Raw genomic sequence first — 135,544 nt, 5'->3', positions numbered from 1 at the left:
GAAAAAATACAGGTCTTATCCAGGCCAGGGGCCAGTGTTTCTCCACCTGGAATATAAATAATAGAATCAAAGAATCATAGAGTTGAGAGAGACCTCAAGGGCCATCGAGTCCAACCCCATTTTGCCATGCAGGAACTCTCAATCAAAGCATCCCTGACAGATGGCCACCCAGCCTCTGCTTAAAGACCTCAAAGGAAGGAGACTCCACTGCACTTCAAGGAAGAAGTGTGTTCCACTCTCGAACAGCCCTTACTATCAGGAAGTTCCTCCTAATGTTGAGCTGGAATTTCTTTCCTGTAGCTTGCATCCATTGTTCTGGGTCCTGTTCTCTGGAGCAGCAGAAAACAAGCTTGCTCCCTCCTCAATATGACATCCCTTCAAAAATTTAAACAGAGCTATCATATCACCTGTTAACTTTATCTTCTCCAGGCTAAACATCCCCAGCTCCCTAAGTCATTCCTCATAGGGCATGGTTTCCAAATCCTGCACCACTTTAGTTGCCCTCCTTTAGACACACTCCAGTTTCTAAACATCCTTTTTGAATTGTGGTGCCCAGAACCGGACAAAATGTTCCAGGTGGGACCTGACCAGAGCCGAATAGAGTGGCACTATTACTTCCCTTGATCTAGACATTATGCTTCTATTGATGCAGCCCAAAATCTCTTCTTTGCAAGAATGACATGGGGAACCTTACTGAAATCAAGATATACTATATCCATAGCATTCCCTTCATCTACCAAGGCCTTACTGAAATCAAGATATACTATATCCATAGCATTATCTTCATCTACCAGGATCATCTACCGAGATTAGATTTGTCAGGCATGACTTCTTTCTCTGAAACTGATATTGACTTTTTGTGATTATGGCATTGCTTTCTAGATGTTCACAGACTCTCTGTTTAATGATCTGCTCTTTAATCTTTCCATAAAGAAGGTGGTCCTCCTCCTCTTCCTCTGCATGAAAGAGAAATCAAATTCTCATCAGTGATGATGATGCAGCATGGAAAAATTAACATTCCTGCCTTTAAAGTCTTTTTTAAAAATAATTTTTATTGAAACTAAAGTACATACAATGAATTTTATACAATGCATAATTATGTATATATATATTCTACATTCTATTGCAACTTATCGGAATTTAAAGTCTGAGGAGGCCTGAATCCTATTGGTTAAACCTAGCGTAGACCGACTCAACCCGTAATTGACTGGTGAGTCAATCTATAGGTAAATCCAAGAGACTGAGTGATTCTACTCTGATCAGGACTAAGTATAGGATTGGATACAGGCTAAGATTTAGTCCTACTTGTGGCTAGAACAGGACATTCCCAAGCCAAGATGGCCAGGCAATAGTGTGGAAAATAGGCACTTTCCACATGGGCAGAGTCACTCTCAGAATTGTGACTTCTCTGCATGCAGAAGGCTGCCATGGGAATTGGTTGTTCCCTTCACATCAGCTCAATCCTCTGGTGCCCCCCCCCCCCCCCCCGATCCTGGGAGGAGGGCTGGATCCTATGGAAGGGGGGCAACTAGAGAGCTCCTTTCCTGCCCTGCTTGACCGGGGAACTCCCTGGGGGATGGAGGGCAACTGCTTTGGCCAATAGGAGAATGGGAGGCCACTAGGCCAGAAAGCCTGACCCAGCAGAACCCTCTATGCTCCTGTGTTGCTCCCTGTGGAATCAGGCTAGGAAGCAAATGCCCACCTCTGCATTGGCCCAAAGGAGGCATATGTCATCTGCGTGTGTCACCAGCAGGATGCTGTTCTCTGTCTCTTTGAGTGCTGCAGGGTTTCTTGCCAAACCAATCCTAACTCTGGGCCCTTTTCTCAGGACCTTCATCTAGGCCTCCTTGTACACGGCTTTGGGGCCTCTCTTTCTGGAAGTGACCCAAGTGCAGGACCACCAGGACCCCTGCCCACCTGATGGCCAACACAGAGGCCAATCGAAGGGAGTTGGGCTCCAAGAGAAGGAGGCTGCCGAGGTACAACAACTCTTTGGTGAGTCACTATTCTATTAGCTTCATCTGGGTCACTGCTGGGCCAATTTATGAAAGGAAGCAAATAAAGTACTGTCTGAGTTTGGCAGAGACAGTCCTGGTTAATCCTCTGTCACCCCAATATTTCGAGGGCTTTTAAAATGTCCTGGTTTCTCTCTTCTTCTCCCACTTTACCAATTCTTCAGCTCATTTCAATTTCTGCATAATGATTGCCAAGGAGTTTGCAGCCCATCAACTCAAAAGTGGGGGTTGGAGAAGAAAGAAGGGGGCAGGGACTTGCCCTTGCTAGGAGTCTGAGGCAAAAACAAACTGTTGTGCCCTTTCCCACTTGTGTGATCTTCTTCATAAACAACTTTGTCCATCTTCACCACTTTCTGCTGTTGCTTTTTAAAAATGACATTCGCCTCTGAAATTTGGCAACAAATGGCTAAATGCACTATAATCTTTGGAGGCTAAATGTACGATACATTTTGGTATAGTCAGTATCCTAATCCATCCTTAATATCCCAGCCATGGCTTAAATTATATTTTTTATTATATTGTATATTGTATTGGAAGAATTTGAGACAAACTGGATCTCAAAGGCAGTAGCTTTTTTCTTGCTAACAGCAATTAAAGTTTATTTCCTGGACTAAATTCTGAGGTGATCAAATAATTTTTGGGATGCATCATGTGCTTCTCCCTCTCGTTTTATTAGTCATTCTCTGGATGAGGGCTATTTTCTATTGCAGGTGACCTTTGCGGATGTGGCGGTATATTTCACTGAGGATGAATGGAAACTGCTGACGAAGAAGCAGAGACTTATGTACAAGGATGTGATGATGGAGAATTACGAGAATGTGGCCTCTGTGGGTAAGGAAGCTGAATTCATTGCCCTTACTATGAAGACTGAGGGCCCTTTCATTCTACATTATCATGGCACTATGATTCCACTTTAGAATTATAGAATCAAAGACCTTAAACAGATAACAAGGACCATCTAATTCAACCCCTTGCCATGCAGGAAACACATTGTAAGCATCACCAGCAGATGGCCACCTAGCCTTTGTTTAAAGACCTTCAAAGACCTTCAAAGAAGGAGCACTTTAGAAATTAATAATAATAATAATAATAATAATAACAACAACAATAATGAGATGCCACCATGCTCTGAGGGAGTATATTCCACTGTTGAATAGCTCTTACTGTCAGGAAGTTCTTCCTAATGTTTTGGTGGAACCTCTTTTCCTGTGCCTTGCTTCCATTGTTCTATGTCCTTTGCTCTAGAGCAGCAGTATCTCTTCAAATATTTGAACAGGGCTATCCACTCTTAACCTTCTCTTCTCCAGGCTAAACATTCCCAGATCCCTAAACCACTCCTCATAGGGCTTGATGGTTTCCAAATCAGCATCATTTTTATTGCCCTCCTTTGGATAAACTCCAGCTTCTCAACATCCTTTTTGAATTGTGGTGACCAGAAATGGACACAGTATTCCAAGTGAGGGCCTGACCAAAGTAGAACAGAATTGCACTATTACTTCCCTTAATCTATAACACAGAATCAAAGAGTTGAAAGAAACTAGAAAGGCCATCCAGTCCAACCCCCTGCCATAACACTATACCCATATTTATGCAGCCTTGAATCACACTGGCCTTTTTAGCTGCTGCATCAAACTGTTGACCCAGGTTTAAGTTGTGGTCTACCAGGACTCCTAAATCCCTTTCACACATAGTTTGTCGTAGCAGCTTTCTGTGAAATCTTGGAATTTGTAGTTTAGTGAGTCATTATTGCTCTCCACTTTCTAAGGATTCTAAATATCCTATCCTAAACTGTCAATTCTAGGATTTTGTGGGAAGGAACCATGGAGATAAATGCTTTTTGATTCCAAATGCTCCTCAGCCCATCCCTGACCAAGATTCCTGGCTTTTTTGGCCCCTCTTCAAGCCTTTTGAGACTCTGGAGAGTCTTCTTGGGTAAAATCCCTCTGTTGGCCCTGCAATGGTTTAGACAACAATGGCAATGTTCTCTAATGTTTCTTTTCCTGCCTGAGCTTGCTTAGTTCCATGGGTGATTCAAGAGGCCCTTTGTTACCCAGAATGCTGGAGTCTGGGGAGGACAGCCGCAAGTGCTATGCTTTTAGGGGAATTAGGTACTTAGTTGAAAGGAGAGATAAAGTTTGCTTGGGGCAAGAGCGACCGTGGGATTCAGCTTAACTATACCAGGCCTGGAAGCACCAAGAACTCCAAAGGCATTTGAAATAGGGTTTTTTTTTTTTTTTTATTGAGCGGAAAAGCATAATACACACACACACGTAAGTGTTCACACACACGCACAAGAACTAGATAACAGGTCGGAGTGGTCAAGAGATGTAAGACTTTCTTAATGGTAATACTTTACCTAGGCGGATCTTGATTCCAATTGCTGAGGGTTCGAAATGGGAAGAGAAGTCAGGAGCTCATGCGACAAGTGGGGTTGGCGGCTTCATTGAGGTGCTTAGCCAAGTAAACCCACAGACTGTCTGTCTGTAATTGGACTGAAGTCAAAGAACAGCCACCAAGGGCAGATATTTAGACGGTAATTGTTGCTTGGGGGCAGAAACCGAGTGTTCAAAAGGGTTTAAATTGCTTTAGGATATGTCCTGGGGGGAAGAATGGTCTGAAACCAAATTGAATGCAATGGGTGCTTGGAGCAAATAAATCAGACAAAAAGGATTAGCACACTGGCTCTCGGTCCTTCTTGGCTCTGAATTCCTATCGTGTTCACAAGCCAATATACACCACAATCTGAGGGTGACACTCCCAGATGCAGCTCAACAATAACATAGCAGAGTACGGAAGCAAATATCCAGATATAGATATTTGCAATGCACTGACCACTTTTTACACTAAAAATCTATCTTGAGTTACAAAATAATAGAAATATTTGCAAGCTCTCCTCTCCGAGTTCCTTCAACTTCACCATCTCTTGTACACACAACTCCAATCCAATCCACACCAATCTGCATGTGAGCTGTATACTGTATTGGTTGTGAGTCACATCCTGGTGCCAAACAGCATGAAGTGACCTCTGCTGTTAGCTTGCATCATGCCTTGGGCTCTGACTCAGCACTCTATGGCACTCTCACAGAATATGATGCCACCTGTCAATCAAAGTATTTTGGCACATGTTTCATGGAATATTGTTTCAACAGGCCTTTGACTATCTGCTTCCACGGATTCCCTCAAGGCAGTCCCCATACAGGCTCTTCCTTGGTAGCTCCTATGAGTAAGGATACAATCGTTCCATGGATTTAGGGGCATAAGCAGCAGGGTCATGGTTGGGTTACTCACAGCAAATTTATTAATTTAATCTCAAATAAGGAGGGGTTAATGAGGGCTAAATCATGGGGTAACACCCTCCTCTCTTAACTCTGATTTTCAGTCTTATCTGTCATTGTCCTTCTTTACAGAAGAACATTTGAGTCATCAGAGAGTCCACACAGCAAAGAAGTCACATAAATGCCACCATTGTGGGAAATGTTTTGCTTATAAGTCAATCCTTGTCATACATCAGAGAATCCACTCAGGAGCAAAGCCATACAAATGCAAACATTGTGGGAAATGTTTTTCATCGAAATCTTACCTAGTGATACATCAGAGAGTCCACACTGGAGAGAAACCATACAAATGCCAGCATTGTGGGAAATGTTTTTCTCGTAAATCAATTCTAGTGATACATCAGAGAGGCCACACTGGAGAGAATCCGTACAAATGCCAGCATTGTGGGAAATGTTTTTTGTCGAAATCTTACCTAGTGAGACATCAGAGAGTCCACACAGGAGAGAAGCCATTCAAATGCCAGCAGTGTGGGAAAGGTTTTTCTTGGAACTCAGACCTAGTGAAACATCAGAGAGTCCACACAGGAGAGAAGCCATGCAAATGCCAGCATTGTGGGAAATGTTTTTCTCAGAGGTCAAGCCTAGTGATACATCAGAGAGTCCACACAGGAGAGAAGCCACACAAATCCCAGACGTGAAATGACATTATTTTTCTCAAGAAGGAATACAAAGAATATATTTTCAATACGCTGGTGATAAGAAAAGACCCTTGTGATTTTGTGTGTTAGGTTTGTGTGTCCATATGTCTGTTTAACTTTTAAAGTTATATTTTGTTAAGGTTTGGTTTTAATTGCTATTAGTATATTTCTTTGCTTTAGTTTATAAATTTGGCTGGGGATTATGGGCTATGGTATAGGTTAGCTAGATAGAGGGGTGGGATTTGTTGCAGCTGGCTAGAATAGTTAAGGGAATGATAGCTTTTGGAATTCGTGGGATGTTGGATGAAGAAAGTTGGCAGTGAGTATTAACATAAAGAGGGCTAGTTTCTGGGCATGGCAAAGGGGGCTTTTTTACCTATGAGGCGTAGACTGTGGGAATTGGAGGTGGGGGCTAGGTTTGGAAGAGGTTGGAGTTTTTGGTTTTAGGGATTTAATGTAATCTTTGGCTTGGAGAGGGCAGCTCTGATTTAAAAGCTGAATTTCTCACTATGTGTTCTTAATAAAGTTCTTTGCTGTTTCAACACACTAGACTCATTCGTAGAATCATAGAATCATAGAATCGTAGAGTTGGAAGAGACCACTAGGGCCATCCAGTCCAACCCCCTGCCATGCAGGAAATCCAAATCAAAGTATCCCTGACAGATGGCCATCCAGCCTCTGTTTAAAGACCTCTAAGGAAGGAGACTCTATCACCCTCCAAGGGAGTGCATTCCACTGTCGAACAGCCCTTACTGTCAGGAAGTTCCTCCTAATGTTGAGGTGGAATCTCTTTTCCTGCAGCTTGCATCCATTGTTCCGAGTCATGTTCTCTGAAGCAGCAGAAATCAAGCTTGCTCCCTCTTCAATATGACATCCTTTCAAATATTTAAACAGGGCTATCATATCACCTCTTAACCTTCTTTTCTCCAGGCTAAACATCCCAAGCTCCCTAAGTCATTCCTCATAGGGCATGGTTTCCAGACCCTTCACCATTTTTGTCGCCCTCCTTTGGACACGCTCCAGTTTCTCAATGTCCTTTCTGAATTGTGGCACCCAGAACTGGACACAATATTCTAGGTGGGGCCTGACCAAAGCAGAATACAGTGGCACTATTACTTCTCTTGATCTAGACACTATACTTTTATTGATGCAGCCTAAAATTGCATTGGCCTTTTCAGCTGCCGCATCACACTGTTCACTCATGTTCAACTTGTGGTCTTCTTGGACTCCTAGATCCCTTTCACACGTAGTTTCATTCAGCCAGGTGTCACCCATCCTATATCTGTGCATTTTATTTTTCTGCCCTAAGTGCAATACCTTACATTTCTCCGTGTTGAATTTCATTTTGTTAGCTTTGGCCCAGCTTTCAGGTCATTTTGAATCTTGATCCTGTCCTCTGGGGTATTAGCTATTCCCCCTAATTTGGTGTCATCTGCAAATTTGATAAGTATGCTCCCAATTCTGTCATCCAGGTCATTGATAAAGATGTTGAATAGCACTGGGCCCAGGACAGAGCCCTGTGGGACCCTACTGGTCACTTCTCTCCAGGATGAAAAGGAGCCATTGTTGAGCAGCCTTTGGGTTCGGCCGGTCAACCAATTACAAATCCATGTAACAGTTACCTTGTCTAGTGCACATTTTACAAGCTTATTTGCAAGAATGTCATGGGAAACCTTGTCATTGATGGACAGAAGTTGTGAATTTGCACAAAACTGACACTTTCTTCTCTCCTCAGTCTTCAGCTCCATTCCCAGCCATAAGAACAGAGGCAAACACACACACACACACACACACAAACTCACACTCAGAGAAACAGAGCTATATGTACAAAGCAGAGCCTTCCCAGCCTTTCTCTCCTGAGTCCAGCTCCACTGGTTGCGGTCCATTCTGGAAGGAAGGAAGGAAGGAAGGAAGGAAGGAAGGAAGGAAGGGCGTACTACTTCCTTTCTTCCAAAGGCCAAGAGTGGAATAAGCAGCAGCAGCAGCAAGGGCCTTGCGATCCCTGCGCATACTCAGGAGTGGCCTTTGGTTGCTAATGTGCATGCAGAGTTTCAGCCTCTGAAGCCATTGCTGCCCTCACAGCCTGCTCTGAGGGAGGGAAGTGGAGGAGAGCCCTTGTTGGTTTGAAGGATTGGCTGGAGGGTCTTCTGGTGGGAGGGGTTGGGGTAAGAAGGAATGAAACCCCAATCTCCCCCCAAAGAAAGGCAGGGGAACTGCCAGTCCGCCTCTCCCTCTTTCCTTCCCTGCCCCCTCCTTCAGGGGGTCCTTGGGGCCCAGGTACTTGGGAGGTTATTATGAGAAAAGAGGGCAGGGGGGACCCTTGGAGAGAGGCATGGCCATGGAGGGGAGGGGGATCTGAAGGTAAAAAGGGGTTTGAGGAGCCGCCTTCCTCCTGGAAAATGAGGCAGAGGAGAGACCCTCCCTTCTGATGCCTCATTTGGGGGAGATTTTTGTGCCAAATAAAGAACATCACACAGCATAGGCTTCAATAGCATTAGATCAATCAATTTTTTTATTAATGCTTAAGCCAAAGGCCATTCGCATGATTAAAATGTAAAATCGGTGACAGAAATTCAGAATTATAAAATGCTCCATCAAATAACTAACACCCAAATTTTATACATTAAACATAATAAAATTCCAGACAAATAAAACAACATTAAAAACAACTTCAACGTTTAGATAAGATCATCCCCATGACAATCAACTGCTATGTCCGCTATTGCCCTTGCCTGTATTTTGATTGCTGCTGAGGCAAACAGTGAAACCTTATAAGTTACCTGAGAATCAATATCAGACAGGAGAAAAAAAATCTTTGCAGAAATGGTATTAGACTGTAAATTGGACAGAATAGATCCCATAAATTTAGTTCTTGGATCAGTATATAGTGAGCAAAAAAGCAGATAATGAGGCAAGTCCTCGATTTCTGGAGCTCCACAAATACATAAAAGGGAATCCGTAGGTCTGTGTGAATATCTACCATCGATCATGGCTGAAGGCATTGTTTGGAAACGAAGAGCTGTAAAAGCCTTCCTAAGCTTTGGGAATGTAAGCTTCCCTAGATAAATAGCCATCTGATGGTCCAATTTATATAATCTAAACCATTTGGAAAATGTCGAATTGTTAATAGCCATTGTATCCAGATAAACATCATGGTTAAAAATGTACTCACGAAGCTTCTCTCTTGAATTCCAGGTAGAAGGATTTTCAGTTATGATTGTATCTTAAACTCCAGACTTTGCAGCTTGGTAAATGTTGGAAACACAACTTAGGAAAAACCTTAACCGGAGAATCTATTACAGATCTCCAGTAGTTAAATAAAGCAAAATGAATATGAGCTCTGATGGAAGGGAGGCCGACCTCAGCCCGAACCAAAGCTGCAGGTGTGCCAGGTGAAAGTAAGAGCAATTTCTTGAAAAATGTATTCTGGATGGCCTCCAGTTTCACCAATTGGGAATCATCCCATCCCCACACAGAGCGCCATATAGGATCTGAGCTATAACTTTACTCTGAAATATTTTTAGAGCTGGTGCGACCAGATGACCCCCTGCCTGGTTGTAGGATCTAAGGATTGCTCCAATAGATCTCACAGCCATTGCTCTACTAGCTTCTATGTGGGACCATTTTAATAGGTCCTCTGCCCCCAACGGAGGGAATAGTGACCTTCAGCCCAACCTTGACCAGGAAACGATCCATGGTCCATGGCAATGCGGAGATATGGACTACCTCCACCCACGGATGTGCCTGTTCCGTACAGAAGACCACATCGAGAGTATGACCTGCACAATGCGTGGGATCAGAAATTGTGATGATCTCCTGGGGTCCAAGCAGCCAAACCACAGCCCTGTTATGGCTCTTAGCCCAGCAGACCCTTAAATTCCTTAAAGCATGCTGCCTCCACCCAGTGAATTATAAAAGGACTTCCCTTAACCTATACTGGGACCGGTTAAGGAACCTTATTTCTACTTCTTTACGGATCTTCCCAAGCATCAACCGAGCCAAAACACGTGTAAAAGGAGAGTCGAGTAGTAGATACTCCAAGGAGGTATTTATTATAGATAACAAAATATAACTAAAATATAAGTCATACTAGATATTAAGAATCTTGCAGGTACAATATTTGTAAGTATATAATATTCAATTCATACAAGCTATAAAATAATAAATAGACCTAAACGTCCAGTTCTGAGACTAACTTCCAAGATCCGCTCTTTAACTCTCTCTCTCTCGATCTCCAACCGACACAATTCCCCCAACTGTCTCTTGGTCTCTCAGGCCTTATATCTCCTTCTCACGGAAGCTTCCAGAAGAACCTTTATCTTGCTCTCTGATTGGTCAAGTGAATCTTCCATAGCAGTGATGTCATTCTGCATTTGCATAAACCCCCCTTTACTGCCTGAAGAAGATCTCAATTGACTGGAGCCCTCTTATTACAACAACAACCCTTCTTTTTCTTGGAAGAGATTCACAACTATACCTTGTTTCCCGGTTGGGAAGTATAGGAGGAATCCAGAGGTTTCCATTTTGACTAAGATTAGGAGCCCCCAAATGTCCATAGAAGAGGTTTCCTAAGGCATGTGCCAGGACAGAGCAGGGAATGGGGGGGTACATTGTGGGCGAATTACCGTTTGTAGCTGAACCTGGGGCTGAGGGTCCCTAAGAAGGAGAGGAGCCCAGGTCCCCCAGAATCCTCTCTGAGCCTCCAGGAGAGCAAGGCTCAAGGAAGGGACAGTCTGCCAGGGGCTGAGAGCCGCTTGGACCAAACCTTGAGGGCACTTTCCCAAAAGCTGGCCAGGATTGGTTTCAGGGTCTGGCATTTTCCTCTCAGAGGACCATCAGGATCTCAAAAGACCACTCCCCATTTTGGATATCATTTTTCAACTGTGCTGCCCTCAGTGGAGATTGCTTGCTCCTAAGGTGCCATGGAGGTGAGCATGGAATAAACAGAGAAGATGGCTTTTGCAGTCTTTTCCACCACTGAGCTTACCTTGTGTGGTCTTCAAGCATGTCAGAAGAGAGCAAGAAAGTAATCGGGAGGAGAAAGCAAAGTCCCACATTTGCTCCCATAAGCTCCCCTGAAGCTTTTCCCAGCATGCCCTAGTCCTCAGTCTCCCTCCCAGGCTCCACCGTTTCCTAGAGAGATGGAAACCTTCAAGGGAGAGTCCTTGGGGGTCAAGCCAAGCTCTCCTCTGCTTCCCCAAGGCTTCCTTCTCCATCCACTGCTGGTCTTTGGAAGGGAGACCTAGACTGCTCTTGGGAAAGTTAATTTTGGAGGGACAGGGGCTCCCAAAACCTCTCAGTCTCACTCTAACATTATGTCAAACATCTACAATGAACTGGGCCAGGTCTTACACCAGGAGTTGGGATCCTGTGACCCTCGCTCCGTATCCCCATAATGAAAAAGACTGAATCTCCATGACTGGTGCTATGTTTCATACTCTTGGGTTGGGCAGCCAGGAAAACAGAATGCTTGAAATAATTCAAAGGTTTATTGGATGGAGATAGAAGTGCAAGATGCCTTAAAATCATATGTTCTGAATCAAAGACAGCATTAAAGGGGCTCTAATAGTTTTACAGGACAGAATCCGGATAGACACTTCCTCCAAACAAAAGTATTTCACACTTCCACTTTCTCTCCTTTCTGGAAATGCTGATGCCTCAAGGGCTCGATCCTAAGCAAAACAGAGAGAAGGTTTGAACTGCAATTCGGAGGTCAAGATTTGTATGTGGTTTTTGATGCAATTTACTATTTTCAAGGTCCAACTGTAGAAATGACTTAATTTTTTTAAAAAAAAATTGTTATAATTTTAATGCCTTTGCATTGTTTTGAATTTGTACTGTATTAAATTTGCTGTTAGCCACCCTGAGTCCCTATATTGGGAGAAAGGATGGATGTATATAAATAAATTAAATACACTGGAGATCCCTTGAAGATCCATGGGTTTCTTGGTGTAAATAGCCCTCCACCAATAGAGACAGAGACTGAATGAGTCTGTCCAGAATTGCCATGGGTCACTTTTGGCACCTGGGTTGTCTCTCCATTGCCCAAACCTAGCACTTTGACACCATGAAACTTCCAGGACTCTGTCCAACAGAATCCTGGGATTTCATCTTTCAGGCACTTAGAATTATATAGCAACTCTCATGAAGGACTGCACTGGGGCTCTCTACCAAGCATCTAAGCACCCCATTCCCAGGTTTCTGTAGGATGGATCCACAGCCGGTAACATGGCACCAAACTGGTACAATTGGATAATATGTATAGGACTTTGGTTGCCTACTTTCTGGTGTCCCTCCATCTCTCTTATAGGGTTGTGAATTCAGGTCCTGAGGTTTGTGAGCTAAAACCTAGGACCTGGGGCAGGGCCTCTAGCGATCTCATTCAGCCTAATGCATAAATTACAAACCACAGTCGCTCACAGTTTGTCATTCAAATCTACTCAATATACTTTCCTGTGTAGAAATGAAAAGAGACATTTTTAAAGGTCTGTTCCCAGATCAAGGGGAAATGAGAGAAATAATCATTCTCACTTGCTTGGAGAGACAGAATAAAAAGCGTGAAGTCAAACGCTTTCATGGCCGGCTTCCATAGCTTTTTGTGGGTTTTTCAGGCTATGTGGCCACGTTCTAGAAGAGTTTCTTCCTGACGTTTCGTCAGCATCTGTGGCTGGAATCTCTGGAGATGCCAGACACAGATGCTGGCGAAACGTCAGAAAGAAACTCTTCTAGAACATGGCCACATAGCCCAAAAAATCCACAAAAACTAAGGATAAAAAGCATTTAATTTAGCCTCCTTCTTTCTAGCCAGATGGCGAATGCAGAGTATAGTAGTGAGCCCTTGTACCACCACAACTCAGAGAAAGCAAGAAATTAAACCAATCCATAGACCCCTGCAATTTTTCTAGTTGAAGAAACCAATGAACTAAGTCTCGCAAATTATAATAAGCTACTGCTCTCACATCACATCTGACCTTTCCTCTTTCCTGGAATTGGGCTCCCTCCAAAATGGAGAAGAGGCAGCCTCATCTCCTGTCTGAAGATCATGCATGAAAACTGGAAGCTCAATGCCAGGCCCTGATGTATCGTATCTTTACTGCCACGTGTAAAAAGGGCAAGGAAAAACACCTGTTACAGGAGAAGAAAGCAAATAAAACCTGATCCTTTCTGGTCCAGGTTTAGGTCCTGGGCAAAAGAAGGGAAACCAGGATTTGACTTGGGAGTGAGTGAATGTTGTGTGGCCTGCCCTGCCTGACCGGGGGCCTCCCTGGGGACCAAATCCATCACCTTCTCTTCCCCCTCAGTCAGCATTCTTACAAAGGAACCAAATTTAGGGGTCTCCCAAAGGCATCTTGAGGCACCCACCTTTCCTTTCCTTTCCTGCCAAGGAAACCCAGAAGGAGCCCTTCTTCCTAAGCAGCCAAGGACCAAACCCACCAGCCTTCTAGAACCCTATTCAGGCTCAAAGCCAACCGCTAACAATGGTCCAAGTTCAGGGCTGCTTTATTTGTCTGGCTGAATGCTAGGGAATTCTGGGAACTGTAGTTTTGTGAGATATTTAGCCTTCTCTGTCAGACAACTCAGATGCCATAATAAACTAAAATTCCCAGGATTCCTGTGTACTGAACTAGGGCGGTTAAAGTGGTTTATTTCTGCAAACTGGATTATTTCTGCAATGTGTTTTTGACCTCTGTTACTATTTGAGCATCCACAAGGCTCTGTGGGTTTGAAGGAAAGATTAATCATCATCATCATCATCATCATCATAATTTCTGCAGTGTTTTTGAACCAGATCTGAGAGAGCCCTGCGGCCTGGATCTGCCCAAATCCCAAATATTGCCCTCTCAGGAAAGCTTGGAGATATTAACCTTTAAGGACCAGAGCTCCTCAAAGGCTGACTTTCCCAATCTCTCCTGAGAGACCCTCATGGACCTAGGGCAGCCTCAAAGAAAGGGGTCCCATTGAATGGGGGGCCCATGTCTTTCTGAGTCTGTGGGTCCAGAGGAAGAGGACTGTTTTCCAGGACCCTCTTCCTAACCTCACAAGGCATCTCTTAGCATTTGCCCAAAACTGCTCTTGAACATGCAAAGATCAGGCAAGCAAGATCTGCTTTGCTGTTTGCAAAAAAAGATGGAAAAACAATGGGCCCTTGGTATCCTTTGGGATTTGGTTTGGATAGCAAAATCCATGGGTGCTCAAGTCCCATTATATAAAATGGGTGACCTTGGGTAAGTCACACTCTCTCAGCCTCAGAGGAAGACCAATGGCCAACTGGAAGGCATACAACACACACACACACATACACACATCTACATGATGGAAATGGCATTCATTCTGGGCCATGAAACCCACTGCAGATGAACCTTGGGCAGCAGACAATCTCTCTGCCTCAGAGGAAGACAAAGGGCAAAGTGGAAGGCAAACCTGAAGGCAAGGAAACCCTGGGAATAGGGTCACTAGACACGAGTTCAAGGCACGCAGCACACCCCCAGCCCCCAAGGCACACTCTCTCAGCCTCAAAGGATGGCAATGGCAAAGCCCCTTTGACAAAACCTACAAAGAGACTCCTGTGACAGTGTTGCCTTAGGATCCCCAGGAATGAAATGAAGGCACACAATTCTCTCCCCAAAGTCTGGGAGGAAAAGGAGGAGGAAGGCTTAGAGGAAGGTCCTGAGGAGGAGGAGGAGGAGGAAGGCTTAGAGGAAGGTCCTGAGGTGGAGGAGGAAGAGAAGGAAGGAGGAGGAGGAAGGCTTAGAGGAAGCGCTGGAGGAGGAAGAAGGCTTAGAGGAAGAGGAAAAGGAGGAGGAAGGCTTAGAGGAAGGGAGTGAGGTGGAGGAGGAGGAGGAAGGCTTAGTGGAAGGGCCTGAGGAGGAGGGGGAGGAGGAGGAGGAGGAAGGCTTAGAGGAAGGTCCTGTAGGAGGAAGAGGAGGAGGAGGAGAAAGAGGAAGGGCTTATAGGAAGGGCCTGAGGAAGAGGAAGAGGAAGGCTTAGAGGAAGGGAGCGAGGTGGAGGAGGAAGGCTTAGAGGAAGAGGAGCAGGAGGAAGGCTTAGAGGAAGGGCCTGAGGAGGAGGAGGAGCAAGGGCTTACAGGAAGGGCCTGAAGAAGTGGAGGAGGAAAAGGAGGAAGGCTTAGAGGAAGGACCTGAGGAGGAGGAGGAGGAGGAGGAAGGCTTAGAAGAAGAGCCTAAGGAGGAGGAGGAGCAGAGAGACCTCTGGATGATTCTGTAGAGGAAGAATAAGGAGAAGAAGAAGGGGCTCCTGAGCATACGCAGAGGCCTCTGGGGGAGAAGCCACAGGGAGAAATCTCCTGGTTGTACCTTATTATTACTATTATTAGTAGTAGCATTAGTATTATTAAATTTATGTAAAGACGTATTTATAAAGAGTACCTCAGTGAGTCTCTATATTATAGCATCAGGAAAGATTTTAGGTCTTGTTAATGTTTGGAAATGCTGTTTGGGGTCCCTTCTGACTTTGGGGCCCTTTCATCCTCCATTTACGGTTCCCTGAAGGCCTCAAACTGCCAACTGCCAAGCGCTGAGACAGAGGCAGCCATTTTGTGTTCTGGGGGCCATTTTGTTCTGCTTGTGACTGTGGGGAATAATGTTCCAGAACCTTCTCTCTCAGTTGAACAGAGGCTCCTTTTTCTCTACTGAGGCTCCAGAGTCAGAAGGAGGCCAGACTTCTTGGGCCAAAAGGAAGGAAGTGTGTCTCTTTGTGTGTCTTTTGTGTCTCTTTTCTGAGAGGGTTTTCTTATTACAAAGCTCTGCTCCTTCTGGGGAACATGGGTTTTAAAAGGGATCAGAAATGGGGAGGATAGTTTTAATACAATCCTTATTCTTCTTCTTCACAAACATTGGGCTTTGGCTTCTAAGAGGAGGCTTCTCCCCCAAAAAAGGCCAAAAGTAGCTCCTTTGGGAGGTTTTAAAAGTCTCCCCAGTTTCCTTATTAATAGATTTTCAGGCACAAAGGAAGGAGACAGACCAGAATAACTCATATTACCAAGAGTGAAACAAACAAACATAGAAGCAAACAAGAACAAGAAAAATAAGGATTAGACAGAAAAGCAAACTGCTTTTACTGAAAAAAAGCAAAACCATTCTTAACAGGATAAAAGTATGAATTGGCTTCTTCTATCCTTCATAACCGACTGAGGCTGTATCTGAACTGCAGAAATAATCCGGTTGGAAACCACTTTTTTTCTTTTGTAATTTGTTTATAAACAATCCTTTACAAACAAAAATGAAAAAAACATACCAAGACATTTGCATAACTCTTAAAGCTACAACAACAAAAAAGTACAAATACCTATAACATAGACATAAAACATGCAATAAATAACATCCTGATATATAAATCTGTCAGAAATGTACTATTAAGTTACTTCCCAGTTAAGCTAAGATGACCCTTTTATTTAATTTACTTAAATTCCTACAAGGTATCGATACGTGTTAAACCTCTAATGTTCATGTAGACTTTCCATATGATATCTGGGATTGTAAATAAATAATTAGTATTACAAAATAAATCAAAGCATGACCAGTCCTCTTTAGTTTTCTCAACTGGTTTATCCCTCATGATTGCGGTTAAAATGTCCAATCCCTTTGCTTCTCTTAGTTTAATTATCCACTCCTCTATTTTAGGAATTTGGATGTTTTTCCAATACTGTGAGTGACCATCTACAAAATTAGTCTGGAAAATCTTTTAGCTACTTCCTTTTCCAGTTTACATGTCATATTGAGCAAAAAGATCAAAGGGTTTAAAGGTATTTCTTCCTGTAAATGCCATCAAAGAAAATGCCATCAAAGAAAACCATTATCCTGAAACATGGAAACAAGCTAATATAACTTTGCTGTTAAAAGAGGATAGAGATGCAACTGAGGTAAAGAGCTATAGGCTTATTTCCTTATTAAATATGGATTATACACTATTTTCTATGATTTTGACCCATAGACTCAAAAAAGGTCTTAAACACTGGATTCATAAGGACAAGTCAGTGATAACATTCAAAGCGTCTGAAATATAATTGAATATTTTCAAAGGCACAACGAAAAAACACTTATCTTTTTAGAAAAGGCCTTCAATAACATAGGATGGGATATGTTATTTGTGACACTTGAAAAATGGAAATAGGAGCTTCTTATTATAGATGGATAAAGGCAATGTATAAAGATCAAAGACTAATTGTTAACTATAAAAACCAGAAGAGTTTAAGATTTCTAAAGGTAAATGGCAAGCTTTCCCACTATCACCGTTTTTCTTCATTCTGATCCTAGAAGCACTGAATAATTGGATAGGATTAGAAAATAAAATCAATGGAATAAAAATTAAAAACAACTGAGTTTAAAATGAGAGTCTTCTCAGACGACATTTGTATTCCCTGGAGAACCCAGAAAAGAGCACAAGGCAATTGATGGATGTAATAGTGGAATTGGAATATGTTTCAGGACTAAAAGGAAACAGAGACAAAACAACATTAATAACAAAAAATATGGGGAAAAGGAAGAACAAATCCTGGAAGAAATCAGTGGATTTAAAGTGGGAAAGAAAGTTAAATATCTAGGAATGAATTTAACAAATAAAAACTCATATCCATTTCACAATAAGTATGAGACACATGGAAGGAAATCACAAAAGACCTAGAAAAATGGGGGAAATTACACTTATCGCTATTAGGAAAAATATCACTGATCCAAATGAGTTTCCTTCCTGAAATGCTGTTTCTGTTCCAAGTGATACCCATCATCCAGAATGAAAAACCATTGAATCTATGGCAAAAGGAAATCTCAAAATTTATTTGGAATTAAAAACAGTGCCAGGATAAAAACAAAAATACTTTGTGATGACAAAAGTAGAGGAGGGCTGGGTTTACCAAACTCAAAACTTTATTATGCTGCTTGTTGTTTAGTTTGGATTAGAGAATGGGTTTTGTTAGAGAATGTTAGAGAGACCTTGAAACGGTGGTACATGCTCTGGTAACCTCTTGATTGGATTTCTGCAATGCGCTCTACATGGGGCAACCCTTATACCATACCCGGAAGCTACAGATGGTACAGAATATGGCAGCCAGACTGGTCACTGGTACTTCCAGGGCCAGTCATATTACACCTATACTTAAAGATCTGCATTGGCTGCCCATCCGCTTCCGGGCACAGTACAAGGTGTTGGTGATAACCTATAAAGCCCTACATGGCTTGGGCCCAGGACACCTGGAGGACCGCCTCTCTCCATACATTCCGCCCCGCACCCTCAGAACATCCAGGCAGCAACTACTGAGGGTTCCAGGGGCTAGACTAACCTCCACAACGAGGAAGTCATATTCCATCGTCGCCCCGACCCTCTGGAACACGCTGCCCATAGAGCTCCGCTCGGCCACCTCCCTGGTCCAGTTTAGGAGGGAACTACAAACCTTCCTATTTCGATCAGCATTCCCCGAATCAAGTGCCAGCTAGTTTTCCCCCCTTCGACGGCAATGGCAGCTGGCTGATGGGGTTTTAGTTTTGTTTTAATATGGTTGTATAGTATTTTAATATTTATCGTAATTGTATTTGTATTGTTATTAATATGTTGTTCACCGCCCTGATCGTTGGAAGGGCGGTATACAAATAAAATCTTTATTATTATTATTATTATTTAAATTGTTATGTCTGGAGAGTGAACATTTAAGATTTGGGTGGCATGGATCCCTAATTTACGGTAAAGAGAAAGTTCATAAAGAAAGCACAAATCATTTCATAAGAAAAGCTCTATTGAAGATCTGGGGAAAAACAAGTGTAGAATGTGTCCAAAAATCCCTTTATGGTGTTTGCCGCATGAGGCTCTTTTCAGGAGGAAAGGTATCCAGAAAACTAACTGGTTAAGATACAAGGATGTCCTGAAAGAATTGCAAGGAAAACTAGAGATCAAAACACAAGAAGAACTTAAAGAATCTGGCCTAGATTGTCACTGGTATATTTATCGTCAAATGAGGGAGAGGTTTAAAATAGATGTGAAATTAGAAGGAATACAAAATGAAACATGGGAATTGTGGAAGCCATGCTCCATGGTCATTCCATGCCTGATGAGAGTGTTGGGTGCGAGGCATTGGAGAAGCATCCAGCTGTGTTTCTCTAGCCAGAAGCCAAAGGAAGGCATTCTCCTCTGAGGGCCACTGGGGAGGTCAGGAGGTTTCAGCAGATGATGCGCTCATTTCACATCTAGCTACAGGGACATAGCCAGGGTCCTCTCCAATTCCCCATCCCCTGACCCCCCTCCACTCTCACAAGGCATGGAGTGTCAGGACCATGGTGAACAGGTCTGAGGAAATGACATGCATGTGGCCACTAGGTGGAGCTGTTGTGGAAGTCATTGACAGCTCTAGTGGCAGTTAGATGTGTCAGCATTTAAACAGTGCATCACTGGAAGGTTGATGCAACTGTCAACTGTCATTCTCAACTGTCACTGAGGAAGAGTCAGACAGTGTGTGCCTCAGAGTGGGTTGTTACCGGTGTGGATGGTGGAGGGTGTCGATGTATATAGTGTTGAATAAAAGCCTCATCTGACAGAAGATTACAGTGTCTCTTTGCTCATTGAGAAAGCGACAGGTGTTTCTTCAGCTCACAAGCTACTGACTACAGTCAAGGTGGAGAATCTGGTGCCATACATTAACGTGTTTCCTCACGTGCTGCGCAACATAGCAACGTCAAAAGCGTTTTAACATGGAGTATATGTTGTGTAGGGGAGCTGCAGTGAATCCATGCTAGGTCCAGGGGGCTTTGTTTGGTGAAGAGGGAGGAAGGGGATACCCATCTCTGCATTGGCTCAAAGGAGGCATATGTCACCTGCGTATCTCACTAGCAGCATGCTATTCTCTGTGTCTTTGAGTGATGCAGGGTTTCTTGACAAACCAAGCCTAACACTAGTCTCTTTTCTCAGGAACTTCATCTCAGTCTCCTTGTACACAGCTTTGGGGGATATTTTGCTGGAAGAGACCCAAGTGCAGGGCCACCAGGACACCTCCCCCCCCCCTTCCCACCTAATGGCCAACACAGAAGCCAAGCGGAGAGAGTTGGACTACAAGAGAAAGAGGCTGTCGAAGTACAACAACTCTGTGGTGAGTTTCATTTGTGTCATTGCTGGGCCAGCTCATGAAAGCAAATGGAGAACATATTGTCCCAATTTGGAAGAGAAAGTCCTGGTTAATCCTCTGTCACCCCACTTTTTCAGGGACTTTCAAAAATGTCCCTGTTGCTCTCTCCTCCCCCCACTTTCCCCCTTCTCCTCAGCTCTCTTGGGTTGCTGCAAAATGACTTCCAAGGAGTTTGCACCCCATCAACTCAAATGGGGGGAGAGGAGAGGAGATAAGTTGCCAGGGTCTTCCCTTGGCAGGAAGCTGAGGCAAAAGCAAACTATTGTGCCCTTCATAGCTTGTGTGATCTTCCTCATAAACAACCTTGGCCATCCTCACTACCTTCTGGTGTTGCTTGTCCACATGTACCTTGCTTTTCCTGTCTGTGAAATGTTGGGGTTATGGGAGACCACCTTTGGATCTAAATTGGGGGTGGGCCCAGTGGCCCTCAAGTCCAGAGTGCTCCCCAGAACTGTTTTCTAAAAATTACATTTGCCTCTGAAATTTGGCAAGAAATGGCTAAATGCACCATAATTCTTTTGTGGCTAAATGTACTATATATTTTGGGATAGTCAGTATCCTAATTCATCGTTAATATCCCAGCCATGACCTATTTTATATTCTTTATTATATTGAAAGGATTCGAGACAAAGTGGATCTCAAAGGCTGTAGCTTTTTTCTTGCTGACAGAATTTAAAGTTTATTTCCTGGACTAAATTCTGAAGTGATGAAATAATATTTGGATGCACCATGTGCTTTCCTCCCCTTTTGCTTAGTCACTCTCTGGATGAGGACTATTTTCTGTTGCAGGTAACCTTTGCGGATGTGGCAGTATATTTCACTGAGGACGAATGGAAACTGTTGACTAAGAAGCAGAGGCTTATGTACAATCATGTAATGATGGAGAATTACGAGAATGTGGCCTCTGTGGGTAAGTAACTGGTAAACATTGTCCTTACTATGAAGACTGAGGTCCCTTTTGTGCTAAATTGTCATGGTGCAATGATTCCACTAGAATTATAAAATCATAGAGTTGGAATAGACCACAAGGGCCATCCAGTTCAACCCTCTTCTGCCATGCAGCAATACACATTCCAAGCACCATCCAGCCTCTGTTTAAAGACCTCTAAAGAAGAGGACTTCACCAGACCCTAAGGGAGTATATTCCACTGTCAAAGAGCTTTTACTGTCCCAAAGTCCCTAGTAATGTTTAGGTGGAACCTCTTGCCCTGTGGCTTGCATCCATTGTGATGCCACCTTTTCTATGTAGCAGCAGAAAGCAAGCTTGCTCCATCCTCAATATGACCCTTTCCAATATTTAAACATGGATTTTATATCCACTCTTAACTTTCTTTTCTCCAGGCTAAAGATACCCAGCTGTCTAAGCTGCTCCTCATAGGACTTGATGGTTTCCAGACCTTTCACCACTGTGGTTGCCCTCCTCTGGGCATATTAATAATAATAATAATAATAAATTTTATTTCTACCCCGCCCTTCCAAGAAATGATCAGGGCGGCTTACAAAGTTATAAAAACATTACAATACAGATTAAAAATTCAATAAGCAATTAAAACCATTATTACAAAGACAGGAACAGGAAACGATAAGATAAAAAATACATATATCAGGGGCAGAAGAAAAGTGCAAAAACGTTCATCGATCCAGGGTCAGAAAGGAAAAAAAGGGGCAGGAACTTGTCAACATCCTTTTTGAATTGTGGGGTCCAGACGTGGACACAGGATTATGCCAAGGGAGGCCTGACCAAAGCAGAATAGAGTGGCACTATTACTTCCCTTGATCTAGATACTATACTCGTATTGATGCAGCCTAGAATCACTTTGGCCTTTTTAGCTGCCACATCACACTGTTGGCCCATGTTCAACTTGTGGTCTACTAGGAGTCCTAGATCCCTTTAAAGCGTAGTTTAATTGTGAAAGCAACTTCCTGTAGAATATTTGAATTTGTAGTTTAGTGAGGCACTAGTGCTCTCCACTTTATAAGGATACTAAATACCACATTGCCGATTGTCAGAACCAGCTTCTGTGGTTCATCCAGAATGGTATTGCGGTTTAGGGGGGAATTGTTAGTAGTTTAAATGTTGGTAGTTTTAAGTCATTGGTAAGTATAATGGGGCCAAGAACGGCTTGGAGGAAGGGAATCAGTTGTGGAGGCTATTCACTGACTGGTTTGTGAGATTTGGGTGGCAGGCATGCCCCAGGGGGAGAGGTGTATGAGAAGGGTGGAAGAAGAAGGCAAGAGGTACCTTGGCAACTGGGCTGGTTAGGGGCTGAAGGGGGAGGAAAGGGGGGAGTGTGAAGGTAGTTAATGACAGAGGGAAAAGGTATTGACTCTCCATAGACTGCTTAGAGGTGTTAATGGATGCTTCTGCCTGAGTTTCTCAATAAACCTTTTGGTGCAAGCAAAGTACGTTTTAATTCTGAAACTTAGGCCTGTTATAGACTGCCAAAATAAAGCTGCTTCGGGTCTCTTTGGAGGTATGCTATTTAAATGATGCATGCATCCTAAGAATCCAGAAGCTGCATCAAAGCTGCACTCCAGTGCTTAGGAATGGAGTGTGGCTTTGGCGCGACCTCCGGACTCTTACGACCCATGGATCATTTAAATAGCATACTTCCAAAGAGACCCGAAGCAGCTTTATTTTGGCAGTCTGTATCAGGCCTTAGTTCGGCCCCCAGAAATCCCCCCAATTTTGGGATTTTGTGGGAAGGAAGCATGGAGATTAATGCTTTTCTCACCGAAATGATGAGAAATGACCCCTCTTCCATCCTTTTGAGGCTCCGGAGAGACTTCGTGGGTAAGATGCCTCTCTTGGCCCTGCAATGGCTCAGGGAACAGTGGCAAAATGGACACCACTTCCCCAAAGGGATGCAATGCAATAAAATGTGGGGTTGCCCCTGAGATCCCCTGGGAGCCAATGTGACCCCCCCATCCCCACCAGTACCCCATTCCTGTCTTAGAGATGTCTTAAGGCTGTTTTGAGGCTGCTCTCTAGGCTCCTCACCCTCACCAAAATTGGAATCCAGGTCCCAGACTCCTTGTTCTGAATTCCTAATGCATTATTTGTATATTGATTATCCTGCCTTTCTCAACAGATGATCCTCAAAGTGTCCCTTTTCTGCATCACATACAATCTGTGGGTGTGTTTCTGTCTGTGAGTAATGGAAGGAATGAAAAAATAGAAAGGCAGGGAAGAGATGCTGTAGGTGAGATGCTAAAGCAATGCAAATGGCAAGACGGACGGTTGGAGAGGGAGGGAGGAAGGGAAGGGCATCAGGCATCTGGAAGCCAGGAGAGGAAGGCAGGAGCAAAGCCAGGATCTCCTAGCTCTGTGCGGAGAGGAAGGGACCTCTGGAAAGGGCCAGGAGAGGGGCCTTGGGGATTGGGAGGCAGCCACCAACCTCACAGATTTTAAGGACTGAACTGGTGAGAACCAGCTCAGGCCCTTGTTTTCAAACCTTAGGGGTTCCATTTGGCAATTCTGAGTAATATCTATGAAAGGTGGAAAGGAAGACACAAAAACTGCTATTTCTCTAATGTTTCTTTTCCTACCTGAGCTTGCTTAGCTCCATGGTTATTCAAGAGGTCCTTTGTTACCCAAAATGCTGGAGTCTGGGGAGGACATTGCAAGTGCTGTGCTTTTAGGGAAATTTGGCACTTAGCTCAATAGAACGAAATAGTTTCACTGGGGCAACAGTGACCTCAGGATCCAGCTCAGCTATAGCAGGTCCTGAATTTAAAAAAACAAACAAACTTCAGAGGCATTTGAGATAGGTTTTTGTGTTTTATTTAGGGGGAAATCAAAACACACACATACATATAAGTGTTCACGCACACATGCAAAAAAATGGGTGACAGAGGTGGGAGTGGTGAATAGTGTAAGAAGGCTTTGCTAATGGTAAAACATTACCTAGATGGATCTTGATTCCAATTGCTGAGGGTCCAGAATGGGGAGAGAAGTCAGTAACTCCAGTGGCAAGTGGGGCTGGCAAGTGTAGTGAGGTGTTTACCAATGTAAACCAATGGATTTCAACCAACTTGATTTCAGTAAGGTGTTTGACAGGGTTCCCCATGACATTTTTGCAAAGAAGCTAGTGAAATGTGGGCTAGACAATGTAACTGTTACATGGATTTGTACTTGGTTGACTGGCCGAACCCAAAGGGTGCTCAACAATGGCTCCTCTTCATCCTGGAGAGAAGTGACCAGTGGGGTGTCCAGTGGGGTTCTGTCCAGGGCCCAGTGCTATTCAACATCTTTATCAATGACTTGTGTGACAGAAATGGGGGCATACTTATCAAATTTTCAGATGACACCAAATTAGGAGGAGTAACTAAAGCCCCTGAGGACAGGATCAAACTTCAGAATGACATTAATAGATTGGAAAGCTGGGCCAATGCTAACAAAATGAAATTCAACACGGAAAAATGTAAGGTACTGCACTTTGGGAGTAAAAATGAAATGAACATATATAGGATGGAGGACATGTGACTGAATGAAGCTACGTGTGAAAGGGATCTGGGAGTCCAAGTAGACCACAAATTGAACATGAGTCAACAGTGCTATGCGGCAGGTAAAAAGGCCAGTGCAATTTTAGGCTGCATCAGTAGAAGTATAGTGTCTAGATGAAGGGAAGTAATAGTGCTACTCTATTCTGCTCTGGTCAGGCCCCACCTGGAATACTGTGTCCAGTTCTGGGAACCACAATTCAAAAAAGAAGTTGACAAGTTGGAAAATGCCCAGAGGAGAGCAACCAAAATGGTGAAGGGTCTGGAAACTATGTCCTATGACGAATGACTTTGGGAGGTGGGGATGTTTAGCCTTGAGAAAAGAAGGTTAAGAGGTGATATGATAGCCCTCTTTAAATACTTGAAGGGATGTCATATTGAGAGGGGAGCAAGCTTGTTTTCTGCTGCTACAGAAAACAGGACCCAGAACAATAGATGAAAGCTACAGGAAAAGAGATTCTGCCTCAATTTTAGGAAGAACTAACTGACAGTAAGGGCTGTTTGAAAGTGGAACAAACTCCTTCGGAGTGTAGTGGAGTCTCCTTCCTTAGAGGTCTTTAAACAAAGGCTGGATGGACATCTGTCAGGTATGCTTTGATTGAGATTTCCTGCATGGACGGATTGGACTAGATGGCCCTTGCGGTTTCTTCCAACTCTATGATTCTAGGAGTGTCTCTCTGCAACTGCAATGACGCTGAAGAGCAGCCAATTGGGGCTGATATTTATAGTGAATTAGTTGCTTGGGGGCAGAAACCGAGCATTTGAAAATGTGTAAATTGCTTTAGAATGTTTCCTGGGTGGGGAAAGGATTGTCTGAAACTGAAATAAATGCAGTGGGTGCTTTTTGGAAATACTTCAGCCAAAAAGGATCATCACACCAGCTCTCAGGTCCTTCGTGGCTCTGAAATCTGGTCTCATTGACAAACCAATATATAGCATTGTCTGAAGGCGACACTCTCAGAGCTCAACAATAACATAACAGAGTAAAGAAGCAAATCTCCAGATATAGCTATTGGCAATGCATTAACTACTTTCCACTCTTAAAAATAACTCACAGACGCAGTTGATTTCCTCCAAGTCCTTGGAAGTTCTTTAGCTTCAGTTGCAATAGAAAACAGATATGTACCAGCTCTCCTCTCTGACTTTCATCAACTTCACAATCTCTTCTACACCCAACTCCAACCCACATCAATCCGCTTGTGAGCTGTATACCGTATTGATTGTGAGTCATCTCCTGGTGCCACACAGCATGAAGCATCATCTGCAGTTAGCTTGCATCATGCCATGTGCTCTGACTCAATACTCTATGGCAGTCTCACAGGAAATGATGCCACTTTTCAATCAAAGTATTTTTACATATATTTGATAGAATATTTTTCAACTGTCTGACTATCTGCTTCCACTGATTTCCTTATGGCAGTTCACCTACAATCTCTTCTTTGCTAGCTCCTACGAGTAAGGATACAATCATTATATGGATTTGGGGGCATCCAGAACAGGGGCACTCACACCAACTTTATTAATTTAATCTCAAATAGGGAAGGGTGAATGTGTGGCTAAATCTTGGGGTAACATCTTCCTCTCTTAATGCTGAGATTCAGTCTTGTCTGTCATTGTCCTTGTTTACAGAAGAACGTGCCAGCCATGAGAGAGTCCACACAAGAAAAGCGTCACATAAATGCCAGCATTGTGGGAAAAATTTTACTTACAAGTCAGTCCTAGTCATGCATTGGAGAGTCCACACAGGAGAGAAGCCATACAAGTGCCAGCATTGTGGGAAATGTTTTTCTCGGCAGTCACGCCTAGTGACACACAAGAGAATCCACACAGGAGAGAAGCCATACAAATGCCAGCATTGTGGGAAATGTTTTTCTTCAAAGTCATACCTAATGACACATCAGAAAGGTCACACAGAGAAGCCATACAAATGCCAGCATTGTGGGAAAGGTTTTTCTTGGAAGCCACACCTAGTGAGACATCAGAGAGTCCACACAGGAGAGAAGCCATACAAATGCCAGCATTGTGGGAAATGTTTTTCTCGGCAGTCACACCTAGTGACACACAAGAGAATCCACACAGGAGAGAAGCCATACAAGTGCCAGCATTGTGGGAAAGGTTTTTCTTCGAAGTCAGACCTAGTGAGACATCAGAGAGTCCACACAGGAGAGAAGCCATACAAGTGCCAGCATTGTGGGAAAGGTTTTTCTTCTAAGTCAGTCCAAGTGATCCATCAGAAGGTCCACACAGGAGAGAAGCCATACAAATGCCAGCATTGTGGGAAATGTTTTTCTTCAAAGTCATACCTAATGACACATCAGAGAGTCCACACAGGAGAGAAGCCATACAAGTGCCAGCATTGTGGGAAAGGTTTTTCTTCGAAGTCAGACCTAGTGAGACATCAGAGAGTCCACACAGGAGAGAAGCCATACAAATGCCAGCATTGTGGGAAATGTTTTTCTCAGAGGTCAAGCCTAGTGATACATCAGAAGGTCCACACAGGAGAGAAGCAACACAAATGCCAGCATTGTGCGAAATGTTTTTCTTGGAAGTCAGGCCTAGTGAGACATCAGAGAGAACACACAGTGGAAAAGCCACACAAATCCAAGCAGTGAACTAACATTTTTTATCAAGAAGAAATACAGAAAATCCAGGGGTGAAAAAATCCCTTATGATTTTGTTTGTAACGCTTGTCTGTCCATATTTCTGTGGTTTGCTAGTGCATGTGTCTGTTTATGTTTTAAGGTTATATTTCGTTAAGTTTAGTTTCAATTGCTGTTAGTATAGATCATTGCTTTGGGATATAAATTTTGTTGGGGATTATGGGTTGTGGTGTAGGTTAGCTATATAGGGGGCCTGGGATTTGTTGCAGCTGTCAAGAATAGTTATGGGAATGGTAGCTTTTTCAATGTGTGGGATGTTGAGTGAATAAAGTCTGGGGCTAGTATTAACCGAAAATGGTTCTTTCTTGGGATGGCAAAGGGGGCCTTGTTATCTGTGGGGCATAGACTGTGGGGATTGGAGATGGGGGCTAGGTTTTGAAGAGGGTGGAGTTTTAGGTTTTGGGGTTTTATGTATTCTTTGACTTGGGATGGGCAGTTCTTACTTAAATACTGAATTTCTGCTATGTGTTCTCAATAAAGTTCTTTGCTGTTTTTAACACACTGGACTCTGAGTCACAAAAGTTGTGAATTTGCACAAAACTGACACTTTCTTCTCTGCTCAGTCCTCAGCTCCTTTCCCAGCCATAAGAAGCAAACACACACATACCTACACACACACACACACACACACACGGACAGATAGTGGTATATATACAAAGCATACCCTTCCCTGCCTGTCCCTCCTTAGTCCAGCTCTTTACCTTGGGCTGCATTCCTCAAAGTCTCCTCAGAAGAAGTAAGGAAGGAAAGATGAAAGGAAAGGGAGGCTGCTGAACCCAAAGGCTGCCAGCGGAATAAATAGCAGCAGCAAGGCCCTGGTGATCCATGTGCATGCTCAGGAGGGGGCTTTGGGGGCATGTGCGCATGTGCAGTCTCAGCCCCTGAATAATAATAACAATAAACTGTTTATTTATAGCCCGCTTTTCCTGGTAGATAAAAGCGGGTTACAACAGGGGTACTACACAATGTACAATTTACAAACAGTATTCATATAAAAACCGCGACAATACATCAAATTATTAAAAACAGGGTAAAAAAATTACAAGATTAAAACCACAACAGAAACTAGCATAAAGTGCTGGTGCAAGGGGGAGAGAGCAAATATCATAGCATCTGGGGGAAAGCCTGTTGGAAGGGGAAGGATTTCAACTTCTTCCTGAACAGGTCAAGGGAGGTAACCGAGTGGAGCTTGCCGGGAAGAGAGTTCCAAAGCTGCGGGGCCGAGATAGAAAACACCCTCTGTGCAGTCACAGAATATCTCATATCAGGAACCCTCAACAGTTGCTTCCCGGCCAACCTGAGGGCGCGGGGTGGATTATATGGGGAGAGGTGGTCCTCCAAGTACCCTGGGCCCAAGCCATTTAGGGCTTTATAGGTAATAACCAACACCTTGTATTGCGCCCGGAAGCCATTGCTGCCCTCACAGTCTGTTTTGAGGGAGGGAGGGAAGTGGGGAGACCCCTCCTTCATTTGGAGGAATGGCTGGAGGGTCTTCTGGGGGGCCCTTGGGGGTTATAAGAAGGAAGGAAGCTCCCTTCTCTCCCCCAAAGAAAGACAGGGGGCCTGCCAGGTCTCCTCTCCTTCTTTCCTTCCTTGCTTCCTCCTTGGGGGATTCCTTGGGGCCCAGGTATGGTAGAGTATGGTTTTTTTTCCAGCAGAGAAGGGCCCAAACATCCTAACAGTGGGTAGCTCCTGATAGCCAGGTTGAATTCAAACAAAGAGAGAGTCCTTACCCCCCAGTGGGAGGAGTGACTCCTTCAGGAACTCAATCTTTCTAGATCTTCCCTAGAAGATCTTTCTAGGGAAGACAATTGAACTGAAAAGCTGGCACTACGCCAGAGAAAAAACACGAAAGTTCACTGCTTGTCAAAATTTACAAGAAAACTACAAAAAAATGGAGTCAAGATGGTACCTGACGCCTGTCAGACTTGCTAAAATTCATAGGGACAGCAGTAGTCAATGTTGGAAGTGTGCAAATACAAAAGGCTCCTGGTTCTACGTATGGTGGGAATGCCCCAAGGTAAAGAAATACTGGAGCCAAATTCATGCATGCATAACTAAAAGTCTTGGGATAAATTTCGATTTGACTCCTGAAATTTATTTGCTTAACATGACTAATAGAATCCCTTGGGAAACAGAGAAAAAACATTGGCGTAAAATCCTATACATGGTCTCAGCAGGGAGGTTATTGCTGGCACAATATTGGAAAAGCAATGAAATACCATCAATAGATGAGTGGCTACTGAAGATATACGACATGATGGAAATGGACAGATTAACTAGAATTATTCAGGGAATAGATGAGGAAGAAGTGGAAAGGGAATGGGAGTCACTAATAAACTTTTGTGATGATAGATGGAAAGGCATGTAAATCATCGCGTATTTAATTGATATTATTAAGCAACCTCATTTAACAAATAGAAAATAGGGTGTTATAATATAAGTAAGCAAATGTATAGACTGGAGTAATAGAAGAAACATGAAGTGCTATAAGGTAACTATTATATGGAGAGTAATAAACACAGAGGCAAATGTTGTACAACAGGAAGTTTATTTGTCATCAAGATTTTTGAAGATACAGGATCATTATATGTAATAGTTCTGAGTTGAGATGCTTCTGATTAATTTATGTTGATCATGTTGAATGTTGTATATCTTCATATTTTAAGCAATAAAATTATATTAAAAAAAGAAAAAGGAACTCAATCTTTCTTCCTGCCTTGCTCCTGGTAGGATGCTCAGACCTTCGCAAGATCACCTTTACTGCCTCCCAAACCTCCTGGCTATTTCTCCCCCCCCCACTTCACACCGAAGATGTCGGGCCCTGAGGAGCCCAAGCCAGAGAGGGAGGCCGCTCCTGACCAGCTTTGCCGGATGCTCGGTCGGAGGGGTTGCCCCTTCCAGGCATGGCCGGGCTGGAGACTCCCCAGGCGGCCGTTCAGGTTCTGCAGAGAGGGAGCCGACCCCAGGGACATCGGACGCCGAAGTGAGGGAGCCTGTAAGTACCCAGCCCACCGCCTTCCCAGGAGATGGTGCGGTGGTTTTGGGACTTCCTGGCAAAGGAAGGCTCAGAGATATTGTGGGCGCCTCAGGGAGGGGGAGCCCAGACAGGGCCACAGCCGGTACAAGCCAACGGAAGCACGGGGCCCCAGAGCCGCATCCTGTGGCACAGAGCCCCTCCCCCCTCCCATGGACGGCTGTGTTCGCGCCTCCACCGCGAGGTGACCCTTTCCCTCAGCATTTTGCCAACGGGAGGGAATTACCGCCCTATGATTGGGGAACCCCTTGGCCATTGATGGGCTTCATGCCCAGCAACAACATGTTTTTGGCATCCCCTTAAGTTGGCGGCCATCTTGGCCATGTGCTCTCTGATTGGGAGTGGCCATCTTGGGCGAGTTGACCCGAATGGGGGTTGGGGACTGGGGTGACTTCCAATGGCAGCCATCTTGGCCATGCAGTTGCCAATGGGGGCCACCATCTTGTGGGCCCCGATGTGAGCCATCATCTTGTTGGTCCCGATGTGGGCCGTTCTTCCAGCCCCATCTTTTCAGGGGGTGGCGCCAAGGGTGCCCGCCAGCAGAGCTCCTCCGCCAGCGACACCCAGCCTAGCCCCACCACCACTGCAACAAGGGGTCAGCCCGGTTCTGACCGGACAAAGACTAGTGGGCCCTCATCAAACCAGGCAAGCAACGCAGATGTGCAGAGCCAGGTCTCCCTTCCACAGGACCAGACAGCAGGCTCAGTCCCTATTAGAGATGGTGAGGAGGTCTCTGTATCAGACTCAGACACAGACATGTTCTACCAACCCCCAGCCAAGCGTAGCAAACATGACAGGAGCGCTTCTAAACACAAACGCTCCATCTCTTTTCACTCCTTGGATGACAATTATACCGAGGGGAGCTATGAGACTGTAGATTCTGAAAATGAAGAAGGGGAATTATCTGATGAGGAGGGCCAAGAAGACAGGGATGTCCCATCCTCTTCACACTCGTTCTGGGTAGAGGACTATCCTCTATTTCTAAAAAAAAAGACTACCAAAACCCTAGGCATTAGCCTCCCTTCCACCCAAAGTCCTGGCGAGGATTCCGATCTTTCCAGGGTGGGTGAAGACTTGTTCCCTGTCACAGCTCCCTCAGTTCCAGAGATCCCTTGCCCTTACAATTTGAAAATTAAATTTAATTAATTAAAAAGATTGTATGTACAGCGCTGTGTAAATTTACAGCGCTTCATAAATATAGGTTAATCATCATCATCATCATCATCATCATCATCAGAGACGAATGGAACAGTTAGGGCCAGCCGCCCTAACCACAGCGCTATCAGGAAGTTATACAACTTCCAACAAGCTGTCATGGATAAACTCAAGGTGTCCTTAGTGGATGCTCTGGTGTCAGTGCGGGTGTCATCAGCGGGGTTCAGCAGAGATGGTGAAGACATCCTGAGAAACCCAGAAGACAGAAGAGCTGAGCTCAAGTGCGCCACGACTCTGTATCTATAGCTATCAGGGACACAGCTGCAGTCTCCATGGTCACGTGGACCGCTCTTCAGTGGGCTAGAGACCTGTTAGAGACAATCCCATCCATTGACACCAAAACTAAACAGGCCTTAAATAAGATAGCCAAGGCCAATGCTTTTGCAGCTGATGGTACTCTGGACGCTATACAGTTTTGCGCCAGGGGCCAGGCCGCAGCGGTTGCTGTCTGACGACAGCTCTGGCTAAAGAACTGGAATGTAGACACCAAGTCGAAACAAAATCTGGTGTTTACCCCCTACCTGGGCACCAAGCTGTTTGGCGAGTCCCTTGAGCCAGGTCTGGTTGAGGGCAAGGACAAAAAGAAGGCCTTGCCTTCAATTAAGAAAAGAGATGACAAAAAAACAGTTCAGGCAGGGATGTTCTTCCTTTCGCCCCTCTCGATCCTTTTCCTCCTCTAACTCCTTTCAAGTCAGAGAGGCTAAGGCCAACAAGACCCTATGGGGTGATACCAAATACCGTCCAAAATCCAACCAATCTTCCTTCATTCCAAAGGAAGGAGGAAACTCCAAGGCCAACCGCAAAGGTCAACAACAATGACGGGAACCCTCCAGTGGGAGGCAGAGTTCAAGAGTTCAGGGATATCTGGGACAACTCCACCTCAGACAAGTGAGTGCTGGACATTATCCATCAGGGATACAAAATAGAATTTTCCCGGACACCACACGATATGTTCCAGCCTTCCCCCAGATCCAAAGACCCCCGACAAACATCGCCTCCTACTGGAAGAAATTCTGCGCCTGCTGGAGATCCAGGCCATCGAACCTGTCCCGGCAAACCAGAGACATCGGGGTTGTTACTCGACCTTCTTCCTGGTTCCCAAGAACGGATCATGGTGTGCAATTCTCAATCTAAGAAGCCTAAATCATTTTGTTTAGAAAAAAAACTTTTGAATGGAAACCCTGCAATCCATCCTTGAAGCCTTACAACCTGGAGAGTTCCTCTCATCACTGGACCTTCAGGATGCTTATATACATATTCCTATCCATACTTCACATCGCCGTTTCCTACGTTTCAGATACAACATCAACCACTTTCAGTTTTGGTGTTGTATCTGAAATGTAGGAAATGGCGCTTCCATTCGGACTTGCGTCGGCACCCAGAATCTTCACCAAAGTGATGGTGGCCCTGGTCGCACACTGGAGGACCCAGCGGATCCACGTCTACCCCTACCTGGACGACCTGCTGATCAGGGCGAGGTCCAAACAACAGGCAATTCTTGACACGTCCAGAGTCCTCAAGTCCTTGAAAGCCCACAGCTTTCTGGTCAACACTGAAAAGAGCTCCCTTCATCCCAAACATCAAATCCTACACCTGGGAGCTGAGATAGACACACATCGGGGGACGGTCTCCCTGCCTGTCTGCCGAAGATAGACCATAGCCGAGGCAGTTCACAGAGTGCTGAACTCCCGTCGGGCCAGCCTGTCGGCGCTGACGCATCTTCAGGGCCTCATGATTGCAACGATTGATTGCCTACCGTGGGCACGTTTTCATGCCAGGGCTCTTCAGTGGCTCCTCGTGTCCCACCAGCAGGCCATCGCCCTCAAACTTCACAAGGTCATCTAGGTTCCCGACTGAGGCCTGCAGTCCCTACAGTGGTGGATCTCTCCAGCAGTCCTGATAGGCCGACCTATCTGGAGACCCAAAATGAACCAGGTCACAACAGATGCCAGCCTCAGGGGCTGGGGAGCCCACTGCGGAGCCCACTTGACCCAGGGCCGCTGGGACCACAACGAACAGTCCCACAGCATCAACTGGCTGTAACTTCGAGCTGTTCGTCTGGCTCTCTTGGCCTTCAAAGACCTGATTCAATCCCGGGCAGTCCTGATAAGGACAGACAATATTGCCCCCAAGGCTCACATAACGGCTATTGCTTGGCATGGGCTTTTTCCCAGGCAGCCAGGCAGCCCTCCTTCCTCCAGTGGAAATCCTGCTGAGCTTGCCTGCCCCCCACCCCCCGCCCTCTTCCTCAGGGACCCCATTCGGACAAGTCCTTCCTTCCATGGAGGGGCCTCTCTCTTTCACTTTCCTAAGCCACTCACCAGCCTCACCTTTCTTCACTCCAAATACAAACTTATGAGGTTCCAGGTTCTCTTTTCTTCTCGCTAGCAGCAATTATTGTTGTGTGCTTTGAAGTTGTTTGGACTCATGGTGACCCTAAGGAGAACCTATTATAGGGTTTTCTTGAAAGATTTTCTTCAGAGGGGTTTGCCATTGCCTTCTCCTGGAGCTGGGAGAGTGGGACTTGCCAAGTGTCAACCATTGGGGTTGCATGGCAAGCAGTGTTTCACTGACTTCATTTCCAAAATTAACCCAAAGCAGCCACTTCCCTTGCTCAATATACCATTACTTTCCCTCTTCTCTCCCTCCCCCCAGTAAAACAGTGGACCTAATGCCAGGAAATAGGGATGGGGGGTGCTAGGGTTGTCCCCCAAGAGGAAAGGGGGCAGTCGCCCCAAAAAGTTTGGGGACCACTGATCTAGACAGTATATTTCTATTAAAGTAGCCTACAATCACATTGGCCTTTTTAGGTTTCGTCAGAGGGGGGTTGCTATTGCCTGCGAGAGAGTGCCTTGGGTTGCCCACCCCCAGAAGTCATGCCCCTGGAAGATTGAAGTCCTGACCCCAGAAGTCCCACCCCCAGAAGGGGGACGTCCCGCCCCTGAAAGTCGCGCACTGGCACCCAATGAGTCCCAGTGCAGGAATGCCACTGACTGATGTATTTATGGCACCCTTCCTGCTCCATGTAAAAAGAGTAAGGGAAACACATGTTACAGAAGAAGCACCACCCCCCCCCCCCCCAAATATAATACTTTCTAGCCAAGGTTTAAGTCCTGGGAAAAAGGAGGAAAATAAGAGTTTGATTCAGGGGTCATCAAATGTTGTGTGCGTCAATGAAAGGCTAGAAAGCAGTCAGAAATGCATCTTCAGCATCCTTTCTCATGGTCACAAGCCAGTTGAACTCTAGCAGCCCCTCATGAATCCTTAGATTGATGCTTCCATAATTGATGCTGTCTTTCACAGATTCTAGAAATGCAATGAAGAATACAGAATGCTCCAAATAATGCAAAGGTTTATTCAATGTTCTTATAAGGATAAGATACTTTCAGACCAAAAACTTTGTAGAAGATGTGCCATAAATGAAGTTTATAATAGAACATTACAAATAGAATAGGACAAAATGTATAAAATATGCCTCTCCAAAAAACTATATTCAATTGCTGACATTTATACCATTTCTCTAAAGGTGTAAATTCTGAGAAAAACATTTTCTGCAGTTCAGTCATTTGTATGGCTTCTGTCTTGTATAAATGCTCTTGGAGTATGTAAAGATAGCACCTGAAGTAAAATATCTGCATCTCCATTGCACTGATGGCATCTCCAAGGTTTTTCTCCTGTGTGGACCCTCTGATGCACTTCAAGCTGTGACTTCTGAGCAAAGCATTTTCCACACTGCTGGCATTTGTGTGGTTTCTCCCGAGTGTCGATTCTCTCATGAGCCGCAAGTTCTTCTATAAAGAAGGAGAAACACAGAAAAGACTCATCTCAGCATTAAGAGAGGAGAGGCCTCTGGATTCTACAATGGAGCTAAGCAAGAAGAGAGATAAAGGAGTTTTAGTGTTCCCTTTCCCTCCCTTCATAGATATTAGTCATAATTGCTACATGGAATACCTTAAAATGTCTGAAAACAAGGACTTGAGCTGGTTACCTCCAGTTTACTTGTTTAGTTGTTATTGTTTTTCAGATGCATGGCTGCCTGACAATAGACTTCTAGTTGTTTTATGGACACCTCTTCTGGCTCTATTGAGGGCTTTCCCTGAGTTACTTTCCTGTCCAAACAGAGCTAGACTTTGGCCTTCTTCCCAAGAGGATACTGGAGGCCTGTCCAGAACATAGAAACAACAAAACATAGATAAAAAAGACCTGAAACCTTGCTAAGGGATGTAATGAAGAGCATTTGGGGCCAAAAGATATCAAGTGTCATTGTTCTTTCCTAGGATATCCTAAGATCTGCAGTTTAGCAAAGGGCATTTACAATCATAACTAGAGAGCTCTAGTGGCTCCGTAAAGTTAGTACAAATCCCAAGATTCCCAGGATGTTGCTTTGACCATTAAAGTGGAACCATAGAGCCATGTATGTAGCATGCAAGGCCCCCTGTTCTGTAAGAAGGGCAATGGGTCCAGTTTCCTTTCCCAGAGAGGACACACTTCCATAGATTTCCATCATCACCTCATTCTACAAAGATTTTTGCTCCGGACCCAAGAGAGGCCCTTCCTCCTCAGAGAAGACTTCCACGTCTGGAAAGGAGATCTGCAACAGAAAGTAGCCCTCATCCAGAGACTGACTGAGCAAAAGGGGAGGAAGAACACAGAGCATCCCGAATATGATTTGATCACTTCAGGATATCAATTGAGTGGGATACATTGGGATATCCTCCCTTCCCTTTTCCTTGGCTCCCTGGATTTTCAAGAATGGGGAGAGAGGGAAAGACAAGGCTGCAATCTTGGTCCCTGATCCTCTAGATTTCTCCTTGATGGAGACTGTGTTTAGCAATGAAGGCTCTTCCCTGGAGGTCTTCCCAATCTGCTTCAATGAACTGACAGAAGTCTAGGGCAGCCTTTATTATCCATTGATTTATGTCTGTGTTTGATTTCTAGTCTGTCTGGAGGTCAAGTTCTCCTTGGATCCAAGGCAGAGAACACTCCAGGGCCCTCTTCCCTTCCCTGGGAATAGAAATAGGAAGACCACTATTCAGTCATTAGGAATGGCTTTCTCTCATGATAGCTCCAAACCAACTGCCTTCACCAGGAGCATCACTGCATCAAAATGGAGGACCAGCCCTGTCTCAAAGCCATGGGTTCAATGCTCTTTTGGGAACAGAAGAAGTCCTCCTGAGGACACTCTGAGGGCTGCCATTGGCTGGAATCTCAGTCCCTCCCACCATCCCTGGCCCTGATTGGCTGGAATTCCAGTCCCTGCCTCTTTGTATTCTGGAGGCCATTTTGTGCTGCTTGTGACTGTGGGGAATAATGTTCCGGAACCTTCTCTGAGCCTCAGTTGAACAGAGGCTTCTCTTTCTCTCTGAGGCTCCAGAGAGAGAAGGAGGCCAGGTTCCTTGGGCCAAAAGGAAGGGTGTCCCTTTGTGTCTCTCTTCTGAGAGGGTTTCTTACACAGCTCCTGGGTACATATAGGGGAGCTAGGCAGCTGCCTAGGGGCGCCAACCTCTAGGGGGCGCCAGAGAGAGAGGAAGAGAGAGAGAGAGGCTGGAGCCGAGGATCATAGAATCAGCCAAGCAGAGCAATCAGCAGCACTGCCAGCCTCCGAGTGGCAGGAAGAGAGAGCTGCTTGCTGAGGCTGAAAGGGGGGAAGAAGTTTGCTGCCCTCTGCAACTCCTGGGCTGCATCCACACTGGAGAATTAACCCAGTTTGGCACTGCTTTAACTCTTTTTGGCTCAAGGCTATGGAATTCTGGGAGCTGGAGTTTGTTGTGGAATCCAGAGCACCTCCCTCCCCCTTCCTTCCTTCCTCCCTCCCTCCCTCCCTCCCTCCCTCTCTCTTTCTTTCTTTCCTCCTGTCCCTCCCTCCCCTTCCTTCTTTCCTTCCTTCCTTCTTTTCTAACTTCCCCCTCCCTCCCTCCCTCCCTCCCTCCCTCCCTCCCTCTTTCTTTCTTTCCTCCTGTCCCTCCCTCCCTCCCTCCCCCTTCCTTCTTTCCTTCCTTCCTTCTTTTCTAACTTCCCCCTTCCTTCCCTTCCTCTTCCTTCCTTCCCTCCCGCCCTCCCTCCCTCCCTCCCTCCTTCCTTCCTTCCTTCCTTCCTTCCTTCCTCTCTCTCTTTCTTGCAAAGAGAGACTTGTTCAGGGAAGGCTTGCCATAGCCTTCCCCTGAGGCTGAGAGAGTGTGACTCACCCAAAGTCACCCAGTGGATTTCCATGGTCTCATTTCTCCACCCACCCACCCCCACCCCCCCAATAAACTCCTTCCTCCTTCCCAGACTTTGGCCCTATTCTTCCCTATTCACCCACCTTGGCCTCTCTTCCCATCACTTGTTGTTGTTTGTTGTTGTTGTTTGTTGTGTGCCTTCAAGTCCTTTCTGCCTCCTGGCCATCCTCTCATGGGGTTCCCTTGGCAAGGTTTGTTCAGAGGAGGCTCACCACGGCCTTCCTCTGAGGCTGAGAGAGTGTGATGCCCCACCCAGTGGATTTCCATGGCCGAGCTGGGATTTGAACCCAGAGTCATAGTCCAATCAATGCTCAAACAACTAGTCCACACTGGCTCCAACAATCCACTTTAAAAGCTTGGTCTTTTTCCCAGATGTCTTCACCGCAAAGGAAGGCACCACAAAATGGAAGACATTCAAGAAAAAGGGAGGACAGGACTCAAGAAAAGCTCCAAACACTCCTAGAAATGTTAATGTATGCTTCTTAGTCATGCTCAAAATGGAGGATGCTTTAGAATACCTCCTGGACAGAAGGTTGGAATGGAGGACATGTCCTGGAAGAGGAGGAGGTCTGTCCTGCCCTGAGGTGAACCTACCATGGGGTTTTCCTGGCAATATGAGTTCAGAGAAGCTTTGCCATGGCCTTCCTTTGAGGCTGAGAGAGTGTGGCTTGGCAGTCTTGGTGGCTGTGCCTACTATGTGTCTTTTCTTTCTCAACCTGGAGCCATTCCCATCCTTTTTTCATAGGCTGCATCTACACTGCAGAAGTAATGCCATTTGACACCGCTTTAACTGCTCTGGCACCATGCTATGGAATCCTGGGATTTACATGTTTGGAGGAGAATTCGCCTTCTCAGTCAGAGAGCAGTGGAGCCACAACAAACTACAAATCCCAGGGCTCCATAGCATGGAACCCGCAGGATGACCAGATGTCCTCTTTTTCGGGGGTATACCTTACATTTCAGTCTTCTGTCCAGGAGGAATTCCAAAAATGTCCTCCCTTTTGAGCATCACTAAGAAGCATGAATTTATATTTATATGAGGGGTTTCAGCTTTTACTGGTCATGTCCTCCATTTTACTTGAAAGTCCTACATTTTGCGGTGCCTTGTCCTCCTTTGCGGTTAGTACAACTGGTCACCATGGGAGCCAAAGGCGGCTAAAGTGGTGTCAAACTGCAGCCCTGGTCCTCTCACCTGGAGACCCTATGGGTTTTCTTTCTTGTGACACCCTTTTCTGCCCCTTGGGTGAAGATTTCTAGTTTTTAGGGGTCATACATGGACCACTACTACCCCATAAATTCATGGGATGGGACCCAGATTTTTCCACATCATTAGAATGAATAATGCTTCCAGCTTGCAAAAGGAATATGTGTGCGTTAGTCACCATTCGAAATATCACAGCAGTCAATTAACCTGTAAAAACCTAATTGGCTTTTTGACTAATTCGCAATACTGTGACGAGAGATTGGAACCCAAATTTTATGTCATGTTTAGCTTTAACAAATGAAACAGCGGAAATCAAGGAGTGAAAATAATTATGAGGGGAGACAGGGGTCCAAAATATTTCTCTCCTAGGGTGGCAAAATACCTAGAGCCGGCCCTGGGAACAACTGTCCCCAAGCATCTCCATCTGGAATCTGCTTGAGAGATAGGACTAGAACCACCGCAACGCATTGCCCCCTATCCTCAATTTCCTTCTGGATGCCATGGTCGATGGTATCAAAAGTCGCTGAGAGATCTAAAAGCACCAGCAGGGTCACGCTTTCCCTGTTGATATTCAAGTGGAAATCATCTACTAAGGCGACCATAACAGTTTCGACTCTGTATCCCATCCTGAAGCCAATTTGAAATGGTCTATATACTCTGTTTCATCCAAGACCGCTTGGAATTGAAGAGCAACTGCCCTCTCAAGCACCTGGCTTAGAAATGGAAGATGGGAGACCGGTCTGTAATTGTTCATGTCCAAGGGATCTAGGGAGGGCTTTTCCATAAATGTCCGTACCACCGCTTCTTTTAAGCAAGATGGAAAATAGCCCTCCCTAAGAGAAGCATATCTCAGGTGAGTCCTAAGTGCATCTCCTCCTTGGATGACCACCCATGAAGGGCAAGGGTCCAGAGGGCAAGTTGTCTTCTTCACACTTCCAAGGAGCTTGTCCATGTCTTTGGTACTTACAGATTCAAATAGACCGAGTATGATCTTATTCACAGAGTCACTAGACACCTCACCTATAGCCTCTGCAATAATGCCAGTGTCCAATTCGGCTCTTATCTGAGAGATGTTCTCTGTGAAATAGTAATTTAAATTGTCAAAGTGAGCTGTGGAAGACTCTAATAATGAGTTCTGGGGGGGAAGATGCCTGAGTCAGGTCCCAGATGCCCCCCCCCCCTCAACTTCAGCACTCCCTTTATGCTTTTCTTTCCTTGGCACTTTCACTCCTTTATTCCTTCCTTCTTCTCCTTTAACATACATCCCTTCAAGGGAGTCCAAGGCCCTTTCAGCATGTTCCCAGAACTGGGGGGGGGGGGGGCGCTGAGGGTCTCTCCGCTGGTCCTCCTCCACAGGCTTGTTTTGAAGGGAAAGGTATGTATGTGGGGGGGGGGGGGGTGCGCTAATCCGGAAACTGTGGGCCTATAAGCTTAGTTCCCAGGTTGCCGGGGGATGTCAGTATCCCCAGAAAGGGTTTTGGGGTCCCTCCATCTCCCTCCTCTTGGCTTTGGCCTAGATTTGGGTCTTCTCTCCCCCCAGACAGATCCCCCCCCCACCAGAGAAAACTCCACCCCTCCCGAATAATGTTGTTTCCAATGCTATTGAAGTACCTGGGCCCCAAGGCCATGCCTCTCTCCAAAGATCCCACCTGCCCTCTTTTCTCATAATAACCCCCCAAGTACCTGGGCCTCAAGGAATCCCTTGAAGAGGGGGCAGGGAAGGGAGAGGAGGAAGGGGAGGACTGCCTTTCTTTGGGGGGAGGAGATCAGGGTTTCCTTCCTTCTTACAACCCCCCCAACTCCCCCCCTCCCGAAGACCCTGCAGCCAAATCTTTGAACGAACGAGGGCTCTCCCCACTTCCCTCCTTCAGAGCAGGCTGTGAGGGTGGCAGGTTCAGAGGCTGAGACTTTGCATGCACATTTGCCACCAAAGGCCCCTCCTGACCATGCGCAGGGACTGCAAGGACCATGCTGCTGCTGCCGCTTACTCCACTGTCGGCCTTTGGAAGAAAGGAAGGAGCCCTGGTGGCGCAGTGTTTAAATCCCTGTACTGCAAAACCATAAGGTTGTGAGTTCAATACCTGTGAAAGGGTTCAAGCTTGACTCAGGCTTGCATCCTTCTGAGGTCGCTAAAATGAGTACCCAGATTTTTTTGGGGGGGGGGGGCAATTAGCTTATCATTGGAAACCGCTCAGACACTGTTAGTTCAGTATGAAGCGGTATATAAATGACGCTGTATGTTTTTTGTTTGTTCCAGAATGGAACCCAAGCTGCGGAGCTGGACTCAGGAGGGAAAGGCTGGGAAGGCTCTGCTTTGTACATATAGCTCTGATGTCTGTCTGTCTGTCTGTGTGTCTATAAATATGTGTGTGTTTGTCTCTGTTCTTATGGCTGGGAATGCAGCTGAGGGCTGAGGAGAGAAGAAAGGGTCAATTTTGTGCAAATGCAAATGTCCAGTGTGTTGAAACAACAAAGAACTTTATTAAGAACACATAGTCAGAAATTTGGTGTTTAAGCCAGTACTGCCCCCCCCCCCAATCCAATGAATACATTACAACCCCCAAACCTAAAACTCCACCCTCTTCCAAACCTAGCCCCCACCTCCAATTCCCACAGTCTCTGCCCCACAGGTAACAAGGCCCCCTTTGCCATTCCCAGAAACTAGCCCTTTCTGTTAATACTTGCCCCCAACTTTCTTAAGCCAAAATCCCACACATTGCAAAAGCTATCATTCCCATAACTATTCTAGACAGCTGCAACAAATCCCAGGCCCCCATCTAGCTAACCTATACCACAACCCATAATCCTTAGCCAAGCTTATAACCCAAAGCAATGATCTATACTAATAGCAATTAAAACGTAAACTTAACAAAATATAACTTTAAAACATAAACAGACATATGGACAGACAAACCTTACAAACAAAATCATAAAGGCCTTTTCACTGCTGCATTGAAAATATATTTTCTTTTAAAAATTATTGAACATTCATTAAAAAGACACACAAGACAAAACATTAGTACACACTTAAACATATTTACACAATATACAAAGAATATATATATATATATATAAGCCAAATTAGTTTCTGTATCTCTAAACTATGTATACTTCCTAGATGGTGTCTAAACTTCTTAAATTTTCATTTCTTCTAGTATCCTGTTTTAATCTTTCAGCAAAGAAAAATAGAGCTAGATAAACAAAAAACCAATCTCCATTTTTACTTGGTTCTTGTTTCTACTCTTTAAGAGAAGAGGAGATTAATTCATCCTAATTTATATATGTTTTCATAGTTGATTTGAATTGAAAAATCAAGAAAAGAACCTTTTTTTCTGAAAATATATTTTCTGTATTCCTTCTTTACAAAAATAATATTAGTTCACTGCTGGGATTTTTTTGGCTTCTCTCCTGTGTGGACTCTCTGATGTGTCACTAGGTGTGACTTCGAAGCAAAACCTTTCCCACAATGCTGGCATTTGTATGGCTTCTCTCCTGTGTGAATCCTGCGATGTTCTAAAAGGTGTGACATCTGAAAAAAACCTTTCCTACAATGCTGACATTTGAATGGCTTCTCTCCTGTGTGGACTCTCTGATGCCTCACTTGGACTGACTTCGAAGAAAAACCTTTCCCACAATGCTGGCATTTGTATGGCTTCTCCCCTATGTGAACTCTCAGATGTGTCACTAAGTGTGACTTCGTAGAAAAACCTTTCCCACAATGCTGGCATTTGAATGGCTTCTCTCCTGTGTGGACTCTCTGATGTGTCACTAGGTTTGTCTTCTGAGGAAAAGATTTCCCACAATGCTGGCATTTGTATGGCTTCTCTCCTGTGTGAACTCTCAGATGTGTCACTAACTGTGACTTCGTAGAAAAACTTTTCCCACAATGCTGGCATTTGTATGGCTTCTCTCCTGTGTGGACTCTCTGATGTTTCACTAGGTCTGACTTCAAAGAAAAACATTTCCCACAATGCTGGCATTTGTATGGCTTCTCTCCTGTGTGGACTCTCTGATGCCTCACTTGGACTGACTTCGAAGAAAAACCTTTCCCACAATGCTGGCATTTGTATGGCTTCTCTCCTATGTGAACTCTCAGATGTGTCACTAAGTGTGACTTCGTAGAAAAACGTTTTCCACAATGCTGGCATTTATGTGACTTCTCTCCTCTTTGGACTCTCTCTTGACTCACAAGTTTTTCTGTAAAGAAGGACAATGACAGATAAGTGAAAATCAGAGTTAAGAGAGGAGGGTGTTACCCCCAGATTTAGCCCCCATTTACCCTTCCCTATTTGACAGTAAATTAATAAAGTTGGTGTGAGTGACCGAAGCATGATCCTGTTGCAGATACCCTAAATCCATGGAACAATTGTATCCTTACTCATAGCAGCTAGCAAAGAAGAGACTGGATGGGGACTGCCTTGAGGGAATCAGTGGAAGCAGATACTCAAAGGACTGGTGAAAAAATGTTCCATTAAAAATGTGCAAAAATACTTTGATTGACAGGTGGCATCATATACTCTGAGACTGCCATAGAGTACAGAGTCAGAGCCCAAGACATGATGCAAACCAACTGCAGAGGTCACTTCATGCTGTTTGGCTCCAGGAGATGACTCACAGCCAATACAGTATACAGCTCACATGCGAATCGGTGTGGATTGGACTGGTGTGAACAAGAGATGGTGAAGTTGATGGAAGTTGGAGAGGAGAGCTTGCAAATATTTGCATTATTAGGAGCAGGTAAATGTTGAAGTTGCCAGATATTGTGCAGCTGTGATTATTTGTCGCAGAAGTTTTTTGAAACTGATGCAGAAACAACCATGAAATATCGTCCAGTTAGTCTGACATCAATACCAGGAAAGATTCTAGAGCAGATCATTAAACAGAGAGTCTGTGAACATCTAGAAAGCAATGCCATCATCACAAAAAGTCAACATGGGTTTCAGAGAAAGAAGTCATGCCAGACAAACCTGATCTCTTTTTTGATAAAATTACCAGCTTGTTAGATGAAGGGAATGCTGTGGATATAGTATATCTTGATTTCAGTAAGGCCTTTGACAAAGTTCCCCATGATATTCTTGCAAAGAAGCTTGTGAAATGTGGGCTAGACAAGGCAACTGTTACATGGATTTGTATTTGGTTGACCGGCCGAACCCAAAGGGTGCTCAACAATAGCTCCTTTTCATCCTGGAGAGAAGTGACCAGTGGGGTGTCCAGTGGGGTTCTGTCCAGGGCCCAGTGCTATTCAACATCTTTATCAAGGACTTGGATGACAAAATTGGGAGCATACTTATCAAATTTGCAGATGACACCAAATTAGGAGGAGTAGCTAATACTTCAGAGGACCAGATGAAATTCAAGATGATCTGAATAGACTAGAAAGCTGGGCCAAAGCTAATAAAATGAAATTCAACATGGAGAAATGTAAGGTATTGCACTTAGGGTGGAAAAATGAAATGCACAGATATAGGATGGGCGACACCTGGCTGAATGAAATTATGAGTGAAAGAGATCTAGGAATCCAAATAGACCACAAGTTGAAAATGAGTCAACAGTGCGACGCAGCAGCTAAAAAGGCCAACGCAATTTTAGGCTGCATCAATAAAAGTATAGTGTCTAGATCAAGGGAAGTAATAGTGACACTCTATTCTGCTTTGGTCAGGACCGACCTGGACTATTGTGTCCAGTTCTGGGCACCACAGTTTAAAAAGGATGTGGAGAAACTAGAGCATGTCCAAAGGACAGCGACTAAAATGGTGAAGGATCTGGAAGCCATGCCCTACGTTTAATTATTTGAAGGGATGTCATGTTGAGGAGGGAGCAAGCTTGTTTTCTGCTGCTCCAGAGACAGGGACCCGGAACAATGGATGCAAGCTCCAGGAAAAGAGATTCCAACTCACTATTAGGAAGAACTTCCTGAGAGTAAGGGCTGTTCGACAGTGGAACAAACTCCCCTGGAGTGTAGTGGAGTCTCCCTCCTTGGAGGTCTTCAAGCAGAGGCTGGATGGCCATCTGCTGGGCATGCTTTGATTTGGATTTCCTGCATGGCAGGGGGTTAGACTCTTGCAGTCTCTTTCAACTCTATTATTCTATGATTGTATCTTGAAATAATTATGACATAGAGTCAGTCTACTGTTTTAAGTCTATATTTCTCAAAGTTATTTGGGACAATTTTTACTTGCAAGGTTTAGGATTTCATTTTATGAACTGATTTTACCCTTATTGCTAGGATGCAGTTTACTTATTGTGATTCTTTGTAATACTTGTTTTTACTTTGTTTTTGTTTTTTTAAGCTGGCCATGTGCCATAATAAATCATTCATTTATTCATTTGTATTATTTTGTAACTCAGGATAAAGAACCTCCAAGGACTTGAATGAAATCTACTGTGTCTGTGACTTATTTTTAAGTGTGGAAAGTGGTCTGTGTATTGCCAATACCTATATCTAGATATTTGCTTCCATACTCTGCCATGTTATTGTTGAGCTGCATCTGGGAGCGTCACCCTCAGATTGTAGTGTACATTGGATTGTGAACGCGATCGAAATTCAGAGCCAACAAGGACCTGAGAGGCGGTGTGGTCTTTTTCTGAGGTATTTGCATCAAACACACACTGCATTCAATTCGTGTTCATGCCACGCTTTCCCCTCACAGGAAATATTCTAAAGAGCTATAAACCTTTCCGAACCCTCAGTTTCTGCCCTAAGCACCAATTTCAGTATAAATATCAGGCCCAACTTGCTGTGCTTCAGTGTCAGTCCAGTTAGAGACAGACACTCTGTTTTCTTGGCTAAGCACCTCAATGCACTCACCAACCCCAATTGTCGCAGGAACTACTGACCTCTCCCCATTCCAACAATTGGAATAAAGCTCTGGATAGGTAATAAATACCTTTAACAAAGCCTTACATCTATTCACTACTTCCACCTTTGCTACCTAGATCTTGTGTGTGCGCATGAACACTTATATATATATATAGTATGTGTGTCTGTGTATTTTGCTTTCCCCCTAAATAAATAATATAACTTTATTACAGCCATTTGGCCAGCACAATTACAAAATTCCAATTTAAAACACAACATAGGTTCATGTACAGGCAGATTGGAGAGTATAACCAAATGATAGTTTATAAAAAGTAAGGCTAAAAAGTAAGGCTAAAAAGTAAGGATAGGGCTGCACGATCAGGTAAACAGACAACGAGTAGGCTGCCATCACCTCACAAACAGCTCTATCATATTGTGTAATAGAGTACCACATTCAAGACATATTAGTTCAAAACCACAGTCATATCCCCTGTCCAAGCAAGAGCTAAACTACAAAGTGCCATTAATCAGATGCAACTGATTGGGGTAACTTCATTAGACTTTAGTCCCCAACTAGGTTAGTTTGATGGTATGGTAAAATACGGCCATACCTCCTCCTTTACAAATCTTACCGTTAAATCAAGCCATCTATACAGATTTTGAGATTATAACATATTACATCTGTTTAACAAACTGTTAACGATTTGCAATAGCAGCTGCAAAGAATTGTGCAACTGCTTGCGTTATAACTTCCTTCTGATCTGCAAGTATAAAATTGGTATAAAATTGCTCTTGTCTGCCTGGAAACTGCAACACAATTGGTGTTATATATAAAGCACGTATTTCTGTATACAAAGAACAGCCAAAGAGAACATGATTAATATTTTCGATTTCCTCCGAGCCACAAGGACAGTATCTGTGTTCGTAAGGGATCTTTTTAAATCTGCCCTCCAGGACTGCTGATGGTAAGATGTTAAACCTTGCTGACATGAAAGCTCTTCTGAATTTCGGGACATTCAAATTCTCAAAATATTTCGCATATTTGCCAGGTCTACTGGATTCCCTAACAGGATGTAAAGTTAGTTGGCTTATATGAGTCTGGAAATCAATATCCTTGATGCGTTGAGAAATAACAGATTTTGCTTTATCATAGCCTAGTAGAGTTATTTCAGATAGTGAGAGTCCAAGAGATAAGAGTTTCAAGGTCAGTGTCTCCTTCCAGGGAGACAAAAAGGAGTCTGTTAGAATTAATGGCACTAAAACGATCGGAACAAAAAACATTTTGAGCCATATATTTAATTTGCATATCCATACACGCGCCTCAACAGATAGCATCCCTGTTTCTAGACGGAGAATGGGATTCGAAACACAATTTGGGGCACGTAAAATTGTTCTTAAAATTTTTGCTTGAACTGCCTCGAAGGTTGTAAAGCTACTGAAAGTACAAATCTCAGAACCGTATAATAGTTGTGCTAAGATATTAATAACAAAGACTTGGAGAGCTGCTGGAATGTATTGGCCTCCCTTATTATAATAGAAAGAACATAGAGCTTTAATACTTCTTTGTGTATCCCCTAAATAAAACACAAAAACCTATTTCAAATGCCTCTGACATACTGTTTGATTCAGGACCTGCTATAGCTGGGCGGGATCCAGAGGTCACTGTTGCCCCAGTAAAACTATCTCAATCTATTGAGCTATGTACCAAATTCCCCTAAAAGCATAGCGCTTGCGGGTGTCCTCCCTAGACTCCAGCATTTTGGGTAACAAAGGGCCTCTGGAATCAACCATGGAGCTAAGCAAGCTCAAGATGGAAAAGAAACATTAGAGAAAAAGCAGGTTTTGTGTCCCCCTTTCTTCCCTTCATAGATATTACTCATAACTGATCATAGAATCATAGAATCGTAGAGTTGGAAGAGGCCACAAGGGTCATTCAGTCCAACCCCTTGCCATTCAGGAACTCTCAATCAAAGCATCCATGAAAGATGGTGATCCAGTCTCTGTTTAAAGACCTCCAAGAAGGGAGAGTCCTCTACACTCCGAGGAAGGATTGTGTTCCACTATCAAACAGCCCTTACTGTCAGAAAGTTGATTTGATTCTATAATTTTAAAGTGGAAACAAAGTGCTCTGACAGTGAATGAAGAAAGGGCCCTGAGTCTTCACAGGAAGGGCAATGGATTCAGGTTCCTTACCCACAAAGGCCACATTCTCATAATTCTCCATCATCACAGAACTGTATGTAAGTTTCTGCTTCTTTGTCAACAGTTTCCATTCCTCCTCGGTGAAATATACTGCTACATCCGCAAAGGTCACCTGCAAGAAAATAGCCTTATCCAGAAAGTAACTAAGCAAAAGGGGAGGAAAGCACATGGTGCATCGCAAATACTATTTCAACACTTCAGAAATCAGTCCAGGAAATAAATTTTAAATTCTGCAAGAACGCAAAAAGCTACAGCCTTTGAGATCTAGTTTTTCTCAGATCCTTTCAATATAATAGACAATATAGTAAACAATATAAGTTAGACCATTTCTGAGATATTATTGATTGATTGGGATACTGATTACCCCAACATGTAAAGTACATTTAGTCACCAAGGAATTATAGTGAATTTAGCCATATCTCTCCTAATTTCAAAAACAGTTCTGGGGAGTACTCTGGGCTTGAGGGCCACTGGGCCCATCCCCAATTTAGGTTCAGAGAAATTCTTCCATATCCCTCAGCATTTCACAGATGGGAAAGCAAGACATATGTGGACAAGCAACACCAGAAGGGGGTCAAGATGGCCAGAGTTGTTAATGATGAAGATCGCACAAGCGAGGAAGTGCACAGCAGTTTGCTTTTGCTTCCGACTCCTGGCAAGGGCAAGACCCTTTCCCTTTCTCTCCTCCCGTCTCCCTCTTTTGAGTTGATGGGCTGCACATGTCTTTGGAACTTGGAACACATTTTGCAGTAACTGAAGTGAACTGAGGAGAAGAGGGAAAGTGGGAGCAGGAGAGAGAAATGGGTCATTTTCAAAGCCCCTGAAAAAATGAGGTGACAGAGGATTAAGCAGGACTCCATCTGCCAAACTGGGACAGTTGTTCTCCGTTTGCTTTCATGAGCCGGCCCAGCAGTGACCCAGATGAAACTAATAGTCAGGATGGCAATTTACCAAAGAGTTGTTGCACCTCGGCAGCCTCTTCTTCTTGGAGCTCAACTCCCTCCGCTTGGCCTCTGTGTCAGCCATCAGGTAGGCAGGGGGTTCCTGGTGGGCCTGCGCTTTGGTCACTTCCAGCAAAAGATACCGCAAAGCAGTGTACAAGGGGGCCAAGATGAAGTTCCTGAGAAAAGAGACCAGGGTTAGGCTTGGTTTGGAAAGAAACCCTGCAGCACTCAAAGTCACAGAGATCGGCATCCTGCTGGTGAGATACGCAGGTGACATATGCCTCCTTTGGGCCAATTGAGAGGTGGGTATCCCTTCCTCCCTCTGCACCAAACAAAGCCCCTTGGACCTAGCATAGACTCACAGCAGCTCCCCTACACAACAGTTACTCCATACCTTGTTAGATTAGCTGGGGATCAGGGGATGGGAAATTGGAAAAGGCCCTGGTTATGTCCCCATAGCTAGATGTGAAATGAGGGCATCATCTGCTGAAACCTGCAGAGGTCCCCAGTGGCCCTCAGAGGAAAATGTCTTCGTTTTGCTTCTGGCTACAGAAACACAGCTGGATGCATCTCCAATACCTTACACCAAACACTCTCACCAGGCATGGAATGGTCATGCAGGATGGCTTCCACAACTCCATGGTAATACCTGGGTCAGTGAATGGCCAGTTGTAGCCTGATTCCACCTGGAGCAACACTGGAGCATAGAGGGTTCTGCTGGGTCAGACTGTCTGGCCTGGTGGCCCCTCATTCTCCCAGTGGCCAAACCAGTTGCCGTCCATCCCCCAGAGAGGCCCCCGGTCAGACAGGGCAGGAAAGGAGCTCTCTCTTCTCTGGTTGCCCCCCTTCCTTGGGATCCAGCCCTCCTCCCCAATTCCCATGGAAGCCTTCTGCATACAGAGAAGTCACAATTCTGAGAGTGTCTTTGCCCACGTAGAGATTGCCTATTTTCCACACTATTGCCTGGCCATGTTGGCTTGGGAATGTCCTGTTCTAGCCACATAGAATCATAGAATCATAGAATCGTCGAGTTGGAAGAGACCCCAAGGGCCATCCAGTCTAACCCCATTCTGCCATGCAGGAACTCTCAATCAAAGCATCCCCAACAGATGGCCATCCAGCCTCTGCTTGAAGACCAAGGAAGGAGACTTGACTGCACTCTGAGGAAGGAGTCTGTTCCACTGTCGAACAGCCCTTACTGTCAGGAAGTTTCTCCTAATGTTGAGGTGGAATCTTTTTTCCTGGAGCTTGCATCCATTGTTCCGGGTTCTAGTCTCTGGAGCAGCAGAAAACAAGCTTGCTCCCTCGTCTATATGACATCCCTTCAAAAATTTAAACAGATTTATCATATCACCTCTTAACCTTCTCTTCTCCAGACTAAACATCCCGACCTCCCTAAGTCATTCCTCATAAGGCATCGTTTCCAGACCCTTCACCATTTTAGTCGCCCTCTATGATTCTATGATGTATATCCCAGGTGGAGAAACTCTGGCCCCTGGGCTGGATAAGACCTATATTACTTTATGGATCTGATCCACGACTTCCCCTCATTACGCCCCCTTTTTCATTTAGACACTGGTGAAAATAATCATTTCATTTTTCCAAGTGAGACAAATCTCTGAGCTTAACTGCTGCGTTTATACTACTACTACTACTAATAATAAATTTATGTCTATACTACCTTTCCAAAAAAATCAAAATGGTTTAAAAATTGACAATTACAAAATGTGTGTGTTTGTGTGTGTCAGTCATAGCAGGAGCATGAGGTACGTACCTCCTCCCTCTGCTTGCTAAAGCCACACAGAAATTGAGGGATGTACATTTGTGTACATTGTTTCTGAATGGATCTATTGTCAGTATCACAATTTCTTCACTTTTCCTTGTATATTTTTTAAAAAGATGCACACTTCTGAATATGTTGCATTTATACAACAAAAATATATAAATGTATAGGTTTATGAGTGAAGATTGCATCCTGGATTATGCTTATTTTTGGGAAGTGAAGACCTATGTAAATTCATTTTGTAAACCCAGTGAAACAAATATCTCACAAAGCTCTAGAAAACAACACATACACACAGTCCCCACACAAAGGACTCACTAGCGCACTGTGTGTCTGGGTCTGGAAATCTCACTTCCACTTTCTGGAAAGACAATGCTGCCAGACACTCAATCTGGGGCTTTATGCCTGCAAAGCATGGACTCACTCTCTCAGCTGCAACACTTCCACACAATCCTGGACTGAAGCATTTAAACAAAGTCCTCTTTCAGCTCCAGGAATAAAGGCCCACCTTCAGTACAAAGACCCTGATTCCTGCAGCCCCAGGAAGGCCTCTTCCGCAGTCCTTTATGGCCGGAGCTTCCCTGGGTCAGAGGCCGTCTCCTCAGCCGTAGAGAAGGGTTGCTCTGAGTGCGAAGGAGGAGGAGGTCCAAGGGCTGAGGGAGGGAAGGCAATGGGAAAAGGTCAGTGCCAATGGCCATGGAGGGCAGAAGGTGACAATACCTAGGATACTCCTCTGAATCCCAGCCCTAGGAATGAGTGGCAGGAGTGAGTTCAGGAGGCTGAGGGGGTCTCCTTTCCCAAAGGGGGAGGCAAGTACCGGTGGTCCCTCCCCAGCTAGGGCCCAAAGGGAGGGTCTCTTTCCCCACCTCTCTCTCCCAGCCAGTGTTGCCAATCTTGTGACTTTCACACGAAAATGGGTACTTTTCAGAGCCTTTGGTGTGATTTTGGTGATTGGTTTTAATGGTAATTTTGAGAGTTGAAATCAGTATTTGGTGAGATATGGGAGGGATTTGGTGAGTTTTGGCCAAACGTTTGGGGAATTATCTTTGAGGCTTGTTGGCAACACTGCTCCCAGCCCCCAAAGCCCAGCTTCCCCACTGGCCCTGAGTTCCCTGCCTCCCTTCCTCAGACCCCCCACAGACCCCTTCCTTCCTTCCTTCCTTTGCCCCAAAATGGAGAACCAGAGGCACAAAAAGACACACTTCCTTCCTTTTGGCCCAAGGAGCCTGGCTCCCTTCTCACTCTGGAGCCTCAGGAGAGAAAGAGGAGCCTCTGTTCAACTGAGGCCTCAGAGAAGGTTCCGGAACAGTATTCCCCACAGTCACAAGCAGCACAAAATGGCTGCTAGAACACAAAGCGGCAGCCAGAACACAAAATGGCCGCCTCTGCCTCAGTGCATTGGAGTTGGCAGTTTGACGCCTTCAGGGAACCTAAAATGGAGGATGAAAGGGCCCCAAAGTCAGAAGGGACCCAAACAGGTTTTCTGAACCTTAACAACACCTGACCATTTTCCTGATGCTATTGAAAGGAGGAACCTGATTAATTACAATCAATAGTGAAAGATATTAGTATTGATATTAAGAGTGCCCATTGTCCACAACCCAGCTCAGGTCTTGACCGCTCAGGGAGGCCAGTCCAGCTGCAGGTGGCCCTCCATCCGTCCTCCTTTCCTTCTGCATTCCTCCTCTTTTCCCCAGCATCAGCCCCTTTCCCAAGAAGGCTGCATCCGCACTATAGAAATAAGGCACTTTGCCACCGCTTTAACCCTCAGTGCTATAGAATCCTGGGATTTTACCTTTGGGACACTTAGCTTTCTCTGCCAGACAGGTCTCATGCCATAACAAACTACAAATCCCAGGATTCCGTAGAATGGAGCCAGGAGGGTTAAAGCGGTTTCCAACTAGATGATTTCTGCAGTGCAGATACAGCCTAAGTCGGTTGTAAAAGAATAGAGGCACCCAAATTGAATTTTTATCCTGTAAAAAATGGTTTTGCTTTTTTAAAATATAAGCAGTTTGTTTTTCTGTCTAATCCTTATTCTTCTTGTTGTTGTTTGTTTCTCTTTTTGTTTGTTTCATTCTTGGTAATATGAGTTATTCTGGTCTGTCTCCTTCCTTCTTGCCTCAAAATCTATTAATAAGGAAACTGGGGAGACTTTTAAATACCTCCCAAAGGAGCTACTTTTGGCCTTTTTGGGGGACTAGCCTCCTCTTAGAAGCCAAAGCCCAATGTTTGTGAAGAATAATAATAAGGATTGTATTAAAACTCTCCTCCCCATTTCTGATCCCTTTTAAAATCCATGATCCCCAGAAGGAGCAGAGCTGTGTAATATAAAAACCCTCTCAGAAAAGAGACACAAAAGACACACAAAGAGACACACTTCCTTCCTTTTGGCCCAAGGAGCCTGGCCTCCTTCTGACTCTGGAGCCTCAGGAGAGAAAGAGAAGCCTCTGTTCAACTGAGGCCTCAGAGAAGGTTCTGGAACATTATTCCCCACAGTCACAAGCAGAACAAAATGGCCGCCAGAACACAAGGAGGCTGGGACTGAGACTCCAGACAATCAGGGCCAGGGATGGTGGGAGGGACTGGGATTCCAGCTAATCAGGGCCAGGGATGGCTCATAAAGGTATAAGTCTGAGTGCACTTAGATAGAGATGCCTACATATACATATACATATATATACACAGATGTACAGATGTATTTGCACAAACACACATGCACACATGCATCTGTTGTTCTCCATTGTTCTTGTTCCTTGTTCCAGGTGATGCTGGAGAAGAGGCCCTGCCTCCAGTGGAACCAGAGGCTGCAGGCAATGAGGAGAGGGACTCCTTGCCCAATGCATGGCTCACCTGGAGGACCAGCACCAGGAAGGCCAGTCCCCCCACCTTCACAAAGGCCCCATTCCCACTCCCTCATTTGCCCTGGACAGAACTGGGCAGATCCAGGTGCCCCATATCGAATCTCCCCAGAAACAAGTTCCTACTACCCTTGACCTCAATCGGGGCAATCTACCCCCTGAACTTGACCCAATCATGACCGGGGCTGAGTTCATATTTGCTGGCAGCAGGGAAGAGCCGGTTGTTTTCAAAAAGAAAGGGTCAATAGTCCACTTTCAGAAAACCACACTAAGGGGGATTCGTCCTGGATCTCTTGCGCAAGCCCCTGATCGAGTTGTGTTAAAATTGGTGTGAGTGTGAACTTCCAACTTTTAAACCGGTTTGGGAACCAGGGTAAAATGTAGTCTGAATGGCCTTATATTTAAGGGTGAAGGAAGCAAGAAACAACAAGCAAAGTCTAAACACTTCCTTTGACCATTGCAGCGTTGGAGCGTGTCGCCACCCTTGAACTGTCAATCACTCAACTGCAGCAAGGCCAGGAGCAGCAAAGAATGTGGCTATACAACTCCGTGTGTGGCGTTTCCAACAACAATGATGTGGGCCTTCCTTTTCTTATTTTCAAATTTCTTATTACACTGAGATATTCCCATGATAGTATTTTAATTACCAAATATCGACCAAATATTAACTATTAATTTAACGGGATTTTATTACCCTTTTCTTCAAATGTTTTAAGACAACTCCATTCCATTTCTAAATCTTCTTTTGATTTCCCTCTGAGTAAAGCAGATACTACATCCATATTTCTAGCTTCATATTTCTTAATCAACCAATCTTCGATAGAAGGATTAATTGTAGATTTCCAAACTTGAGCAAATAAGATCCTTGCACATGAGACCATATATAAAACAATTCTATTGTATTTTACTCACTTTATGTTGTGTGTCATGTTTAGTAAAAATAAATTGGGTTCAAAGGGAACATTTATATCCAGAATGTTTTGGATGCTTCCATGAATCCTTTGCCAGAATCCTTTACCTTTAATGCATGTCCACCAATATGAAAGAAGCTTCCCTCGGGTTCCCCGCATTTCCATCACTTAGTATTGACAGTTTTGTATATCTGGTGGGTTTTTGGGGGGTTAGATACCACCTCTATAACATTTTGATATCATTTTCTTTATAGTTTTGGCACAGAGTGAATTTATTTGTTCCTTTCCAAGATTTTCCCCATTCCTCTATACTTATAGTTTTATCTATATCATGTGCCCATCTTACCATGCTGTGTTTAATAATTTCATCTTCTAGATCTCTTTCTTTGAATAGTTCATAATATTTGGATATGTGTTTACCTTTTTTGTCCATCATAATTTTATCTATTGCATTGTTATCCATCGTTAACTCAGGAGCTTTATTATCTGCCTTAAAACGACTGTTTAATTGGTTGTATAAAAACCAATCCTTCATGTTTCCTTTTTCATTAAGTTCTTCCATAGATTTCATATTGTATTTTCCTTCTGCTGTTTTGTTTATTAAATCTCCATATCTTAGCCATGGAGTATCTTTGTTCTTTGTTCTATTGTAATAGGCTTCTTGCAGTGACACCCAAAATAGATGTCTCATTTTATACCATACTTTAAGCAATGATCTTCTTATAACATGATGGTTAAAAGTATTATCATCTTTTGGTTTTGTATACCACATATATGCATGTATACCAAGATTCAGGTTAGCTTTTTCTATATTCAATAAATTATTGTTTTCTAATTTGAATCATTCTTCTAGTCATTTGAGACAAGCTGCATAATAATACAGCTTAAAGTTTGGTAAGTTACATCCCCCCTTGAAGCAAAGATCATTTACTAAGGCAACCATAACAGTTTCGACTCCGTATCCCATCCTGAGGCCAGTTTGAAATGGGTCCAGATAATCTGTTTCATCCAAGACCGCTTGGAGATGAAGAGCAACTGCCCTCTCAATCATATTGCTTAGAAATGGGAGACTGGTCTGTAATTGTTCATGTCCAAGGGATCCAGGGAGGACTTTTCCATAAAGGGCCGTAGCACCGCTTCTTTTAAGCATGATGGAAAATAGCCCTAACTAAGAGATGCATCTATGATATATCTCAGGTGATATAAAAAGGGCAAGGGTCGGGAGGGCAAGTTCTCCTCTTCACACTTCCAAGGAGCTTGTCCACACTCTCAGTACTCAGATTCAAATTGATCCAGTATGATCTTACTCAGGGACACCTCACTTATAGCCTCCGCAATAATGCTGACGTCCAATTTGGCTCTTATCTGAGAGATATTATCTGTGAAATAGTCATTTAAAGTATCATAGTTAGCTGTGGAAGGCTCTAATAATGGGTTCCAGGAGGAAGGTGCCTAATCAGGTCCCAGATCTCCACCCCCCCACCCCCCCGACTTCAGCAGTCCCTTTATGCTTCTCTTCCCTTGGCACTTTCATTCCTTTCAGATGCCCCAAAGACCCCTTCTCAGCATGCGCAGGGATCGTAAGGCCTTTGCTGCTGCTGCCGCTGCTTATTCCGCTGGCGGCCTTTGGAAGAAGGGAAGGACTACGGCCTTTTTTCCTTCCTTCCTTCCGGAATGGAGCCCAAGCTGTGCAGCTCGACTCAGGAGGGAAAGGCTGGGAAGTCTCTGCTTTGTACATATAGCTCTGTCTCTCTGAGTATATACGTGTGTTTGCCTCTGTTTCTATGGCTGTGAATGGAGCTGAGGGCTGAGGAGAGAAGAAAGGGTACATTTTGTGCAAATGCAGAATTTCTGTACATCAATGAGGCCAGTGTGTTGAAACAACAAAAACTTTATTTCAAACACATAATCAGAAATTCAGTGTTTAAGTCAGAGCTGCCCTCCCCAAACCAAACATTAAAACCCCAAAACCTAAAACATCACACTCGTCCAAACCTGCCCCCCCTCCAATTCCCACAGTCTATGTCCCACAGATAACAAGGCCCCCTTTGCCCTTCCCAGAAAATAGCCCTTTCTGTTAATACCTGTCCCCAACTTTCTTCAGCCAACATCGAACAAATTCCAAATGCTATCATTCCCATAACTGTTCTAACCAGCTGCAGCCAATCCCACCCCTCTGTTTAACTAACCTATTCCACCACCATGATCCCCACTCAAATTTATAAACGAAAGCAATAATCTATAATAAAGGCAATTAAAACCTCAAAATAACAAAATATAATTGAAAAACATAAACAGGCATATGGACATACAAACCTAACACACGAAATCACAAGGGCTTTTTCTTATCACCACAAGATTTAAAATATATTCTTTGTTTTGCTTCTTGATAAATATAATGTTAGTTCATTTCTGGAATTTGTGTGGCTTCTCTCCTGTGTGGACTCTCTGATGTGTCACTAGGTTTGACTTCAAAGAAAAACATTTCCCACAATGCTGGCATTTGTGTGGCTTCTCTCCTGTGTGGACTCTCTGATGTGCCAATAGGTATGACTTTGAAGAAAAACATTTCCCACAATGCTGGCATTTGTTTGGGTTCTCTCCTGTGTGGACTCTCTGATGTACCAATAGGTATGACTTGGAAGAAAAACATTTCCCACAATGCTGGCATTTGTTTGGGTTCTCTCCTGTGTGGACTCTCTGATGTGCCAATAGGTATGACTTGGAAGAAAAACATTTCCCACAATCCTGGCATTTGTTTGGGTTCTCTCCTGTGTGGACTCTCTGATGTGCCAATAGGTATGACTTTGAAGAAAAACATTTCCCACAATGCTGGCATTTGTATGGCTTCTCTCCTGTGTGGACTCTGTGATGTGCGAATAGGTATGACTTGGAAGAAAAACACTTCCCACAATCCTGGCATTTGTATGGCTTCTCTCCTGTGTGGACTCTCTGATGTGCCAATAGGTCTGACTTCTGAGAAAAACATTTCCCACAATGCTGGCATTTGTATGGCTTCTCTCCTGTGTGGACTCTCTGATGTCTCACTAGGTGTGCCTTTGAAGAAAAACATTTCCCACAATGCTGGCATTTGTTTGGGTTCTCTCCTGTGTGGACTCTCTGATGTGCCAATAGGTATGACTTGGAAGAAAAACATTTCCCACAATGCTGGCATTTGTATGGCTTCTCTCCTGTGTGGACTCTCTGATGCATCTCTAGGACTGACTTCCAAGAAAATCTTTTCCCACAATGCTGGCATTTATGTGGCTTCTCTCCTGTGTGGACTCTCTCGTGGCTGACAAATTCTTCTGTAAAGGAGGACAATGACAGACAAGACTGAATCTCAGTGTTAAGGGAGGAAAGTGTTGCCCCAAGATTTAGCCCCACGTTCATCCCTCCCTATTTGAGATTAAATTAATAATGTTGGTGTGAGTGACCTGAGCATGACCCTGTTCTAGATGCCCCAAATCCATATAATGACTGTATCCTTACTCAGAGCTACCAAAGAAGAAATTGAAGCGGAACTGTGATGAGGAAATCAGTAGAAGCAGATAGTCAGGCATTTGAAAAATATTCCAATATATATATGTAAAAATACTTTGATTGAAAAGTGGCATCATTTCCTGTGAGACTGCCATAGAGTCTTGAGTCAGAGCACATGGCATGATGCAAGCTAACTGCAGAGGATGCTTCATGCTGTGTGGCACCAGGAGATGAATCACAGCCAATACAGTATACAGCTCACATGTGGATTGATGTGGGTTGGAGTTGTGTGTACAAGAGATTGTGAAGTTGATGAAAGTCAGAGAGGAGAGCTGGTACATATTTGTTTTCTATTGCAACTCAAGCTAAAGAACCTCCAAGGACTTGGAGGAAATCAACTGGGTCTGTGAGTTATTTTTAAGTGTGGAAAGTGGTTAATGCATTGCCAATGCCTATATCTGGAGATTTGCTACTGTACTCTGCTATGTTATTATTGAACTCTGGGAGTGTCGCCTTCAGACTGTGCTATACATTGGCTTTGAACGGGACCAGAATTCAGACCAGAATTCAGAGCCAAGAAGGACCTGAGAGCCGGTGTGATAATCCTTTTTGGCTGAAGTATTTCCACCAAGCACCCATTTCTTTTAATTCAGTTTCAGACAATTCTTTCCCCACCCAAGAAACATGCGAAAGCAATTCCAAGTTATGGAACAACTTGCCGGAGGAGATCCGTCTTAACACCACCTTGGATGCTTTCAAGAAACAACTTAAAACGGATCCCTTCCGGCAGGCTTACCCAGCTGACCTCTTGTAAAGAACTTAAGGAAAAATTCCACTTCTGATCACAACGGTGCATTTTAAATGATGTTTTTATTTGTCCCAAATTGAGTTTTAAGCGTTTTGTTGTTTTACTGTGTGTAAATTGGATGCTATTGTTGTTTTGTGGCTATTTTACGGTTGTAATACCGCCTCACTCCATTGAGAGAGGCAGGTAAATACAAATAAAACCTATTATTATTATTAGCATAATCTGTGAGGTTGGTGGCTGCCTCCCAATCCCCAAGGCCCCTCACCTGGCCCTTCCCAGAGGTCCCTTTCTCTCCGCACAGAGCTAGGAAATCCTGGCTTTGCTCCTGCCTTCCCCTCCTGGCTCCCATAGTCCTAAATCACAGAGATGGAAGAGACTACGAGGGCCATCCAGTCCAACCCCATTCTGCCATGTAGGAATCAAAGCATCCCTGACAGATGGCCATCCAGCCTCTGTTTGAAGATCTCTAAGAAAGGAGACTCCACCAAAATCTCAGAGGGAGTTTGTTCCATTGTCGAACAGACCTTACTGTCAGGAAGTTCCTTCTTATGTTGAAGTGGAATCTCTTTTACTGCAGTTTGCATCCGTTGTTCAGTGTTCTAGTCTCTGGAGCAGCAGAAAACAAGCTTGACATTCCTTCAAATATTTAAACAGGGCTACCATATCACCCCTTAACCTTCTCTTCTCCAGGCTAAACATCCCTAGTTACCCAAGTCGTTCCTCATAGTTTCCAAATCCTGCACCATTTTAGTCGCCCTCCTTTGGACATGCTCCAGTTTCTCCACATCCTTTTTGAATTGTGGTGCCCAGAACTGGACACAGTATTCCAGGTGGGGCCTGACCAAGGCAGAATACAGTGGCACTATTACTTCCCTTGATCCTGACACTATACTTCTATTGATGCAACCTAAATCGCATTGGCCTTGTTAGCTGCCGAATTACACTGTTGACTCATGTTCAACTTGTGGTTTACTTGGACTACTAGATCCCTTTCACACGTAGTTTCATTCAGCCAGGTGTCCCCCATCCTATATCTGTTATTTCATCTCCCTCTTAAGCCTAATCTCCTTCCCTTTCTCCCTCCGCTCTCCAACCTTCCTTCTTGCCCATCTGCACTGCTTCAGTATTTCACCTTCACCATCTCTTTCCTGCCTTTCTGTTTTTCACATTCGCTCCTTCTCTCTATCACAGACACACACCCATTTATGTGATGCATAAAAGGGACACTTAAAGGTTCATTTGTTGAGAAAGGCAGGATAATCCATATACAAATTACTCATTGGGAAAGGCAAAGCAAGGGGGCTGGGACCTGGACTTCTGTTTTGGTGAGGATCAAGCACCAGGGAGCAGTATTAAGACATATCTAAGACAGGGATGGGCTACTGTTGGGGATTGGGGGCGTCACATTGGCCCCCTGGGGATCTCAGGGGCAACCGCACATTGTATTGCCTTAAAATAGGAATAAAGTTTTGTGCCTCAGTATCCCATTGCATCCCTTTGGGGAAGTGAAGCAGAACCTCAAAAGGCTGGAAGAGGGCCAAAAAAGGAAACATACTCAGAGATGTGCTACCATTTCAATGAGAAATGCATTACTAGTAATCTCCATGCTGTCTTCCTACAAAATCCTAGCATTGGTGAGATATCTGGGGGCGGAACTTAGTTTCAGAATTTAAAAGTCCTTTGCTTCCACCAAAAGGTTTATTGAGAAACTCAGGCAGAAGGATCCATTAATAAGTCTAAGCTGTCTCTGAAGTGTCTAAACCTTTTCCCTCCGTCATTAACTATCTTCACACTCCTCCCTTTTCCTCCCTTTCAGCCCCTAACCAGCCCGGCTGCCAAGGTACCTCTTGCCATCTTCTTCCACCGTTCACATGTGCCTCTCCCCCCGGGGGCATGTCTGCCACCCAGACTTCACAGACCAGGCAGTTAATAGCCTCCACAACTGCTTCCCTTCCCCAAAGCCATTCTAGGCCCCAATATCCTTACCAACTACTTAAAACTACTAGCATTTAAACTACTAACAATCCCCCCTAAACCCCAATACCATTCTGGATGAACCACAGAACCTGCTTCTGACAATTGGCAGTTTACAATGCAGTATTTGGAATCCTTATAAAGTGGAGAGCAATAGTGCCTCACTAAACTACAAATTCAAATATTCTACTGGATGTTGCTATCACAATTAAACTACGCTTCAAAGGGATCTAGGACTCCTAGTAGACCACAAGTTGAACTTGGACCAACAGTGTGATGCGGCAGCTAAAAAGGCCAATGTGATTCTAGGCTGCATCAATACGAGTATAGTTTCTAGATCAAGGGAAGTAATAGTGCTGCTCTATTCAGCTTTGTTCAGGCCTTACTTGGAATAATCCTGTGTCCAGTTCTGGCCTCCGAAATTCAAAAAGGATGTTGACAGGTTGGAACATGCCCAGAGGAGGGCAACCAAAATGGTGAAGGATCTGGAAACCATCAAGCCCTATGAGGAGCGGCTTAGAGAGCTGGGTATGTTTACCCTGGAGAAAAGAAAATTAACAGCAGATATGATATCCATGTTTAAATATTGGAAAGGGCTGTACTGTGGATGGAGCAAGCTTGCTTCTCCTGCTACAGAGAAAAAGAGACACCACAATTGATGCAAATGACAGAGAAAGAGGTTCCACCTAAACACTAGGAGGAACTTTGGGACAGTAAGAGCTCTTCGACAGTGGAATATACTCCCTTAGAGTTTGGTGGAGTTCTCTTCTTTGGAGGTCTTGAACCAGAGGCTGGATGATGCTTGGAATGTGTATTCCTGCATGGCAGAAGTGGGTTGAACTGGATGGCCTTTGTGGTCTATTCAAACTCTATGATTCTATAATGGTAGTGGATTCTGGTTCCTTACCCACAGAGGCCACGTTCTCATAATTCTCCATCATTACAGAACTGTACATCAGTCTCTGCTTCTTCGTCAACAGTTTCCATTCGTCCTCAGTGAAATATACTGCCACATCCGCAAAGGTCACCTGCAACAGAAAATAGCCCTCATCAAGAGAGTGACTAAGCAAAAGGGGAGGAAAGCACATGATGCATCCAAATATTATTTGATCACTTTAGAATTCAGTCCAGGAAATAAACTTTAAATGCTGTCAGCAAGAAAAAAGCTAATGCCTTTGAGATCCAGTTTGTCTTGAATCTTTTCAATATAATATGCAATATAATCAACAATATAATTTAGGCCATGGCTGGGATATTGATGATGGATTAGGATACTGACTATCCCAACACATACAGTACATTTAGCCACCAAAGAATTATGGTGCATTTAGACATTTCTTGCCACATTTTGGAGGCAAATGTCATTTTTATAAAGCAGTTCTGCGGAGCACTCTGGGCTTAAGGGTCACTGGGCCTACCCCCAATTTATATCCAGAGACATTCTCCCATAGCCCCCAACACTTGATTGATGGGAAAAACAAGACACATATGGACAAGCAACCCAGAAGGCAGTGAAGATGGCCAAAGTTGTTTATGAGGAAGATCACACAAGCTAGGAAAGGCACAGCAGTTTGCTTTTGCTTCAACCTCCTGCGAAGGGCCATCTCCTTCTTTCCTCTTCTCTCCCCACTTTTGAGTTGATGCGCTGCAAACTCAATTGCACTCAGGAACTGAAGTGAGCTGAGAAAGGGGAAAGTGGGAAGAGGAGAGAGAAACCGGGACATTTTTAAAAGCCCCTGAAAAAGTGGGGTGACAGAGAATTAACCAGGACTATCTCTGCCAAACTCAGACAGTATATTATTTGCTTCCTTTCATAAACTGGCCCAGCAGTGACACAGATGAAGCTAATAGGATAGTGACTCACCAAAGAGCTGTTGTACTTCGACAGCCTCTTTCTGTTGGAGCCCAACTCCCTCCGCTTGGCCTCTGTGTCAGCCATCAGGTGGTCAAGGGGTCCTGGTGGCCCTGCACTTGGTCACTTCCAGAAAGAGAGGCCCCAAAGCCGTGTACAAGGAGGCCGAGATGAAGTTCCTGAGAAAAGGGACCACATTTAATATTGGCTTGGCAAGAAACCCAGCAGCACTCAAAGACACAGAGAACAGCATCCTGCTGGTGACATACGCAGGTGACATATGCCTCCTTTGGGCCAATGCAGAGGTGGGCATCCCCTTCCGCCCTCTGCAATAAACAAAGCCCCCTGGACCTAGCATTGATTCACTGCAGCTCCCCTAAACAACAGATACTCCATGCCTTCTGAGAGTAGTGGGGGATTAGGGGATGGGGAACTGGAGAGGGTCCTGGTTATGTCCCTGTAACTAGATGTGAAATGAGTACATCATAAATAAATAAATCATCTGCTGAAACCTCCAGAGTTCCCCTGTGCTTTTCCCCATCATCAGCCCTTTTCCCAAGAAGGCTGCATCTGCACTATAGAAATAAGGCAGTTTGACACCAGTTTAACCACTCAGTGCTATGGAATCCTGGGATTTTACATTCTCTGACAGAGAGTTCTCATGCCACAACAAACTACAAATCCCAGGATTCCACAAAATGGAGCCAGGAGAGTTAAAGTGGTTTCAAACTGGATTATTTCTTCAGTGCAGATACAGCCTGAGTCGGTTGTAAAAGGGTAGAAGCACCCAAGTCTTGCTTCATTCTTGGTAATATGAGTTATTCTGGTCTGTCTCCTTCCTTCTTCCCTGAAAATCTCTTAGTAAGAAACTGGGGAGGCTTTTAAAGCCTCCCAAATGAGCCACTTTTGGCCTCTTTTGGGGGACTAGCCTCCTCTTAGAAGCCAAAGACCAATGTTTGTGAAGAAGAAGAATAAGGCTTGTATTAAAACTATCCTCCCTTTTCTGATCCCTTTTGAACCCCATGTTCCCCAGAAGGAGCAGAGCTGTGTAATAAGAAAAGACACACAAAGAGACACACTTCCTTCCTTTTGGCCCAAGGAGCCTGGCTTCCTTCTCTCACTGGAGCCTCAGGAGAGAAAGAGGAGCCTTTGTTCAACTGAGGCCTCAGAGAAGGTTCCAGAACTTTATTCCCCACAGTCACAAGCAGCACAAAATAATAATAATAATAATAATAATAATAATAATAATAATAATGACAAAATGGCCACCACCTCAGCGCTTCACAGTTGGAGGCCTCAGCACAGCAGTGAAGCCTACCTCTTCCAGGCCTTGTCCCTCCCCTCCCCTCCCCTCCCCTCTCCTCTCCTTTCCTCTCCTCTCCCCTCCTTCCTTCCCTCCTTGTCTTTATCTCTCTCCTTCCTTTCCTCTCTCTGTTCACTTCTCACTCTCTGCTCCTCACTCTCTCTTCCCCCACACAGAGCTAAATAGAGAGGCAGAAGCTCCTCCCCTCTTCATTCTGGCCAATGGGGGCAGAGGAGCTGGAAGGCCCCGCCCCCTTCCCCACTCTCACAGGCAGTGTTGCCAATTTCGCGACTTTCACACGAAAACGGTGACTTTTCAGAGCTTTTGGTGTGATTTCCGTGCCCTCCTCTATTTCAGTGCATTTTCGGCGACTTTCAGCTCCAGCCTGAAAGCTGCCTGCAGCATGCAACCAACCCTTTGGATTGTAACAGTTTCAGCCAATCAGAAAGAGGGCTGAAGAAAACACACACACTCTCTCTCTCTCCAACGACTCCCTTTGAGAGCCAGAAGTTCAGAATGGAGCAAAGAGCAAACCAACCAACTCTGGAATCACACTAACAGTTTTTTCAGCCAATCAGAGAGAGAGGAGGACAGTGATTGATTGCCCCCCCCCCCCTCAGGCATTCAGGCTCCGCTCCAGGCAAAGCGGCTGCTGGAGAGAGAGAGAGGCAGGCATTGGGCAAGCAACCAACCCAGGCACAAAGTGTTGCCCAGGAGGAGTGAGGGATTTGGCTGGCTTAATCCCAATTGCCTTGAATTTCCAAGTAAGCCATAAGTTTTAAGGCACACAATCACAAAGACAATAGTTGATAATGGTATCATGGGTTGATGTTGGGACTACTGTTTGTGCCTGAGAGTGACATTTGAATTTCTGAATTCCTGAGCTTGGGCAGAGTGCCCCAAGCCTACCTCTCAGGGTTGTTGTTGTACTGTGAGGAGGACCATTTGGGTCGATGGGAGGAAAATCTAGTAGGGAAAAAGTAGAAGAATGGAGGAGAAAAAGAGGTGGAAAGGTGCTTCTGAGCATGGGCAGAGCACCTGGGTAGAATAATCAGGGATGTGTTTATCTCCATCTTCCCTCCCTTCCATGGGCTGCCCTACTAGTTAGTTGTGTGATGTGAATGTGATGTCCCTGAGACTGTGTGTGTGTGTTAGTGATTAAATATGCCTCTGAGCATGGGCAGAGCACCTGGTAAGTTGGCATCCCTGCTCTGTCTTCCAAGAAGTTTGTTTTGTGGCTCTCTTTTTCGTTCTCTTTTCCATTGCCATCCATACTGCAGAAATAATCCAGTTTGGCACTGCTTCTAACTGCAAGGCTCCCTGCGATGATGGGATTCTGGGCACAACAAACCACCAAGCCCAGAATTTCATGCATGGAGCCCTGGCTGCCAGTAAAAGCAGTGTCTCATGTCACAACAAACTACAATTCCCAGGATTCCCTGGTTGAACAAGGGAATTGCCTGCACACTTCCATATCACAGCCCCAGAGAATGAGTCTACAGGATTCAGTGTTGCCAATTTAAGTCCAGTTCTTAAGCTGCATTTGGATTTGATAATGATAATAATGATAATAATAATAATGGTGATGATGATAGAGAGATCTTGTAGCACCTTTGAGACTCACTGAAAGAAAAGTTGGCAGCATGAGCTTTCCTAGACTTAAGCGTATTTCCTCAGATGCATGGGAATTGTAGTTCATTGTGGCACCAGAGCTCTTTCTCACAAAACTACAATTCCCAGGGTTCTCTAGCACTGAGCCAGGGCAGTTAAAGCAGTCTTAAACTGGTTTATTTCTTCTGTGTGTCTTGGACCCAACTCAGGCTGCATCTTCACTCCAGACTCCAGAGACAATCCAGTTTCATACTGTTTTTACTGCCATGGCCCAGTGCTATGAAATCCTGGGAATTGTAGTTTGTTGTCACACCAGAGTTTGCTGAGAGAGAAGGTTAAATGTCTCAGAAAACTAGAATTCCCAGGATTCCCTAGCACTGAGCCATGGCAATTAAAAGGGTGTCAAACTGGATTTATTTCTGCAGTGCGGTTGCATCCGAACACATTTCTATTTGGCACAAAGCTTCCTGAACCCCCTTCATGTCAAAATAAATATCTTAAAAGGACTGAAAGATTCTTTGTTTGGTTCAATGGTGATTTTGAGAGTTGAAATAAGTTACAATTATTTTTATTCAATTATATTTACGTTTATTTGCAAAACATCCGCCATTTTAACATTATGGGAATTTTCTGGGAATTGTGACTGAAAATTCAGTGTGATGTGAGGGGATTCAGCGGGTTTTGGACAAGCATTTCCGGGAATTATCTCCGAGGCTTGTTGGCAACACTGAGCCTGGCCTCCTTCTCTCTCTGGAGCCTCAGGAGAGAAAGAGAAGCCTCTGTTCAACTGAGGCCTCAGAGAAGGTTCCGGAATATTATTCCCCACAGTCACAAGCAGCACAAAATGGCCGCCAGAAGACAAAATGGAATTCTGGGAAATGTAGTTTTGTGAGACATTGGGCCTTCTCTGTCAGAGAGCTCTGGTGCCCCAATAAACTCCATTTCCCAGGATTCCCTAGCACTGGGCCAGGGCAGTTAAAGCGCTCTCAAACTGAACTGTTGCTGCCGTGTGTTTTGGACCTTACTTGGCCGAAAATTGTCCATAGCCTGCAATGCATCTCCTAATTCTGTTGGCAGTCCCTCCCTCCCAACACTTTCTCATTTCCCCCCAAAACCAGCGCAAAGCTGGCAGATGGAAAGAGGTTTTAAAGCAGCATTTAAATCTGCAATATTTGTTTTTAAAAGGCTAAATGTCCCAAATGCTATTATCAATTTTGTAGCTAGTATTACAGAAAGACGTAGAGTGCAAACTCCTCAAGTACCTTTATTTTCTGGAGTGAGATGGGCTTTTCCAACTGACTCACTCTGATGATCTCCGTTGGTCCAAGCAGCCAAACTGCGGCCCTGTAACAATAATAATAATAATAATAATAATAATAATAATATAGCCCTCTCTTCAGCCAAAAGGTTATCAGAGTGTCTTACAAATTGTTAATGAGACATTTAGACATTATGACTCTTAGCCCAGCAGACCCTTAAATTCCTTGAATCACACTGCCTCCATCCAGTGAATTATAAGAGGACTTCCCTTAACCTACACTGGGACCAGTTAAGGAACCTTATTTCTACTTCTTTACTGATCTTCCAAGCATCAACTGAGCCAAGACATGTGTAAAAGGAGCGTTGAGTAGTAGATACTCCAAGGAGGTATTTATTATAAATAACAAAATATAACTGAAATATAAGTCATACAAGATATTAAGAGTCTTGCAGGTACAATATTAGTAAGTATATATATCCAAATCATACAAGCTATTAAAACAAATAAATGAACCTAAGCATCCAATTCTGAGACTAACTTCCAAGATCCGCTCTTTAACTCTCTCTCTCGATCTCCAACCGACACAATTCCCCCAACTGTCTCTTGGTCTCTCAGGCCTTATATCTCCTTCTCACGGAAGCTTCCAGAAGAACCTTTATCTTGCTCTCTGATTGGTCAGGAGAGCCTTCCATAGCAGTGATGTCATTCTGTGTTGGATGTGGGATTCCAGCCAATCAGAGCTAGGGATGGTGGGAGGGACTGGGATTCCAGCCAATGGCAGCCCTCAGAGTGTCCTCAGGAGGACTTCTTCTGTTCCTAAAAGAGCATTGAACCCATGGCTTTGAGACAGGGCTGGTCCTCCATTTTGATGCAGTGAGGCTCCTGGTTTTGGAGCCATGATGAGAGGAAGCCATTCCTAATGGCTGAATATGTGGTCTTCCTATTTCTATTCCCAGGGAAGGGAAGAGGGCCCTCTAGTGTTCTCTGCCTCCAAAAAGAACTTGACCTCCATAAAGACTAGAAATCAAATAAATAAGTAAATCTGCCAATCGGTTGAGGCTGCCCTAGACTTCTGTCAGTTTAGTAAAGCAGATTGGGGAGACCTCCAGGGAAGAGCTAAACAAATAATCCCATCACACAAGAGATCTAGATGACCAGGAACAAAGATTGTGGCCTTGTCTTTTCCCTCTCACCTAGGGTTGCCATAAGTCAGGACCTCCAAACCAGGACAAATGTAGGACAACATTTTCAAATGTAGGACACATTTTTTAAAAACACAGGATACGCGAAAAAAATTGATGCTTTTTTAGAAATGTTAATATAAATGCATGTTTCTTAGGCATGATCAAAATGGAGGACATTTGGGCATTATTCCTAGACAGATGGCAGAAATGGACTTTCCTTTCTGGCCAGCCCCCCCCCCCCCCCCCCCCCCCCCCAATTCCAAACAGCACATTTGGGCATTGAACATGGCTTTATTTTAGAATTAGAAGAACTCTGTTAAGAATTTGGGTCAAATATAAAGGGAAAATTTATAGACACATTCCGATTTGGGCATCACCACGCAAAGCTTTCATGAAAAGAAGTAAATTAATTGATAGAGGGTGGTTGAAATATAAAGATCTGGTTGAAAACGTGAAGGGCAAGATTCAAATGAAAAGTTGGGAACAAAAGAGACAGGAGGGAATAGAGATGGGTTGGTTTACATACAGGCAGTTACTAGGAAGGTTCAAAGATGATATGAAACTATATGGAATAACCATGGAAAAAACAGAATTAGATATGATAATAATGAAAGAAAATAACGATAGTAAAGGGATGATCTCAAAATTATATAAACTTTGTTTAAAAATAGATGTGGAAGAAGAAACCATTAAACCTAGTATGATCGAATGGGCTAAAAATATAGGCAGGAGTATTTGATTAGAAAATTGGGAAAGAGCGTGGGGCAAAGATTTGGATTTTACAGTGTGTCTTGACAGTAGATAAAATTTTATAACGATGTTACATAGATGGTACCTGCCACCGGTTATAATTGCTAAAATGTATAAAACAAGAGAGACGAACTGCTGGAGGTGCGATAAACATCCGGGAACTTTTTATCAGATGTGGTGGTCATGCCCAACTATTTTGGAAAGAGGTATACAACTGTATAAGGAGTATGTATAATATAAAGGTGAAACTAACACCAGAGACATATTTGTTGAATATTGTTACTGATAGCGAGGTAAGAAAATACTTGAAACCCGTACTTTATTTTATCACGACTGCAAGAATCGTAATTGCCAGAAATTGGAAAAATCAGGGGGAGATTGATGTAGAGGAATGGTTGATAAAGGCAATGGACGTGATAGAGATGGATATGATTACTATACATCTAAGAGATATAGACAAATATGAGGCAAATTACGAGGACATATGGAAACCCCTGTTACAATACTGTGAAAAACGATGGTCCTGAATAGAAACATATAAGGAAGCTTTAGGTTCTCAGAGCCTATATGGAGATTGTGGTCATGTAATGAAAGGAGTGGAACAGAAACCTCCCTGGATGATAGACAGATTCCCCACAATCACAAGCAGCACAAAATGGCCACCGGAACACAAAATGTGACTCTGTGGCAGGGGGCGGGGTCTTCCAGGTCCTCTGTCCCCATTGGTCAGCCTCAAGAAGAGGAGGAGCTTTTGCTTCTCTATTTAGCTCTGTGCGCGGAAGAGTGAGAGAGGAAAGAGGATCAGAGTTTTAGAGGGAGAAGGAGACAGACAGGAAGGAAGGAGAGAGAGGAGGAGTGGAGTGAAGAGGCAGCAGAGAGAGAAGGCCTGGAACCACTAGGCTTCACTGCTGCACTGAGGTCTGGCTGGGCCTGGCTTGGGTCTACTGCTGCTGCTGCTGCTTTCCTTTGTCCACTGCCATTAAGGTGGGGAGGAAGGAGGCCCAGCAGTCCTTCTAGGCATGGCCCACTCTCTGAAGGTGGGAGACTGGGACTCCCCAAAGGGCATTTCAGTGCTTTTAATGGTGGCTCTCATGCTCTAGCAAAGATGATGATGATGATGTTATCAGACCGGGGGGGGGGGGGGGTCGGGCGAGGATAGAGCTGCTGCCAGACCTTAATCATCATTAATGCCACCATCCCTGGGCATTCTTGTTCTGCACCACTGTCATGGCAATGGCTCAGTGCTATGAAACTCTGGGAATGCTGTTTTGGTTTGGCATTTTAGGTGTTCTTTAGGTTTGGAAAACCTGTTTGAGGCCTCTTCCGACTTTGGGGCCCTTTCATCCTCCATTTTGGGTTCCCTGAAGGCCTCAAACTTCCATCTGCCAAGCACTGAGGCAGAGGCGGCCATTTTGTGCTGCTTGTGACTGTGGGGAATAATGTTCCAGAACCTTCTCTGAGGCCTCAGTTGAACAGAGGCCTCTCTCTCTCTCCTGAGGCTCCAGAGTCAGAAGGAGGCCAGGCTCCTTGGGCCAAAAGGAAGGAAGTCTGTCTCTTTGTGTGTCTTTTGGGTCTCTTTTCTGAGAGGGTTTTCTTATTACAAAGCTCTGGTCCTTCTGGGGAACATGGGTTTTAAAAGGGATCAGAAATGGGAAGGATAGTTTTAATACAAGCCTTATTCTTATTCTTCACAAACATTGGGCTTTGGCTTCTAAGAGGAGGCTTGTCCCCCAAAAAGTAGCTCCTTTGGGAGGTTTTAAAAGTCTCCCCAGTTTCTTATTAAGAGATTTTCAGGGAAGAAGGAAGCCATCTCAAATGACCAAATAAAAATAGAAAGAAACAAGAACAACAAAAATAAGGATTACAGACTTTTTATATATAAGTTTATAAATGCTTAAGCCAAAGGATTACAGACTAAAACAAACTACTTATTTTTTAAAAGGAAAACCATTATTTGGAGAGTAAAAACAAGACTTGGGTGCTTCTGTCCTTTTACAACCAATTTAGGCTGTATCTGCTCTAGAGAAATAATCCGGTTCAAAACCAATTTAACTCTCCTGGTTCCATCCTGTGGAATCCTGGGATTTGTAGTTCTTTGTGGCAGAGAAGGCTAAATATCCCAAAGGTAGAATCCCAGGATTCCATAGCACTCAGCGGTTAAAACGGTGTCAAAGTGCCTTAGAATCATAGAATCGTAGAGTTGGAAGAGACCACTAGGGCCATCCAGTCCAACCCCCCTGCCATGCAGGAAATCCAATTCAAAGCATCCCTGACAGATGGCCATCCAGCCTCTGTTTAAAGACCTCCAAGGAAGGAGACTCTATCACCCTCCGAGGGAGTGCATTCCACTGCCGAACAGCCCTTACTGTCAGGAAGTTCCTCCTAATGTTCAGGTGGAATCTCTTTTCCTGTAGCTTGCATCCATTGTTCCGGGTCCTGTTTTCTGGAGCAGCAGAGAACAAGCTTGCTCCCTCTTCAACATGACATCCTTTCAAATATTTAAACAGGGCTATCATATCGCCTCTTAACCTTCTTTTCTCAAGGCTAAACATCCCCACCTCCCTAAGTCGTTCCTCATAGGGCATGGTTTCCAGACTCTTCACCATTTTTGTCGCCCTCCTTTGGACACGCTCCAGTTTCTCAATGTCCTTTTTGAATTGTGGCGCCCAGAACTGGACACAATATTCCAGGTGGGGCCTGACCAGAGCAGAATACAGTGGCACTATTACTTCTCTTGATCTAGACACTATACTTCTATTGATGCAGCCTAAAATAGCATTGGCCTTTTTAGCTGCCGCATTACACTGTTCACTCATGTTCAACTTGTGGTCTACTTGGACTCCCAGATCCCTTTCACACGTAGTTTCATTCAGCCAGGTGTCACCCATCCTATATCTGTGCATTTTATTTTTCCGCCCTAAGTGCAATACCTTACATTTCTCCGTGTTGAATTTCATTTTGTTAGCTTTGGCCCAGCTTTCTAGTCTATTCAGGTCATTTTGAATCTTGATCCTGTCCTCTGGGGTATTAGCTATCCCCCCTAATTTGGTGTCATCTGCAAATTTGATAAGTATGCTCCCAATTCTGTCATCCAGGTCATTGATAAAGATGTTGAATAGCACCGGGCCCAGGACAGAGCCCTGTGGGACCCCACTGGTCACTTCTCTCCAGGATGAAAAGGAGCCATTGTTGAGCACCCTTTGGGTTCGGCCGGTCAACCAATTACAGATCCATGTAACAGTTCCTTTGTCTATCCCACATTTTACAAGCTTGTTTGCAAGAATGTCATGGGGAACCTTGTCAAAGGCCTTACTGAAATCAAGATATACTATATCCACAGCATTCCCTTCATCTACCAAGCTGGTAATTTTATCAAAGAAAGAGATTAGGTTTGTCTGGCATGACTTGTTTCTCTGAAACCCAAGTTGACTTTTTGTGATTATGGCATTGCCTTCTAGATGTTCACAGACTCTCTGTTTAATGATCTGCTCCAGAATCTTTCCTAGTACTGATGTCAGACTAACTGGACGATAATTGTTGGGATCCTCTTTCTTTCCCTTTTTGAAGATGGGGACAACGTTTGCCCTCCTTATTTCTGCCGTGTGGATGCAGCCTTCTTTGGAAAGGGGATGGTGCTGGGGGTAAGCACTGGGGACCTCTGGAGGTTTCAGCAGATGATTTATTTATGATGTAGTCATTTCACATCTAGCTACAGGGACATAGCCAGGGCCCTCTCCAATTCCCCATCCCCTCATCCTTCATCACTCTAACAGGGCATGGAGTAACTGTTGTGTAGGAGAGCTGCAGTGAATCTACGCTTGGTCCAGGAGGCTTTGTTTGGGGCAGAGGGAGGAAGGGGATGCCCACCTCTGCATCAGCCCAAAGGAGGCATATGTCACCTGCGTGTGTCACCAGCAGGATGCTGTTCTCTGTGTCTTTGAGTGCTGCAGGGTTTCTTGCCAAGCCAATCCTAACCCTGGTCCCTTTTCTCAGGAACTTCATCTCTGCTTCCTTCTACACAGCTTTGGGGCCTCTCTTGGTGGAAGTGACCAAGTGCAAGACCACCAGGACCCCTGCCCACCTGATGGCCGACACAGAGGCCAAGCGGAGGGAGTTGGGCTCCCAAAGAAATAGACTGCGGAGGTACAAGAATTCTTTGGTGAGTTGAAGTTCTTGACTATTAATTTGTTTTTTATATATAATTATTATTTATTTATTAAAATTAAAACAATACAAAATATATACACATACACACAACATTCACACCTATCCATTTATACCTTTACACAGATCATATTACATAATAAAGATACTCATTATAAAATTGTGCTATATATTTGTAAAAACTCCCCCTTTCATCTATCTATGAACTTATCTATCTAACCCTAAAATTTACTTAACTCTTCTTCACTTCTTCTTAACTACACTAATCTAAATCTTTCTCTCCTTCTTCCCTAACCCATAGATTCTTCTTCTCTTCATTATGATCCCAATTTCTTACTCTAAGTGCTCTCTAAACTAAAATTCTAGGCTTTCAAATTATACTGTTCTTATCTTCCACTCTTCTTCAAAATCTCATTCTCTCTTCATTCTTACACGCTAATTGGCTTCCTTCTTACCAGTATGTACTACCTTGATTAATTGACTTTCTTAAAATTTAACAGGAAGGAAGTATGGGTTCTATCTTACCAAATCAAGGTATATTAATAGCTGCTAAATTCCTCAATTTCTCTTTCAAAAATTTGATAACCACACTCCATTCTTCTGTTAATTTCCCCTTATTTTCATTCCTCAATGTCTGAGTTTATTTGTCCATTTCTATTCCATCATACAATTTTATCATCCAGTCTTCCTTTGTTGGAATATCACTACATTTCTATTTTTGAGCATAACATATCCGGGCAAGAGAAACCATATAAAAAACAATTTTTCCAAATTTAGAGGGAATTTCATCTCCAAATACACCCAAAAGATAACATTAGGGTTTTAAATGTAAAATGATATTTAAAATTTCCCTGATGCAATCCTTAATCATTGCCCAAAATTTTTAGCCCAATCACACGCCCACCAGCCGTGGTAAAAGGTACCAATATCCTTTTTACATTTCCAGCATCTGTTGCTATTCTTTTTATAGATGTTTACTAGTTTGTCTGGTGAGAGATACCTTTGATAAAACATTTTGTAAAAATTCTCCCTCAAGTTTTGAGGAGCTTAATATCTAAATCCGTTTTTCCAAACTCTTTCCCATTGTGAAAGTAATATAGGGTGGCCGACATTCCTTGCCCATTTAATCATGTGGTGTTTTACCACCTCCTCTTCTGTGTCATACTGTAATAGTGTTTTATAGATTTTGCTAATTAATTTATTTTCTGCAAGGGCCAAAATCTTTCCTAAATGGGGGTCATCCTCCTTTCTTACAAAACCATATGTTTTCTCATCTAACCTAAATCGTTCATAGATCTGTCTGTATGCGAACCATGTTCCTTTCCATCCTTCTTCCAGTAGTTTTTCTCTTGTTTTAATTACCCAATTTCCTTTCTGAAATTCCAACAAATCATTATAATTATGCCATTTTGAGTCTTTGGCCATTTCCTTTCTAAAGAAGGCTTCATGATGGGAGACCCATCCGTTCAATTTAGGTAGGATTCTATCTTTGTAACGGTTCCAAATTTTTAACAGGGGTTTCCTAATACAATGATCCATAAAAATTTTATTTTGTTGGGATTTGCCAAGTAAGCATGCCAACCAAATTTCAACCCATCCCCTTCCAATTCCAGAAGTCTTTCATCATCTAGAGTTACCCAATCCTTAACCCACAACAACACGAAAGCAAGCAAAGACCATATTCTCCCAATATGGCAGAGACAGTCCTGTTTAATCCTCTGTCACCCCACTTTTTCAGGGGCTTTTAAAAATGTCCTGGTTGCTCTCTCATACTCCCAATTTCCCCCTTCTCAGCTCACTTCAGTTCCTAAGTGCCATTCACTTTGCACCCCATCAACTCAAAAGTGGGGCGAAGAGAGGAAAGACGGAAGCAGGATATTGCCCTTCCCAGGAGGCTGAAGCAAAAGCAAACTGCTGTGCCCTTCCCCATATGTGTGACCTTCCTCATAAACAACTTTGGCCATCCTCACTGCCTTCTGGATTGCTTGTCCACATGTGTCTTGCTTTTCCCATCTGTGCAATGTTGGGGGATATGGGGGAATATCTCTGGATCTAAATATGGGGTAGCCCCAGTGGCCCTCAATCCCAGTGTTCTCCCCAAAACTGTTATTAAAAATGACGTTTGCCTCTGAAATGTGGCAAGAAATTTCTAAATGCACTATAATTCTTTGGTTGCTAAATGTTCTGTATGTGTTGGGATAGTGAGTATCCTAATACATCCTCAATATCCCAGCCATGGCCTAAATTATATCGTTTATGATATTAGAATCATAGAATCATAGAGTTGGAAGAGACCACAAGGGCCATCCAGTCCAACCCCATTCTGCCATGCAGGAACTCTCAATCAAAGCATACACATCAGATGGCCATCCAGCCTCATCTTAAAGACCTCCAAGGAAGGAGACGCCACTGCATTCTGAGGAAGGAGTGTGTTCCACTGTCAAACAGCCCTTACTGTCAGGACGTTCCTCCTAATGTTCAGGTGGAATCTCTTTTCCTGCAGCTTGCATCCATTGTTCCGGATCCTGTTTTCTGGAGCAGCAGAAGACAAGCTTGCTCCCTCCTCAATATGACGTCCCTTCAAATATTTAAACAGGGATATCATATCACCTCTTAACCTTGCCTTCTCCAGGCTAAACATGTCCAGCTCCCTAAGTATATTATATTGAAAGGATTCAAGACAAACTAGATTTAAAGGCAGCAGGTTTTTGCTTGCTAACATAATTTAAAGTTTATTTCCTGCACTGAATTCTGAAGTGATGAAATAATATTTGGATGCATCATGTGCTTTCCTTCCCTTTTGTTTAGTCACTCTCTGGATGAGGGCTGTTTTCTGTTGCAGGTGACCTTTGCGGATGTGGCTGTATATTTCACTGAGGATGAATGGAATCTGTTGACGAAGAAGCAGAGACTTATGTACAATTGTGTAATGATGGAGAATTATGAGACTGTGGCTTCTGTGGGTAAGGAACCTGAATCCATTGTCCTTTCTATGAATACTGAGGTCCCTTTTATGCTTAATTATCCTGGTGTTATGATTCCACTAGAATTATAGAATCATTTCCAAACACAATCCAGCCTTTGTTTAAAGACCTCCAAGGAAGAGGACTCCACAAAACTAAGGGAGTTGCACTGTCAAAGAGGTCTTACTGTCGCTCCTCAAAGGGCTTGATGGTTTCAAGATCCTTCACCACTTTGGCTGCCTTTTTCTGGGCATGTTCCAACTTGACAACATCCTTTTAAAATTGTGGGGCCCTGAACTGGACACAGGATTATTCTGACTAAAGCAGAATAGAGTAGCACTATTACATCCCTTGATCTAGAAACTTTACTCGTATTGATGCAACCTAGAATGACATTGGCTTTTTAAACTGTATATTGTATTGGTTGTGAGTCATCTTCTGGTGCCACGCAGTATGAATTATCCTCTGCAGTTAGCTTGCATCTTGCCATGTGCTCTGACTCAACACTCAATGGCAATCTCACAGGAAATGATGCCACTTTTCAATCAAAGTATTTTTACACATATTTATTGGAATATTTTTCAACTGCCTGATTATCTGCTTCCACTGATTTCCTCATGGCAGTTCCCCTTCAATCTCTTCTTTGCTAGCTCCTAGGAGTAAGGATACAATCATTATATGGATTTGGGGGCATCCAGAACAGGGTCATGCTCAGGTCACTCACACCAACTTTATTAATTGAACCTGAAATAGGGAGGGGTGAAAGTAGGGCTAAATCTTGTGGTAACACCTTCGTCTCTTAACGCTGAGATTCAGTCTTGTCTGTCATTGTCCTTGTTTACAGAAGAACTTGTCAGTCATGAGAGAGTCCACACAAGACAGAAGTCACATAAATGTCAGCATTGTGGGGAAAAATTTGCCTACAAGTCAGTCCTTGTCGAGCATCTGAGAGTCCACACAGGAGAGAAGCCGTACAAATGCCAACATTGTGGGAAATGTTTTTCTTCAAAGTCATACCTAGTGATACATCAGAGATCTCACACAGGAGCAAAGCCATACAAATGCCAGCATTGTGGGAAATGTTTTTCTCAGCAGTCACACCTAATGACACACAAGAGAATCCACACAGGAGCGAAGCCATACAAATGCCAGCATTGTGGACAGTGTTTTGCTCAGAAGTCAAACCTAGTGATACATCAGAGAGTCCACACAGGAGAGAAACCACACAAATGCCAGCAATGTGGGAAATGTTTTTCTCGTAATTCAATCGTTGTGACACATCAGAGAGTCCACACAGGAGAGAAGCCATACAAATGCCAGCAATGTGGGAAATGTTTTTCTTTGAAGGGAGACTTAGTGAGACATCAGAGAATCCACACAGGAGAGAAGTCACATAAATGTCAGCATTGTGGAAAAAAATTTGCCTACAAGTCAGTCCTTGTCAAGCATCAGAGAGTCCACACAGGAGAGAAGCCATACAAATGCCAGCATTGTGGAAAATGTTTTTCTCAGAAGGCACACCTAGCAATACATCAAAGAGTCCACACTGGAGAGAAGCCATACAAATGCCAGCATTGTGGGAAATGTTTTTCTTTGAAGTCAAACCTAGTGCAGCATCAGAGAGTCCACACAGGAGCAAAGCCCTACAAATGCCAGCATTGTGGACAGTGTTTTGCTCAGAAGTCATACCTAGTGATACATCAGAGAGGCCACACAGGAGAGAAGCCACACAAATCCCAGAAGTGAACTAACTTTATTTTTTCAAGAATTAATATAGAACATATATTTTCAATCCAGCAGTGAAAAGGCCCTTATGCTTTTGTTTGTAAGGGTTGTCTATCCATATGTCTGTGGTTTGTCTGTGGATAAGTCTATTTATGTTTTAAAGTTATATTTTGTTAAGTTTAGGTTTTCATTGCTGTTAGTATAGATCATAGTTTATAAATTTGACTGGAGATTGTAGTATAGGTTAGTGAAATAGAGGGGTGGGATGTGTTGCAGCTGCCTCGAATAGTTATGGGAATGATATTAACAGGAAGGGGGTTAGTTTCTGGGGGTGGCAAAGGGGTCTTGTTACCTGTGGGGCATAGACTGTAGGAATTGGAGGTGGGGGCTAGGTTGGGAAGAGGGTGGTGTTTTAGGTTTTGGGGTTTTAATGTATAGTTTGGCTTGGAGTGGGCAGTTCTGGCTTAACCACTGAATTCCTTCTATGTGTTCTCAATAAAGTTCTTTGCTATTTCAACACACTGGACTCTTTGATGCACAGAAGTTCTGCATTTGCACAACATTGACACTTTCTTCTCTCCTCAGCCCTTAGCTCCATTCACAGCCATAAGAACAGCAGAGGCAAACACACACACACACACACACACATATATATACTGAGAGAGAAAAAGCTATATGGACAATGCAGAGTCTTCCCAGCCTTTCTCTCCTGAGTCTAGCTCCGCAGCTTGGGCTCCATTCCGGAAGGAAAGATGGAAGGAAGGAAGAAAGAAAGGGCGTACTCCTTCCCTTCGTCCAGAGGCAGACATTATTGTAGAGGCTATAGGTGAGGTGTCCAGTAACTCAGTGAATAAGATCATACTGGATCAAGTTGAATCTGTGAGTACTGAGGATGTGGACAAACTCCTTGGAAGTGTGAAGAAGACAACTTGCCCTCTCAACCCTTGCCCTTCATGGCTAGTCCTCCAAGTAGGAGATGCACTTAGGACTCACCTGAGATGTATCATAGATGAATCTCTTAGCGAGGGCTATTTTCCATCTTGCTTAAAAGAAGCGGTGGTTCAGCATCTTCTGGAAAAGCCCTCCCTAGATCCCTTGGACATGAACAATTACGGATCCATCTTCCATTTCTAAGCAAGGTGATTGAGAAGGAAGTTGCTTTTCAACTCCAAGCATTCTTGGAAGAATCAGATGATCAAGACCCATTTCAAACTGACTTCAAGACAGGATGTGGAGTCGAGAATGCTATAGTCGCCTTAGTAGATGATCTTTGCTTGAACACCGACAGATGAAGTGTGACCCTGTTGAAGCTTTTGGATCTCTCGGTGGCTTTCAATACCATCGACCATGGTATCGTTCTGGAAAGCCTGAGGGAATTGGGGATCATTGCAGTGGATCCAGTCCTATCTCTCAAGCAGATTCCAGACATAGATGCTTGGGGACAGTTGTTCCTTTAAAAGGGAGTTTAAATTTCGCGTTCCTCAGGGCATCATCCTGTCACTAATGCTGTTTAACATCTATATGAAACTGCTGGGAAAGATCATCTGGAAACATGGAGTGGAGTGCTATCAGTACGCTGATGTCACCCAACTATATCTATTTATGCCCCAGACCTCTGCATCAACTAAGGAAGGCATCTCCCCTCTGAATGAATGTCTTGAGGCAGTAATGTGCTGGATGAGGAGAAACAGATTAAAACTGAATCCAGATAAGATCGAGGTACATGATCGAGATCCTAATCCAGGTATGGAGGTTTGTCAACCGTTCCTGGATGGGGTCACACTTCCCCTAAAAGACTGTGTTTGCAGTTTGGGGGTGCTCCTGAATCCGTTGCTCCAGATGTGAGTTCAGATAGATGCAATGGCCAGGAGTGCCTGTTATCAGCTTTGATTGATATGGCAACTGCGCCCCTTCCTGGAACCTGTAGCCCCGAAAACTATCATGCATGCTCTGGTAACCTCATGTCTTGACTTCTGTAATACGCTCTACCTAAGCTACCCTTGTACCAAGTCTGGAAAATTCATCTAATCCAAAATATGGCTGTCAGAGTGGTCACTGGAAGATCTAGAGGTGACCATATCACACCTATATTAAAATCTCTTAATTGGCTGCCTATTAATTTCAGGGCACAGTACAAGGTCTTGGTTATAACCTTACTTACGGGATCGCCTTCTCCCATACAATCCACCCCACACATTTGAGGTCCTCTGGTAAAAACCTTGCTACCATTGCCTTCTTCTGAGAGTGAGAAAGTGTAACTTGCCCAAGGGCAGCCAGTGAGTTTCTATGGCCGAGTGAGGATATAAACTTTGTTTTCTCAGAGTACTAGGCCAATACTCAAATCACTGTATAATACTTAGTTGTAGGGGTCTCTTTTATGTCCATATTTATTCAGCAGAGCCTTCCTTTGAGGCTGAGAGAGTGTGATATATGCAAGCTCACCCATGGATTTCCAAGGCTGAGTGAGGATTCGAATCCTGGTCTCCTGGTCCTAGTCCAGCCCTCAGTCCTTGGCACCATGCTGTTTCTCTTTCAGACCTTTCTTGCTGGCTAGACATGGCTCCAGCTTAATCCCAGAAGATGGACTGGTCTGCCTTTCTGCTTAGATAACATAAAATTAGACTGTTTCTGGACCAGCTGTGGAGGCTCCCTGGGATGCCAGAGGGAATCTCTAGAGGTCTGCTTGCAATCTGGGACTGCTTTGTTTCCCAGCTAATTTCCACGGATGTTTGTCCATGGATTCAAGCATCCAGACCTTGAAAATATTTTCAAAATTTATCAGTTCCAAAAAGTAACTCTTTTTATTTTATTTTATTTAAGGGACACTATGTTAGTATGCCACTGTAATTAAGGTACAGCCGGCCCTTCTTATACACGGAGTATTTTATACACAGATTCAAGGATACATGGTTTGAAAATGTTAAAAAAAAGCATAAATTTCAAATATCAGACCTTGATTTTCCATTTTTTATAAGAGACACCATTTTGCTATATCATTGTATTGAATGGCACTTGAGCATACACAGATTTTGTAATACACAGGGGATCTTGGAACCAAACCCCAGCGTATAACAAGGGTCCACTGCAACTTGAGCATGCATGGGTTTTGGCATCCACCGTGGGTCCTGGAACCAAACCCCAGCGTATAACAAGGGTCCACTGTAACTTGAACATGCATGGGTTTTGGCATCCACTGTGGGTCCTGGAACCAAACCCCAGCGTATACCGAGGACTGACAGTACTTTTATTTCACATGCTCACTGACTTCCTCAGAATCTTCGTATATTCTTCTTGAATAAGATTATTGAAGCCAGAGATTCCCATTCCACATAAAGGCAAGCATTTCCTCCAGCACTGGCCAGAGCACCTCAGTCAGGGCACCGACTATAACTTGGTGTGAGAGATCAGGAAGGGAGATGGACCAGGGCCTGACTGGCCCAGCACAGAAAGATGGCCATGGGCATTGCCAGGAGGGTGCGGGGGTATCACCTGATACGCTGGTGAGAAGGGGTGCTGAAGTTATGGGTCTGGCAAGAGAAAGTGAGCCTCACCCTCTTCTGCTTGTCCAGCAGCTCCACTGGACCCGAAAAGGCTGTGGAAGAGAGGGATGATTGATGAATGATTTGCACAAATATACTAGGAATGCCTCTGAGTGTGGCAGCTCTTCCCTGGCTCAAGGCGAGGTCAAGCGTGAGGGTGGCAGGAACATCATCCTGGCAGAGATGCCAGTCCTGAGCTGATTGCCCAACAAATTTGGGGGCAAGCCACCCCCCACAAACTCCTTAAAAGCAACCCAGCCTTTCCAACAGGGATGGGAATTTCAGATGTTGAAAATCTGATGTTGGCCATGCTTGCTAGAAGCTGCTGGGAGCTGCAATCCAGTTATATCCAGAGGAACAGGTGATTCTGGCTCCTGTTCTCCGCTGCAACTCCCTCTCTCTTTCTCTTCCCCAAATGGGTGCCTTCCAAATGCGTTGCCCTACAACTGCATCTCACCAGAAGCACCTCAAACCTCACAGCCAATTGGCCCTACAAGACTCTGCAGGGAAGGTCTCTGGGAACTTTCCCCCTTTGGGGTTTGAAATGAAGGTGGCGCTCCAGGTGAGGGCTTGCCATGCCCTGACGCCAGGAGCCAGGCCTGTCCTCTGAGTCTGAGGTGGAGGCTGAGATCCCAGGGACAAGCCAGAACTGCAGTCACTGTCCAGATCCTCTGGAGGTAAGCCTACAGCCAGTCCCAGGGTCAGGTTCCCCGCAGCAAGGTATCCCTCCTCCTGAGCCAGATTGACTGGGGCCTACTCCCACAGAGAGACCCCAAGAAGAAGAGAGACAAGCACTTTCTCTGTGGCTAAGTAGGAAGCCAACAGCTAGAACATGTGAGACCCAGATGGGTTAGAAATATCCCAGCACCTCCCTTGGTCCAGCATGGTTGAGAACCATCCGTGGTGCTTGGGAGACACCTTGCTCTTGCCTTGAATGTTGGCTGAATGCCTGTTACCTGGAATTCTGCTCAGACCTGGAGGACTCTCACATTTCCCCTTTGAACCTGATGGACTGGAATGACTGAAGCCTCGTGAGGAACGTGGACTGGATTATACCACCACTGCTTTTGCTACACAGGACTTGGTGAGACAACCATCCCTTCTGCCTTTCACTCAGTGCTTGAAACACTGAGATTCTGGACTGAGTGTTGGCTAGCCTTGCAAGGGCAAAACAGGACAGAGCTGGAGGTGGCTCTGGGAAGAGTGGATCCTTCTCCTCCTCTGCTTTCATCATCATTCTTCCACCCACCCACCTTCTGTCTTTTCCCCAGCCCTGGGACTGCAGGAGTGGCTAACAAGAATTAAAACCAATGCTGTCCAAACAATATGCAAAAACATAAGTAAAGACCTCAAAAGGTTATTCCTAAAACCCAATTAAACAAACTCTCCACAGAATTAAAACCACTAAAAGCAAATCAACAAAAAGGGGAAAGATACCCCAACAATAACCTTCCCTTATAGTTCATTGCATTTGTCATCTTTTTGTCCCTTAATCAATTTTCCACAGAAGGACAAAGGCAGGAACAGAAGAAGTCCTCCTGAGGACACTCTGAGGGGCCATCATTGGCTGGAATCCCAGTCCCTCCCTCCATCCCTGGCCCTGATTGGCTGGAATCCCAATCCCTCAATCCATCCCTGGCCCTGATTGGCTGGGAGGGGAAGCAAGGGCAAGATGGCAGGAACCACGGATCAACTAATCACTGAAAGACAGAGGATTGTACATAACTGACCCCCATTGCATCCCAGTCTCTCAAATTCCCAATGGCTCCACTTCAAAAAAGGAGGGCTGAACATTTACTGTCCCAAGGTCTTCTTTCCTCCATTTTCTTCCTCAAAGGAGGAACTGAGGGTAGTTTCTCCTCTCTTCCTTCCTTTGAAGGCCATCTTGGTTCTTTGCACACCTGCAGAAAGTACAAATGGAGGTGTTTTACATGTGCAACACTTATGCGGTCTTCCATGGACCACCAAAATTATAATTCAATGGCTCTCAGAGCAAAGCAAGCCTCAACCTTCCCAAGAAGACCAAATAAATCGAGTGTATGGGACTTTAGGCATAGCTTTAAAATCCCACTCCCAGAATTCCATGCTCTCCCTCCCGCCAGCAGACCCCTCCAGAGACCGGGAGAAGGAGCAATGGGTATCTCTAGGGAAAAGAGACCCCCTCAACATTTACCCCTTCCCCCTTCTTCCCATTTAATGTCCCTTCCAGGCCTCTTTCCTTACACTTTCCAGAGAGGGAGCTGAGTTTGTTTAATTCGGTTTTAATTCTATTTTAATGTCTACTTTTTATGTTTTTATTCAGTTTTTATTATTTAATTGTTATTTAATTCTATTATTTCTATTCATTATTATTAATATATTTATAATTATTAGTCTCTTCTAAACTACAGAGCCTTATGAAAACTCAAAGGCTAAAAGAGGTCCAAAAGACACTGCAGAAATAACCCAGTTTGGGACTGGTTTAACTGCCCTGTGACATGATATGAAAGAAAGATGATGGTCTGTAAGGTGGAAGGCAGCAGGAAAAGAGAAAGAGTGCACTCCAGGTGGACTCAGTCAACGAAGCCAAAATGTTGGGCTTGCAAGAACTTGTTCAGCCAGTGAATAGCAAGGCATTTTGGAGGTCCCTCCTTCTTAGGCAGGGGTAGGCAACCTTTTTGAGCCGGGGGCCGGGTTGCTGTCCCTCAGACAACTGGGGGGCCGAAGCCAAAAATAAACAATTAAATATTTTTTTAAAAATTTAAATAAATAAATAAACCGGGACAAATGTAGGACAAAATTTTCAAATGGTGGACACTTTTTTTAAAAAAGTGGAGGACATGCGAAAAAATTTGCTGATTTTTTAAAAAATGTTAATATAAATGCATGTTTCTGAGATTCTATAGACAATTGCCCTGCGCGTGAGAGGCCAAAGGCCCTGGCGGCAGGACCGGGCTGGGGCCGGTCCCAAGGCCTCGCCGGGCCGCATCCGGCCCGCGGGCCGCAGGTTGCCTACCCCTGTTCTTAGGGTTGCGAGCAGGCCTGCAAAAGATATGGCCCACGGGCCGCATAAGGCCCACCAAAGGATTTCAGGTGGCCAGCAAAGATTTGGAGGATGTTGGTGGCTATGGTCAAGGCTGCATGTTGTGCAGACCTGCACCAAGCCCCATAACCCTTGCAAAACAGACCCCAGTAGCCGTTTTCTTCCCACCCTCCCTCCCTCCCTCCCTCTGCCTGCCTCGCGCTATTCCTCCTCCTCTTCCTCCTCCTCCTCCTCAGACCCTGCCCCCAAGCCTTCAGACTCCCATAGGGCTCTGAAGGTTCCTCCCACTCCCTCCTGAGTCCCTGGTGCTACTGCCCCATGGGACTCTGAGGGCCCCCCCCCACACTCCCCCCACATGCACACTCCCTTCTAAGTCCTGGGGGGTGGGACTTATGCCAGGGAATTCAACCCTGGTCTCCAGAGTCCTAGTCCAATGCTCAAATCACTGTGCCACACTGGCTGGCCCCACAGGAAAGTAGCATAAAGTTGGAGTAGTGGGGCACTTACCTCTATTCGTTTTCCCTCTCCTTTATTCTGAAGTCCTGGGGGTGGGAAGCAGCGGTGCCTTTGGAGTCCCACCAGGCAGCAGCTATGTGGGGCTCTGAAGGTCGGGGGGAGGCACTGCCGAAGGCACCTCTGCCCACCTTATAGCATCTTTGAGACTAACTGAAAGTTCATGCATCTGAGGAGGAAGTATGGTCAAATGTACAAAAGCTCATGCTTCCAACTTCTTCCTTTCAGTCTGCATTTACACTATAGACCTCAATGCTTGCCCCTCAAGGCTTTCCAGCTTTCTCCTGTAAAGGAACTGGACGTTGGCGGCAGAGGAAGGGTCAGCACTCGCCTTCAAGTGAAATGTTGGAAAGCGAGCCATTAAAAACCTATCTGCGGCCCAAATAAGTTCAGCCTTTAAAATGTTGGCCCTTACCAACTGCCACGTTGAGCGGTCCTTCTCTAGACTGAAACCAACTGAACAGAATAGAGGAACAGGAAAAGGGTCTTGTGTTCCTTCTTTCTTCAACAGAAAAACAAAACCCCTCTAGCTGGGATTACGCACAAGGCTTAGTCCTAAACTAGGGATGGGAATTCAGGTGTCAGGGTACTACAATTCCCAGCTAATGAGAGCTGTAGTCTGTCAATATTTGGTGGGCTATAGGATGTCCATCCCAGTTGAAAGAGAACCAACTGTATGCAATGAAGGAAACAGAGTCAGAGCCCCCTTCTTCCAGGTTCCAGCCTTCAGTGAGGAGTCTGCAAAGAGATTCTACACCAGAGATAGCCTTCATTTTCCTGAAAAGAAGCAAATGTATATTCACACGTAAACACACTCACACCCTCCCTTTAATTCCCCCCCCTGAAATCTCATGGCCCCATGGAGACTCCAAGGGGGGAAAGGAGGACTGGCAGCCCTAGGAGCCTTACTGCCTTTTTTGGGAGGAAAGAGGAGGAGGAGGAGGCCTTCTTTGCTTCCAGCCGCCAAGGCTAGATCCCTAAAGAAGACCCTCCTGACCCCCATCATTGACTCCAAAATGGGAGATGTCCCCCCCTTCAGTCATCATTCTCACATAGGAACCAAATTTGGGGGTCCTCACCTTCCCTTTCCTGCCAAGGAAACCCAGAAGGAGCCCTTCTTCTTCCTAAGCAGCCAACAGTCAAAGCCACCAGCCTTCTAGAACCCTATTCAGGCTCCAAGCCAACTGCCAGCCTCTCCCAGAATTCCACACTCTCCCTTCCTCCCAGCGGAGGAGACCAGGAGACGGAGAAATGGGCGCAAACTCCAGGAAAAGAGATCCCCCTCAGCATTTCTCCCTTTTCCCTTCTTCCCTTTTCATGTCACTTTCAGGTCCCTTTGCTTCCACTTCCAGAGGGAGACCTAAATTCGTTTAATTCTTTTAAATTCTATTTTAATGTCTATTTTCATATGTTTTAATTATATTTTTTAAATTTGTAATCTCAGTTGTGTACCTTTATGGGGGGTTAATGGGATAACAACAACAACAACAACAACAACAATAATAATAATAAATAATCTCTTGTCAACAAAACCTCAGAGCCTTGTGGGGGAAAAAAATGAAGAATTGAAAAAGAAGGAACAGAATTTGAAAAGAAATCCTAAAGACCCGAAGGTCTTATATGAAATAAAATACATACAAAATCAAATTTCGAATTTATTGGTGGAACAAATAGAGAAGAAAATTAAATTTACCAAACAAAAATTTTTTGAATTTGCAAATAAATCGGGGAAATTTTTAGCACATTATGTAAAGAAGGAAAAAGCAAAACGTGCTATTACAGTATTGAAAGACGAAGGAAAAATGATGGTAAGTCAGAAACAAATCAAAGATTGCTTCCTTAAATATTATAAATATATTTTTAAAAAACCTGTTATTAAAGGAAATAAAATAAAAAATTTTATAGAATCATTGCAAATTCAAAAAATTTTGGAAGAACAAAAAAATATATTGAATGCAGAAATTACTGCTTCGGAGATATCCCAGGCCATACAAAAGAGCAAAAAAGGGAAAACTCCAGGTCCAGATGGATACACTAATGAATATTATAAGGTATGTGAAGAAAGTATGAAGGAAGTTCTGGTGGAAGTGATGAACGAGGGATTGGAAGGGAAAATACCTCCCACGTGGTCGCAATCAACAACAATATTAATCCCCAAGGAAGGTAAAGATTTAACGTCACCAAAAAATTATAGACCCATTGCTCTTTTAAATTCTGACTATAAAATTTTTGCCTCTATATTAGCCGAAAGACTAAAAAAAGTTTTGAACAATTGGATACATTTAGACCAATCCGGTTTTTTACCTGGAAGAATGATCAAAGACAATATTAGAAACTTATTAAACTTGATAGAAATACATACTAAAAGAATTGATAAAAAATTGGCTCTTTACTTTATTGACGCGGAAAAGGCATTTGATAACGTAAATTGGGATTTTATGATTGAGATTTTAAAGAAGGTAAATATTGGCGAAAAATTTATAAAGGGAATCGAAGCAATATATGGAAAACAAGAAACACGCTTTGTGGTGAATGACGAAAAAACGGAAATATGCGAAATATTCAGAGGGGTTAGACAGGGATGTCCCTTATCACCACTGTTGTTTATAATAAATTTAGAGATATTATTGAACTTAATCAGACAAGAAAAAAATATTGAAGGTTTCAAATTTGGAGGGGAAGAATATAAATTAAGAGCATTTGCAGACGACTTGGTACTAACCATTACAAACCCCAATGAAAGTATAAAGGATTTGTTAAAGCTATTTAAAAAATTTGGAAAAGTGGCAGGGTATAAGATAAATTCGGACAAAACAAAAATTCTTACAATGAATATGGGGAAGGAAGAAAAGGAAGAGTTGAGGGAAAGATCAGGCTTCCAAATAGTTAAAAAGATCAAATATTTAGGAATTAATTTAACGAATAAAAACATTGATTTAGTCAAAAACAATTATGAAATTGTATGGAAAAAAATAAAAATTGATTTACAAAATTGGGGAAAATTGAATATTTCATGGAGCGGCAAAATGGCATTAATAAAGATGATGGTACTACCAAAAATTTTATTTTTGTTTCAAAACATCCCAATAATTAATAATACTCAGTTATTTAAAAAGTGGGAAAAAGACATTTCAAATTTTATATGGAATAATAAAAAACCGAGAATTAAATTACAGATATTACAAGACTCCAAAGATAAAGGGGGTTTAGCCTTACCAAATTTAAAATGGTACTCTCACGCATGTGCACTTGATTGGCTACTGGATTGGATAAAATTGCAGAAAAGAAGAATAATAAATTTAGAGAAATTTGAATTAAAATTTGGAATTCATGGTTATTTATTCTATGATAAGTTAAAATTAGACAGAAATTTCGACAACCACATAATAAGGAAAAATTTACTGAAGATTTGGAACAAGTATAAGAAAATATGGTGTACCAAATTACCGGTCTGCACTTCTCCAAATGAAGCCTTATATAAAAGGGAGATTTTAAAAAAAGAATACTGGGTGACATATAAAGACTTGTTGAAGTTAAGAGATAATGAAATAATAATGAAAACACAGGATGAACTGAATAAAGAAGGCTTTACGTGTAACTGGTTCACTTACATGCAATTAAAAGAAAGACTCTTAGTGGATCTAAAAGCAAATGGAATTGGTCCTATGGAACAAGAATTTGAGAAAATTTTGAAAGACCCTAAGAAACAAATATCGAAATTATATAATTTGATTAGGAAAGTCGAATTGGAGAATGAGACTATCAAAGAATACATGATTAAATGGGCAAAAGATGGTGAGGAACAAATACAAGTGGAATCTTGGGAAAAATTGTGGCAAGTTAGATTTAAATATACTCCATGTGTTGTATTGAAAGAAAACTTATATAAAATGATGTATAGGTGGCATTTAACACCTTATAAACTAGCTAAGATGTATAAAAATACAAGTCAGAATTGCTGGAAATGTAAATCAAAGCATTTCTCCCTTTTCCCTTCTTCCTTTTTCATGTCACTTTCAGGTCCCTTTGCTTCCACTTCCAGAGGGAGACCTAAATTCGTTTAATTCTTTTAAATTCTATTTTAATGTCTATTTTCATATGTTTTAATTATATTTTTTAAATTTGTAATCTCAGTTGTGTACCTTTATGGGGGGTTAATGGGATAACAACAACAACAACAACAACAACAATAATAATAATAATAATAATAATAATAAATAATCTCTTGTCAACAAAACCTCAGAGCCTTGTGGGGGAAAAAAACTAACAGAGATCCAAAACACACTGAATAAATACTCCAGTTTGGGACTGCTTTCACTGCCCTGGCTCAATGCTAGGGAATTCTGGGAACTGTAGTTTTATGAGACATTTAGCCTTCTTTGCCACAGAGCTCTGGTGCCACAGTAAACTACAATCCCCAGGATTGTCTTTGACTGAGCAAAGGCAGTTAAAGTGAATTCTAAGTGGATTATTTCTGCCATGTGATTTGGACCTCTATTAGTCTTTGAAGTTCCACAAGGCTTTTGGTTTTGAAGGGAAGAGTCTTATTATTATCATCATCATGACCATGATGATCGTCTTCATCATCATTTCACTGGGATTCAACTTCACTGGGATTCAACTTCAAGAAAATGGGGCCAGGATTGCAGTCCTAGGGTTGGTCCCAGCCTTCATCATTCATTCATTCCAAAGAAGTCAATGGAGAAGGGCTGGGTGGGACTCATGTCTCTCAATGATTTCAATGGGTCTACTTCTTTCCTTTTTTATTCTAATACTCTATCTAGAACAGGGGTAGGCAACTTTTTTGAGCCGGGGGCCGGGTTGCTGTCCCTCAGACAACTGGGGGGCCGAAGCCAATAAATAAATAAATAAATAAATAAATAAATAAATTTTTAAAAATTTTAAATAAATAAATAAACTGGGACAAATGTAGGACAACATTTTCAAATGGTGGACACTTTTTTAAAAAAAGTGGAGGACATGCAAAAAAAATTGCTGATTTTTAAAAAAATGTTAATATAAATGCATGTTTCTGAGGCATCTATAGACAATTGCCCCCCTTGCCCCTGCACGCGAGAGGCCAAAGGCCCCGGCGACAATCAGCGGCAAGACCGGGCTGGGGTCGGTCCCAAGGCCTTGCCGGGCCGCATCCGGCCCGCGGGCCGCAGGTTGCCTACCCCTGATCTAGAATCATATTGTACAGACAATCGCAGAGGAATAAGCACAACATTAAATCCAATAACAATAGTAAATGCAACATAGAAATGCCTATAGATCTATATTCTTGCATTTCCTCATGGTTTGTTGTTAACTTTCTGAAAGCTTAATTTTTTAAAATTTCTTCAAATATACTTTATTTATGAAAAATTACAATCATTGATATCAACAGATCCTTTTCAAAAACAGATAATAAAACATACCCATCCTAAATTACTTCTGATATATACATTATGTACATCTTTGAATACTACTATCTTATCTAATTCTACCTATCTCTTCCTATGGCTAATTACCATTATCCTCCATTACCTCCTAAACTACATCCACTAGCTCCTATCTTTTTTCTTTTATGACTTTCCATAGAATCCTTTTCCTATTAATATGGAATCCTAAACTTCCTTTAATTACCCCTTTAGAGTATTGCCCCCCGGAACTAATTTCTCCTTCATATACTGTTCGCTTATACTTCAAGCTCCGTCTGTATTGTAACCGCTTTTTCTCTCTGTAAGTATTCCTTCCAAGGTTTCCATACTTGGTAAAATTTATTCAAGGTGCCTTTCCTGAGTAGTGTAGTCAGTTTGTCCATCTCTAAATAATCCATGACTTTCAGTCTCCATTCATCTATCGTCGGACTTTCCTCCACTTTCCAATATTTGGCCAATGATACTCTTGCCGCCACGATCAGAAAGAAAAACAATTTTTCATTTTCTTTATCCAAATCTAAAGTGTCTGTCAAGTTTAAGAGATACAGCTTAGGTCCGGCTTTTTCTCTAATCTTAATTATTTTTCCAATCTCTTTATGAATCTTCCTCCAATATTTTTCTGAATTACTACAGCCCCACCAACAGTGTAAGTATGTTCCTACTTTTGTTTTGCATTTCCAACACATTTTTGATATTTTATATGGTGTTAAATACCACCTATACATTGTTTTGTATACATTTTCTTTTAACATTACACTTTGTGTATATTTAAGTTTTGTCTGCCACAAATTTTCCCAATGTTCCAATTGAATCCGTTCCTTCAAATCTTGTGCCCATTTAATCATAAATTCCTTGACTGTTTCTTGTTCTAATTCATACTTTCTAATTAAATTGTATAATTTGGAAATTTGTTTTGTGGGGTCTTCTATTATTTTTTCTGATTCTCTCTCGACCGAACCAATTCCACCTTAATATCCGTTAGAAATCTCTCCCTCAACTGTCTGTAGGTGAACCAGTTGCATGAGAAGCCTTCTTCAATCAACTCTTCCTGAGTTTTCATAACTCTCTCCCATTCTTGAAGTTTAGAGATATCCTTATATGTCACCCAGGGATTTTTTTCTTTCCAATTCCTCTCTCTTAAATAGTGCCTCATTAGACGAGGTCCAAAGTGGTAATTGGGGACACCATCTATTCCTGTATTTATTCCAAATTCTTAAAAGGATTCTCCTGATTATGTGATTATTAAAATTTGCATCTATCTTAATTTTGTTGTAGAATAAGTATCCGTAAATCCCAAATTTTAAATCCATTTTTTCCAAATGTATTATTCTTTCATTTTGAAGTTTAACCCAGTCCAATACCCAATCCAACACACAGGCATGGTAATACCATTTTAAATTCGGGAGGGCAAGAGCCCCTCGAACCACTGAGTCTTGTAGTACTTTTGTTTTTATTCTTGCTTTTTTCCTATCGCAAATGAATTTAGAAATTTCTTTTTCCCATTTCTTAAAAGTCAAGTCATTGCCAATTATTGGGAGAGTTTGAAATAAAAATAAAAATTTGGGAAGCACCGCCATCTTAATTATCGCTATCTTACCCATCCACGAAATATGTAATTTAGCCCATTTTTTCAAATCTAATTTGATACCTTTCCACATCGTTTTATAGATGTTCTTAAATAATTCTATATTTTTGATATTAATATTACCCCTAAATATTTTACTGATTTAACTATATTGAAACCTAATTTTTCTTGTAGGGACTTCCTTTCTTCTTTATTCAGATTCATCGTCAAAATGCTTGTTTTTTCTATATTTACACGATAACCCGCTACTTTTCCAAATTTCTTTAATATTTTTAAAATATGTTCAATGCTCTCTTCTGAATTTGAAATAGTCAGGACCAAATCGTCTGCATACGCACGTAATTTATACTCTTCCCCCTTCAGTTTAAATCCTTCAATTGATTAATCTTCTAATAATAATAATAATAATATGTTTTATTTATAGACCGCTATTCCGCGATGATCATAGCGGTGTACAGTAAAATCGTTAATACAATAAAAATGCAGTTAAAGGAGGGAGAAGTCTCATCCTTCAGGCAGTCCAAGATGTTGCTGGTCTGCCTGCTGGCTCCCTCTGAGGCCGAGATGACAGTTGAGGAGGGAGGGGCCTCTTCCTTCGGGCAGTCCAAGGTGTTGCTGGGTCTGCCTGATGGCTCCCTCTGAGGCCGAGATGACAGTTGAGGAGGGAGGGGCCTCTTCCTTCGGGCAGTCCAAGATGTTGCTGGGTCTGCCTGATGGCTCCCTCTGAGGCCGAGATGACAGTTGAGGAGGGAGGGGCCTCTTCCTTCAGGCTGTCCCTGATGTTGCTGGGTCTGCCTGATGGCTCCCTCTGAGGCCGAGATGACAGTTGAGGAGGGAGGGGCCTCTTCCTTCAGGCAGTCCAAGATGTTGCTGGGTCTGCCTGATGGCTCCCTCTGAGGCCGAGATGACAGTTGAGGAGGGAGGGGCCTCTTCCTTCAGGCTGTCCCTGATGTTGCTGGGTCTGCCTGATGGCTCCCTCTGAGGCCGAGATGACAGTTGAGGAGGGAGGGGCCTCTTCCTTCAGGCAGTCCAAGATGTTGCTGGGTCTGCCTGATGGCTCCCTCTGAGGCCGAGATGACAGTTGAGGAGGGAGGGGCCTCTTCCTTCGGGCAGTCCAAGATGTTGCTGGGTCTGCCTGATGGCTCCCTCTGAGGCCGAGATGACAGTTGAGGAGGGAGGGGCCTCTTCCTTCAGGCAGTCCAAGGTGTTGCTGGGTCTGCCTGATGGCTCCCTCTGAGGCCGAGATGACAGTTGAGGAGGGAGGGGCCTCTTCCTTCAGGCTGTCCCTGATGTTGCTGGGTCTGCCTGATGGCTCCCTCTGAGGCCGAGATGACAGTTGAGGAGGGAGGGGCCTCTTCCTTCAGGCAGTCCAAGGTGTTGCTGGGTCTGCCTGATGGCTCCCTCTGAGGCCGAGATGACAGTTGAGGAGGGAGGGGCCTCTTCCTTCAGGCTGTCCCTGATGTTGCTGGGTCTGCCTGATGGCTCCCTCTGAGGCCGAGATGACAGTTGAGGAGGGAGGGGCCTCTTCCTTCAGGCAGTCCAAGATGTTGCTGGGTCTGCCTGATGGCTCCCTCTGAGGCCGAGATGACAGTTGAGGAGGGAGGGGCCTCTTCCTTCAGGCAGTCCAAGATGTTGCTGTGTCTGCCTGATGGCTCCCTCTGAGGCCGAGATGACAGTTGAGGAGGGAGGGGCCTCTTCCTTCAGGCAGTCCCTGATGTTGCTGGGTCTGCCTGATGGCTCCCTCTGAGGCCGAGATGACAGTTGAGGAGGGAGGGGCCTCTTCCTTCAGGCTGTCCCTGATGTTGCTGGGTCTGCCTGATGGCTCCCTCTGAGGCCGAGATGACAGTTGAGGAGGGAGGGGCCTCTTCCTTCAGGCAGTCCAAGATGTTGCTGGGTCTGCCTGATGGCTCCCTCTGAGGCCGAGATGACAGTTGAGGAGGGAGGGGCCTCTTCCTTCGGGCAGTCCAAGATGTTGCTGGGTCTGCCTGATGGCTCCCTCTGAGGCCGAGATGACAGTTGAGGAGGGAGGGGCCTCTTCCATCAGGCAGTCCCCGATGTTGCTGGGTCTGCCTGATGGCTCCCTCTGAGGCCGAGATGACAGTTGAGGAGGGAGGGGCCTCTTCCATCAGGCAGTCCCCGATGTTGCTGGGTCTGCCTGATGGCTCCCTCTGAGGCCGAGATGACAGTTGAGGAGGGAGGGGCCTCTTCCTTCAGGCAGTCCCTGATGTTGCTGGTCTGCCTGATGGCTCCCTCTGAGGCCGAGATGACAGTTGAGGAGGGAGGGGCCTCTTCCTTCGGGCAGTCCAAGGTGTTGCTCTTCTCTTATTTTGTTTAACAGTACCTCCAGGAAAATTATAAATAGCAGTGGAAAGCTTAATAAATTGTTATTATTACATTTTTGAGACTCCATTATAAACATTTTCCCCGATTTGATTTCTTTCCAGTCAGTTCCACCTGTAATGGTTGAATCTCATTTCATCTAGAAATAGTATAATGTGTAATATCTTCCCTATGCACAAGTTGAGAGGTTCAAGTATCGAAGAGAAGCTCTTCAACGGGTCTATTTTGAGTCTGGCTGGAAAAAAAAAAATCAAACCAGGAGTACTTTTTTGGGCTATTCAGCCATGTTCTAGAAGAGTTTATTCCTGACGTTTCGCTGATATCTGTGGCTGCCATCTTTAGAGAATGCTGACCTGGAAGAGAATGGGTATACACACACACACACACACACACACACACACTGTGTGATCCTGGGTAAGGAGAAGTGATTCCCGTGTTAATCTGTGTATTGCTCTGTTATTGATGGCCTGGCTTCAGGGTTGGGGGATATCACCAGTGTGTGCATTACAGTTTTCAGTTCTTCACGTTCCAGGAAGGGGTGTAGATAGCGTATCAACTGAAGCTAATAACAGGCATTCATGGCCATCATATCTATCTGAGCCAACGTCTGGAGCGATGGATCCAGGAGCACCCCTAAACTGCAAACACAGTCCTTTAGGAGAAGTGTGACCCCATCCACAGATGGATTGCAGGTGACAAACCTCCATATCTGGATTAGGATCTCCAACAACGAGCAGCTCCATCTCATCTGGATTCAGCTTCATTCTGTTTTTCCTCATCTAGACCATTACTTTCTCAAGACATTCACTCAGAGGGTAGATGCCTTCCTTAGTTGACACTGAGGTCTGGGGCATGAAGAGATATAGTTGGGTGTCATCAGCGTACTGATAGCACCCCACTCTATGCCTCCAGATGATCTCTTCCAGCAGTTTCATGTTTATGTTAAACAGCATTTGGGACAGGATGGCACCCTGGAGAACACCAGATTTAATTTCCCTCTTAGAGGACCAACTGTCCCCAAGCATCACCATCTGGAATCTACTGAAGAAATAGGACCAGAACCACTGCATTGCATTGCCCCTGATGTCCAATTCCCTCAGGCGTTCCAGAAGGATACCACGATTGATGGTTCTGAAAGCCACTGAGAGGTCCAAAAACACCAGCAGAGTCACACTTCCCCATCAGTACTCAAGTGGAGATCATCTACTAAGGTGACTATAGCAGTCTCAACTCCGTATCTGGTCTTGAATCCAGTTTGAAATGGGTCTAGACAATCTGTTTCATCCAAGACCGCTTGGAGTTGAAGAGCAACTGCCCTCTCAACCACCTTGTTTAGAAATGAAAGATGGGAGAACGGTCTTTAATTGTTCATGTCCAAGGGATCTAGGGAGGGCTTTTTCAGAAGTGGCCGGGCCTCTGCTTCTTTTAAGCAACTTAAGGGCCTGAACAGACAGGCCAAAATAAAGCTGCTTCGGATCACTTTGGAGGTATGCTGTTTAAATGCTGCATGTGTCCTAAGATACCAGAAGCCACACCAAAGCCATGCTCCATTCCTAAGGACTGGGGGGGGGGGGGTAGCTTTGGTGCAGCTTCTGGCCTCTTAAGATACGTGTGTAATTTAAACATCATATTCAGTGAGTCACTGGACACCTCATCTATAGCCTCTCCAATAACACTGGCGTCCAATTCAGCTCTTATCTGAGAGATGTTATCTGTGAAATGGTCATTTAAAGCATCACAGTGAGGGGTGGAAGGCTCTAATATTGAGTTCCTGGGGGAAGATGCCTGAGTCATGTCCCAGATTCCCTCCCCCCCTTTAACCATCCCTCTATGCTTCTCTTCCCTTGGCACTTTCACTCCTTCACTCCTTCATTCTCTTCCTTTAACCTAGATCTCTTTGAGGGGGGTCCAAGGCCCCCCAGGGGGATATTCTTTCTGGGGCTGAGGGTCTCTCTACAGGTCCTTCTCCGCAAGGTTGTTGTGAAGGGAAAGGTATGTATGTGTGGGGGTGCCTAATCCCGTGGGCCTTCAAGCCAAGTTCCCAGGTTGCCAGGGGGGTGTCAGTTGTTTCCCCCATCTCCCTTCTCTTGGATTTGGCCTCTACGTCTCTTCTCCCCCCCCCCCAGACATACCCCCTCCCCCAGAGATACCCCCCATGTTGTTTCTAATGCTATTGAAGCCTATGCTGTGTGATGCTCTTTATTAGGCACAAAAATCTCCCCCAAAAGAGGCATCAGAAGGGAGGGTCTCTCCTCTGCCTCACTTTCCAGGAGGAAGGGGGCTCCTCAAAGTCCTTTTTACCTTTGTATCCCCCTCCCCTCCATGGCCATACCTCTCTTCAAGGGTCAACCTGCACCCTTTCCTGGAAGTAAAGGACCTAGAAACTGTTGTACATTCACTGGTAACTTCACAACTTGATTTCTGTAATGCACTCTACATGGGACTACCCTTGTGCCTAGTCCGGAAACGTCAACTAGTGTAAAATATGGCAGCCAGGCTGGTCGCCGGAAAAACTAGGAGTGACCGAATAACACCCATCCTAAAATCTCTACACTGGCTGCCTATTCGTTTCCAGGCACAGTACAAGGTGTTGGTTACTCAACTACAAGGCTGACTCAACTGCCCCCTCCCCGAACCCTATTTTAGAACCATCGATAGCCTGCTGTGATGAATTTAACAACTTCTTCGCGGATAAAATCTCTCAGCTGAGGGCTGATCTCGACGCCAGTATTTTGCCAGAACCTATAAGAGAGGTATCCAGAGACTCTGTGGACTCTATTAAACTGGATCACTTTGACTTTGTGAGTACCGAGGAAGTGGACAAGATTCTTCAAAGTGTAAGGAAGATGACTTGCTCTCTCGATCCCTGTCCTTCATGGTTGGCAGCCCAAGGAGGAACAGCAGTTACTTCCATGCTCCGCTGTATAATTAATTCATTCTTCAGGGAGGGACAATTTCCATCAAGTCTAAAGACAGCAATAGTAAAACCATTGCTAAAAAAGCCCTCTCTGGACCCCCTATCCCGGAATAACTATCGACCGGTATCACTGCTGCCTTTCCTGGGGAAGGTGATCGAAAGAGCGGTTGCTCTCCAGCTTCATGGGATCTTGGAAGAAACAGATTTTCTAGACTCATTTCAAACCGGCTTCTGGGCGGGCTATGGAGTTGAGATGGCCATGGTTGCCTTAGCCGATGATCTCCGTCTGGGCATGGACAGGGGAAGCATGTCCCTGTTAATGCTTTTGGACATCTCAGCGGCTTTCGATACCATCGACCATGGTATCCTTCTGGAATGCCTGGGGGAGTTGGAAATCGGAGGCACTGCACTCCAGTGGTTCCGTTCCTATCTCTTGGGTATATTCCAGATGGTGCAGCTGGGGGACGTGTGCTCCAACAGGAGGGCACTTACATCTGGTGTCCCTCAGGGAGACATTCTGTCCCCCATGCTATTTAACATCTACATGAAACCGCTGGGTGAAATCATCTGGAGACACGGGGCGCGGTGTTATCAGTATGCTGATGACACCCAAATATGTTTCTCTGTGTCTCCGACTGATGCAGTGACTAGGGATGGCATCTCTCCTCTAAATGCTTGTCTGGAGTTGGTAATGGGCTGGATGAGGGAAAACAAACTCAGTCTGAATCCAGAGAAAATGGAAGTACTTGTGATAGGCTCTCCTGGTCGGGGTGAGGTAATTTGTCCACTTGTCCTGAATGGGGTCACGCTTCCCCTGAAGGACACAGTCCGCAGTCTGGGGGTGCTCCTGGATTCGTCGCTCCACTTGACTTCTCAGGTGGATGCGACGGTCAGGGGCACCTGTTATCAGCTTAGACTGATACGCCAGCTGCGACCCTACCTCGACCGGGGGGACCTTGAAACTGTGGTACATGCTCTGGTAACCTCTCGATTGGATTTCTGCAATGCGCTCTAAATGGGGCAACCCTTGTACCAAACTCGGAAGCTTCAAATAGTTCAAAATATGGCAGCCAGGTTGGTCTCTGGATGTTCCAGGGCCAACCACATAACACTGATTCTGAAAGACCTTCATTGGCTGCCTGTTCGCTTCCGGGCACAATACAAGGTGTTGGTTATGACCTATAAAGCCCTAAATGGCTTGGGCCCAGGGTACTTGGAGGACCGCCTCTCCCCATATAATCCGCCCCGCACTCTCAGGTCATCTGGTAAGGATCTGCTGAAAATCCCTTCCTCCAGATATAAGTCAACCTCACAGAGAGCTTTTTCCATCTCAGCACCTGAGATCTAGAACACCCTTCCAGAGGATCTCCGTGCCACCTCCACTTTAGATCTCTTTAAAAAGAGATTGAAAACTTTTCTATTTCATCAAGCTTTCCCCGAAGTCCCATGTTAACGTGATCCTTCCCTATAATTGTGTGATAACTTCAAATATTTCAGCTGGCGTGATTGTGTTTTATCGGTTTTAATATGGAATATGTATTTTGTATTGTTTTATTAGCCTTTGTATGAATTGAGTATTGATCATTGCATTTTTATCTTGTATTGCATATTGAATGTTTTGTACACCGCTGTGATCTAATTTTGGAATAGCAGTATAGAAATAAAACTTATTATTAACTTATTATTATTATAACCTTTAAAGCCCTGCATGGCTTGGGTCCAACCTATTTGAGGGATCGCCTGCTCCCATATAATCTGCCCCGCACCCTCAGGTCCTCTGGGAGGAATCTATTGCAACCAGGGCCTTCTCTGCAATTACTCCCAAACTATGGAACGGTCTGTGAGACGAGATCCGTCAAATTGCCAGCTTAGACAACTTTAAAGAAGCTGTCAAGACGGATCTCTTCCGGCAGGCCTTTCCTGAATAAAAGTGCCGGCCACAGAATGACTGCCCCCCACATCATGTATTAGCCCACTGGTTTGTCCTCGCTGTATTTTTTATTGTGTTTTTAATAGATATTTTAACATGTTTAATCCTGTTTTAAGGGGGGGAATTTGGGACATAATTTTGTAAATGTGGATTTTAATGTGTTGTGAGCCGCTTTGATTGTCTTGTCACAGAAAAGTGGGATACAAATAAAAGATTTATTTATTTATTATTTATACCCCCTTCCCCAAGTACCTGGGTCCCAAGGAAACCCCCAAGGAGGAGCTGGGAAGGAAAGAAGAACAGGAGGCCTGATAGGCCCCCTGCCTTTCTTTGGGGGAAGAAGAGGGGCTTCCTGCCTTCTTACAACACCCCAACTCTCCCCCAGAAGACCCTCCAGCCATTCCTCTGAATGGACGAGGGCTATCCCCACTTCACTCCCTCCCTCTGAACAGACTGTGAGGGTAGTAATGGCTTCAGGGGCTCAGACTGTGCATGCATAGATGCCCCAAAGGCCCCTCCTCAGCATGCGCAGGGATCGAAAGGCCCTTGCTGCTGATGCTTTTTCCACTGTCGGCCTTTGGAAGAAGGGAAAGAGTACGCCCTCCCTTCCTTCCTTTCTTCCTTCCGGAAAGGAGCCCGAGCTACAGAGCTGGACTCAGGAGGGAAAGGCTGGGAAGGCTCTGCTTTGTACATATAGCTCTTTCTCTCTCTCTCTCTCTCTCTCTCTCTCTCTGTGTGTGTGTGTGTGTGTGTATAAATTTATGTGTGTTTGCCTCTGTTTTTGTGGCTAGGAAAGGATCTAAGGCCTGAGGAAAGAAGAAAGTGTTGATTTTGTGCAAATGCAGAACTTCTGTGCATCAATGAGTACAGTGTGTTGAAACAACAAAGAACTTTATTAAGAACGCATAGTCAGAAATTCAGCATTTAAGTCAGAACTGCCCACCTCAAGCCAAAGAATACATTTAAACCCCAAAACCTAAAACTCCACCCTCTTTCAAACCTAGCCCCCACCTCCAATACCCACAGTCTATGCCCCACAGGTAACAAGGCCCCTTTTGCCATTCCCATAGACTAGCCCTTTCTGTTAATACTGGCCTCTAACTTTCATCAACCAACATCCCACAAATTCCAAAAGCTATCATTGCCATAACTATACTAGCCAGCTGCAACAAATCCCACCCCTCTATTCAGCTAACCTATACCACGACCAATAATCCCCAGTCAATCTTATAAACTAAAGCAAGGATATATACTAATAGCAATTAGAACCTAAACCTAACAAAATAAAATTTAAAAACATAAACAGACATACGGACAGACACACCTAACACAAAACATCACAATTCTTGACAAAAATAATGTTAGTTCACTTCTGGGATTTGTGTGGCTTTTCTCCTGTGTGTCACTAGTTGTGACTTCCAAGAAAAACATTTCCCACAATGCTGGCATTTGTATGGCTTCTCTCCTGTGTGGACTCTCTGATGTTTCGCTAGGTCTGACTTCTGAGAGAAACATTTCCCACAATGGTGGCATTTGTGTGGCTTCTCTCCTGTGTGGACCCTCCGATGCATCACTAGGACTGACTTCTGAGAGAAACATTTCCCACAATGCTGGCATTTGTATGGCTTCTCTCCTGTGTGGACTCTCCGATGTGTCACTAGGTGTGCCTTCCGAGGAAAACATTTCCCACAATGCTGGCATTTGTATGGCTTCTCTCCTGTGTGGCCTCTCCGATGCATCACTAGGACTGACTTCTGAGAGAAACATTTCCCACAATGCTGGCATTTGTATGGCTTCTCTCCTGTGTGGCCTCTCCGATGCATCACTAGGACTGACTTCTGAGAGAAACATTTCCCACAATGCTGGCATTTGTATGGCTTCTCTCCTGTGTGGACTCTCTGATGTGTCACTAGGTCTGACTTCTGAGAGAAACATTTCTCACAATGCTGGCATTTGTATGGCTTCTCTCCTGTGTGGATTCTCTGATGTCTCACTAGGTGTGACTGCCGAGAAAAACATTTCCCACAATGCTGGCATTTGTATGGCTTCTCTCCTGTGTGGACTCTCTGATGTCTCACTAGGTGTGACTTCAAATAAAAACATTTCCCACAATGCTGGCATTTGTATGGCTTCTCTCCTGTGTGGACTCTCTGATGTGTCACTATGTTTGACTTCAAAGAAAAACATTTCCCACAATGCTGGCATTTGTATGGCTTCTCTCCTGTGTGGACTCTCTGATGTTTCACTAGGTCTGACTTCTGAGAGAGACATTTCCCACAATCCCAGCATTTGTATGGCTTCTCTCCTGTGTGGACTCTCCCATGCATGACTAGGACTGACTTGTAAGCAAAATTTTTCCCACAGTGATGGCATTTATGTAACTTCTTTGTTGTGTGGATTCGCTCACGACTGACAAGTTCTTCTGTAAAGGAGAACAATGACAGAGAAGACTGAATCTCAGCGTTAAGAGAGGAAGGTGTTACTCCAAGATTTAGCCCTACATTCACCCCTCCCTATTTCAGGTTAAATTAATAAAGTTGGTGTGAGTGACCCGACATGACCCTGTTCTGGATGCCCCCAAATCCATATAATGGTTGTATCCTTACTTATAGGAGCTTGCAAAGAAGAGATTGTAGGGAAACTGCCATAAGGAAATCAGTGGAAGCAGAAAATCAGGCAGTTGAAAAAATTCCATTAAATATATGTAAAAATATTTTGATTGAAAAGTGGCATCGTATCTTGTGAGACGGCCATAGAGTCCTGATCCAGACCCTAAGGCATGATGCAAGCTAACTGCAGAAGACGCTTCATGCTGTGTGACACAAGGAGATGCCTCACAACCAATACAGTATACAGCTCACATGCGGACTGATGTGGGTTGGAGTTGGGTGTAGAAGAGATTGTGAAGTTGATGGAAGTCAGTGAGGAGAGCTGGTACATATTTGTTTTCTATTCCAACTCAAGATAAAGAACCTCCAAGGACTTGGAGGAAATCAACTGTGTCTATGAGTTATTTTTAAGTGTGGCAAATAATCAGTGCATTGCCAATACCTATATCTGGAGATTTTCTTCTGTTCTCTGCTATGTTATTGTTGATCTCTGGGAGTGTCACCTTCAGATTGTGCCATACATTGGCTTGTGAATGGAACCCAAATTCAGAGCCAAGAAGGACCTGAGAGCCAGTGTGATGATCCTTTTTGGCTGAAGAATTTCCACCAAGGACCCACTGCATTTAATTCAGTTTAAGACAATTCTTTCCCCACCCAGGAAACATTCTAAAGCAATTTAAACCTTTTTGAATGTTTTGTTTCTGCCCCCAAGCAACAATTTCAGTATAAATATCAGCCCCAACTGACTAGTCTTCAGCATCAGTCCAGTTGCAGAGAGACACTCCATTGGTTTACATTGCTAAACACCTCACTACACTCGCCAGCCTCACTTGTCATGGGAGTTACTGACTTCTCTCCCCATTCTGGACCCTCAGCAATTGCAATCAAGTTCCATCTAGGTAATGTATTACCATTAGCAAAGCCTTGCACTATTCACCGCGACCACCTTTGTTACCTAGTTCTTGTGTATGTTCATGAACACTTAGATGTATGTGTGTGTGTGTTTTGTTTTCCCCTTAAATGAAACACAGAAACCTATTTGAAATGCCTTTGGAGTCTGTGTGCTTTGGGGCCTGATATAGTTGGGATGAATCCCGAGATCACTGTTGCCCCAATCTCTCCTTTGAGCTAAGCATGAAATTCCCCTAAAAGCATAGCACTTGCGGGTGTCCTCCCCAGACTCCAGCATTTCGGGTAACAAAGCACTTCTGGAATCAACCATGGAGCCAAGCAAGCTCAGGTTGGAAAAGAAACATGAGAGAAAAAGGAATTTTTTTCTGTCCCTCTTTCCTCTCTTCATAGACATTGCTCATAATTGCTAAATATGTTAGAAAACAAGGGCCTGAACCAGTTCTCACCAGTTCAGGTCTTAAAATCTGTCGAGTTGGTGGCTGCCTCCCAATCCCCAAGGCCCCTCTCCTGGCCCTTCCTAGAGATCCCTTCCTGTCTGCACAGAGCTAGGCGATCCTGGCTTTGCTCCTGCCTTCCCCTCCTGGCTCCCAGAGGCCTGATCCCCTTCCTTTTCTCTCTCTGCTCTCCAGCCTTCACTCTTGGTCATCTGCACTGCTTCTGCATTTCACCTTCACCATCTCTTTCCTGCTTTTCTGTTTTTCACATTCCCTCCATCTCTCTATCACAGACACACACCCACAGAGTGTGATGCACAAAAGGGACACTTTGAGACTCATTTCTTGAGAAAGGCAGGACAATCAATTTACAAATAATGCATTAGGAAAAGCAGAATAAAGGGGCTGGGACCTGGATTCCAGTTTTGGTGAGGTTCAAGGAGAGCCTTAAAACAGCTTTAAGACAACTCCAAGACAGGGATGGACTACTGTTGGGGACTGGGGAGAGTCACATTGGCCGCCACAGGATCTTGAGGCAACCCCACATTGTGTTGCCTAAAAATATGGCATAATATTTTGCCCCTCAATATTCCACAGCATCCCATTGGGGAAGTGGAGGCCATTTGGCACTGCTGGGCCCTCTCTGGGCCACTGCAGGGCCAAGGGAGGCCTTTTTCCCACAAAGCCTCTCCAGAGCCTGGAAAAGTGGAAACAAAAGCCAGGAAACTTGTTCAGGAATGGGCTGAGGACCATTTAGGGGCAAAAAGCATTAATATCCATGGCTCCTTCCCACAAAATTCCAGAATTAGCAGTTTAGGGTTGGATATCCTTACAAAGTGGAGAATAATAGTGCCTCACTAAAACTAAAAATTCCAAGATTCCACAGGAATATGTTTTGACAATTAAATAATGTGTGAAAGGGAACTAGGAATGGTAGTAGAGCACAAGTTGGGCATGTGTCATCAGTGTGATGCAGCAGCTGAAAAGGCCAATGTGATCCTAGGCTGTATCAATAGGAGTACAGTGTCAAGATCAAGGAAAATAATAATGCCACTCTATTCTGTTTTGGTAGGGCTCACTTGCAATAATCCTGTGTCCAGTTCTGGGCACCACAAGTCAAACAAATGCTGAGAAGCTGGAGCATGTCCAGAGAAGGAAAACCAAAATGTTGAATGGTCTGAAAACCATGCTCTCTGAGGAACGACTTAGGGAGCTGGGTATGTTTAGCTTAGAGAAGAGACGGTTAAGAGGGGACATGACAGCCCTATTGAAATGTTTGTAGAGATGTCATATTCAAGATGGAGCAGGCTTGCTTTCTGCTACTCCAGAAAAAGAACATGGAACAATGGATGCAAGCCACAGGGACAAGAGATTCCACTTAAACTTTAGGAGGATCTTCCTGACAGTAAGAGCTCTTCAGCAGTGGAATATAGGCCCAGTACTGACCATGGAAAAGGGGTGGTCTGCAGCTGCCCCTTTCCATGGAGGATTTGAGCCAGGGCAGCGATACTGGCAGCCAAGAGGCCCCAATCCACCACAATTCCAGGCCATGGAGAAGTGGCAAAATGCTGCTTCCCTGTGGTCTGGAAATGGATGTCCTTGGGGTTTCATGCCCCTGGACACCATGGGAGCCAGAGCTATGGCAGAAAGGGGCCTCTCTCCCTGCCATCATTCTCGCAGCCGTTTGGTGGCTGTGAGAACGAGGTGCGTGCCCAGAAGGAGCTCTTTCAGGTTTAGACATGGTGCGTGCATGACATCATAATAGCAGTGCCCATGTACACAGGGCGCTGGCATTATGGCGCTGCTGGTATGTATTAAGGTTAGGGAGCATGTACATGATGCGCTCTTCCCAACCCTAATACCGGTACTGGTACGCCGCTTGTTGACGGTCTGTACTGCGCCATATTCCCTCAGAGTTTGGTGCTCTTTCTTTGCAGGTTTTTAGACAGAGACGGGATGGCCATCTCTCAGAGATGCTTTGAATGCCTATTCCTGCATGGCAGAGGATTGACCCGGATGGTCCTTGCAGTCTGTTTCAACTCTTTGATTCAATAATTCTAAAGTGGAATTATAGCGTTCTGACATTGAATTATGAAAGGGCCCTCAGTCTCCACAGGAAGGGCAATGGATTCAGCTTCCTTACCCACAGAGGCCACATTTTCATAATTCTCCATCATCACAGAACTGTACATAAGTTTCTGCTTCTTTGTCAACAGTTTCCATTCCTCCTCGGTGAAATATATCGCCACATCCGCAAAGGTCACCTGCAATAGAAAATAGCCCTCATCCAGAGAATGACCAATAAAAAAAGGGGGGGGGGAGCACATGGTGCATTGCAAATATTATTTCAACACTTCAGAATTCAGTCCAGCAAATAAACTTTAAAGTCTGCAAGCAAGCAAAAAGCTAAAGCCTCTGAGATCCAGATTGTCTTGAACCCTTTCAATATAATATACAATATAATAAAGAATATAATTTAGGCCATTTCTGGGATATTATTGATTGATTAAGATACTGACTATCCAGACATGTATAGTACATTTAGTCACCAATGAATTATAGTGCATTTAGCCATATCTCACCTAATTTCAGAGGCAAATTTCATTTTTAAAAAACAGTTCTGGGGAGTAATCTGGCCTTGAGGGCCACTGGGCCCACCCTCAATTTAGCTCCAGATATATTCTTCCATATCCCTCAGCATTTCAGAGATGGGGAAAGAAAGACACATCTGGATAAGCAACACCAAAAGGGGGTCAAGATGGCCAAAGTTGTTAATGATGAAGATCACAAAAGTGAGGAAGGGTACAGCAGTTTGACTTGGACCCCAACTCCTGGCAAGGGCAAGACCCTGCCCCTTCTCTCCTCCCTTCTCCTCTTTTGAGTTGTTGAGCTGCACACATCTTTTGAACTTGGAACACATTTTGCAGCAACTGAACTGAAGGGAGAAAGTGTGAGGAGGAGAGAGAACTAGGACATTTTCAAAGCCCCTGAAAAAATGAGGTGACAGAGGATTAACCAGGACTCTCTCTGCCAAACTGGGACAGTATGTTCTCCGCTTGCTTTCATGAGGTGGCCCAGCAGGGACACAAATGAAACTAATAGTCAGAAAATTCTTCTCTATGCTATAATAGCAGCAAGGTCAGTGTTTGCAAAACAATGGAAAAAAGAAGAATGTCCTACAATTGAAGAATGGGGATTGAAAATGTTAAGATTTTTTCGAAATGAATAAATTGACTTACTTTGTAAATAATAAATCATTAGATAATTTCTACAAAGAGTGGAATGTTTGGAAGGAATATATTAAGTAATGGAATTTTTTGGGATGAGTCCTGTAGAATATGCCAAAAGAGTTGAAATGATATTGGAAAATATGAAATATAGAACATATGAAGGTAAATATATGAAGAAAAATAAATAAACAACACAGTGGTGATATTGATAACATAGTATATGGTATAAGGTGGAATGAAAAAAGTATAGAAAAGTAACGTGATAACGGGTATTCAAGCCTTTATTCAGAAGTATTAAGAAGCCATTGGTAAATAGTTGGTAAAGAGATAAGAGTTCAGTTAAAATAAAATGGTTTTTATTTTTGGAGAGATCTGGAGAACCAGGAAGTTTATTTAAAGAAATCTACATAAGTCTAATAGATAAAAGGGTTTGCTTCATAATGTAATTGGATTGTCATATGTCTTTTTGTCATTTGTAATTTTTAATATTTTCAATAAAAACTTTAAAAAAAGAAATTAATAGTCAGGGTGGCAACTTACAAAAGAGTTGTTGTACCTCGGCAACCTCTTTCTCTTGGAGCCCAACTCCCTCCGCTTGGCCCCTGTGTCAGCCATTAGGTAGAGAGGTCTTGGTGGCCTTGCACTTGGATCACGTCCAGCAAAAGATACCCCAAAGCAGTGTACAAGGGGGCCAAGATGAAGTTCCTGAGAAAAGAGACCAGGGTTAGGCTTGGTTTGGCAAGAAACCCTGTAGCACTCAAAGTCACAGAGATCAGCTGGTGACATATGCAGGTCACATATGCTTCCCTTCTGGGTACCGAAACACAGCTGGATGCTTCTCTAATATCTCGCACCCAACTCTCTCACCATGGTGGACCCGCATTCTCCCAGTGGCCAAACCAGTTGCACTCCATCGACCAGTGAAGCCGCTGGTCAGGCAGGGCAGGAAAGGAGCTCTCTCTTCTCAAGTTTCTTCCCTTCCATGGTAACCAGCCCTCCTCCCAGGATCAGGAGGCATCAGAGGATTGAGCTGATGGGAAGGGAGCACCCAATTCCCATGGCAGCCTTCTGCATGCAGAAAAGTCACAATTCGGAGAGTGTCTCTTCCCATGTGGAGAGTGCCCACTTTCCAAATGTTACCTGGCCATCTTGGCTTGGGAATATCCTGTTCCAGGCACATGCTGGCCTAAATCCTAGTCTGTATCCTATGCTTAGTCCTGATCAGAGTAGAATCACTGAATCGGTTGGATTTATCTATATGTGAACATCAGCAGTCACTTATGGGTTGAGTGAGTCTACACTCAAGGGTTAACCAACAGGATTCAGGACTCTTCAGATTTTTAAATGCAGGAATGCAAATTTTTCAGGCTGTGTCATCATCACTGATGAGAATTTGACTTCTCTTTCACACAGAGGAAAAGGAGGAAGACCTGCTTTGTGTCCCAGGTGGAGAAGCTCTAGCTCCTGGGCTGGATAAGACCTGCATTACCTTAAGGATCTGATCCATGGCCTCCCCTCATCATGGCCCCTCCTAATTTACACACTGGTGAAAATAATTATTTTATTTTTGCAAATGAGACCATTTACCTGAGCTTAACTGCTGTGTTTATATTTCGGTCAGAGATGGAGCATGAGGTGTGCATCACCTCTCTTTGTTTCCTGAAGGAACGCAGAAATTGATGCATGTACATTTGTGTGCACTGTTTCTGAATGAACCTATTGTCAAAATCACATTCACTTCACTTTACCTTGCATGTTTTTAAAAAGTCTGCACAATGCTGAAGGCGGTACATTTGAAAAAACAAAAGTCTATAAATGTATAGGTCTTTGATGGAACATTGCACTCTGGACTGTGGTCATTTTTAAGAAGTGAAATCATATGTAAATTCCATGAAACAAATATCTCACAAAGCTCTAATAAACAACACGTACACACACAGTCCCCACACAAAGGACTTACTGGCGCACTGTGTGTCTGGGTCTAGAAATCTCATTTCCACCTTCTAGGAAGACAGTGCTGCCAGAGACTGAATTTGGGGCTTTATGCCTGCAAAGCATGGGCTCAGTCTCTCAGCTGCAGCCCTTCCAAACAATCCTGGACTGAAGCATTTAAACAAAGGTCCTCTTTCAGCTCCAGGAATAAAGGCCTACCTTCAGTACAAAGACCCTGATTCCTGCAGCCGCAGAAAGGCCTCTTCTGCAGTCCTTTATGGCCGGAGCTTCCCTGGGTCAGAGGCCGTCTCCTCAGCCGTAGAGAAGGGTTGCTCTGAGTGCGAAGGAGATAAAGAACAAGAAGAAGAGGAGGAAAAGAGGAGAAAGAAAACTGAATCAATGACAAACCTACCAATAGGGGAAGAAGTGAAAGAACCAGAAGCAGACGTTTTAAGTTCAGGAGAAAATGGCGTAGATGATGGATAGCTGTATACGATTAATATCATGGAACGTAAAAGGACTTAATAGTCCTCAAAAGAGAAAGAAAGTAAATCATTATCTGGGCAAATTAAAAAGTAATATCATATGTCTACAGGAAACCAAAATTAAAAAATCTGATGAAAAATATCTGATTTGTAACAAATTAGGAAAAGAGTTTGTAGCAAGTGGAGAAAAAAGAAAAAAGGGAGTTGTGATATATGTTAAGGAAAAGATAAAAGCAGCAGAAGTATTTAAAGACCAAAAAGGACAGTATTTAGGGATAGAAACAAATTGTCAACAAGGGAAAATTCTAATTATAGGGGTATATGCGCCAACAGAGAATAGAGAAAACTTCTTTCAAATTTTTTTTAAAAAGATAGAACAATTGGATTATGAAAATGTGGTTATGTTAGGTGATTGGAATGGGGTTATAGACCCACAACAAGATAGGAGATCAGACAAATTAATCAAAAAGAATCAAGGCAAATTACCCAAAAAGTTTTTTGAAATGAAAGACACTTTGGCAGTAATTGATATTTGGAGGGAAAAATCGGGAACACAAAAGGACTTTACATTTTATTCGGATAGACACAAATCATGGTCTAGGATCGATATGTTTTTTGTTTCGTCAGCATTAGCCCCCAAAATTGGTAAAGTAGATATCCTCCCAAAGCTAATTTCAGACCATTGCCCTATAAGTTTGGAAATGAAAGGAACCCATAGAGATTTCAATTGGAGATTAGATGAAAATTTGTTAAAGGATGAAAGTATACTAAAACAGGCCAAAGAAAATTTAGGATGGTTCTTTGATATTAATTTAAACAATGAAGTGGAAACAAAGACAGTCTGGGATGCCTCTAAAGCATTCATGAGGGGCTTCTTCATTCAAAAAAATAGTGAAAGGAAGAGAAAAAGAGGAGCTAAAATGGAAAAGATTACACAAGAAATTAAAGAAAAAGAGAAGGTGTCTAAAAACGACCCTAGTAATAAAAAGATAATAAGAGAAATAGCCAACTTAAAAAAACAAATTTCACTAATTATGGTTGAGGAGATGGAAACCAAAATAAGATTTACAAAACAAAAATATTTTGAACTGGGAAATAAGCCAGGAAAATGGCTAGCATGGAAACTGAAAAAGAAGAGAGAACAGAATACAATCTGGAAAATTAAGGAAGGAGGAAAGATTCTTGTAGAACAAAATAAAATCAAGAAAGCATTCCAAAATTATTATGAAAAGCTCTTTTCTAAAAAGATAATAAAAAAAGAAGATGTGGATACATTTCTAAAGAAGGAGAAAATAGATCAAATTAATGAAACAGAAAAGGAAGGATTAAATAGAGAGATAACCACAAAAGAGATCTGGGATATGATCAATAAGATGAAAAAAGGGAAAGCACCTGGCCCAGACGGTTTATCAGCCATCTATTACCAAAAATTAGGAGAAAAATTAGTTGGACCACTCCAAACAGTGATGAATGAAATCTTACATCAGGAAATACCAGAATCGTGGAAGTTATCATACATAACCCTAATCCCAAAACAAGATAAAGATTTAGAAGATGTAAAAAATTATAGGCCAATCTCCTTACTAAATTTAGATTACAAAATTTTCACAGGGATATTAGCAGAAAGACTAAAAAAAATCTTATGTAATTGGATTAATCAGGATCAATCGGGCTTTCTACCAAAAAGACAAATAAAAGATAACATTCGGCATATTATAGATATAATTGAATACTTTGAAAAAAAGGAGGGACAAGCAGCCTTAATATTCCTTGACGCGGAAAAGGCCTTTGACAATTTAAATTGGGAGTATATGATTAGTGTATTAAATGAAATGAAAATGGGGGGGAAATTTGTTAAGTGGATACAAGCAATTTATAAGGAACAAAAGGCTAAAATACTGATTAACGGACAAAAAACTCAAATTATCAAAATTGAAAAAGGAACAAGACAAGGTTGCCCACTCTCCCCACTACTCTTTATCACAGCCATAGAAATATTAAGTAACAAAATTAGGGATAATAAAGAAATTACTGGTATAAAAATTAGGAATTCAGAATTTAAATTAAAATCATATGCAGATGATATAGTATTAACATTGTCAAACCCTCTAGAAACAATACCCCCAGCATTTAGAATTATCAAAGAATTTGGAGATTTGGCAGGTTTGAAAATCAACAAGAACAAGACAAGTATTCTCACGTTAAACATAAATAAAAAAGACAAAGAGGAAATCCGAAAAATATCAGGATGTGAAACAAAAGAAAAGGTCAAATATTTAGGTATCCAAATTACAAGGAAAAATGCAGAACTGTTTAAGAACAATTATGAAAGATTATGGAAAGAAATAAAGGAAGATTTGAAACATTGGAACAATTTAAATATATCATGGTTAGGAAGAATATCTATGATACAAATGAATGTAACCCCCAAATTGTTATTTTTATTTCAAAATATTCCAATAATTATAAATGATAAACATTTTAAAACATGGGAAACAGATCTGACCAGTTTTATTTGGAATAACAGGAAACCAAGAGTTAAATTGAAAACTTTACAAGATAGGAAAGAGAAAGGAGGATTAGGCCTACCAAATTTCAAGATATATTATAACGCATGTTGCTTAAATTGGATAAAAGATTGGATACAAGTTCAAAAACATAAACTATTAGAGTTAGAAGGGTTTGACAATATTTATGGGTGGCATGGATATCTAATATATGATAAGATTAAAGTAAACCAAAATTTCAATAATCATTTGATAAGAAAATCACTTTTCAGAATATGGACAAAATATAAACCACACATTACGCAAAAAATACCCAGATGGACATCAATTAATGAAGCGTTTTTTAGAAGGGAAAAAATGAAAGAATCAGACTGGGTAACATATGAAGACATACTGAAAAAGGAACAAGGGCAATATAAATTAAAAACAATGGAAGAATTAATTGAAGAGGGGATGAAATGTAATTGGTTTCTGTATATGCAAATGGTGGCTAGGTATAAATCAGACTCCAAAGTATTTGAAATCGAAAAGGAAGAAACACAATTAGCAAAAATAATAATAAATGATGAAGAACATAAAATATCTAAATTATATAAAGTATTATTAGATTTAGAAATGGAAAGTGAAACAATAAAACATTTCATGATAAATAACCTGGGCACAAGATATAGGAAGACCAATTATGTTAGACGAATGGGAGAAAAATTGGAACAAAAGGATTAAATATACACTCTGTGCTGATATTAGGGAAAACTATTATAAAATGCAATACAAATGGTATCTAACACCAGAAAAAATCTGTAAGATAAATAGAAATCAGAAACTAGAATGTTGGAACTGTAAAAAAAATGTAGGAACCTTCAAACATCTGTGGTGGGAATGCAAGAAAGCGGAAATGTTTTGGAAACAAGTGTATGAAGAAATGGAGAAAATACTAAGTATCAAAATAAAGAAAGATATATCATTATCTCTATTAGGGATAATAAAAGATGATAACGTCGAGAGAAGATATGGTAAATTGATATTCTATATGATATCAGCGGCAAGAATGGTCTATGCAAAAAAATGGAAAAGTAAAGAAAACCCAGCACTCAAAGAATGGTATGATAAGATATATGATATCATGATTTCAGATAAATTGACATATTTGCTTAAGAATGAGTCACTTAATGAAGTTGAAAAACAATGGGAACCGATCATGAAATACCTAACGGAAATGGGACAAATGAAATCTGATTAAGATATAAGAATGATACAGGATAAATAAGAGAATTATAAATTGCTAAGGAATTAAAGATGTTAAGACAATATTGGCAATTGTTTGCATAAAGAAATATTAATGTTTACAGCAAAAGTTAGATAATAGGACACTTAAGTGAAGATATGATTAATAACAACAATAATACTCATGCAATTATATAAGAAAATAGATATAGCAAGCCCTAGTAATGTATATGAAAGAAAGAAGATATTATGGAATTTAAGAGGAATTAAAGGAAAGTCATAATAAATGATCTAATTTAAATATTCAGTTTAAAGGATGGGAAGATGTTTTTAAATAGTTTATTTTATTTAATTTTTTTTCTTTTCTTTGTCTGTATGAATGTACTTAGATAAGGCAGCCGTTTTTTTGGGTTTTTTATTTGTTGCGTTTGTTTGTTTGTTTATTGGTTGATGTTAACTTTATTTTTGTATTTGTAAAATTTGATGTATAATTTGATTTTGTTGTGGTTTTGTATTGTATGTATTGTTTGCTTGTTTGATATTTTAATAATAAAATTTATATTAAAAAAAAAGGCCACAGTTTCCTTCTTCTCCTGCCATTTCTCCCCTTCTCTTGAGCTCACTGCCATTGCTGCAAACCGAGTCCAAAGGGCAAAAGGAGTCTGCCCTCCATGAAGACAGTGAAGGAGAAAGGAGAAGAGGGGCCCTTCCCAGAGGCTCAGGCAAAAGCAAAAGGCTGTAGCCTCTCCTAGTTTGCCTCTCCTTCCTCAGAAAGAACCTTGCCATCTTGATCATATTCTGAGGTTCCTTGGTCCCAGCCTCCCTTTGATTCTCTTGGATCCCTCTGCAAAATCTCATGGCCCCACAGAGACTCCCAAGAGAGGAGAGGAGGCCTGGCAGCCAGAGAAGAGGGGAGGAGGAGGGGGCTTCCTTGCTTCCAGCCCCCAAAGCTGCCACCCTACAGAAGACCCTCCAGACCCCCATCCTTGGCTCCAAAATGGGGGCTCTTCCCCTCAGCCATCCTTCTCACAGAGGAACCAAATTTGGGGGTCTCCCATCGCCTTCTCGAGGCCCCCACCTTCCCTTTCCTGCCAAGGAAACCCAGAAGGAGCCCTTCTTCTTCCTAAGCAGCCATTGGTCAAAGCCACCAGCCTTCTAGAACCCTATTCAGGCTCCAAGCCAACCGCCAGCCTTTCCCAGAATTCCACACTCTCCCTCCTCCCAACGGAGGAGACCGGGAGACGGAGAATGGGTGCAAACTCCAGGGAAAGAGAGTTTTCTTAAACTTGTTTCAATAAAGAACATTCCTAACACAACGTCGCCCTCTTGTGGATACTCAGGGCACCGCAGCCTCTTTGGGCTTCTCACCAACTTCTATTCTGGAGCGCCATCTGTTGGCCACTCTTGGCAATTCACTAATAGCAGTTAACCAAATTAAACAGTATATAAAACAAAAACATGAAACAAGCTAGACAAGGAAACTGTTACATTGATTTGTAATTGGTTGACTGGCCGAACCCAAAGGGTGCTCAACAATGACTCCTTTTCATCCTGGAGAGAAGTGACCAGTGGGGTGTCCAGTGGGACTCTGTCCTGGGCCCACTGCTATTCAACATCTTTATCAGTGACTTGGATGACAGAATTGGGGCATTCTTATCAATTTGCAGATGACACCAAATTAGGAGGAGTGGCTAATACCCCAGAGGACAGGATCAAAATTCAAAAGGACCTGAATAGACTAGGAAGCTGGTCCAAACCTAACAAAATGAAATTCGACATGGAGAAATGTAAGGGTGGAAAAATGAAATGCACAGATATAGGATGGGTTACATCTGGATGAATGAAACTACATGTGAAAGGGATCTAAGAATCAAGTAGACACAAGCTGAACATGAGTCCACAGTGCAATGCAGCAGCTAACAAGGCAAATGCAATTTTAGCCTGCGTCAATAGAAGTTTAGTGTCCAGATCAAGGGAAGTAATAGTGCCACTCTATTCTGCTCTGGTCAGACCTCACCTGGAATATTGTGTCCAGTTCTGGGCACCACAATTCAAAAAGGATGTTGAGAAACTGGAGCGCGTCCAAAGGAGGGCGACTAAAATGGTGAAGGATTTGGAAACCGCAATGGTACAGTCTCAAAACTTCAGGCAAAGAGCATCAGACTGAAGTCACAATGGGACAGTCTCAATGCTTCAGGCAAAGAGCATCAGACTGAAGTCACAATGGGACATTCTCAATGCTTCAGGCAAGGAGCATCAGACTGAAGTCACAATGGGACAGTCCCAATGCTTCAGGCAAAGAGCATCAGACTGAAGTCACAATGGGACATTCTCAATGCTTCAGGCAAGGAGCATCAGACTGAAGTCACAATGGGACAGTCCCAATGCTTCAGGCAAAGAGCATCAGACTGAAGTCACAATGGGACATTCTCAATGCTTCAGGCAAGGAGCATCAGACTGAAGTCACAATGGGACAGTCCCAATGCTTCAGGCAAAGAGCATCAGACTGAAGTCACAATGGGACATTCTCAATGCTTCAGGCAAGGAGCATCAGACTGAAGTCACAATGGGACAGTCCCAATGCTTCAGGCAAAGAGCATCAGACTGAAGTCACAATGGGACATTCTCAATGCTTCAGGCAAGGAGAATCAGACTGAAGTCACAATGGGACAGGCTCAGGCAAAGAGCATCAGCTGCCCTCAGTTCGCCTCTGACATCTTCCTCCTCCCCATCTTTGTTATGCCCAAGTTTGTAAGGGCAACCTGTTTAACTTGAGAGCATGTAATGAAAATTTCTCTTTCTGTGGACTTATTCAGAGCAGGACTAACACAGATAGTGAGACACCAAATTTGGGTTTAAACACTATACATGCAACATTTATTAAATCACAAAAATAATACAAACATTGATTATAAAGAGCTCTTTCATTCACTCGCACATTCATACAATACGCACACACACTTTCCTTCCGCCGGACATTGATCAGTTGTCCTCGAAGGCTGGGGATGACATTGTTGCCTCACAGTTGGTGCCAACAAAATTAGGGTGAAAGCCAAGGATCCTTATACTTTTATTCTTTCTGGCTTTTGGCTGCTGAAGTCTTGCAATATTGCAGCCCATTACTCAACTTCTTCTTTTCGGGAGGAGACAGCTGTTCAAACAGTCCACGCTGTTCAAAGGCAGGTCGTTCTGTTCAAATTAGTCCATTGTCCTGTCAGTTCCTCTTTATTGCCACTCAGGAGAAAAAGCACCTTCCTGGTCATAGTTCGACACACCTGAACATCTCCCCGCTTCAGATTCCAAATTCCTCAGCCTTTCCTCGTCTCAGTTGCCAAATCCCTCCTTCACATCAATGCTCTGTGCGGAACCATCTTGTTTAGTTCTTTAGCTTGTTTTAAAACAACATTCCTTGGTTCTTTAGCTTTGTCTTACATCTTTTGTCTTACATTTTTAACTTGGGCACCATCCACTTCATAAGGTCCTTTAATTCCTTTATGTCTTCCTCCATTCGATAAACGTCTACCTGGGGTTCTTCTGTCCTGGGGCAGCTATCAAGCGACTCCCCCACTGCCAGGTCCCAGGCTGTCACTCTGCCCCCCGACGGCCTTCCTTTCCCCAGTCTGGGGCCAGAAACCCAAATCCTCCAGTGGTGGCCTGGATGGTGTGAGTGTCACGAGGTTTCCCAGCATTGGGCTTGGCCCTAGTTCCTCTGAAGAAGGCACCTGCTCCTCCACCACCGGGATCTCCAGAACCACCTGGTTCCCCAAGAACTCTTCTTGTTCCTGGGTCTCCATTGGAGTTAAAACTGTGAGACTTTGCAAACTGCGAGATCTGGAGTCAGTCCTACGCTCAAAAAACAAAACTCATTTGAAACAAAAGAAGCTTTATTGATGAATCCAGGCAGAAACATCCATTAACACCTTTTTGCAAAGTCTGAAGTCCGAAGGAACTTGCTCAACCTTCTTTAATCGAGCCCCCAGTTCCCAACCTAAAGCAACACAAGCGGAGGTTGCATAGATACCAAGGTTGTGTATACTTCCCCTTCCCTTCTCCCAGACAGCCTCACCTTGAAGAGCGGTGTTCCCAAGCCAGCTTCACTCCTCCTTGATAACCATCTACAGCTGCAACCCCATCCCTCTCTCCAAATGCCCTCCTTCATCTAAAAGCCACTCTGTCTGTCCTTCTAATTTCCCACTACGTGCTTTCTATAACCCATCACACTACACTACCTACTATGAACTACAACTATAACTCCTACTTTAATAACCAAACCCTAATATTTTACTCTTTATGACAGAACCCTTATACACTGTTTCTGACATGCAATGAATGGGCCAGTCTCAATCCTTCAGGTAAAGAGCACCACCCTGAAGTCACAATAGTACCGTCTCAGTCCTTCATCCAAGGAGCATCAGTCTGAAGTCACAATGGGCCAGTCTCATTCAGATAAGGAGCACCAGCCTAAAATCACAATATGTCATGAATACCTTTATTCATGCCTTTATTCATTTGGGATTCATGCCATAAAGGTTATAGGTTTAGGTTAGAGTTAAGATAGATGGGATTTATGGTGGGTTAAAATAATATGTTTTAATATGTGCTATAATAGGAGACACTAGAAAGAGGTAGGGAGATAATGGCTAAAGAATGTGATTGTTTGCTAGGATTGGAATGTGTAGGAATCATCCTTCTAACAGAGGCTTGGGTTTAAAAGACTGGTCTCTGTAAAAGGAGGGGGAACATAGAAAGTTATTGGGTTTTTTATATTGTATTATGTTGTTATGTGTTTATCCTTATTATATTTTTATACGGTAGCATATTAGATTGGGATTGATGGGGTTTCAATATATATATATATATATAGACAAGCCATAATGTTAATTAAACTGTTGTGTGGCTGAGTTCTGTGGTCCAAGGCATATGAGAGCTTAATTGTCTTTAGAAACGCTGCCAGAATCCTGGATGGGAAGACATTGCGCAGAAAAGGGCGGGAGAATGCTCTGTGGGAAAGGGCTATCCAATTAATTAGCTTTATTGGTTAATGGGGTGAGGTTAATTGATATGGTTATAAAAGTAATATATCTATACTTTCTTTCATTCCTGACAAAAAAGTCACTTCTATTGCATATATCTCCTTCAATGAAAGCTGTTCCTTTTTCAAAGTACTGCCTGTTGTGTTGCAAGAGGGGCTGCAATTAGGACCCTGACAGATATTTCTCTCCCCTTCCATTCAGCCTGCTATCCCAAAAGAGCTGGAGAGTATACCCAACCAACCACAGAACCTTCCCTTGCTCTTGTGTTATACCAGATCAGTCAAAAATACAACTCAGATAGTCCAGGATCTCCTTCTGGACGAAGAGGCTGACCTGGCTTGTTTCACGGAGACCTTGCTGGGTGATGAGAGCTCAGCCACCTGGGATCGGGCCTTACCAGCTGGGTTCTCCGTCAGAGAGCAGGTAAAGGGATGTCGCGTTGGTCCATAAAGACAATCCTGCTTTGCCCAGGATACATATCCGTAAGATGGACCACATTGAATGTATTTATTTCAGCTTAAAGACTAGGAAAAGTCTGGGGATTTTGTTGGTTTACCATCCGCCCCGTTCCTTAACAGACTCCCTAGCGGAGCTGACATCTGGTCTTTGAGCTGCTGCTGGATTCACCTAGGCTTTTAGTCTTGGGTGTCCGCAACATCCCCCTCGATGCCCCTCAGCATGCGCAGGGATTGCCAGGGCCTAGATGCTGCTGCTTATTCCGCTGGCAGCCTTTGCGGGAAAGGAAGGTATGCTCTGCAGGTTCAGTGGCCTCCCCTTCCTTCCCTCTTTTCTTCCTTTGAGGAGACTGCAATGGAGCCCAAAGTGCAGAGCTGGACTCAGGAGGGAAAGGCAGAAAAGGAAGGCTCTCTCTGTGTTTCTTGTATGTTTGTGTGTGTGTGTGTGTGTGTGTATGTATGTATGTGTTTGCCTCTGCTGTTCTTATGGCTGGGAATGGAGCTGAGGACTGAGGAGAGAAGAAAGGTTCAGTTTGGGCAAATGCAGAACTTCTGTGCATCAAAGAGTCCAGTGTGTTGAAATAGCAAAGAAATTTATTGAGAACACATAGAAATTCAGTGTTTCAGACAGAACTGCCCACTCCAATCCAAACAATACATTAAAACCCCAAAATTAAAACATCACCCTCTTCCAAACCTAGCCCCACCTCCAATTCCCACAGTCTATGCCCCACAGGTAACAAGGCCACCATTGCCATTCCCACAAACTAGCCCTTCATGTCAATACCTGCCCCCAACATCCCACACATTGCAAAAGTTATCATTCCCATAACTATTCTACACATCTTAACAAATCCCAGCCCTCGAACTACCTAACCTTTACTACAACCCACAATCTCCAGCCAAATTTACATCCCAAAGTAATTATCTATACTATTAGCAATTAAAACTTTAAAATAACAAAATACAACTTTAAAACACAAACAGACATATCGACACACAAAGCTTACAAACAAAAACACAAGGGCCTTTTCTTAGCACCACTGGATTGAAAATATATTTTTTGTATTCATTATGGAGAAAAATAATGTTAATTCATTACTGGGATTTGTATGGCTTCTCTCCTGTGTGGACTCTCTGATGTGTCACTAGGACTGACTTCCAAGAAAAACCTTTCCCACAGTGCTGGCATTTGTATAGCTTCTCTCCTGTGTGGATTCTCTTGTGTGTTACTAGGTGTGACCGCCGAGAAAAACCTTTCCCACAATGCTGGCATTTGTATGGCTTCTCTCCAGTGTGGATTCTCTTGTGTCTCACTAAGTTTGAACTCTGAGAATAACAGTTCCCACAATGCTGGCATTTGTATGGCTTCTTTCCTGTGTGGATTCTCTTGTGTGTTACTACGTGTGACCGCTGAGAAAAACCTTTCCCACAATGCTGGCATTTGTATGGCTTCTCTACTGTGTGGACTCTCTGATGTATCACTAGGCTTGACTTCTGAGGAAAACATTTCCCACAATGCTGGCATTTGTATGGTTTCTCCCCGGTGTGGACTTTTCGATGCATGACAAGGACTGACTTGTAGGCAAAACATTTTCCACAATGGTGGCATTTGTGTGGCTTCTCTCCTGTGTGGACTCTCTGATGCATGACTAGGATTGACTTGTAAGCAAAATTTTTCCCACAATGCTGACATTTATGTGACTTCTTTCTTGTGTGGATTCTCTCATGACTGACAAGTGATTCTGTAAACAAGGAAAATGACAGACAAGACAATCTCAGTGTTAAGAGAAGAAGATGTTACCCCAAGATTTAGCCCCAGATTCACCCCTCCCTATTTGAGATTAAATTAATAAAGTTGATGTGAGTGACCTGAGCATGACCCTGTTCTGGATGCCCCCAAATTCATATAATGATTGTATCCTTACTCCTAGGAGATACCAAAGAAGAGACTGAGGGAACTTTGATGAGGGAATCAGTGGAAGCAGATAGTCAAACGACTGTTGAAAAAGTATTCCATTAACCATTTGCAAATATACTTTGATTGACAGCTGGCATCATATCCCATGAGACTGCCATAGAGTCTTGAGTCAGAGCCCAAGGCATGATGCAAGCTAACTGCAGAGAATGCTTCATGCTGTTTGGCTCCAGGAGATGACTCACAATCAATACAGTATACAGCTCACATGCGGATTGGTGTGCATTGGATTGTAGTTGTGTGTACAAGGGATGGTGAAGTTGATAGAAGTCAGAGAGGAGAGCTTGCAAATATTTGTATTATTTTGTGAATCAAGAGAGAGAATCTCCAAGGATTTAAATGAAACGAATTTGTTTCTGATTTATTTTTAAATGAAAAATGGCCAGTGTATTGCCAATATCTGGATATTTGTTTCCATACTCTGCTGTGTTATTCTTGAGCTGCATCTGGGAGTGTCACCCTCAGATTGCGCTATATATTGGCTTGTGAACGCAATAGGAATTCAGAGCCAAGAAGGACTGAGAGCCAGTGTGCTAATCCTTTTTTTCTGAGATATTTCCACCAAGCACCCATTGCATTCAATTTCGTTTCAAACCATTCTCTCCCCCAGGAATCTTTCTAAAATGATATAAACCTTTTTGAACACTCGGTTTCTGACCCCAAGAAACAATTACAGTATAAATATCTGCCCTGACTGGCTGTTCTTCGACGTCAGTCCAATTACAGACAGACAGTCTGTCGGTTTACATTGCTAAACACCTCACTACACTCACCAGCCCCACTTGCCATGGAAATTACTGACTTCTCTCACCATTCTGGACCCTCAACAATTGCAATCAAGATCCACCTAGGTAAAGTTTTACCATTAGCAAAGCCTCACACTATTCACCACTATCACCTTTGTTACTAGTTCTTGTGTGTGTGTGTGTGTGTGTGTGAACACCTATATCTGTATATACGTGTATATACGTATATATTGCTTTTCCCCTAAATAAAACATAAAAACCTATTTCAAATGCATTTGGAGTTCTCTGTGCTTCCAGGCCAGGTATAGTTGAGCTGAATCCGAAGATCGCTCTTGCCCCAAACAAACTATATGTCTGCTTTCAGCAAAGTACCACATTCCCCTAAAAGCATAGCACTTGGGAGTATCCTTCCCAGACTCCAGCATTTTGGGTAACAAAGGGCCTCTGGAATCAACCATGGAGCTAAGCAAAGTCAGGTTGAAAAAGAAACATTAGAGGAAAAGCAGGTTTGTGTCCCCTTTTCCTCCCTTCATAGATATTACTCATAATTGCTAAATGGAACCCCTAAATATGTCTGAAAACAAAGATCTGAGTCGATTCTCAGAAGTTCTCTCAAACCAGTTCTTAAAATCTGTCAGGTTCATGGCTGCCTCCCAATCCCAAAGGCCCCTCTCCTTTGGTCTCTCTCCAATAGTGCCTCACTAAACTACAAATTCAAATATTCTACAGGATGCTGCTATCACAATCAAATTGCGCTTGAAAGGGATCAAGGACTCCTAAAGGCCAATGTGATTCTAGGCTGCATCAATACGAGTATAGTTTCTAGATCAAGGGAAGTAATAGTGCCACTCTGTTCTGCTTTGGTCAGGCCTCACTTGGAATAATCCTGTGTCTGGTTCTGGGCTCCACAATTCAGTTGGAACATGCCCAGAGGAGGGCAACCAAAATGGTGAAGGATCTGGAAACCATCAAGCCCTATGAGGAGCAGCTTAGAGAGCTGGGTATGTTTACCCTGGAGAAAAGAAATTTAAGAGTGGATATGATATCCATGTTTAAATATTGGAAAGGGTCGTCGTATTGAGGATGGAGCAAGCTTGCTTTCTGCTACTACAGAAAAAAGGAGACTCCACAGTGGATTTAAGCCACAGGGAAAGAGGTTTCACCTAAACATTAGGAGGAACTTTGGGACAGTAAGAGCTCTTCGACAGTGAAATATACTGCCTTAGAGTTTGGTGGAGTCCTCTTCTGTTGAGGTCTTTAAAAATAGGCTGGATGGTGCTTGGAATATATATTCCTGCATGGCAGAAGTGGGTTGAACTGGATGGCCCTTGTGGGCTATTCCAAGTCTATGATTCTATAATGCTAGTGGATTCCGGTTCCTTACCCACAGAGGCCACATTTTCATAATTCTCCATCATTATATAATTGTACATAAGTCTCTGTTTCTTCGTCAACAGTTTCCATTCGTCCTCATTGAAATATACTGCCACATCCGCAAAGGTCACCTGCAACAGAAAATAGCCCTCATGCAGAGAGTGACTAAGCAAAAGGAGAGGAAAGCACATGGTTCATCCCAAAGATTATTTCATCACTTTAGAATTCAGTCCAGGAAATAAACTTTACATTCTGTCAGCAAGAAAAAAGCTACTGCCTTTGAGATCAGTTTGTCTTGAATCCTTTCAATATAATATACAATATAATTTAGGCCATGGCTGGGATATTGATGATAGATTAGGATACTGACTATCCCAACACATATAGTACATTTAGCCAGCAATGAATTATGGTGCATTTAGACATTTCTTGCCAAATATTAGAACCAAATTTCATTATTCAAAAACATTTCTGGGGAGCACTCTGGGCTTGAGGGCCACTGGGCCCACCCCCAATTTAGATCCAGAGATGTTCTTCCATATCCCCCAACATTTCACAGATGGGAAAAGGAAGACACATGTTGACAAGCAACACCAAGAGGTGGTGAATATGGCCAAAGTTGTTTATGAGGAAGATCACACAAGCTGGGAAGGATACAGCAGTTTGCTTTTGCTTCAGCCTCCTGGGAAGGGCAATATTCTGCCTCTTTCTTTCCTCTCCTCTCCCCACTTTAGAGTTATGGGGGGCAAACTGAATGGCATTCAGGAACTGAAGTGATCTGAGAAGGGGAAAGTGGGAGGAGGAGAGAGCAACCGGGACATTTTTAAAAGCCCCTGAAAAAGTGGGCTGACAGAGGATTAACTAGGACTGTCTCTGCTAAATTGGGAGAGTATGTTCTCCACTTGCTTTCATGAACTGGCCCAGCAGTGACACAGATGAAACTGATAGTCAAGAACTTTGACTCACCAAAGAGTTCTTGTATCTCTGCATCCTCTTTCTCTTGGAGCCCATCTCCCTCCGCTTGGCCTCTGTGTCGGCCATCAGGTAGGCAGGGGTCCTGGTGGTCTTGCACTTGGGTCACTTCCAGCAAAAGGTCCCCAAAGCTGTGTCCAAGGGGGCCAAGATGAAGTTCCTGTGAAAGGAGACCAGAGATTAAAAAAAAAAAGGACACAAATTGGATCTCCTATAAAGAATTAATCCAAATAGACAGAACTGGTTATAGAGTAAAGACACGAGAAGATCCTAATGATCAAGGTTATGATCTTTCATGGTTCTTTGACAGACAATTTAGAGAGCTCTTCCTAATGGATAAAAAACAATATGGTATTTGCTATTCAGACTCTGTTCTAGGACAGGAAATAATGTTGAATAAAGAGAAAAGCATCCTGCTGGTGAGATACAGAAGTGACATATCCCTCCTTTGGGCTGATGCAGAGGTGGGCATCCCCTTCCTCCCTCTGCTCCAAACAAAGCCCCCTGGACCTAGCATAGACTCACTGCAGCTCCCCTACACAACAGATACTCCATGCCTTATTAGAGTGGTGAGGGATTAGGGGATGGGGATTAGGAGAGGTTATGTCCCTGTAGCTAGATGTGAAATGAGTGCATCATAAATAAATAAATAAATAATCTGCTGAAACTTCCAGAGATTCCCAGTGCTTTCCCCATCATCAGCCCCTTTCCCAAGAAGGCTGCATCCACACTGCAGAAATAAGACACTTTGACACCGCTTTAAACACTCAGTGCTATAGAATCCTGGGCTTTTACCTTTGGGACACTTAGCCTTCTCTGCCAGAGAGCTCTGGTGCCCCAACGAACTACAAATCCCAGGACTCCATAAGATTGAAACAGAAGAATTAACTCACTTTAGAACTGGATTATTTCTGCAGTGCAGATACAGCCTGAGTTGGTTGTAAAAGGGCAGAAGCACCAAATAACGGTTTTCCTTACAAAAAAAAAGCAATCTGCTTATCTGTCTAATCCTTATTTTTGTTGTTCTTGTTTGTTTCTATGTTTATTTGGTAATAATATGAGATGGTCTGGTTTGGCACCTTCCTTCTTCCCTGAAAATCTCTTAATAAGGAAACTGAGGAGACTTTTAAAACCTCCCAAAGGAGCTACTTTTGGCCTTTTTGGGGGGCAATCCTCCTCTTAGGGGCCAAAGCCCAATGTTTGTGAAGAAGAAGAATAAGGCTTGTATTAAAACTATCCTCCCCATTTCTGGTCCCTTTTAAAACCCATGTTCCCCAGAAGGAGCAGAGCTGTGTAATAAGAAAAGCCACTCAGAAAAGAGACACAAAAGACACACAAAGAGACACACTTCCTTCCTTTTGGCCCAAGGAGCCTGGCCTCCTTCTGACTCTGGAGCCTCAGGAGAGAAAGAGAGGCCTCTGTTCAACTGAGGCCTCAGAGAAGGTTCCGGAACATTATTACCCACAGTCACAAGCAGCACAAAATGGCCACTGGAAGACAAAATGGCCAGGGATGGTGGGAGGGACCGGGGTTCTGGCCAATCAGGGCCAGGGATGGTGGGAGGGAGGGGATTAAAGCCAATGGCAGCCCTCAGAGTCTCCTCAGGAGCCAATCATGTGTTAAATACATATCACAAAAACATCACAAAGTATAAATTTCCAATTACAGTAATCACAGGGCAATTATGCTGTTATGACCGGAAGTAAATGTATACACAGTTATGATTATATATACATACTGATGTTGACCAGAATGTGGGGGTGTATACATGCGCAGGTGCATCCATGTGCATTCATATGTACCTCCATATTTCTCCATGCATTTGCTTATGTTTAAATTGTATGCAAGCAGAAGAGTATATATAAATGTGTGTGTTTATTCTAGCCAGCTGCAACAAATCCCAACCCCCCTCTACCTAACCCATACCATGACCCACAATCCCCAGCCAAATTTACAACCCAAAGCCATTATCTTTACTATTAGTAATTAAAACCTAATCTTAACAAAATATAACTTTAAAACATAAACAGACATATGGACAGACAAACCGTAAAAGCAAAATCACAAGGGCCTTTTCTGAATTGGAAATATAATTTTTGCATTCCTTACTGACAAAAATAATGCTAGTTCACTCCTGGGGTTTTTGTGGCTTCTCTCCTGAGTGGACTCTCTGATGTGTCAATAATAAGAATAAGAATAAGAATAAGAATAATTGTTATTTATAACCCACTTTTCCAAAAATAGATCAAAGCGGGGTACAGCAAAGGAAAAAAATGTAGCACAATATGCAATATAAAAACATACAGTATAAAAACATCATAAAAATAACCCAATACTTTAAAAGACTATAAAATCTACAACAAGCATTAAAACCAAAGAAGACAAACTAGCAAGTTAGAACCATTGCATATCAGGGGAGAACAGCATGTAATCAGGGCACATGGGCGAAAGCTTGTCGGAAGAGAAAGGTCTTTAATTCCTTCCTAGAAAGATCAAGGGAGGTGATGGAGCTTGACTTCATAGAAAAACATTTCCCACAATGCTGGCATTTGTATGGCTTCTCTCCCGTGTGACTCTCTGATGCCTAACTAGGACTGACTTTGATAATATTATATGTACTTATATATTCTTCTATATATTATACTTATACAGTCTGCCCTTCTTAAACATGGATTTTTTATAGCATCCACGGCCAGAAAAAGTTCCACAACAGTATAAATATAAAATATCAAACCTTGATTTTCCAGTTTTTATTATGGACTCCATTTTGCTCTCTCATTATAGTCAATGGGACTTGAGCATCCCCGTATTTTGTTATACAATGGGGATCTTGGAACCAAATCCCGGCCTACAACAAGGGTCCACTCTGTGTGTGTGTGTGTGTGTGTGTGTGTGTGTATTATCATCGTATATAATCCATATATCTATATCTATATCTATATTTCACATTAAAACCCATCAATAGTTTTTCCAGCAAGCCTGGAGTTTTTGGCGCATGCGCAAAAGCCTCCTACAGCGCGATCTGCTGTCCAGCAAAAAGTTTTTGTGGGAAGGCCCTGTGGCGAATAGAGCCTCAAGCTGACCAATGAAAAGGCAGCTAGAGCTCAGCCAATCAGGTGCTGGCTGAGAAGAGGGGAAAACCAACCGGTGGCTGTCAGTTGGAGAAGAGTCCAGTTGGGACTTTGGACTCTGAGGGGAAGGTTCTAGCCAAGGCAGTGTGAGGGCTTGGGTTGTTAGCAGTCCTCCCGAGGGACTGGAAACGGGGTTTTCCTTGAGTCCAAAGGAAAGGACTTGGATCGCAAACAGACTCTAGGAAAGAGAGGGATGGGTTGCGTACCTTAACTGTGACAATAGCCTGTGGGGCTTGGGCCCTAGAAGGGAATTTGGTAGCACTAATTATTTATTCATATTGAACAAGCTTTGAAAGGAGTTATATTTATTCCATCCTGTATTACAATAAGCCTTCATTTTTATTTTAAACATCACTTGGCTCGTGGTTAGGGTTGCCATAAGTCAGGACCTCCAAACCGGGACAAATGTAGGACAAATGTAGGACACAGTTTTTATAAATGGAGGACATGCGAAAAAATTGATGCTTTTTAAAAAATGTTAATATAAATGCATGTTTCTTAGGCATGATCAAAATGGAGGACATTTTGAAATGTGACAGAAGAGGACATGTCCTGGAAAAGGAGGAGGATGCCTGGTCACCTTGTCTCTGGTCCAAAAGACACTGCAGAAATAAAACAATGCTGGACTGAAATGCCCAGAGTTCCTCACCAAAGCTGCAGCCACACTGAGGAAATAATCCAGTTTGAGAGTGAATTAACTGTCCTGGGTTAGTGCTGGGAATGCTGGGAATTGTAGTACACTGTGGCCCCAGAGCTATCTCTGACAGGAAGTTCCATAACCCTCCAAACGTAGTTGAACTGCAGTGCCCAGAATTCCTCACCAAGTGCATCCACACACTGAAGAAATGGTCCAGTTTGAGACTGCTCAGTGCTGGGGAATCCTGGGAACTGGAGTCTATTGTGGCCTCAGAGCCATCTCTGACAGAGAAGTCTCAATGTCTCCCAAACACTCGCATTCCCAGGATTCCCTAGCACTGAGTTAAAGCAGTCTCAAAGTGGGTTATTATTCCTGCAGTCTGTGAGAGAGATATAAAAGCTAGGGATTGGAGTCATTCATTAACTCACAAAAGGAGGATGTCTGTGTCCAAAACACACTGCTTTGACTGCCAGGGCTCAGTGCTATGGAATCCTGGGAATTGTAGTCTATTGTGGCCTCAGAGCCATCTCTGACAGAGAAGTCTCAATGTCTCCCAAACACTAGCATTCCCAGGATTCCCTAGCACTGAGTTAAAGCAGTCTCAAAGTGGGTTATTACTCCTGCAGAGTGTGAGAGAGATAGAAAGGCTAGGGACTGGATTCATTCATTAACTCACAAAAGGAGGATATCTGTGTCCAAAACACATTGCTTTGACTGCCAGGGCTCAGTGCTATGGAATTCTGGGAATTGTAGTTTATTGTGGCACCAGAGCTCTCCAACAGAGAAGGCTAAAAATGCCTCACAGACACCAGACTTCCAGAGCATTGACCCTGGCAGTCAAAATTAGAAAAAATACACAGGGGCAACATAAATATTGAAAATGGCCACGCACCTCCTCCTCCTCCTCCTCTTCCTCCTCCTCCTCATCATCCTCGCCTCGGTGCCAAAGGAAATGGCCCTCTCCTCCCCCCTGCTGCCTTGCTGGGACCAAACAGAGGAGGAGCGCCTCTTCCTGAGTCTGGCAACCTCCAACAAGCCTCGAAGATAATTCCCCAAACGTTTGGCCAAAACTCACCAAATCCCCCCATATCTCACCAAATATTCAGTCAAAATCCCTGAAAAGTCCCTGTAATGTTAATATGGCAATAAACCATAGCCCTAATTGAATAAAAATAATTGGAACTTATTTCAACTCTCAAAATTACCATTAAAACCGAGCACCAAAATCACACCAAAGGCTCTGAAAAGTACCCATTTTGGTGTGAAAGTCACCAGATTGGCAACAGACCGGGAGTCAAGGAGGAAACCGTGCAAGGATGGCCCCTAGTGGTGAAAAACCGGAATGTCCCGCTGGCAGGAGGGTTATGGCAACCCTACTCATGGTGAGGTTAAAAACAGCAACGCTACCTATAGTTTAAAATCTTTGGTGTGCCTCAAACATATTTTGGTGGCAGTGGTGGGATAACAAAAGTCCCAAACACCTGCCACAATAGAAAGGTTGACCCTCACAGGCCCAAACTCCTGAGGTGAGTTTTGGGTCCTAAGGCTGGGAGTATTGGTAGTGTGCTTTGCTTTACTCTGCCCAGAGACAATGCCCAGAGAGTGGAATCGCTGGACAGATGGGGAGGCCCAGTACCTCTATCACTATCTGGAGAGGAATGTGGACCTGGACCTCATAATGGGGTCCACATCCCACCCTAAGAGGGCAAACTACTCAAAGATTTCCAGAAAGATGAGGAGAAGGGGTCTGAGAGGTCACAGAAGCAGGTGGTCTCCAAAGTGAAGGTGATGAGGACAGCCTTCTATCTTGCCATGCGCGAGCATGGCAACAGCTGCGCACCATGACACAAACCTCCGGTTTTTTATGAGATGTGGCATCTCTGGATGCTGGCTGGGCATCCTATATTGGACCTCAATGCCACTGCGGGTGAGTCTTGGTTGTTGACATTTCCTGTACTGGGGTGCTATGATTGGTTGTCTTGAGGCACCTGAGCTCATTTCTGCACTTGTGTCTCCTGTTCCTCTTTCCTCCACACAGAACACCTGGGGAGGCAACACAGGGCGGCCATGCGGAGTCCACCTCGCCCGGAGGAGGAAGACAATGGGAGTCCACGCCATCACCCTGAAGGTTGGCTTATGAATATATACAGTATATATATGTATACACACACACACACACACACACACACACACAGAGTTAATATATATACATATATGATATATATATATACACACACACATTTATGTATATATAAAATATAATTATATATACATACACATATGTATGTAAGTACGTGTGTGTGAAGATGCACACGTTCAGACAGATATCTATGGTTATGTATGCAAAGACATGTTCTATGCAAGATTTATGTTTAGAGACTTGCAACGGTTATGAGTTGCCTTCAGGCACTGGAGCTCATTTCTGCAGCCAGTAGGTGTTCAGATTAAGGTATAAGTCTGAGTGCACTTAGATAGAGATGCCTCCACGTATATACATATATGCACACATCCATCTATTGTTGTCCATTGTTCTGGTTCGTTGTTCCAGGTGATGCTGGAGAAGAGGCCCTGCCTCCAGCGGAACCAGAGGCTGCAGGCGATGAGCGAGAGGGACTCCTTGCCCAATGCATTGCTCACCTGGAGGTCCAGCACCAGGAAGGTCAGTTCCCCACCTTCACAAAGGCCCCATTCCCACTTGGCCCTGTTTATTTGTTCCTTTCCATGATTTTCCCATTCCTCTATAGTTATAGATTTATTTATATCATGTGCCCATCTTACCATGCTGTGTTTAATAATTTCATCTTCTAGATCTCTTTCTTTTAATAGTTTATAACATTTGGATATGTGTTTACCTTTTGGGTCCATCATAATTTTATCTATTTCATTGTTATCCATCGTTAACTCAGGAGCTTTATTATCTGCCTTAAAACGATTGTTTAATTAGTTGTATAAAAACCAATCCTTCATGTTTCCTCTTTCGTTAACTTCTTCCGTAGATTTCATATTGTATTTTCCTTCTGGTGTTTTGTTCATTAAATCTCCATATCTTAGCCATGAAGTATCTTTGTCCTTTGTTCTATTGTAATAGGCTTCTTGCAGTGACACCCAAAATTGATGTCTCATTTTATTCCATACTTTAAGCAATGATCTTCTTATAACATGATGGTTAAAAGTATCATTATCTTTTGCTTTTGTATACCACATATATGCATGTATACCAAGATTCAGGTTAGCTTTTTCTATATTCAATAAATTCTTGTTTTCTAATTTGAACCATTCTTCTAACCATTTGAAACAAGCTGCATAATAATACAGCTTAAAGTTTGGTAAGTTACATCCCACCTTGAAGCAAAGATCATTTACTAAGGCAACCATAACAGTTTCGACTCCGTATCCCATCCTGAGGCCAGTTTGAAATGGGTCCAGATAATCTGTTTCATCCAAGACCGCTTGGAGATGAAGAGCTACTGCCCTCAAAATTATGTTGGTTAGAAATGGAAGATGGGAGACCGGTCTGTAATTGTTCATCTCCAAGGGATCTAGGGAGGGCTTTTCCAGAAAGGGCCGTAGCACCGCTTCTTTTAAGCATGATGGAAAATAGCCCTAACTAAGAGATGCATCTATGAAATATCTCAGGTGATATAAAAAGGGCAAGGGTCGGGAGGACAAGTTCTCCTCTTCACAATTAAAAGGAGCTTGTCCACATCCTCAGTACTCAGATTCAAATTGATCCAGTATGATCTTACTCATGGACACCTCACTTATAGCCTCTGCAATAATGCTGATGTCCAATTTGGCTCTTATCTGAGAGATTTTATCTGTGAAATAGTCATTTAAAGTATCATAGTGAGCTGTGGAAGGCTCTAATAATGGGTTCCGGGAGGAAGGTGCCTGAAACAGGTCCCAGATCCAACCCCCCCTCCCCCCCGACTTCAGCAGTCCCTTTATGCTTCTCTTCCCTTGGCACTTTCATTCCTTTATTCCTTCCTTCTCCTCTTTTAACATACATTGCTTCAAGGGGGTCCAAGGCCCTTTCAGCGTGATCCCAGAACCATGAGATTCCCCCAAATGAATGAGGGCTCTCCCCACTTCCCGCCCTCAGAGCAGCTTCAGGCGCTGAGAGTCTGCATGCGCAGATGCCCCAAAGACCCCTTCTCAGCATGCGCAGGGATCGTAAGGCCTTTGCTGCTGCTGCTGCTTATTCCTCTGGCAGCCTTTGGAAGAAGGGAAGAACTATGGCCTTTTTTTCCTTCCTTCCAGAATGGAGCCCAAGCTGCAGAGGTGGACTCAGGAGGGAAAGGCTGGGAAGGCTCTGCTTTGTACATATAGCTCTGTCTCTCTGAGTGTGTGTGTGTGTGTGTGTGTGTGTGTGTGTGTGTTTGCCTCTGTTTTTATGGCTGGGAAAGGAGCTGAGGGCTGAGGAGAGAAGAAAGGGTACATTTTGTGCAAATGCAGAATTTCTGTACACCAATGAGTCCAGTGTGTTGAAACAACACAAACTTTATTGCAAACACATAATCAGAAATTCAGCGCTTAAATCAGAGCTGCCCTCCCCAAACCAAACATTAAAACCCCAAAACCTAAAACATCACCCTCTTCCAAACCTAGCCCCCCCTCCAATTCCCACAGTCTATGCCCCACAGATAACAAGGCCCCCTTTGCCCTTCCCAGAAAATAGCCCTTTCTGTTAATGCCTGTCCCAAACTTTCTTCAGCCAACATCCCACAAATTCCAAATGCTATCATTCCCATAACTGTTCTAACCAGCCGCAGCCAATCCCACCCCTCTGTCTAGCTAACCTATTCCACCACCCATAATCCCCACTCAAATTTATAAACTAAAGCAGTAATCTATACTAATGGCAATTAAAACCTCAACTCAACAAAATATAACTGAAAAACATAAAGAGACATATGGACACACAAACCTAACACACAAAATCACAAGGGCCTTTTCTTATCACCACAGGATTTAAAATATATTCTTTAGTATTGCTTATTGACAAATATAATGTTAGTTCATTTCTGGGATTTGTGTGGCTTCGTTCCTGTTTGGACTCTCTGATGTCTCACTAGGCTTGATTTTGATGAAAAACATCTCCCACAATGCTGGCATTTGTATGGCTTCTCTCCTGTGTGGACTCTCTGATGTGCCAATAGATATGTCTTGGAAGAAAAACATTTCCCACAATGCTGGCATTTGTTTGGGTTCTCTCCTGTGTGGACTCTCTGATGTGCCAATAGGTATGACTTTGAAGAAAAACATTTCCCACAATGCTGGCATTTGTAAGGCTTCTCTCCTGTGTGGACTCTCTGATGTGCCAATAGGTTTGACTTTGAAGAAAAACCTTTCCCACAACGCTGGCATTTGTATGGATTCTCTCCTGTGTGGACTCTCTGATGTGCCAATAGGTTTGACTTTGAAGAAAAACCTTTCCCACAACGCTGGCATTTGTATGGATTCTCTCCTGTGTGGACTCTCTGATGTGCCAATAGATATGACTTTGAAGAAAAACATTTCCCACAATGCTGGCATTTGTATGGCTTCTCTCCTGTGTGGACTCTCTGATGTTTCACTAGGTCTGACTTTGAAGAAAAACATTTCCCACAATCCTGGCATTTGTATGGCTTTTCTCCTGTGTGGATTCTCTGATGTGTCACTAGGACTGACTTTGAAGAAAAACATTTCCCACAATCCTGGCATTTGTATGGCTTTTCTCCTGTGTGGATTCTCTGATGTGTCACTAGGATTGACTTTGAAGAAAAACATTTCCCACAATGCTGGCATTTGTATGGCTTTTCTCCTGTGTGGATTCTCTGATGTGTCACTAGGACTGACTTTGAAGAAAAACCTTTCCCACAATGCTGGCATTTGTATGGCTTCTCTCCTGTGTGGACTCTCTGATGTGCCAATAGGTATGACTTTGAAGAAAAACATTTCCCACAATCCTGGCATTTGTATGGCTTTTCTCCTGTGTGGACTCTCTGATGTGCCAATAGGTATGACTTTGAAGAAAAACATTTCCCACAACGCTGGCATTTGTAAGGCTTTTCTCCTGTGTGGACTCTCTGATGTGCCAATAGGTATGACTTTGAAGAAAAACATTTCCCACAACGCTGGCATTTGTAAGGCTTTTCTCCTGTGTGGACTCTCTGATGTGTCACTAGGTGTGACTTCGAATAAAAACACTTCCCACAGTGCTGGCATTTGTATGGCTTCTCTCCTGTGTGGACTCTCTGATGTGTCACTAGGTGCGACTTCGAAGAAAAACATTTCCCACAACGCTGGCATTTGTATGGCTTCTCTCCTGTGTGGACTCTCCGATGCATGACTAGGACTGACATGTAAGCAAAATATTTCCCACAGTGCTGGCATTTATGTGGCTTCTTTCTTGTGTGGACTTTCTCATGACTGACAAATTCTTCTGTAAAGGAGGACAATGACAGGCAAAACTGAATATCAGTGTTAAGAGAGGAAAGGGTTACCCCAAGATTCAGCCCCACGTTCACCCCTCTCTATTTGAGATTAAATTAATAGAATTGGTGTGAATGACCTGAGCATGACCCTGTTCTAGATGCCCCCAAATCCATATAATGACTGTATTCTTACTCATAGGTGCTACCAAAGAAGTGATTGAAGGGGAACTGCCATGAAGAAATCAGGGAAGGAGATAGTCAGGCAGTTAAAAAATATTCCATTAAATGTATATAAAACTATTTCAATTGAAAAGTGGCATCATTTCCTGTGAGACTGCCATAGAGTGCTGAGTCAGAATCCAAGGCATGATGGAAGCTAACTGCAGAGGATGCTTCATGCTGTTTGGCACCAGGATATGACTCACAGCCAATACAGTATATAGCTCACATGCGGATTGGTGTGGGTTGGAGTTGGGTGTGTAAGAGATTGTGAAATGGATAGAAGTCAGAGAGGAGAGTTGGTAAATATTTGTTTTATATTGCAACTCAAGATAAAGAACCTCTAAGGACTTGGAGGAAATCAACTGTGTCTGTGAGTTATTTTTAAGTGTGGAAAGTGGTTTGTGCATTGCCAATGCCTATATCTGGAGATTTGCTTCAGTGCTCTGCTATGTTATTGTTGAGCTCTGGAAGTGTCGCCTTCAGACTGTGCTATACATTGGCTTGTGAATGGGATCAGAATTCAGAGCCAAGAAGGACCTAAGAGCCAGTGTGACAATCCTGTTTGGCTGAAGTATTTCACCAAGCACCCATTGCACTTATTTCAGTTTCAGACAATTCTTTCCCCACCCAGGAAACATCATAAAACAATTTAAACCTTTTTGAATGCTCGGTTTCTGCCCCCAAGCAACGACTTCAGTATAAATATCAGCCCCAACTGGCTGTTCTTTAGTTTCAGTCCAGTTGCAGACAGACAGTCCATTGGTGTACATCTCACTCCACTCGCCAGCCCCACTTGCCACAGGACTTACTAACTTCTCTCCCCTTTCTGGACCTTCAGCAATTGGAATCAAGATCCATCTAGGTAATGTATTACCATTTGCAAAGCCTCAAAGTATTCGCCACTCCCACCTTTGTTTCTCAGTTCTTGTGTGTATGCGTGAACACCTATATGTGTATATGTCTGTGTATGCGTGTATTTTGCTTTTCCCCTAAATAAAACACAAAAAACTATTTGAAATGCCTCTGGAGTTCTGTGTGCTTCTGGGCCTGGTATAGTTGGGATGAATCCTGAGGTCACTGTTGCTTCAATCTCTCCTTTGAGCTAAGGATGAAATTCCCCTAAAAGCATAACACTTGTGGGTCTCCTCCCCAGACTCCAGCATTTCGAGTGACAAAGGGCCTCTGGAATCAACCACGGAGCTAAGCAAACTTAGGTTGGAAAAGAAACATTAGAGAAAAAGGAGTTTTTGTGTTACCCTTTCCACTCTTCATAGACATTGCTTATAATTGCTAAATGGAACCCTTAATATGTATGAAAACAAGGGCCTGATTTCAAGTTCAGTTCTTAAGTTCAGTGCTCTACAAGGGGCTACCTTTGTCCCAAGTTCGGAAGCTTCAATTAGTTCAAAATGCTGCACCAAATTGGTCACCGGAACATCTAGGTCAGACCATATAACACCAGTTCTAAAATCTCTTTATTGGCTGCCAATTAGCTTCCAGGTGCAATACACAGTGATGGTTATTACTTTTAAAGCCCTACATGGCTTGAGCCCGAGCTTCTTGAGGGAAGGCCTCTCTCTACACAATCTGCCCCACACTCTCAGAACATCTGGGAAGACTTTATTAGATTACCCAAAGGTCAGGCTAAGAACAACTTCCCACAGAGCGTACACAGCCATTGCCCCCAAGTTATGGAACAACTTGCCAGAGGAGATCCGTCTTATCACCACCTTGGATGCTTTCAAGAAAGCACTTAAGACGGATCCTTTCTGGCAGGCTTACCCACCCGACCTCTTCTAAAGAACTTAAGGGAAAAATCCCACTTCTGATCACAATTGTGCATTTTAAACAATGTTTTTATTTGTCCCGAATTGAGTTTTAAGCAACTTGTTTTTTTACTGTGTGTAAAAAGATGCTAATGTTGTTTTGTGGCTATTTTACAGGTAAATACAAATAAAACCTATTATTATTATCTGAATGGTTGGTGGCTGCCTCCCAATCCCCAAGGCCCCTCTTCTGGCCCTTCCCAGAGGTCCCTTCCTCTCCGCACAGAGCCAGGCGATCCTGGCTTTGCTCCTGCCTTCCCCTCCTGGCTCCCAGAGGTTTGATCCCCTTCCCTTTCTCCCTCCGATCTCCAACCTTCCCTCTTGCCCATCTGCACTGCTTTACCATTTAACCCTCAGCATCTCTTTCCTGCCTTTCTGTTTTTCACATTGCCTCCATCACTTTAACACAGACACACATCCACAGTGTGATGCATAAAAGGGACACTTTGAGGTTCATTTCTTGAGAAAGGCAGGGCAATCAATATACAACTAATGCATTAGGAAAGGCAGAACAAGGGGTCTGGTACCTGGTTTTTGATATTAGTGAGGGTCAAGTGCCAGGGATGAGCATTAAAACAGCCTCTTCAGAGCCAAAAAAGGCTGGAAGAGGGGCTACAAAAGCCA

At 43.5% G+C, this 135,544-nt stretch overlaps 5 protein-coding genes across 5 annotated transcripts in view; 1 reads left to right on the top strand and 4 right to left on the bottom strand.

Annotated features, from left to right (window-relative positions):
- Positions 1–19,951: 19,951 nt before the first annotated feature.
- Positions 19,952–28,351, top strand: LOC149290404 (uncharacterized). The gene is made up of 4 exons (XM_089489280.1): positions 19,952–20,077; positions 20,903–21,023; positions 26,246–26,482; positions 26,564–28,351. Exons 1-4 carry the CDS (start codon positions 20,003–20,005, stop codon positions 27,226–27,228), a joined length of 1,098 nt encoding a protein of 365 aa, XP_089345406.1. The 5' UTR covers positions 19,952–20,002; the 3' UTR covers positions 27,229–28,351.
- A 4,929-nt stretch (positions 28,352–33,280) lies between these two features.
- On the bottom strand, positions 33,281–49,501 carry LOC149290403 (uncharacterized). The gene is made up of 5 exons (XM_089489322.1): positions 49,495–49,501; positions 42,359–43,147; positions 35,147–35,286; positions 33,515–33,631; positions 33,281–33,397 (listed from the first exon to the last, which is right to left on the bottom strand). The coding sequence occupies exons 1-5, from the start codon at positions 49,499–49,501 to the stop codon at positions 33,281–33,283; spliced, it is 1,170 nt and encodes a 389-aa protein (XP_089345448.1).
- A 2,521-nt stretch (positions 49,502–52,022) lies between these two features.
- On the bottom strand, positions 52,023–94,729 carry LOC149290402 (uncharacterized). The gene is made up of 4 exons (XM_089489321.1): positions 94,652–94,729; positions 61,623–61,743; positions 57,279–57,758; positions 52,023–52,108 (listed from the first exon to the last, which is right to left on the bottom strand). Exons 1-4 carry the CDS (start codon positions 94,727–94,729, stop codon positions 52,023–52,025), a joined length of 765 nt encoding a protein of 254 aa, XP_089345447.1.
- Positions 94,730–100,020: 5,291 nt separating this feature from the next.
- LOC149290401 (uncharacterized) lies at positions 100,021–107,489 on the bottom strand. The gene is made up of 3 exons (XM_089489320.1): positions 107,472–107,489; positions 104,896–105,016; positions 100,021–101,219 (listed from the first exon to the last, which is right to left on the bottom strand). Exons 1-3 carry the CDS (start codon positions 107,487–107,489, stop codon positions 100,159–100,161), a joined length of 1,200 nt encoding a protein of 399 aa, XP_089345446.1. The 3' UTR covers positions 100,021–100,158.
- A 23,794-nt stretch (positions 107,490–131,283) lies between these two features.
- Positions 131,284–135,544, bottom strand: part of LOC149290400 (uncharacterized) — a 5,283-nt gene continuing 1,022 nt past the window's right edge. The window contains exon 2 of the mRNA XM_089489257.1: positions 131,284–132,880. Coding sequence (XP_089345383.1) covers positions 131,475–132,880 — 1,406 coding nt within the window. The 3' untranslated portion in view covers positions 131,284–131,474. The remainder of the gene's footprint in view (positions 132,881–135,544) is intronic.

This window comes from Sceloporus occidentalis, unplaced genomic scaffold (assembly GCF_023333645.1).
Source record: "Sceloporus occidentalis isolate IW3139 unplaced genomic scaffold, rSceOcc1.0.p SCAF_39, whole genome shotgun sequence".
Lineage (NCBI taxonomy): Eukaryota > Metazoa > Chordata > Lepidosauria > Squamata > Phrynosomatidae > Sceloporus > Sceloporus occidentalis.
Note: the sequence above shows the minus strand (reverse complement) of the source record. Positions and strands in the feature narration are given on the sequence as shown.

Excerpts from the sequence above, each read along its gene's own strand:
- LOC149290404 (XM_089489280.1), top strand. The coding sequence starts at position 20,003 with ATGGCCAACACAGAAGCCAAGCGGAGAGAGTTGGACTACAAGAGAAAG. Across the intron at positions 21,024-26,245 it reads CGAGAATGTGGCCTCTGTGG|AAGAACGTGCCAGCCATGAG; the intron begins GTAAGTAACTGG and ends CCTTGTTTACAG. Across the intron at positions 26,483-26,563 it reads ATGCCAGCATTGTGGGAAAT|GTTTTTCTTGGAAGCCACAC; the intron begins GTTTTTCTTCAA and ends ATTGTGGGAAAG.
- LOC149290401 (XM_089489320.1), bottom strand. Across the intron at positions 101,220-104,895 it reads TGAAAATGTGGCCTCTGTGG|AAGAACTTGTCAGTCGTGAG; the intron begins GTAAGGAAGCTG and ends TCTCCTTTACAG.
- LOC149290402 (XM_089489321.1), bottom strand. The coding sequence starts at position 94,729 with ATGAGGAAAAACAGAATGAAGCTGAATCCAGATGAGATGGAGCTGCTC. Across the intron at positions 61,744-94,651 it reads ATCCTAATCCAGATATGGAG|GTGACCTTTGCGGATGTGGC; the intron begins GTTTGTCACCTG and ends TTTCTGTTGCAG. Across the intron at positions 52,109-57,278 it reads GCCATACAAATGCCAGCATT|GTTCCCTGAAGGCGTCAAAC; the intron begins GTGGGAAATGTT and ends CCTCCATTTTAG.
- LOC149290403 (XM_089489322.1), bottom strand. Across the intron at positions 33,632-35,146 it reads ATGCAGATATTTTACTTCAG|GACTGCCCGGGATTGAATCA; the intron begins GTGCTATCTTTA and ends TGTCCTTATCAG. Across the intron at positions 33,398-33,514 it reads TCCCAGCGGCCCTGGGTCAA|GGACTGCAGGCCTCAGTCGG; the intron begins GTGGGCTCCGCA and ends CCACCACTGTAG.